The sequence below is a fragment of the Leptosomus discolor genome, chromosome 3, assembly GCF_034619465.1.
Source record: "Leptosomus discolor isolate bLepDis1 chromosome 3, bLepDis1.hap2, whole genome shotgun sequence".
NCBI classification, from domain to species: domain Eukaryota; kingdom Metazoa; phylum Chordata; class Aves; order Leptosomiformes; family Leptosomidae; genus Leptosomus; species Leptosomus discolor.
In genome coordinates this window covers 48372637-48516815 of record NC_141393.1, presented here as the reverse complement: position 1 = coordinate 48516815, position 144179 = coordinate 48372637, and positions in this window count along the sequence as shown.

Sequence of the window (144179 nt, the reverse complement as noted above, 5' to 3'; positions counted from 1 at the left end):
GTGTGTGAGGTTATTCATCCCTAGGTGCAGGATGCTACACTTTCCCTTGTTAAACCTCATGAGGTTCCTCTTTGCCCAGCTCTCCAGCCTGTCCAGGTCTCGCTGAATGTCAGCAAAGCTTCTGGCTTGTCAGCCAGTCCTCCCAGTTTTGTATCATCAGCAAACTTGCTGAGGGTGCACTCTATCTCCTTTTCTTGCAGCCTTCTGTAGGTCTCCTTTTTGTGTCTCAAAATTATGAGGCAAGAGGCTGTTGTCAGGGAGGAACAAAAGTGGCAGCTGTGTAAAGCAATTTGAGTTGGGAGCCAAGGGTGACAGCAGGAGAGAGCGGAGCAGCGGCCTGCCCGGTGTCGGGTGCAATCCCTGACAAGAAGGGCAGAGCATATCTGGAGATGGTGCCAGGCTCAGCTGACAGTTCAGAGCTTGGTGGACAAGTCTGCAGTGATGGAGCAGATCCAAGATGGGGTGCAAGGTAGGAGGCTGAGCACGGACACAGCTGCAGCAGGTCAGTTAAAGATCAAGGGCAAAGGCCTGAATTAAATGCAGCTCCCAAACAGAAGGGCAGTAGTGGGAGGATTTAAACAGGACTTCTCATAGATTTTTTGATGGCAGCATCTTCTAAGCTCTTGCAGCTGTACCATACCAGCTTTTAGGCTAGGTTAAGGGCCTGGGAGGGGAAAAGAGATTGCAGGGTCTGCTGATGGAGGTAGAGCTCTGCAGGTACAGTGAGTCTGAGAAAGTATAGAACTGGTGAAGGCTTCTTATCTGTTTAGGCAAAGTTTGGATTTGCTACAGTACTGGAGTAGATTCAGGTGGGAGAAGATGGATGAGTGAAAGTGTGAGAGAAGGTAACGTAGCCTGTGCAGGAGCTAGCAGTAAGTATCTCTTTACTTTTTTCACTGTCCTCAGCTATTCTACTTGGTCTGCGCTGTTTGCTTTCAACCCCGATTCAAATATGCAAGCCTGAACAAATAAAAATTTTGTGCATTAAAGATGAGCAGCACCTGGTTATGTTGTATAAGCCACTTTGACATGCGGAAAACGGACTCCACAATCTGTGAGATTGTAAAGTAGGTATGTTTATTCAGCGCTGGGCAGCACAGGGGGTAGCCCCACCAAAGTCGTGCACCCCCAACGCGGCAACTTGTCTCTGATTTATACGGTCAGATGCTACATATACATAAGGTTTCCCAATACGCCTATACATATACATAACCTATCCCCGCTTCGTATTAAAATTGGTTCCAAAAGGTCATTTCCATAAACTCCTCCTAACTGCGCTTGCGCAGTGCCTCCTTGTGGTGGTCGTCGGGGTCGTGGAGATGAAGGCTGATGGCTCCTCTTCGTCACCGCTAGTAATCCCTTGAAGGCTGATGGCTCCTTTTTGCCACTGCTAGTAACCCCTTGTTCTTGCGCAGACTCAGTTGCTCCTTGGCTCTTGCCCAAACCGTAGGGTTGGTTTTAGTCAGTTCTTGAGGCATCCCCCAGGTTCTTATCAGGAACTGTCCTTGTGTGGAGCCATAAATCTTCATGCTTCTGTGAGTTTATCAGGAATTGTCTTTTGTAAGGGGCCACAACATTCCTTGCTTCAACTAGTTTGCACAATAGTCAGCAAAATATTAAGCAGTGTCCATTAGCTTGATTCTTTGGGTTACACAGCAATCTAGATCATCATTAAGCAATAATATTTTCACCAAGATTTCCTTAACCCCTTAACCCCTTCCCTCACTTTCTCCTCAAAGATTGCTTTGAATAGTAAACACAAGGAATTCGTGAAGGAACAATGGCAAAAAATAAATTAATGTTTCTTTTTGAAGGTGTTTTTCAGCTAAGACTGTGAGAAATATCCAGTCCTTCACTGCTTAAATATAAATTGTAACTCCAATAGAGAGAAGTTCAGTGGATTTGGGGGTTGTTTGTTTACTTTTACTGTTGTAAGGTACTACTTTCTAAACAAGAGCTTGCAGTATCAAATAAAATATGAACTATATTTCTTTTAATAGTCCATTTTTAATAACCTTTTATTTTTTTCTCATCTACTGAAAGAGTAACATTACTGCTTCTTCAGACTCGCAGTAAGTTTAAAGCTGTTGCCTGGACCACAGGTGGCAGTACATGTTTAAGTATGAATAGATCTAAGCAGCTTGTGGCAGTATAGGAAGAAACTCGATCCTTGCTTGTTCTGGTTTAGCTAACCAAGATCAAATATTGTATTTCTTAGACTGTGTGAAGACGAAACTCAGTTTAAAAGGTTGCAGTATGTCTAGTAAAGTAACGTTAGAGAAAATGAGAACGAGACATGTTTATGTCCTAAAGTAACTGCGATTACAATAACGAACGCTGTAGAAGAGGAAAAGGCTCTGTATCCTGTGTGTTCCGACTGCCTTTTTTTAGGCAGATGAATTAGCTTATCAAAGCTAGACATGCATGGATTTATTAATGGGCCCATTTCTACCCAGGCATGTATGAGCTTCAGCATTTTTCTAATCTGTTTTGGGTTTGTTTACTTTACTAAAAGCAGAGAGTGGTTACTGACAGCTTTTAATATAACTACCAGAGGCTGACTCAAACTTTCAAGAAACTATTATTCTGAATAAAAGTGTGCTAGAAAATGCTAGGAAGCTATTTACATCCAGTAACAAAATACAACTTTTGCCATCTGTAGTAGTTAAATAATATGTCTGCAGTAGATATTTTCATTTCTTTGGCACCCTTTACTACATCTGTCTGATAAATTCTGAGGTGTGAAGTGGTTAAAAGGCTCATAGTGAAACCACCCAGTGGAAAAAAGTAATAAGAGAACAGCTGGATCCGCATACACTGTGACTCATGTTAGACTCAAACAGGGACAACTAGTGGTTATCCTAGATTCTTTTGGATATTATTTACTTTAGTTTACTATAAAAATTTATTTTTATACTGTCAGGAAAAAAAAAGTGATGATTACATATATGAAAATGGCTATAGTAGAATTTCTTGTCTCTAGAAGGAAATGACCTTGAATTCAATTTCTGCAAAATACTTAGCTAACATTTTACGGCTAAAGGGCTGTGTCTTTTGAGTTAGTTTTCCAATGTAAAGGGAGAATCTAGTGCTCAGAACTGTTCTAAAAATGAGATCCTGTCACTGTTCTCAGACTCTAATGATTAGATTACTAGCAACTGTATTTGTACAAAGTTTGTAGTAAAGGGATTTTGTATGATTGTTGTCACACATGTGAAAGGTTTATTTTCTTTTTCCTCCTAGGTGTTGTATGACACCTGGATATTTATACAGAAAAGTCTATTCCTCATTTTTTTATTTTTGCAAGGTTAACGTAAAATGAGCGAGGCCTTGAATGAGCAACTCTACTAGGACCATACTAGGAGTCTTTTCTAGCTGTTCTTTCAATTTCTTTTTCTCAAATATATACGTATATTATATGTGTGTATATATAAAAAACTATGTATTTAAAAGTTGAATACAGCATTACATTAAAACTCCTGTCAATGCTCTGTACAATGTACTTATTAACTTCCTTCCTTTGGTGGAAATATCTTACTAGAAAATGTATGATACATCCTAGGGTTATGTTTACCTTCTCCATGATGCCTGAAATTCAACCACTGATTAACTGGTATCATCAGGTTCTTCCTAGCTCTTTCACTTCCAGTTCATCATCTCAGAATAATACTTTAGCTCTGTTGTCTTCAGGTGCTGGACTTCACATGCACTATCATTACACTTTTACCCTTCTTCTCTGTAGTATCATCAAGTCACCTCAAAGTTAACTAGTTTTTTCAGTGACAGTGCTCCTCCAGGTTTTAATCTTACCGTACTTCGTTAGTGCTCCTGGCTTTTGTGCAAATACCATCAATGCAAATTAATAAAATCCAGCACATAAAAAAGGATGTCTCTAAATGGAAAGTAAAGATCTCATGGTGTAGATGGGCTGGTGAGATACTGTAGATGCTTTGGCACATCAAGTAGAAGAGTGGTAGGAACTCGTATATAGCCACACTGTTTCAGAAAAGACTTTGCATGAGATTTGTTTCAGGGAATAAAATTAATAGTTCACTTCAGACATTACCTTGGAAGATTGTAATAAATTATACTTCCTCATGATGAATTTTTCATATTAATTTACTTTGTTGAAATATGGAGGAGAATATACTCTCTTCCTCACATTTCCGCTGTTCCATTAGGTTTTTTGAGTTCAGGGCAGTGATCAACTTGCAGGCTATGGTTATTTCTTTTGTTTTCTTACATAAATTTCAACTGATGTTCTACCTGAGTTAGTGTGGGGAAAAAACCGCACTTGTCTCCTAGGGGAAAAAAACCCCAACAAATCAATATATGGTTGGCATGATGAGTCCTAAAAAACCCCTACTATACTACTATATCTAGACATGGAGGAAATACTTTTAAACTTCTATTATTATTACTTTATTATTAAATTTCTGAAATTACTTTTTTGGTGTTTCAGGAAGAAAGCATAACCTCTTAATTTTATGAGAGAGAAATAATTGTTTGTAAAGCCTTATCCTGAGGTTCTGTGATTCAGAAAGAGTCATTTAAGGCATTACTGAGTTTTGCTCGAGTGTGAGCCTCCCATGCAATGCTTAGGGCTCAAAATGCTTTACTCGGATATATAAACCAGAAAATAGCACATAGTAGGCTCCTGTTACCTCTTTTTGTATCTCTACTGTAACTGTTTCTTAAATGCTGTCTACAATATTGCTATTACTCATTTAAAGAGGAAATTGATAAGCCATATTCAGAAGAAAGGTCAGTCCAATAGACAGACTCCATTTAGCTTATCAATGAGAAATTTTGGTCCCCCTACTGATAAACCAATCTAAAAATGAGATGTTGCTATCATTTAGCGACCTAACGGATGCAAATTGTGATCCTAAATTCTAGCATCACCTTAGGCACTTCTGAGAATGAGAGTATTTTACCACCAGGAGCTCCACAACTGCCAACTTGTGTGCTTTCTTAAAAAAATAAAAATCCCAAAGCCCACCTTTGTTTTTCAGATAAACTGGGGATAGTGCTCTTGTATTCAGATTATAGGTCACATTTCTATACATATTTTAAATAAAATAATCCTTATTTCTGATTTACGCATATTCTAATCAGAATTCTCAACAGGAAATGATAAAGTTGGGTTAACTTAACAGACCAAAATATTGTCTTGTCTTGTGAGTTGTATGATGGTCCCTTATATAGCTAAGAAATAGAGCTTCCTGGCCCCCTTTTCCGATTTAAACTCTCCAGAAATTTACCACAACAGTCAGTGCGTTTGGTGCTTCTAAAGGAAGTATGGTGCTCAGCAGTTCAAGAACAGGACAGGATGGTTACAACACTATGTTGAATGATTTACCGCTGTTTCTTTCCTTGTAAAGCACTTACGTATGAAAGGTGTCTTACTGAAACAAATTCTTGATTTAACCTTATTTAAAACAGTGCCTGGCTCAATAATGTATCTTTAGAGATTGATGTAATGCTAGTGAGAGTAGTTTACAAGATTGGAATTTTAGAACTTTGTTCATGGTGTGCCCTACTTGAGACAGTATGAGGAAGAAATCAGAACATTGCTGGGCATTATGACGGGCTTAGATACTTGGATAAATCTAAGAAACGTGCTTCAGGGGGCTCACTCGCGTTTAGGTTTTATTCACATTGTCACTTCATCAAAGCTGAAAAAGGAAAAACTTTGTATGAACTTAAATTTATGATCTGGAGTTGTTGTTCTTAATACATTTCAGTTGACCATTGTGAATATAGGACTGAGGAGGCACTACAGCCAAACAGATCTAGAATCTACTTATACTTTAAAAAAAAAAAAATTAAATTCAGCATTCGTCTAGTAAAAAAAAATTAAAATCGTGTATTTATTTGATATCCATTAATAACTATAAAGAAGATTCTTTAAACAAGCAGTAGTACATCTTGTAGGAAGATCTGATATGAAAATTCATAATAAAGGCCAAGTGAGAGAAACTTTTATAGTTGAAAAGTGACTGCCAGTATTTAATTACTCTCCGGAATTGAATTTAAACCTTATCAATATAGAGACATAATTAAGGTTGGTTTAAGTTTACTTCTACATTTTGAAACTTTTGACTGTTCACTCAGTAGTATTTTATATACTATAAATATATACTCAATATAGTAGTACACTGTTTTGTATTGCATGACTATTATTTCAGATTCCTAATTCTGAATTATCTTCCTTTGGAAAACTAAAGCAAACTTTTTCTTTAATTCATTTTACAACTAAACTATTATATAAATGCAGCCTACTATAATGGCGCTCCACAAAATCCTCATTTCATAGGTGTCTAGTTGTGTGCTAGAAAAGTTACTTTAGGCACCTACAGATCCATTTATGTGGATACTGAAACCTGTCGTAATCCTGCAGGTGCCTAATATCTTAGTCTGTTGGAGTCAGAAGCTGGTTGTTCTGCTGCTTTATTAACCTGAGACAACTCTCATCAATGGGTAAATGTGCTTTGAGCACCACTGGTTATATTCCTGTGGGATTTGGCTTAGCACAAAAAATGGCTGTCTGACCACTGTGTGTGATGACCTGTGCTGCAGTTGGAGGAGCTGATCATGGTGATTGCTTAGCTGGTGTTTTTTGATCAGTATCACTCTGCCTGCCTAATGTGTCCAAATGGCAGGCTGCTGCAGGGAGGCATAAACAGTGATAGCAGCTAGAGTAAACAGCAGAAGGGTTTGAATTATCTTTAAGATGAAACACACCACTGTTTAAAAAATGAAATTGTAATTGGTTCTATTAATAATGAAATAGGAATAACATGCACACTTTATTCAAGAAATAATTTCTTAATGAAGCCCCTTTGGTTAAGTGCCTACATGTGCAGTTAAGGGCCTTTTTAATCATTGAAGTACATGACTTCTTTCTCTTCATTCAGAGATACTAGGGATACTGCATAGAAGGTCTGTAGCAGATGGGGGTTGGTCTCTTCTCCCAAGTAACAAGCAATAGGACAAGAGGAAACAGCCTCAAGTTGCACTGGGGGAGGTTAAAATTGGACATTAGGAAAGACAGGGTATTACTGAAAGAGTGGTCAAGAATTGGAACAGGCTGCCCAGGGAAGTGGTGGAGTCACCATCCCTGCAGGTGTTCCAAAAACGTGTAGATGTGGCAGTTCGGGACATGGTTCAGTGGGCACGGTGGTGTTGGGTTGACAGTTGGACTTAATGATCTTAGAGGTCTTTTCCAACCTAATCATTCTAAGATTTAAAAAATACAAGCGTTAGACCAATTCATACATTATTTCTTCTCTGCACGTATGTATTTTGCGCTGACATCCTAATTGTAAGCAAAGCCATTAATGTCCTAGTTCTGAAGCACAAGCTTGAAGACAAAAACAGTTGTAGATATTGAACAAGGAATACAATTTATTGTATTGTTATTCTTTTTAACCACTTGTAAAGAGGTTATTGGTGACTGAGCCGAAACATCTTTTAGACTTGTAGAAACAAAGAAATACAAACCACCAACCAATGTCAGAAAAAATACTTTAGGGGCCAGTGAATTGGAGCTCTTTTCCTGTATGTTTTGTAGTACATGTCATTATTCAACACAAGAGTGAAACAGATCAACATGGGGGGAAAAAATGGAAGACTAAAAAAATGAAGCATATCACAGTTTTCCACTCCAAGTTAATATACTTTGTTAATTTTTTGCTGCTGCTGATAGAAGCCACAGTTTCACTGTGGTATACTTTTTTATTTAAAACATAGTTCATTTTAAGTTATTGTTTCCTCTGCTCAACCCTATTACCTCCCATTCCATACACCCTTCAGGTGAGAGGCAGTAATTCATTACAGATAGCTGTGACAGACTGTCATGCAGAGTAACGTGCTTTCCCAGTGAAATTGCCTTCACTAGAGGTGCTTCAAGCGTAACTTTTTTGGGGGTGAAGGGAGAGGCAGGATGTGGGAGGACATTTATGAAATAAGGACATGTGAACAATCCAGCCTTTCCGGAGAATCCGAGCTGGGACGTACCGGAACTGCTGAAAGCATAAACAACTTCCGGTGCAGGGGGCATGAACATCTTACGGGTGCAGGAGAAGAGACAGCCGCCATTAATGACGCAGTTGTAATTTCTTGAAGAAGATGGATGTGAACATTTGTGAACGTGACTTGAACATGACTCGCAATGTGGCAAATCAGGTTGGACTATGGGCTGTTATTTGCGATGAAGCCAATCAGTATTTATTGGGTGTGGTCGAGGGTTATAAATTGCACTGGAGACACGGAAATAAAGGTTCACTTGTTAGATCACATTGGTCGTGTCAGTGTCCTCACGCAGATCCCGCAGCAGGACATTCTAACAAGCTAGGAAAATGTAGTTAGATACTGTAACTTGCATATTTAGTCTGGTAACAGCTTGCAGAAGGAGTGTTATTTTCTAAAATGAGCTAATTTTATCACTGAATAGGATCTAATTGTACATTCCTACCCGATAAGGTCCAGATGTGGTATGCCACACCCCACCCTGTTATCAATTTATGTTATTCTTGTTTTGATTCTCAACTTCAGAGCATGGGACATTTTATGGCATTTGAGGTCGTACTGCTTTTGAACATGCTAATGCAGGCAACTGCTCTTTCCTTTGTTGGTAGTGAGTAACCGCTGGATGAAGGAGAAACTCGCAGCCCTCTGCTGTAGTACTGACACAGTGAACTGCTGGTTGCAGAGCAGTAGTAGGGAAATGGAAGTGATAGTACTATAATCGTAGGCTGCTGAAGCTGCTTAGCTTCAAATTACAAAAAGTCTGATCTCCCCAAAACTGCTTTTCATCAATTTTACCATCAAGCGTCCTGAAAACAGCAGATGTCAGCCAGTATTTAGAAAGCCATCAATCTCCAGGGTCGGTGGACAATGTGACAGTGAGGTGTGGATTACTTTAGCGAAGACACATGACTGAGCAATGGAGAACAAAAAATACAATCAGTTATCAGCATCCTGGTATCATGTAACACAGAAGTACCGCTGTCTGCTGGTGGATTTGTAACGTGACGTTTCAGCATGCTGAATATGAGGTAGTGCTTCCAGCATACTTCTAAAACATAATTCTAAAATGGGAAAGGAAAAAAGCTTGTTCTTCCCAAATCTTCACTGAACAGAACGTAACAGAGACATGTGCTTTCTGGAATTCATACCTCACTTTCAGGGAAGCACAAATTCTGCTCCTGATAAACATCACAGTTGCAGGTGTCACTTAACAGTTAAAACTTTGCAACACATTTTGTCCATTTTCACAGCCTTTTAATGATAATCAATGTCAGTCGCCAGCTTGTTACAAACCTTTTTCATGGATCATCAGAAACGCAATACCTGAGGGGTTGGCCTTTCTTATTCCACTGAAAACCTGTTGTACTTGCTGTTTACTTTAAGGTACAACATGTAATATAGAAACTAACAGACCAAAACAATGACTACATCACACTATTTATTTTTGCTGGAAAATCTTACTTTCTCTATGGACATAAAACTCCTTAATGATCCTTAGCAAAGAACAATTTAGCATTTGAGTTGCATGTAAAGGAACACCATGTTTAGATCTGTGGATTTTTACTTTACATCATGAACCTCAAATTAAGGAAGAATATTGCCCTGTCTTTCAAAGTCATACCAACCTCAAAAATTACAGCCTGACAACTTGGCATCTTCACTGAGCCTTTCACTTTATAGTTATTGTGAACAGTCTTCTGCTTCATAAATTTTGATTTGGTTAGTGTTTGTGGGGTTTTGTTTGGTTGGGTTTTTGTTTGGTTGGGTTTTCAATCTAGGCAAAAATTGAGGTCAGTTCTTTGGACACTGTCTCTGAGCAGCCAGGAAGATACAGATGAAGTCAGAAAAAGAAACAAAGGTGCCTATATGAGCAGTCTAAGTGGCTGACCCCATGTTGTAAATCAACTCAGTTCTATGATTTACTCCAGCTTACGCAGTCTAAACCAATTCGCTGTGGAGTTGTCCAGCCATGGAGCGCTCACTAATGGTTATGGAATACCTGCCCCAGCCTTATGTATTTTGGGGATGTGTAGATGTTGATAGTTTAAGATTGTTCTGCTAGTTCATCAATATATGAGGAACTCAAGTGCACTGTAGGAAATTCCCAAGCTGGGAGACTTAACACTTAGATTTTTATTTTTTTGTCTTTTATTTTTCTTGTGTAAGAACAACTCTGTGTTTCAAAAGAGTTAGTATTTGCTTACTTCTCACAGCAGAAGTCTGGGATTTAGGAAACGTGAGTTCTGAGAAAGAAAATATTCTTGTTATATGACAGGTCTGTGAAACAAGCAGGTTGTCATGTGTCATTACTGCAGTACGCTTTAGTTTAACGTGAACATGGTACCAGCTGTGCTCATAACTGGAGAAGAATATAAAGTAAACAAGTAAAAATAGTCTTTTAAATATATTTTCCTGACACATCCTCTTTCTATTTTCCCTCTCTTGAGGCAGGAGGAAAGTGAAGTCAGGCACTATTAAGCAGTGGACATGCTGAGTCTCACCATCAAAGGGATCAAAATTCATCCTCTGCTTTAAATGTGTGTCATTGCATCCATTGATATTTTTGGCTCATTTTACAGTATGAATTCGTTCTTTTGATTACTTAGCACAGGTTCCTCTACTGAGCCACAGCTATAGGTTTCTTTTTTAAGAAACAAATACATACACATCAATTGAAAAACATTGTGGTGGGGTTTGGTGTTTGTTTTGATTTTAGTTTTCATTTGGATTCTTTTGTAGTGGAGTGGGGGTGTTGGAGTTTTGTTGGTTTTGTTTTGATTTTTTTGTGATTTGTGTTTTGTTTTGTTTTGTTTTTAAGAAATAGTCTGAAAACTTGGATGAGAAATAAAATTTGAATGGACTAAAAGTATATGGTTGTACCCATATGTGAAGTATAGATGTATATGATAGAAAAATATGGCTGAAAGCTCAGCAGTTTTAGAGGAGTTAAAGGACAAGACTCCATGGAATTTCTTCATACTTTTTGGTCTGTATCGTGAGTGGCAATTCAATCTGTATCTTTTAACCACCAGGTTTTGCAGGGTTACCATTCTGTAGCCATCTCTAAACAGTAGTTACGGCCTGTAATTCCCTGTAGGAATGAAGACTTTATATGGCATCATAAACAAGAATTCGAGAAATAACAAAGGGCGGTTAAGACTCTAGAAGGCAAATGTAAGGCCAACATGAAATAAGTAGCGCTTATTAGTCGCAGTTTTATAAAATTAAATCATATTCCATGTGATAGTGGTTACTTTTCAAAGTCTCTTGCTCAAACTACCAGATAAAGTGAAAAATCTATAAAACCTCTGTAGAATTGTTCTGGTTTTAAATGGTACTTTCAAGGGGTCTCTCCCAATGTTTCAAACGCCGTAATGACTTTCTTTGTAGTCCTCAGCAAATTAGTCTGTTCTTTTGATAAGTAATCGATGGTTCTCACATCTACTGTACAAACAGAAAAATAGAGTTTGATTACTGGGAAGGTGTTGGTTGGTTTGGGTTTATTTTCTTTTTAGGCTTTTTTAAAACCACAATAGCAGGATTCCCTTAAGCTTATGAATTCATGGGATTCTTTTTCGTAACATCTTACGTTAAAATATCTAGTATTAGTGCTCTGGGTTATTTAATGTTCTGCTTTCAGTAGCACCTTTACAGATGTATAAAACTTTGGCTTGGCTATTAGAAGCCAAAGCTGTTAGACAGATCAGCTGACCTGGTTGGGTCAAATGAATTATGTTTGGTTGTACCAATCAATGAGTTAGGAATATCTTGAACACCGAACAAAGATCTCTGTGAACTCAATGAATGTTTTCTGCTGTGGTGCTGTGTTTTATTTGTATTGTTCATTCAAGGAATTCATGTTGAGAAATTCAGCATGCAATTGCAGAGGAGCTCTTGGAAAATGGACGGTTTAGAAATTATTACAGTAGAATGAAATTAATAAAGTAAGAAGTCAAGTGTGGTATGCTGAGCTTCATGCAATCTGTGTAATTAATTGAACTTCCTTTAAATAAAAAATGTATATATAATATTATTTTTTGTGTCTGCCTTTTACCACACAGTCTTCTAATCTTGTTGGACTTCTGCATGTTGCTTAAACATGTTCTTTTTTTTTTTTTTTTTTTTTTTTTTTCCTTGTGACTGCGTCATGGCCTCTGTCTTTGGGCAGAACTGCAAAGAAAAGCTGAGTGGGTCTTTGGTTATGGAACTGAATAAGGTGCTGCAGCCCAGAGGTGATGGTATTTGCTTTTTCAGATTTGGTGCACCTCCTACATTCTCTCTACCCGGCTTCCATTTCAGTTATTGGTTCTATGGTACTCATGAGTTAAACAAAACAAATGGAGAGAACAATGTAGTCAGGAAACAAGAAAATAGTGTGGATTCTACAAGATGTTAATGTACTTTTTCATTCCTTGTTTTTAATTGTAGTGTTAATGAGGCCTGATATTCCCACCTGGCAACAACTTGACATGAATCAAAAGAATTTTAATTACTCCAAGAAAGATGATTGATTAGAGCTACTTTTTATTTAATTGCATATCCATTCATTTAGAATCTAATACAAATGATTATTTTTTAATTACTAAACCTTTAACTGGTTTTAGAGGAAGACAAACAGAAAACTAGAAAACAATATTTGTTTTACAAGTATATAACCTACACAGTCTTTGTGAGCAATCCTTTAACTTCATTTTTAAGTTTTTCCCACATCCGTTACTTAAAATGCGTTTAGTGTTTCACTATAATTAGTTTTTGCTTCTTCAGAGGCATCTTGAACTAGAACTTTTGGCTTCAGTGGAACAAATTGCAAAACTTAGAACAAGACCTGATACTTCCCAGTTGGGAACTTCCATATGTTGCAATATTGCAATTAGAGAGCAGAGCTGTTCCTCATATTTATGAACTGGAAAACATGCTAAGAAAACAGGTTAAAACTAAATTAAAAGGCATAGATATGAACTTCTGTGTGAATAACTTTAAAACGCACCTATACACTTCAAAAGAGATGTAAACATATAAAGAACTCCCACCCATTTCCCTCATCTCCTTTCCATCAAAAACTTCATCAATACTGCTAAAGCAGATGTGTTTTCACCTCCATAACAATGGCTGTGATCATAGAAGGCTCGTAGTGCCTTGTGTCTGCTCTAGTATGCATTACCATCTGGTGTCCAGTTGGAGAACTACAACACGTCTACGTGTATATATACATGCACGTATGTACAAACACATGTATGTATGTATATGTAACAGTTATGCACATTTTAATGTATTACCATCTGGTGTCTGAGGCGAAAACTATGTCACAGTGAGTGAGATTTAGAATCTTCTGAAAGGAATGCACAGTTGTAGGATCCTGAAACATTGAGTACTTGTTTAAACTGCAAATTATTTTTAAAACAAAGTATCAGAAGATTTTCTTAAACCTAATATTTTGTTAACGAAATATGGTAAACATTGACCCAGAGCCACAAAGAATGGTTATATTGTGGAGGCGTTGAACTGGAACTTAAGTGTTTTAGGCTTTGATTTTTGGTTTCTTAATGTAGTTTTCGCTGCTTCATCTGTACTAGAGTCAGTATCTGCGATCTTCCATATAGATGGTACTTGAGAAGGCAATTAGTTATTTTCTAATTTATATTGTAGTTCTGAAAGAATTTTTATCCATTTGTGATGCAGCTAACTCCCAGGTTCTAATGATTTAAAGTCATTATAAATATGACTAATGAAACTCAGGAACTTCTATTTCATATTGATAGATATCTATCAATTCATGTGAATGAGTTTGTTGACTTCCAAACTACATATGAGAAGGTTTATTTATCTGATGGTACCTGAGACTGAAAGAAAGAAAGTACTGTTTTTCTCCAGGAAAAATAGCGTATTAGTTCAACAGTGTACTAGTCAGTTAGGTCAAAAACTTTTTACCAGAATTGCTAGTTGAGACAAAACTGAAAGGACAAACAAATTGCATGGACCGTTGTTCTGGCAGATACCTGTGAACATAAAAATCTGTAAGAGGAAAAAACCCACTATGCATCAGTATCTACACCAGCATGGAAGTCCGCAGTTCGTGTGGAATAATGGAGAAATCAAGGTTGGTTTTGAGAGGGAAGGAGATTGAGTCTGTCCTCAAAAACTGAATTTATGGGTAAATACAATTGGCAATTGATATTGCAGTCACATGAACTCTAAACTAATTCATCTTGATTAATGTTGTTGTGATGAATAGCAAAGACATTAATAATGATTAACCTATTTATTGCAGCATCTTGCTGACTGGGATAATATTTTGTAAAACTGGCACTAGCATTGTGCATCTGTCTTGCTATTTATGTAGACCTAGATGCAGAATAATTTATAGGACGACTGCTACAGCTCTAAAAATGTAGGCTTCATGAGTGTGGCTGTTTCCATGCCTGACTGCAAATTCACTGGCACATGCCAGCAGGCTTAGCGAATGCCAGAGGTGTTTCTGTTTCTTCATTGTGTAAGCTTGTGTTATTACATGTCAACATATTTTCATTCCTGAATATAGACGGACTACTCAAAAGTGATGGGCTTAAGTTATATACTTTAGGTGTCTTTTCCAAGAGTCGTATATAAAAAAAAAAGTTACATACAAATCAAGAATTCTCTTTATTCACGTTGCTTACCGTCGGATTTTAAAAGATAACTTCAAAGAGGCTAAAGTGACCCACTCAATAGGACCATTAGGTATAGAGAAAGTTACATATAACTGTGTGGGATTGATACCTGAAACGCAAATGTACAGGGTGTCTTGCATAAGCATGGAGTAAATACCTACTCTAAATGATAGTGAAAGTTTAACGGCTTTCTAAATGCTCCACTTAGTAGAGGAAAAGACAGTGTATTTTTTCAATGTAGTAATACCAAGAAAACAGCTGACTCTACATTTTCAGAGACTGTAGAAATTTTAAGGACTTAAACTCTGTTATCATATTTCTAATAGAAATTAGTCACAGAGACATGATTTTTCTAAAAGATAAATCTAAAGAATAAAATATTTTTCTCTCTGTTCTTCTAATAGAAATTTTTATATAGGATGTGACATAGAAACAAACAAAACTTATTGAGAAAAAAAATTATTCTAGAAAAGCTAACAAGTGGCTGATCACTAAGATGAAATCTAATGCTGGGATTGGAATTAGTTCTGTTGGGCATTAGGAAAAACGTGACAGGTATTGTGGCTTACCATTTCTATAATGAAATCTGATGTGGAGGCAAGGAAGTACTGCAATATGGCAAAATAAAGGCCTGTTCTTTATATAGAGGAATAATTAGACATGTGCTCTAGATATTTGGAAAGCTGGAGAGCTGAGAGGAGTTGTTTGTTCATTTGCTTCTTGATATGGGATTCAAAATTTGCCAAATATATTGTTAAATTACAGGTTTTGTAGTTTTCTTCATCTTTAACTCAGAAACCTAATGATAATAGACCCAAGCTTACAAGCATACTGGAGCTTATGCATGTTCCATTAAACAATTATTTTTTAGTGGGAGTTATATATTTACACATGCAATTTTAAGGATGTCTTCTGCTGCCTCCTGGTGATTTAAATCTGCAGTCTAAATTCTTCAGGAAAAACAGGTTCCTGAAGGACAGTAAAAGAGCCCGCTAGTGTCATTGAGTGTACCCTTCCTGTATTGGGTTAGTAATCCCTTGACACTGCTCCCACAAAGCACCCAACATCAGGTATGAGAAAGTACAGAGAATTATGAAATTTGTTTCTAGCAGGACATTATTATCCTACTGAACGAAGTATGGAGGTAAGCTGTGTCTAAGAGGTGTCTCAAAGCATTACTGTTCATGTAGTTCCTCTAGAGTTTGGCTAGCCTCGTGGCTTTAGGGGAGGCTTTTTTAGATAACCTAGCAGTGTGTGTATATATATATATTTTTTTTTTTTAATTTTTTTTTTGGCAATGGAACATTTTAATTAAAAGGTTGCCCAGAGAAGCTGTGGCTGCCCCCTCCCTGGCAGTATACAAGGCCAGGTTGGATATGGCTTGGAGAAACCTGGTCTAGTGGAAGATGTCTCTGCCCATGGCAGGGGGTTGGAACTTGATGATCTTTAAGGTTCCTTCCAACCCAATTTCCTGACTCATCTTGGAATCAGCTGCTCAGTATGCACCGTGCACTTGTTCAACAGCACAAGCTTTGAATGAAAAAGAAATACCAAGGTTCTTTTCGTTCATTTCCTTCACCCATTAGATTTCCTTTTTGATAATTCTCACTTTGAGCAGAGGGCTACAACCCACACTTCTGATTTCATTAATAATATGCTATACTGGGGCAGGGAGGGGGAAGTGCTGTGAGGAGAGGTGAGAGAGAGACAGTGTGGGGTTCTCTCCAGATGTCAATTAGAAAGACCTGACAACAAATGGCTTAATAAGATAACTCCTTTAATAAAACAGATTAAGAAGAGGAATATAGATAAGTCTTGCATCTCATTCTCTGGATCACTAGCTCCTAAACCTGCAAATTTTCCTGTCAGATTCAATACAAGTATCCTGTTATCATTATTAAGGGCATTAAAAGTTTGACAAAATTGTAAGAACAGTCAGAAAGATGAAAATACATGGTCTTTGGGTGACTTTACATTGTGCCCGTGTGCTCTGAAAATCTGTAATGCTCATAGAACTCAATCTCATTCTGAATAAGCCTGTAGAGCACTGGATGGACAGCAAGGCTGCAGAACCATTGTGATAACTGAATATGTTCTGGAGTGCTTGGAGGCGGAAGAATAAAAGAAAAGCTCACCTTTCTGAGAGCAATTATTTCTACTTTCAAAAATAAAGCTGAAAAAGAGATCCACCTAGTCCATAACTATATTTGTGCCATTGGACATTGTAATCCTTCATTAATAGGTTCTACTATTAAATCTTTTTCTCGTTTGCCCAACCTTTAGCAAGGTCTTTATCACAAAAATCTATAAGCCAGGACGTTCCTTTCTGAGACAGATGTAGCAGGGACAGGACTGAGATGTAGGGCTTTCTTCTGTTTGCGTCATCCAGAGCTTTCTCTTTTTCAGCCACTACTACTGGGGGAAGTGATGGATGCAATTGCTTACCATTAGTGAGAATATGGGCATCTAAGGAAAACAGGCAATTAGAAAGAGCTTTTGCTGAGGTATAAATAAAGATATGCACTACTTTAGAACTTGTCTCATTTTTTAAGTCCTTTAATTAACAGATAGGCAGCTTATGCAAAGTAGTGCTCTTTGTTTTCTGTTGGCTTCCTGACCTTTTGATGAATCTGAATTGGTTTGTGTTTGTACTGGTATTTCTTCTAGAAAAAAGTATTGAATAAAACCTGCACAATTACAGAGAATCCACTGTAACAGCAGCTAGTTTTTCTAGTAGCTAATTTGTTCTTTGTTAAACAATGGGCATTGTGATCTAGTCAGTGCTAAACTACATTTGGTGATAACCACTGGAGAACGAAAGTAACCTTCCGGTTGATGGATACCGGATTGTAAAGTCCTTTCTTACTTTTAATTTCCAGGTTTATGTTGTTCTTAGGTTGCTACAGTAGGTCCATGAGCTTCTTTTATTGTAAGGCTCTCTTCACGTTATCAACGTTCGCTCTGATTTATGGACACCATTGTTACAGTAGTAAACAAACAGTAAATGAGAGGTTATACGTTCTCCTTAATCTTACTCAGTGTTCTCCTTTTTGCTCATCCAAGGATAACATTTTTTATTTTGAGCACAGCACAACACTGAGAATTCATTCATCATTATCCATGAGTTCTTTTCAGGATCATTGTTTCTCACAGTAAATTTTACTAGAATAGGTTTTGTGATTATGACACTAATTTTTTTATTTCTGTTACTTGACCTTAATTATGGGTGTATCGTAACATTTATTTATTAGTCTATTTTGTTGTGTTTAGCTTTCCAAGAGATTCTGCAGCAAGGCTCTGGGAGCCAACGTCCTCTAGTTTAGCATATGACTCTTGCTAATCCTCTCAGTAAGCAGGAAGTGCTCCCCTATATTTCTAAGGCATCATCCCCGAAACCTGCCCTTGAATTGTTCAGCCAAACCTGCTACCGGGAGCTACCATGACAACAGTGATGGAGGCCAGAGAATATGTTAACCTATTTCTGACAATAACCCACCCATATATTTAAAAATCAAGCTAGCACATAGCATGGCCAATTAGGAACAGAATTGTAAGAAGAAAATGGTAGGTGATAAGGACCTGGCATCCACAATGCAAGTGTTCGGGTGGGATTAACTTCAGATTTGCTTTAACAATTTGCAATAAATGAAGCTGATACTGTAGAGGCACCTTGTGACTCTGATAAAGACATGCTATTTAAGAAAAAAAAAAAATTCCTACACCTTTCTGCTTCTTCAGTAATTCCTACATAATTACAGCCATTAAAGATTTAACGTTATAATAATGTAAATCTTCCCAAGATCTTTCAATAATATAAAAGAGAATGAATGTATTCTTATAAATAGGGTATTCCAAAGCTTCTTTTTATTGTCTTTAGGTGTGTAAGTGGACAGCTAAATCACTTATTTTCTCCATATTTCTTGATGCTTTGATTGATTTTGTTGGTAACATCTTGACATTCTTGACTGCTGTAAGTTGTTCCCCTTTTGCTGCCTTTTACCTCTCATAGTAAAGCTCTCACATAGCAAAGCTTTGTAGATTATTCTAGCCTACTTGTTCCTTAAAACAAGACATACCCTTAAATTGCAGAGGAAGCTGTAACTGTTTTAGACAGCATTTCACAAAGTCAAGACACTTTCTTTATATCTTTTGTCATGTCAGATATTCACCTCCTTAATCTTACAGCTTGTCTTTCTTGTAAACTGGTAAATGTGGAACTATTGAGAATATAATTTTATAATCTTCTTTTCCATTTTGACAGTCAGAATTCAATTATAATTTATGATATATCCCAATCAGAAATGTAACCACAGATCTTTAATGCATGGATCCTAGCTACTGGTTTCAAACACATCTAAGCTTCTGGGTTTTAGAACATAACTGCACTATACTTTCTTCTGGTTCTGACAGCGTATATTGCATTATTTTTAAATATCTTGCCTGAATACTCAGAGCTTTTTTTTAATGTGCTGGATTCCCATATGCTGTGGTCCATTGATTTGCAGTCTCCATTCCATTCAAGCAACTGAAATCCCAAAAATGTCTGCAGGTTCTGCAATGAGACATGCTAATGGCTGGATAGCTTCTAAGCATTATAGGTTCACCATCCTAATGTCACCTTCGCATCTGCTATGCTGCTGGAAATTACTGACTGCCAGGCAATCTCCATTTCTATTTGACCTTTTGAGTCTTTTCATTTTTCTTTGACATAATGTTCCTCAAGCTACGCAGAGATTTCAAGTGCTGGAGTTGATCAATACAGTGATTGCTACAGTCAATCTGTGTGTTATTGGATTCATCTCCCATTGGTAAGGTTTAGGCCTCCCACCCTCCTTCACACTGTCTGGCAGAGTTGCACGTGTGGTAACCTTCAGTCCTGAGTCCGTGTGAGTTTGAGCTATGAACAACCTTTCAGCACTGACTGAGGAGAGTTTTGGTCTCACCAGAAGTCAGCACAGGCTTTCTGTTGGTATAAGGGGATGCACTGTATGTGTGTGACAGACACTGGTGTTTGCACGTGCAAAAGTGGTAAGCAAGCATTTTTTCAGTCTAATTCTCCAAATATTTGTGTTGTGTTTTTTTCTCTATGTAATGCAAACACCAAGAAAGCACAATATTTCTTAAAAGTAGGAATGCAGAAATAAATTTATTTCTCATAAAAATTAAATATGGCAGTGCTCAAGACAGTGGTTCATTTGCAGCTTTTAAAATTTTCCCTGAGGGTGAAAATTTTCTGACAACTCCAAGTAGGTTTTATCTTATGTTTCTGTAATGGGTCTGCCTGAGATGCTGCCCTCACCGTGCTGTGCAGTGGTAGCTAGATAACACACCAGTGTTTTGACAGCTACTGAGTAGGGCTCACACAGCACCAAGGCTGTCTCCCCAACCTTTCCCCAGTAGGCTGTGGGTGGGTAAAAACTTGGGAGGGGATATAGCCAGGACAGCTGACCCAGACTGACCAAAGGGATATTCTATACCACATGATGTCTGCTCAGCAATGTAAGCTGGGGAAAACAGGAAGAAGGGGGGGACATTCGTTTTCGCGTTTGTTGTCTGGAGCAACCGCTACGCGTACTGGAGCCCTACTTCTCAGAACGTGGCTGGACATCACCTGCTGATGGGAAGTAGAGAATAAGATCTTTTGTTTTGCTTTTGCTTCCGCAGGTGGCTTTTGCTTCATTAAACTGCCCTTATCTGACCCACGTGCCTGTTGTTATATTCTCTCTCCCCTGTCCAGCTGAGGGGATGAGAGTGATAGAGTGGCTTTGGTGGGTACCTGGCATCTGGCCAGGACCAAACCACCACAGTTTCAAATATTTAAAGGAAATCCTACATCACCTTGCATGTACTTTTCCTTAGTCTTTCAGAAATTCTTCTGCTGAACAGCTAATTACTAGACACACGTAAAACAAAACATCTCTCTAACCGCATCCATGCATGGCACAGGTACACCAGCTTATTAAAACTCTGTTACTTGATGCTATGGTGTCATATCCCATTTTTTCTGTTTCTTCCACTTCTAAGAGATGTAAATAATAGAAATATATAACAATGTGAAACAGAGTGGGTGGACAGAGGAGGAGGGCAGTGTTGCGCCAGTCTAAGTCACAAAATCCCCCTTTGTACAGCAGTTTTATTTACTGAATGATCATACTGAGAACTAAAAAGGAAAGAAAAATGTTCTATTTTTACAATTTTTGATTGGCAATTCACTCTGTTTTACTTCCGGGCAAGACAATTTTTTGACTAACAGTTTATTCATTGAAGGAATTGGTAAGTGAGTAGTGGTTAATTGTTTCTGAATACTGGTCAAATTCAAGCAAAATTTTTAGATTACAAAATGAAGGGAGATTTTTTTGACCCATTTTTTATTTTGTTTTGAAAAGGTCTGAAGATCAAATGGATCTAAATGTAACATAACAAGAATAAAAAGTATACTCCTGCTAGTCTAAAATATTTATAATTTAACCTGAAATTTGGGAGGGAGAGATTATTTGAAAAGATAAATTAATTTCATTAGAGTTACTCTAAGAACATATCAACCTTGGATCAGAAATAAATTTATTTGCACCTTTTCACCTTGGTCATACAGCACCACTCTTGGGGTATAAGTAATAACCCTCCGCTTCTGATGGATTTAAGGGATAATAAAGCATCCCAGATTCTCTGGCCTAGTCAAAGACCAGTCTTAGATTGTTTATTTTGTAGAAAGGACCCTTTATTTGCCTTATTTCTTTAGTGGTGGCTGATGGAAACAATACCAGCTCTACAAAGGACCTTCACCTCAAACAAATGCTGGCCTAACACATGAAACCTAGATCTATATCAAATATGGATAACTGCAAATAAATATGAATGTGAAAGTGTAATAATGAAACTCAAGGACATTCCAGCTGCACACTAGTGACCTTCTATTTCTGTATTTTTTTGTCCTAGCTGAATTTCAAAGCATGCATTTTGACTATCAGTTGACACTGAATAGAAGTCTGTTTTGAGGTCTCTATATACATTGTTCCAAATTCTGAGTGCTTAGTGTTAGTTTAGAAACTAACAGTATATATGAACACCGCAACTGTGTTTCTTTTGGTTCATCTTTTACATTTATTGGGACCTATACGTGACTATATACTATCTATCCATTATTTTCGTTAAATCTGTGTGAGGATTTTCAATTTTCTCTCCAGTAGATCGAATGAATAGCTGCTTCTGCGCCTGTTTGGTGGTTGCCTTCCTCAGATCATCATTTACTGTTCTTAATTATATCACTCCAGAACTATGATAGGCTATTGGGCAAATCAGTGAAATGCGATGATACAATCATATTTTTTACTTTCTGTCCTAGCCAATTTTGAAATTTTGGGGTAGGAATTCACTTTTACTATTCATGAATATTACAGAGCATGATTTATCTGTTGAATGTTTGGAGATATAAAAATGTGTTGTCCAAAAATAAGCTGATTGTTTATACTTCTTCCATGGTCAGTGGAGAGATACTTAATAATCTTAATATAGCTGGGATAAGCTATCCTCTGGAACTACCTGTTTCACATCATTAACCATAAAGGGAGCCAAAGCAAACAGCTAGCACTTACACAACTAACTTTCAGTGTCTCACATCCTTTTATACTGTGAAAGGTTTTTGGCTTTTTTTTTCCTTCCAAAAATCTAAATATATTATGACCTTCATCAACTATTTTGGGTACATTTCATAACTCAGAGGATCATAATGACATTTTTAACTGTTAGAGATACTGACTTTCTGATTAAGTTTATAAGTGATTGGAATTTCTTTAGTTATTGTTCTAATACTACCTTTTCTGAAGAAAAACACTGTTTTAAAAATCCCCAAATCATTCTAGTGGCTCTCCAGAAGAAACCTTATTCTCCACTAGTATGGTCAGTGATTTAAGTGTGTCATTCTACCACAGTCAGTATTCACTTAATTTTTCCCCAAATACGACAAAAACTTATTACGTTCCATTTTCTGATAAAACCATCATGTTGTTTCATGTTGGATGCTGTTTACCATTTAATTTCAACATCTTTACTGAAGTTCTGCTTGATGTATGATAATGTGAGATGAGAAATCCAATTTTTTAAAACGCAAAGTTTTCATTGGAAATTGCATGTGTTGAGGTTGGCAGCTCCTCAAATGATACAGGAAAATATGCTAAATAAGCTCTTTTGAAGAGCTAAATGACACTTGAAATGTAGCCAAGACTTTCTTTCCTCAGGCCTACTGAATGCAAAGGATCTACTTAGTGTGGGAGCTACTGAAAGAGGTAGCTGCAAACAAATGAAAGCATGGAACTGTTCTACTGTGTTAAAACCAAAGTGTATTTATGTTTCTTATACAGCATTGGAAGCAAGTTTGAAGTACAATACCTTATTCTAGTTATTAACATTATTAATTCTGCTTATGATCTTTTCTACCTTAGTGAAAGTTTTTAGTAGCTATCACAAAACAAAATTTTTCTTGCAAGAGAATTCAAATATACCTCCATCACAAGCAGCTCTATTAGCTATTCCTGTTTGTTGCAAAGTGAACTTTTAGGTAAATTATCTTTAAGCAGAGGACTTATAAGTATATACTTATAAGTACAGAGGGAAATTTTTGAATTTTTTCGCTTCCTATGTTCTAAAAGTAGCATCTTATGTTCTACTTCTAAAATATTGTCTATAAGCTTCCAGTTTTGTGGCACTGACAAAAGTCCAGAAGTTGTAGAAAGCATTAAAGCATCCAGCTGCTTTTCTTCATACACTGGATGGAAAAAACGATCATGATAGTGCAAATAGAAGCAGCAGCATGTAAGTACTCCAAACAAAATGCTATAGAACAGTCAGCTGGGTTAGTCAAAATAATCTCTCTCATCTCACTTGCAAAAATGACTGACATAAATGGGTGAGGAGTCTTCACACGTTCTCTTTTCTTGATTTCCCTCTGTGTGAACTAGCAGTAATAAAACTTTTCTGCACCAAAGGACTAAGATAAATCCTTTTGTCTTTATCATGGTTTCAGAAAATATTGTCACAGGGACCACAGGAAAACCTTGTAAGTAAAGGAAACTAATGACCTTATTTCTCAAAAGCCACTGAACAGCCATTGGATAGTACAAACTTGTCATTTCTGCATTAAGTGACATCTAAACCACTAAACCTCCCAGAACAACCAACATTCATCAAATTGTACTTTTTAGGAATGTGAAATCTATTGCCTTGGAATGGTCATCTGTTTCTGGATGTTTTAACCTTCTACTTGGTGGAGTTCCCCTTAAGTATAAAGGACTGAAGGTGCCAGTTAGCTATGGCTTCTGTTTGCATTTCTGCAACCATAGCTTTAGTTACACTTTCGTTACCAAGAGCTTATGTATAAAACTATCACTGCATATCTGATTTGTAACCTTAGGCAAAGAAGATATATATATATATATAATTTGTTCACTTTGAGTGGGGAAAATCTCATTTGTCCTTTCAGATATCTATCTTTCATCTTCGAACTTATAATACTAAGTTTAGGGAGCAGAGTAAAAAAGTAATTTCCTCTTTAAAATGTTTTAGGCATGTTTCTTATTGCTGTTTTAAAATTTTCCTTGGTGCTAAAGACAGTCTTTTTAAAGTGCAAAACCCAATAAAACCAATGATTATACATGCACAGCATCAGTTATTGATAATTGAAGTCCACATTTGTTTAACTTCATCCTTTATGTGTGAGGTTTTTACAATGAACACTTCAAGTCGGCAGCTTCTGAAGTTGGATTCATTTTATTTACCTTTTCTGAATTGCAGCCTAATCTGTGCAAAGTCTGATTCATTACATTTGAGGCAGTTTTTTTTTTTTTTTCTTTAATACCCTCTTCTGAGGTATATAAAGAAATATAATCAGAACATAGCCTTTGAGATCTTTTAACCATTCAATTCAGTTTATTTGGGAGTAGATGCTCAGTTTACCTGCTGTTTTGATAATAAATGAAAATTCATCTTCCTAAGAATTTTGACCTTGTTGGTTAACTCAAGTGCTGAATAACAAGTGCACTTGTTATGGACTTGCTATGGGCTATGTTACTTGCTAATGGACTTTGGGGTCCATTAGCACTGCTTGGCAGACATGCATAATAGTGTATTAATATCGTATTAATAGGTTATGGTAGTGTATTAATAGATAATGCATAATAGTGTATTAATAGATTATAAAGTAGGTGAGCTGAAGGACATTTAGAACTGCTTGACAGCAGCATTTAAATGATTTTGAAAGTTTGGTCTTCACACCTGTTGAATATCTACTGATATTCTTAAAGTTTTTTAAAAATGTGTAGCTAAGTACCTGAAACATTTGTTCCACAGAAGTCATCAATTAGTCAAATCTTAAAATTGTCTAAAAAATGTAGATAAAATTATTTTAGCTTTGTAATAAATTGGCAAACTTTAGGTACCGTGGAGGTCAATGAATTTAGCTTTTTGTTAAATTCTAGGTTTTGGGCATCTCTGATAAGAGCTATGAATAGAAGTCAAGAGACCATTTCCCTAATTATGAAATCATTAGAACTTCTTAGAATAATTGTGTATTAAAATTCTACTGCTGCTGAACTTGATCTTTCAAATCTTTCAAATATTTTTCTGAAGCTTCAGTTAATGGCTTTGTTTCATGAAAAAAAAAAAGCTTTCCATTCCACGGGCTAAGAGAAACAGCTGTGATTAATGTACCTTCTGCAGCTCTCTGCAGCTTCACATAGCATTCCAGGAAAAAAAAGAAAAAAAATCTTAATGCCTGAGGTGATGTAGAAAGCAAGGTCCTTTGAGGGGGACCAAATGTGCTTGGTATTAATTGGGGAAAGCTGTATCTGACTGGAGTGGAACAAGCGACAATGGAGAGTGCAAAGATGGGAAAAAGCCTATTAAAGATTTTATTATCTTATATATTCCCTTTCTGTCTGACTTTACACCTCTTTCTCTCTTAAATATATGTGTGTCTGGCGGGGGGCACATGTGAACATCTATTTTCCCCTTTTAAGATCAGTACATTTTTATTTTGTGTAATTTATTTTTGGCCAGCAATCAGCTTGATGCACCAACTGGTAAAGGCCAAGTGTGAACTTGCTTGCCAACATAGCTTATGTATTTCTGTCAGTTTTTGCCTGCTGAAAACATTCCTTTCTGTGGCAGCCAGCAACAGAGGGAACAGAAGCCAAGAATCAGTGATCAGATCTTTCTTTCCAAATTGTATCATGTTGCACATTTCAAACAAAGAAAGGAGGCAGTTTATGTATCTCCATTTATAAAAAACGAGATTTAATTGAATTATTTTACTTTTATTTCTGATTATTTGAATGTTTATAAACAGAAGACAAATTTTGTTGTTCTGAGCATGATGGCAAACAAATCACAATGTGAACATAGTGAGGTAATTCTTTTTCTTTGGCTCACAGCAAACTATAGAGATTAGGCTAGAAGTTTGGAAATGTCAGCTTTTCAAAGTTGGTGAATATTGTCATCTAATTAGCACAGAGTAGACTGAGGTACGTGCTACCTAAATGTAAAACTATAAGATGAAGTTCTGAATTTGAATGAACCATTGTTTGAAAATACACAACCATGCAAAAAGCAGTATTTCCAAATCTACAAAAGCATTTGCACTGATTTCTTGGAATTAAGAGTTCTGTATCTGGTGTCCTCAAGAATTCATTTTGTGTCATAACATGACACCCATTATAGATATGTTTCTCCTTAGGAAAACTGTCTTCTGAGTGTGAGATGAAGAATGAATATATGTTATTTAATACGGCTGACAAGAAAGTTGATAAATTGTCTCTCTAGTCTGGAAAGTGTGTTTTTTTTTACCTGTGTTGTTTGTTTTCTGGCTGCAGCACCTATGTGACCTGCAATCAAATTTGCTCAGTCAACAGGGAAATCATTGTTTTGGTTTTTTATATGACATTGAAACTCAGATCCAAAAAAGTCAAGCGAGATTTGTTCAGTCTTACACACCTTGTTAATAAAAATTCTAACGACTGTTTTTTCTGTTTGCATACTTATAGCTGTTCAATGTCATTAATTTCAAATTCTGCCCTCCTCTGTCTCTCAGAACCTGTCCATCTCAATGGTGATTCAAGAAATCAGCATTATCTTTAGAACTGAAATCTTCACTAACAATGACGTAACTGCACAAGTGATGACCTAGCTTACCTTCCTGTGGCTTATCTGCTCAAAAAGTGACTTCTTTTTAAAAGAAATTAAAAATTAAAATGAAATTCTACATTATTCTTTTGACCTAAACAGGTTAGAATCACAGAGAAAAACAAACCCTCCATGTTCTAGATCTACCCAATACAATAATGCCTCTATAATTGTTCAAAGTTCATCTCTCACTTTTCCCTGTTGTATAATTTTCTTAAAATAATCATGTGTTTAGACCATCATGTATTTTTAGCTGTGTTGTGCTTCATGTCAGGTTTGACTGGTTGAGATGCAAGTAAACTTGTTTTGTATTTTGGCAGTAAGACAAGCATCTCTGGAATGTACTTGTTCAGTGACAACACATCTTTTCATCTTTTTCTTCCTCAATATGTAGATCAGTTTGTAAAGTTATGAGACATATGCATATGGATACTTACCACTTCATAATGAAATAGTTGATAGAATATCATGTTTGACCCGCTCTTTGTACAATGAGAAAAGTAAGTCTTTGTAGTGGAAACACATACGTTATTACTTATACATAATACTGTAATTAGGGAGGGAGGAAATGAAAAGAAAAAACAAGTGCTAATACAATAATATTTTATATTTAACATTTTCTGGAAATTTGCTAACTATGGACTATGAGTGGTTTCAAAAACATTGCAGTGTAATCACTCGGTTATTTGAATTTTTGAGAGACGAACTTCCTTAATTGCATAGTGCAATGGGATTTCTGAAAAGCTAGGAATTGTGTTTTCTGTTTAAATGTCATTAAACTCTTTACAATTTGAGTTTTAATGGGATATCAGACACTCCTAGTTTTGAACACTGATGTCCTCAACTGTCTTGATCTTTTTTTTTTTTTTCAATAATTTGATGTACATAAAAGTTCTCATGCAACTGGGGGAGGTTTGTCAGAAGATAATACATATTATGGGCTTTCATTTTCTATTATGTAATCGTATTTCTGACTATTATGTTATTTAAGCATTAAATAACCATTCTAAATGTTCGCATGCCGTGTATCACTTGAAAGGTATCTTTGGTACTAGAACTGAGTGATTGAGAAAATGTAGATGAAGAATGAAGAAAAGCTGGGTTGAGATTGAAGGAAAACAAAGGGTGTCAGCTGAGGAAACAAGAAATCTTAGAGTGGTGTATACTTTTACTAGGATTTGGTAGAGGTGTTGAAAGAAATAAAGAGAAATAGAGAAGGCTTTTTGAGGACTAGTAAAATAGAAGACATAGATTGAATGAGCATAAGGATATGTTTAAGAAGTATACACATAATGTATTTTCTAACTTTCAAAGCTCTCACTTTAAAGCCTTCATCTTTGTTTTCTAGTTCAATTAATTGGATATAATATAAATACTACTGAAATCATTATATGATCATTTGAAAATCCAAATTGCTTAAATAGCTGACTTGATGCTGACAATTATGAATTTACCTGCCTGTCGTATTTAATTATTTTGGTAGGATTTACTTCTAAAATTCTCATCTACTCATTTGCAAAAGTGTTTAATATGAGATCATTTTGAGCAAAATTTAAGATTGATTCTCTTCCAAACCCTGCAGTCCACACTGGATTTTTATTTGTGATACCTAGGTTTTCAATTTATAGCTTTTGGGAAAGTCTGTGTTTGTACTAGTCTTTCTTTTGGTCTTTCTTGTAAAGATGAACTTATAGCTCTCACATCTATTATTTATTCCCATTTTTTTTTGTTTTGCTTTGGTGTTTTTATTTTTTTTTTTTTTTAGAATACCTCATCTTCCTATGTAACTAATATTTTTTCTGCCTGTAATAATATTTAAGAAAATTAATTATTACAATTTTTTTCATCAAGAAAAGTCACAAAATAGTTAATTTTAGGAAGTAAATTCCTGGACATAATTGAAAATCTGTTTTGTAGTTGTAGGTCTGACACGGAACTACTCCTTTCTTTGGATTAATTAATTTAACGAGACAAGTCATGTTCACAGAACAATTGTTTTCTCTGGTTATAATTACGCTTCATTACCTTTTTTTTTAACTAAACGCTTTTCCAGTCTTGTTTTTTTCCTATCTGAACTAAACACTACAAGAACACAAATATTTTTGTGGTAGTGCAAATACTGGCCAAATATAAGAATTTTCAGTCTGAACGGAGTCCTCAGCCTTGTAATACAGAGGAGATACTTCGGGGCGAGGAGGTAGGATCAGGTGGCTTCCACAAAGGAACTCAAGTTTTTAGTGCTGTACCCTGTTCATGCAGACAACAGGAGAGCTAAGATGGGCTGTTCGACTTTGTGTGGGAGCAGAGTGGGGCAGCACTGGCGCAGGCTGAGAAAGGCCAAGCATCTGCTTTACCTGCTGCCCAGCAGCTGAGGTTGTTCTCCAAGCTCCAAAAGCTCTCCTTGAGTTCTCTTTCTGGGCAGCAGTGAACCAATGTGGTTGAGGGTAAACTGCTAGATGAAAATGGATTAACAGCACTCACAGGCTCTTTGCTAGTTGGTTGTAATTACTGCCTTCCAGCTGGTATATACTAACTGCGTGAATGCTTCCAATTACCTTCACGAAAATATCAAGCAGGTTAGTTCAAACCCCCTTAAATCACTTATGTTATCATTCACTGTTCAGGGTATATCTATTATATTCTAAGATGACTTAATTTCAAATAAACCTGTTCATACAAAAAAGGAAAAGGTAGTAGGGGATGACTGGTACAATACTTGGAATTTGAAGCAAATTGTTACAGAAATTGCCCAGAAAGTATAAAATATGCATTCATCTTCCTTTTTCATCTGAGATGGCTCAGACCAAAGCTTGTCCATCCCATGACAGTGTCTTGATCCCAGTGAATTAAGTGATGCTAGATGAGGTTAGTTTCCATCCCTCCTGTTTAAACTGTGCTACTGGACAGTTAGGACTACAGGATTCCTGGGACTTAGAATGCACTGGTGGAAGCAAAACTTTGTAGTGGATTTGAGACTCTCCTTTGAGAGTACGTGTCCTGTTCCCAGTTTTATGTGTTTTACCTAATAACTATTTAATGCATAAACATAGCTGAGACCCTGTCATTTAGGGTAATCAACTGAGATTTTTACAGTTAAGTTTTATACATTTTCATGATAAACCAAGCTACAGTGTAGTCTTTCCCCTGGGCCCAATTAGTCTTGGCTTCCTTTTTTGCAAGTGAACAGCTCCAACAAGAGAGGTGCATATAGGATATTTGTAATGGACATCTCATGGGAGGTAGGAAATGCAGGTTCAAATCTCTTAGACCGGAAAGAAAATGAAACCTAAAAATCTGCTACATCCTACACACTCTTGAACTGCCAAACAACTATAAAAAGGCCAAAACCATCACTCACTGTTTCCATTTTAAAGACCTTCTGTGGGAATTACCTGGCTTCGTGGTCCTGCTCATGATTACATATGAATTTAGGACTAAGATAATCAGCCAAGTCACAGCTGCTGCAGTTAGAAGCAAGGCAGAGGCATCATTCTAGGCAAACCTTAATAGCTGATTTAACAAGGTTTTTCAGAATTTGTATTTTATTTTTTAAATTCCATACAGGCCCTATTCTTGGCTAATCAGTGTATTTTAAATCTAGTGTTAATGAAATGATATTATAATTTAACTAGCTGCACTGATTTTAAATCAATGCATTTTATCCCACTTGAACCTTCAGAAAGTTTAGATATCTATTTCTATGATAATGTTCCTTAACCTGTACACTATAATGCATATGGATGTGGCATTTCTAAGAAAACGATGCAGTAAGGCTTCTATACTGTAAGGAAAAAAGAGAAAAAAAAAAAAGAAAAAAATAAAGGTGATCTCTTCAGTCCCAAAGGAAAATACTGCAAAGCTCAATGTTGAATATTTACATGTAAAACAAAATTTGGGAGCTTTTGCCCTTCCCAAAAGGTCCATAAGTATAAACGCTTTGTTAACACAATACACTTAATAAGATTTATTTGCTAATAGAGAAAACTCTTCTGCAGCATTACTAACTGGAGACCTACAGCTGAGATTAGATGGATGGGGGACAATAATCAATAGTGCTCGCATATTTATTAGTTTAGGACAACATGCATATCTAAGTGACAGATACAGATCAGCGAAGATATGAGTTATGAACACGAGCAGAGTACCTGCAAATGCTTTCATTTTCATAAGGAACAGATTAATAAAAATGTTTCAACTGTCATCACTCTAAAAGCAAACAAAAACTATGCTAAATATTTGAAGACACCTGTTTTTAGATTAATTCACATTCCAACTAATAAATATTATTACTTTCTAATTTCTATTGCCAACTGTTCAGTGGCATGCTGCTTATTACTTATCATAAATAACAATGTTTTACTAATAGCTTTTTAATGAGTAATAAATAATTGCTCCATTAATACAAAGTGTACTAATTTGTTATACTCTTGGACTCATTCCTCTCCTGCTTGCTATGCATATATTTTAAAAAAAAGTTGATGCTTGGATTTTTTTTTAAATGCAAAAAATCCTGAGACAACTATCTAATAGATACTTGCTTACAGATGGATACTTTAAGGGCATAAGGATGATGTAAGTTCTTCTTCCATCTGTATGACTACAAATCTCGTGTGAAATTACCTATTTCTTCTGCATTGAACTTAAATTTGTTTTGCCACATATATTTGATTAGAAATAAAACAAATGGAGGTGGGGGTCTGCTACAGGCCACCCGATCAGGAAGACCAAGCAGATTGAGGCCCTCTAGACAGATAGAAGCAGCCTCATGTTCACAAGCCCTGGTCCTCATAGGGGACTTCAACCACCCTGATTTCTGTTGGAGGGACAACACAGCAGGGCATAAGCCATTCAGGAGTTTCCTGCAATGCGCTGATGATAACTTCCTTCTCCAAGTGATAGAGGAGCCGATGAGAAGTGCTATGCTGGGCCTGGAGGGGCCAGTGGGGAATGTGAAGCTCAAGGGCAGCCTTGGCTGCAGTGATCACGAAATGGTGGAGTTAAAGATCCTTAGGGCAGTGAGGAGGGCACACAGCAAGCTCGCTACCCTCGACTGTTCAGGGACCTGCTTGGTAGAGTACCATGGGATACAGCCCTGGAGGGAAGAGGGGCCCAAGATAGCTGGTTAATATTCAAGGAGCACCTCCTCCAAGCTCATCCTGACGAAGAGGAAGTCGGGCAAAAACACCAGGAGGCCTGCATGGGTGAACAAGGAGCTCCTGGACAAACTTAAACACAAAATGGAAGCCTACAGAGGGTGGAAGCAAGGACAGGTAGCTGGAAGGAATACAGAGAAATTGGCTGAGCAGGCAGGGATCAGGTTAGGAAAGTCAAAGGCCTGATAGAATTAAATCTAGCCAGGGATATAAAGGGCAACAAGAAAAGCTTCTATAGGTACATCAGTGACGAAAGGAAGACTAGGGAAAATACAGGCCCTCTCTGGAAGGAACAGGAGACTTGGTTACTCAGGACATAGAGAAAGCTGAGGTAATCAATGACTCTTTTGCCTCAGTCTTCACCAGCAAGTGCTCTGACCACACTGCCCAAGTTACAGAATGCAAAGGCAGGAGCTGGCAGGATGAAGAACGACCCACTGTATGAGATCAGGTTTGAGACCATCTAAGGAACCTGAAGTTGCACAAGTCCATGGGACCTGATGAGATGCATCTTCAGGTCCTGAGGGAACTGGCGGATGACGTGGCTAAGCCACTATCCGTAATATTTGAGAAGTCGTGGCAGTCTGGTGAAGTTTCCTCTGACTGAAAAAGGGGAAACATAACCCCCATATTTACAAAGGGAAAAAAAGGGAGACCTGGGGAACTACAAGCCAGTCAGTCTCACCTCTATGCCTGGCAAGATCATGGAGTAGATCCTCCTGGAAACTATGCTAGGGCACATGGAGAATAAGCAGGTAATTAGTGACAGCCAACATGGCTTCACTAGGGGCAAATTGTGCTGGACAAATTTGGTGGCCTTCTATGACAGGGTTACAGTGTTGGTGGATAAGGGAAGAGCAACCAACATCACCTACCTGGACTTGTGCAAAGCAATTGACACTGTCCTACATGACATCCCTGTCAACAAATTGGAGATACATGGATTTGCTGGATGGACCACTCGGTGGGTAAGGTATTGGCTGGATGATTACGCTTAAAGAGTCACGGTCAATGGCTCAACGTCCAAATGGAGACCAGTGATGAGTGGTATTCCTCAGGGGTCAATATTGGGACTGCAGTGGTTTAATATCTTTGTTGGCAACATACACGGTGGGATCGAGTGCACCCTCAAGCAAGTTTGCTGACAACACCAAGCTGTGTGGTGCGGTTGACACACTGGAGTGAAGGGAGGTGATCCAGAGGGACCTGGGTAGGCTGGAGAAGCGGGCCCATGTAAACCTCATGGAGTTCAACAAGGCCAAGTGCAAGGTCCTGCACCTGGGTCGGGGCAATCCCAAGCACAGTTACAGGCTGGGCGATGAGTGGATCGAGAGCAGCCCTGCAGAGAAGGACTTGGGGGTGCTGGTGGATGAAAAACTGGACATGACCCAGCAATGTGCACTCACAGCCCAGAAAGCCAACCGCATCCTGGGCTGCATCAAGAGCAGCGTGGCCAGCAGGTCGAGGGAGGTGATTCTGTCCCTCTGCTCCACTCTTGTGAGACCCCACCTGCAGTGCTGCGTCCAGCTCTGGGGTCCCCAGCATAAGAAAGACATGGAGCTTCTTGAGTGGGTCCAGAGGAGGCCTCGAGGATGATTGGGGGGCTGGAACACCTCCCCGTGAGGACAGACTGAGAGAGTTGATGTTGTTCAGCCTGGAGAAGAGAAGGCTCTGGGGAGACCTTCTAGCAGCCTTCCAGTGCTTAAAGGGAGCCTACAGGAAAGGTGGGGAGGGACTCTTGATCAGGGGGTGTGGTGATAGGACTGAGGGGTAATGGTTTCAAACTGAAAGAGGGGAGATTTAGATTAGATATTAGGAAGAAGTTCTTCATTGTGAGGGCAGTGAGACACTGGCACAGTTTGCCCAGAGAAGCTGTGGCTGCCCCCTCCCTGGCAGTGTTCAAGGCCAGGCTGGATGGTGCTTGGAGCAACCTGGTCTAGTGGAAGGTGTCCCTGCCCATGGCAGGGAGGTTGGAACTCAATGATCTTTGATGTCCTTTCCAACCCAAACCATTCTGTGGTTCTATAATTCTGTGCTTCTATGATTTTGTGAGGTTGAAATATCTACTTATTAGGCCAATTTTTAATGGATACCTCGCTTGAATAAAAACTTACCATTCAATGATAATTAGTAAATGTATTTAGCAAAATTGCAGATCAGAATCCATAAAATAAAACTACATAGTAGTTAAAATATTTGGACAAAGGAATTCCAGCTATAACTATTTTTATTACAGTAAAAAACACACAATATTTGCTCAGTTTATTCCTTCTCTTTTTTCTCTTCTGCCCCCCCACCCCCCCACCCCCCCCACCCCCGTTTTCTTCCAGTCCTCGTTCAGTTATAGAGCACATCAATTGTGTGTTTTGTGTAGAATGTCACTAATTCTTCCTCCAGTATATGAGCATATTCAAAAAGATTTCATATCCTTCATCTGTGATACTGGCTGAGTGAAATCTGAGAATAAATGGAATACATACTTCAGGATTTCAGTTTATGAATGGGATTTTCTTCCTAAAGCAGACAATCTGGGCGTATATTTCACATGAGATTAAACTTAAAACTGGTCTTAACTGGTACACAGCCCTTGATTAAGCTCTATGCAGAGATAAGACTTTTTCTTATGGGAATGTATTTTAAGATATAGATATAGAGTTCTCATCAGTTTTTAGCTCTGAAAAATCATAACTTAAGGCACATTTATGCTGCAGTTATATTAGTATCATCTTGTTATATTGGCTGCTGTCCTCAGTGGTAGAGGATAATGATATGCAAAATTTTGTGTTTATTCTTCTTGCTTTCTGATGAGATACTGTGTCTCCTATGGAGTTTTATTTTGCAGTATTTTTGTACCTATAGAATTCTTCTGTTTCTAGAGAAATACTCCTTGTGACACCATGCGCCAATTCAGAAACTGATTTTATGCCTATGATGAGAATTCTGGTTTTGTTTAGGGAACTTCTGTGGGTTTTTTTCCCTCTGCTTGTTTGTGGACTTTTTTTGGTTTGTGTTGTGTAAAGAATATACCATTTTCCTTCAATTGTTTCTGATGGAATGCCCTTGATCTCATCCCAGATTTTATTGTAGAAATGTAACCTGTTTCTTCTGCTGACTAAAACCTTCTGCTCTGTATTGAAAAAAGTCTTTGTATATAAAAATAGTCTCTGAGATGCATAGCCAGACAGATTTACTAATTGAAGGCCCTGATTCTGCTGGCCGTTTTGCATAGTGCTTTGTCTAAATCAATATAAACATGCTGATGCAAAAATTGGACCAGAATTGGCCCAGCATCTTTAGAATTTCCTTGCAAATATTTAATGTAATCATAGTTCTAGCATATTCAAACTTTCCTTGGATAAACAAATACCAAATGATATTGCTATAACTTGTCATAAAATTGACTTCTTAAAAATTAGGGTTTGTTTAACATTCCATATACTAAGGGAATATAAGAGGTTGCTCCAAGCCAGGTTTTGTCCAGAAGCCCATTGACCATCAAGGTGAGAGGCCTGGCTACTAAAGCCTTCTGAGGGGCTTAGATGTGGTGCTGCAGTAACATGGGCATGCAGCTTTTGGACAGGTACTTGTAAATTAGGAAAGGACTGCTGAGGGTTTTGTTATAGTCAATGGCCAATTGATGAGCTCATGAGGTGATAGGAATTAAAATACTAAGGAAAGTGATGAAGGAGAGTCGCAGATTAAAGGACTTCAGGAAAACAAACTTAAGCTTGTTCAGGGAAGTCAGATCTGTGGGAGACTGCTTTGAAGGGCAAAGGAGAGCTGACTGATTTTTGGAGACAAAATCCTTCTAACACAGCCAGTCTGCTCCATTGTGCAAGAAAACATGCAGGTGTAATCAGAGGCAGTCTGGATGACTGGTGAAGTTTGTCACTGAGGTCCAGTGCAAAAGGAAACTGTTACAGCAGTGATATAGCCATGGCAGAAGCCTGCAACAACCAGAAATTATAACTACACAAATCAGGAGATACTCAATATTAGTTCGTCTTGAATCTAGTAAATTTTGTTTTGGAAGCTGGCCTGATCTATCACTATTTTCAACACTTCCATCAAAGCAATCTCTACTTCCCTGAGCTAGGTCTAGAGACATTTATGCAAGTACATGCACATATATAGACACACATATATTCACTTGCAACAACGCAGACATACTACTATGAATGGACGATTAGCCTTCTCCAGATACACAATGACAGAATTACATTCAAAGCTCAGCTGGAACTGAAATTGTTAAGAAGAATGAAGGGCATAAAGAAGTTGGTTTTGATTGGAAATCTAACTGGCAGGCAGTTACAAATGGCAGTTGTCAAGGGATGATACTGGAATTAACATCTTATTAATGACTTGAACGGTGGGATAGGATACACTGCCAGCAAGTCCACCAATGGCACTGAATCGAGGGTGATAAACTGGAGAGCAGAACTGCCATTTAGAAGGCTCACAAACAGCTGGAGTTTCAGGCAAAATGTGAAATCCTTGTTTAGGGCAGAATAATCTAATGTGACAGCACCAACTGGATAGATATTGGCTCTGAAGAAATGGATCTGGTGGCAGACAAGCAATGGAACATGGCTCAGGAGTGCACCCTTGTAGCGCTAAAGGGGTGGTGAAGTCTAACATCCAGGGGTCCATTGGCAGGGTGTAGCCAGCAAGTGGAGAGGAGTGATTATTGCACTCTACTAGATAATTATGAGACTGAATCTGGAGTACTATGTCCAGTTTTACACCCCAATAAAAAAGAAATGCTCTTTCTATTTTATGAGATTAATTTACAGTTTTATTGTTTGATTTTAAAAGCTAAGAATGTTCTAGCAAGATTTCTACAATTTTGTGGAAATAAGCTGTGATTCTAACGAGAGCTAAAATTAGTTAGTTCCTATATTGATTATATGATTTATCTTAGAATTGTAGGAAAACTTAGTTTGGCAGAGATTACTGGAAATCAGGACGGGTTCTTCTGTTTATTAATCTGGTACCCTGCTGTTGTATATGTTGCAGCATATAAATTATATCACCATTTATTACATTTCATCTCAGAAAGTATAACTTAGGATTTTGCCCCTATAATAATGAATAAAGGCTGTGATTCCAGGGAATCACAGCTCTTAGGATTAACAAGCTTTGTCTAATGTCAGCTAAATTTATTCATGGGTACTTCACATTCATTTGCTCTATTACTATCACTCTTGAAACCTAAATAACTACTTCATGATGTTTATCTACTATGTCATCTTTATGGACAGTAATCTTTTACCCCCTCATTCTATCAAGCTTTAGTTTGCCAGGCTGAACAAACAAAATTCTTCCAGTTACCATTTCTGTAACAGCTACTTTCTTCTGATCATTTTAGTAGTCATGCCCCATACCTGTTGTCTTTTGAATTCACCTTTCTTTACTTGAGCTGATCAGAGCCTAAAATGAAGTCTTATCAGTGATTTTTGCACTACTATTAGAACTTCTGATTGAAAAACTTTCACCAGTACACCCCAAATTTGTTTTAATCTTCTTCACCATGTTATACTGGCAGCTCAACGTCATCTATAAATTGAAATGTACCACATAGCCCTTTTTTTTTCTACCTGATGAGATTTTAATACCAGACATTTTGTTTACCAGGTATGCTGCCTTGCTTCTGTATAATTGAATTCCACTCCATCTCTTTTACTTTCAGGTTACTCATTGCTTCCTCTATGAAATTCATAGAATCATACAATCGTAGAATCATAGAATGGTTTGGGCTGGAAGGGACCTTTAAAGGTCATCTCGTCCAACCTCCCTGCCATGAGGAGGGACATCTTCAGCTAGATCAAGTTGCTCAGATCCCTGTCCAACCTGACCTTGAATGTTTCCAGGGATGAGGCTTCTACCACCTTTCTGGGCAGCCTCTGCCAGTGTTTCACTGCCCTCATTTTTAAAATTTTTTCCCTTGTATCCAGTCTAAATCTAGCCTCCTTTAGTTTGAAACCATTACCCCTTGTCCTGTCACAACAGGTCTACTAAAAAGATTGCCCCCATCTTTCCTGTCAGCTCCCTTCAGGTATTGGAAGGCCACTCTAAGGTCTCCTTGGAGCCTTCTCTTCTCCAGACTGAACAACCCCAACTCTCTCAGCCTGTCCTCACAGGGAAGGTGCTCCAGGCCCCTGAGCATCTTTGTGGCCTCCTCTGGACCCGCTCGAGAAGGTCCATGTCTTCCTTGTGCTGGGGGCCCCAGAGGTGGGAGCAGCACTGCAGGCAGGGTCTCACCAGAGAGGAGCAGAGGGGCAGAATCACCTCTCTTGACCTGCTGGCCATGCTGCTCTTGATGCAGCCCGGGACGCAGTTGGCTTTCTGGGCTGCAAGCACACATTGCTGGCTCACATCCAGCTTATCATCCACCAGTACTCCCAAGTTGTTCTTGGCAGGGCTGCTCTCGATCCCTCCATTCCCAGCCTGTATTGATACCGAGGGTTGTCCCGACCCAGGTGCAGGACCTTGCACTTGGCCTTGTTGAACTTCAGGATGTTCACACTGGACCACTTCTTCAGCCCTGGTCCTTCTGGATGGCATCCCATCTGTCAGATGTGTCGACCGCAACACACAGTTTGGGATTGTCTCATGCCACTGATACAATTTATCAACACTATCCTATTCTTGGTGTTGTATTTGTAAGTGAAATAATATAAAAGACTGTTTCCAGGCTAATCCTCCAAGGATTAGCAGGATGTTATGCATCCTTCTATTATGTTCTGTGTCTGATGAGAAAATTTCCCTCTGCCTTTCAGTTCATCTACAATCCCAATCTTCCCCTATCCCACAAATTAAGTATAGTTTAATAGTATATATATAGTATAACTATAGCACATCTTTACTGAAGAGCTGATAGATAATATCCATATTACTGCCTCAGTAGAAAAATGCAGGGTAGCAAAACCTGTTTAGAACTATTTTTGCTGACCTTGAAAATTCAAAATAATTCCAATACCAACTGTGTCTGTCACTTTGAGTCTAGGGGAGTACGTTAAAGGCTGGCAACCCGCATACAGCGCTTTTTCCCTCCATTCACTCATTGTTGGAAAGAATGGGGGAAAGGAAATGTGACATAAAATAGGATGACCCCTAACAAAATACCTTTGAAACATCCTTCATTTAAAAGATTGCTAAACTCTCTCATTATTCAACATCACCTCTGAGAGTAACAAGATATTGGCAGGAGTCCAAATCTGAAAATAGTGATTGGATACTGGATGCAAAGCTTGCATTGGAAATAATTAACAATTAAAATTAATACAGAATCTTAAAAGTAGTCATTAAGTAAATCCAAACTCCTCCAGATCTTTACTCGATGAACTCAAACTCCTTTCTTTTAATCACTTGTACTTCACTCAGAGGCGTTATATAATACAACAAACATTCTTTTCCTTTTTGAAACCTGGACAATGTTGAACTTTTTTTTTTTCTGAAAATTCTTGGTACAATTGATTTGCTTGAAAAAAATCCCAAACTAAACAGTCTGAAGCATGTCCTTTTAGAGAAAAGTGGTTACTTTGGGCATTTTGAAAAGCAGTTAACTCTTATTATACTTTAAAAGTTAAAAACATATCTTAGAGCTGGGCAAGCATGGATGTTCAGAATAAAAAAAGAAGTATGGAGAAGTACTGTGCTAGGATGAAAACCAGGTGAATTTTACAGGCAAAAATGGAGCAAGTGAAATCGGTAAGAGGTTCTGCATATTAGTGCTACTTGCTGGTAATACTCAAAGCAGGCAAATGTTCTGAAAGCTTTGTTTTTCCAATCTCCTGTGCAATGCTATGATATTAATCCAGTGTATGGCTACCTGTTCAGCTCAAGATCAGGAAAATGAATATGTTGGACAAAATTTCAGGTGTCCTCCATACTGCTTTGTAGCTCAACAGGAGCTTCCGAATTCATATGTGACTTTAGTGACAGAAGGAAACATCAGTCTAATAATTCAATAAAATTATTTTTATCGTAGAATCACCCAGGTTGGAAGGCACCTCAGAAGATCATCTGGTCTGATCTTTTGTGGAAAAGGGAGCCTTGATGAGATTATCTAGCACTCTGTCCAGTTACGTTTTGAAAACCTCTAGTGATGGGGACTCCATGATGTCCCTGGGGAAGCTGTTCCAGTGATTAATTGTTCTCATTGTAAAAAATTTCTTTCTAATATAAAGATGAAACATCTCCCTGTTGAGGGACAACCTGTACCCATTGCCCCTTGTTCTCTTTGTGTGATTTCTTGTGAAGAGAGTGCCTCTGTCCTCCTTGTAGCTACCGTTTAGGTACTGAAAAACTGTGATAATGTTCCACTCTTTTTTTAACCCATGGTCAGACATCACTTGGTGAGAGTAGTTAGGTTTTATAATTCAATTTGTATTCTGAAATTATTTGTAAAAGTAGTGGTTAATTCAAAGTTATTTCTATTATATTACTATTACAAGAAAAGTAAGCTGCATTGCTCTTATTTTTCACTCTCTCTACATGACATTTTTAAATGAGCTTTCTGGCATCCAATTTTTGTGGTTTGAAAATCTCAGTGATGGAAATACTGACAAAAATATATGCCATAGATATCTATAGATGTTATATGTAAAGAAATTTGCATGCTTCATTTCAAAATATGTCTGTATGTGAAGAGAGACTGTTAGTGTTTAAAATATCCACTGGAATAAGGAGATCTGCAAATTCCATAGATTTGAGCCATGGTTTCTTATATTTTCTGTGAGTAGCCTAACCATCATTGGCTATTTGGATTTAAGTACATCCTGTCACACATTTTTCGCTGAAAATGTGTTCAGCATGTAGTATGTATTGATGCAGCCCAAGAAAAATAATGTAAGCAATCCTTAATGTCCTAAAAATATTTTGTGATCAGAAAACTATTTTCAACGTGTTTTCTTATCATGTTCCTTCTCATTATTCTAAGTCTTAAAAGAATATTACTTTAGAACATGCAATTCAAATTGTCTATGCACACTTGGCATGACTTTGATTGCATAGATACTGTAACAGATGGGCAAAATGCCAGATGGCTGTGCTGGGAGCAATGGAACAGAAAAAGCAAAATGAGGCCTAATATTCAGCATATTTACTGAATTGACACCCTCTTTGTGGTGTGTCTAACCATAAAATACATAGTACCTGGAGGGGAAAAAAATACAAGTGAATTTATCAGCATTTACCCTGGTGTCAAGAAGTGGTTTTTTTAATCATTTAAATTTTCACAAAATTTAAATTTTCAATTATTTACTCAGACCACTGGTGTCAATGAGCAAAATATAAGAAACTGGAGCATTACCATGTCATAATCGGATTAGATGTTTAATGAACAGATATTCAATTATGTTACATTTTCACTCCCACCCCTTCCCATTTAATCTTGTCTCTGAGAGTAAATAAAATGAAGCTTGTTGGCATCTCACTTCTGAAAGTACTCTGCAAAGTTAATTTATCTCTAAATAGACTGAAATTAGGTCACTCAAACGCTTCACCAATTAGGAGATAATTTCATTTTAGATAGATCTTTTTAATATAAAAATTCTTTATTTCTATTACAATTGTATTCTTAATAAATTGTAGCACCTAAACAGAAGAGTAGATGCAATTCGTGGGTCTTCTATCTGAAAGTTTATAAACTTAACACCTGGCATGTAGAATTCAGGCTGTCACCAATGTCTTTTCTGTGATTTTTTCAGGCATTCCGAAAAAGAGCATCTTAGCTCTTTAACAGAGATACCATACATTCTTCATGCATTATCATGTTTACTCAGTGATAACACTGTTAAAATTCCAAGCGTGCAAGATTCTTTAATCATCAGTTCAAACCTGCCTAATTAGAATGTTCTCATTAAAATAATTAGTCCCTCTCCTGAAGGGCTAATCCATTGATCCATATTACTTCTGTGTTAAGCCTTAAACTAATGCCCTTCCCAAGATGAAGATCTATCAATAATAAAAGACCACGAATTAAATGCTGATTAAAGAGGTTTCTGGTTTTGCATGTAGTTTTATTAGCAAAAGGTGTTTGTATTAATAATATTCTACTGTTACGGTGTCTTTCATATCCACAACCTGCTCTACGTCTGTATCAAACTAATATTTCATCACATCTTTTTTGTATGATACTAGAGGGCATGTCTTAATATGGATATCAATCATCCTTTCTCTCCTCCTCTCTGTTTTTAAAGCATTTTCAGACATGACCAAACTCGTTCTGCCCAACCAAAATCCCCACTAGTCTGAAACAGAATTTCCTAAATAGAAAGTGTCAATAGAAAATTTCAGACTGAAAAATTATTGTTTGGGAACTGAAAACTATACAGCTAGTGTTGGGCAACTTTAATTAAAGACAGAGCTTGCCCTTCAGCATTTATGTATTACAGGCTGAGCCACCATCTGTGGAAGGCTGCATTTCAACCCATTGCACCTACATTAATCAAGTACTAATGACTGAAACAGCTGTAATATTGGGGGGATTTTGTCTCTACTTCTCCACAAGTTGTTATACACAAAGAGTTCAAAAAGAAAGGAATGTTCAACCCTGCTCAGCTCTGTTCATCATTTTTATTACATATGAAAATTACAGAATGCTGATCTGTGCAGGCTCAACACACTTCTAACAGCACATTTATAAACGTTTTTATCCAAAATTCAATATTAATCCAAATGAAACAGTATTGTGATTATGAAGTCATAGCCCTGGGAGTCTGGTATCTTGCATCTATTCTTGTTTTTCTACATACTTGCTTCCTGGCTTGCCCTCACTGCTTTGAACAAAATATTTAGAAACTTCAAGCTATATTCCTACATTCAAGTGTAAGCAACTCCCTCTAGAATTTCCAAAAAGACTTACAGGCTCTAATAATCTCTACTCAACATAGAAAATACTCTACAATGTCTCCAAGTGTCAACACTTGAAAAGGGAAAACAGTAATTAATTTTTTTTTTTTTTTTTTTTTTTTTTGTTCTGTGTTTTTCCATGATATCACAGAACACTGATTTATTAATAAAGGTAAAAAGCACTTTTAACTTTCTCGATAAACAGCTGATTGGCCAGTCTTTTTTCTGATGGAGTGCATTTTGTACAATATTGACTCCTGGATTTTGTATCTTTTCAGTTATAATTATGTATCAGTTATCATTTTGTATCTTTTCAGTTGAATTAGGTAACTAGCAGATCTAAAAATTGAGACCAGAAATTATCAGCATATCTGAAGTAGGTGGGGTTTTTTCCCTATTTAAATTTATTTGAAAGCAGAATGTTTGTTACGATATGAAATAAACCCTTTTCTTTACTCCACACAGTAGTATTGCAAACAATAATTTCTATCAGTAACAGCAGACAGTATAGGACTCCACTAGAATAAAGCAGCAATTATGGAATTTGTATTTAAAATCTAAATATTTTTTTTTTGTTTGAAAAGGAGCACTGCCACGCCCTGTGCACATATTAATAGCTAGAGATCCTAAGATCCAGAAAAGGCACCGTATCTTTCCCTGACACAATTAGAAATACACAGTAGAGAAAAAGTGGCAGAATGAAAGCAATTCAGGTCAGTCAGAGACCTAATATAAAGAAAAGTGAGAAAAGATTAAATTGAGAGTTTGTGCAGAAAATTCCACCACAAACAAGTAAAGGTTACCTTTGACCTTTCATCCTGGACCTGTTCTGTTGGTCCTTGTCTAGTGATGTGAGTAGCATCACATGGGCGTGCCATGGGAAGTGATGCAGAAGATTCACTGTAAATGTGCAAGAGAATTTCAACAGAGAAGTTCAGATTCTGTTTACTTACAGCTACAGGTGGTAGAATTCTCTCCTGAGCCAAAGAATCCTCAGTGTTAAAAATGTTATTATAGCAACTGAAACAAATTTCTTAATCTTTACTGAATTCTATTTTTTAAAATGGCTTGACTGCTTCAGCATTGTTATTATTGTTCTTTGTGTTGGGATAGCATTCTGATTGTTTTTGAAATTCATGCAAATTGCAGGCTGTGCAGAGAGACTGTCATGCTAGTGATATCTGGGTAATTAGGGAACAGCAATCTTACATGCACAAGGTCCAGTTATGTATTTCTGATTGGAAGTGAACAAAATAAATACATATTTTTAATTCTAAGTATTTAATTCTAAGTATTAACAAGCCTCTGAAAAGTTTAGGAGCCAAAAACTTAAATTGACATATTTAGTACCTGTATGGTTTTCCGCATGTTTTTAGCAGTGTGATTCAGAAGAAAAATAAAAGTTACGGGGAGGAGTTATCTTAGACACCTTGCCTTGGTAGTAAACAACAACTTGTTCTCTGATATCTCAGAATCACTATTATGCTACAAATATTTAATGAGACATCTTTAGAAATGTCTTTCCTTACATTTTATTTCATGGTTTGCTAATAACCTTGTAGAAGCAAGAAGAAAATAAATCAAATTCTCTTACATATGAGCAAACATATGACCAAAAGAAAAAAATATCCCTTGTAGGAATATTGCCGTGTGTAGGACATTATTAAAGTCAAAGCTGAAGGAAACTTAGAATTGTAATTCAAAAGTTCTATAGATTTGAACAGGAAAAAAATGCAGATGCCTAATATCAATATTTTATGATTTCTTGTATGCATTGGTTTGATGTGTCTAGACTTGACCTTTAAAGTTATAATATGATAAAATTTAATTTAGAAACAAAAGTCGTTTTGAAATGAAAAATTGAAAGAATGGATTCTGAGAGACAAAACATACTGTTCTTCTGGATCTTTGTTTCCCAGAAATAGTTCAGTGTTATTTTTACTAGATTTCTACAATTTTTAAAACAAAAATTGTATAGAGCAAAATTAGGTTTTATTAAACTTCTATTGGCAAAAAATATTTCTTCATTGTCATGACAAAATTGTCACAAAAACCTTGAGAACATCCAAGATAGTTTTCTGTATAGCACACCTAGAAAACAGTGTGCTTAACTGAATTCTTGCCTCACATGAAAATAGAATTTCTCAAAAGGGGCATAAATGTAGGTAGAACATGGTATTTTTATAAGAGGTAGGCCAAAATCGCATTGCTGTTAGACTCAAAAATGGCTTGAAATGCTCTGCCTTTATGAGAACAAGGCTTACAAAATCCACTTCTGTGTTAGATGGTCTAATTTTGCAAAATTTCAGAAAAGGCACAGATGGCAGCAAGGCAACGGTGTAACCTGTAGCAGCATAAAACCTAGAGCAAATGTGCCTTCCCTGAGCTCCAGTCTGCCGTGATCAGACTGAAAGGGCTATTTATGATTAGCTCTGGAGTCAGGCTACACAGAAATCTGAATAGTCGCACCCTTATAAATCTGTGTATTTAAATCACTATTTCTGCAGAATTTTTCTTCTGCAGCATCACAAATATTGGAAGATCCTCTGCCCTATCTAGTTTTGCAATGGGAAAGTTGTTAGTGCATTAATAACTGAATTCGGTATAGTGGTGACACTGCTGTCATTCCATAGGGAAATGCTGACTTGTGGTTCTCCATGGCTGGGCATCTATCCTGCAGCACATTTCCCAACATGGCAGCTCACCTCTCCTGTCTGTGCGCTGTCGGTTTATTGCCATCTCAACCTGATGACGGCAATGAAAGACATGACTAGATGCTCTTTGTGCATCTGGGAGCAATATTATATAGAAGTAATTCCATTAATAGAACAGATTTTTCCATGACTTTGTTTTTACTTTTAACACATGTAATTATATTTAAAAATGACAGCAATAAAAAAGAATCATTTTATATGGGTAAAAGTGCAGCTTAGTCATAAATGAAAAGCATCATATACAAAGCACAGGTAGATAAAAGCAGTACTTATTGCTTCCTCTATTATATTTTCAATAATTTATCAGCTCTGCATCCTATTTATTGATTCCCTGAACGTGAGAAGGATAAGGAATTGGAAATATTTGATGCACTTTCCTCCATTTTTATCCATTTCATGGTATGTAATTGGTTCATAACTTCAAATACTGGAAGCAAATGGTGTTTGTTCCTTCTTTCTGCTGGGAATGCTATTGAGTACGTCAATACTTTTCTTTAGGAAACCTGGCATTTTTCCGAAGATAATCAATTTTTCTGACAAGATGTGGAAGTTCTACCATCTTTTAGCCTAGACTGAATCTTCAGGAACATCATGAATACATTCTGCCACAGTAGGCGTGAAACTGCAATTCCAGATCACAATTTTGTGTTGCAAAATAGAAGTATTATGTCTTTTTTCTTCCCTTGAGACTGCTCAGTACCAGTTGCCAAACCAGCAAAGACAATAAGATAGAACAAGGTATAACCTCCACCCCCAAATCGCAAAAATTATTCCCACACTTTCTGTCTTTTCTGATCCTTTTAGATCATTTGACTCTTTTTTTTTTAGCTGTTGGTAAGAGGGAGTGCATGATACTCTCCCCAGTCAGAGGACATGCCTAATGTAGTGGTGCACAAGAGATGAGATGGATCTTACTATTCTATATTTCCCTTAGCAGTACTTTAAAGAGAATTACAGTCAATTTATCACTTTACTCTTTGCAAGAGTTGGACATTAACCTAACTATCTTCTTCAAAATTGCGTTTCAGTGATTATATGGTCTCTGTTTATGTTTAAGCATCCCGTCCCTCTTCCTGAAAACAACACTTTTCCTACCATAAAACTGCATGCTTTTGCCTTGGAAACACAGCAGTGAGGGAATAATTTCCATGTAAACCAAGGAAGAAAAATTCTGTTTGAGACACACATGGCAAAATTCATGTGTCAGTTTGCTGATTTTAACGTTGACTGATAGAAAAATTACCTACTTACTGTGAGAAGTACATCACTCTTACTAAAGTCTATAAATGTTTTCAGGTGTTGAACCAAATCCTTAGAGAGTGCATGTCAATTACATTGATTGTAAAGGAACTACCCTGACTTACACTAGCTTGAGGTATTATCCCAATGATTTCAAGAGAAACAGGATAGGTCTCTTACCATCACCACAGACCAATAATTTTTCTGTTTGTGTCACAGTTCACCAAACTGAAAGAATAATAATACTGTACATCTCACAAATCCTGAGTACTAGTTACCTTTTGCAGAAGTGTTCTAGCAGTCTGAAGTGTTTTATGCATATGTCAGCATAATCATAACAACAGAAACAGATAAAGATAGGTAGCAATCTGACAGTTTTCTCCATCTGGAGAAAACACAAGTCAGATTTCAGAGGATAAAACCTTGGTAAGAAAAAAAAAATTCTACACCTACTCAGATCTTGCTTTGACAACAGCAGACTCAGTCATCACCTGAGACAAGTTTACGCTTCGAAGACCTAAAGAGGAAAAGTGTCTTACAAGCCACATTACTGCTTCCCCAATACTGCAAATTGCAGCACTGTGCATGGAGTGCCAATTTAGCTTCCAAGAAACCAGGTATCACATCAAAAGCAGTGCAGTCACAGCAGCACAGCACTTGGCATAGGAAAAGTCATCCTGGTAAGCAGCTTATTTCAAGGTAGGGAGAATACAAAGAAGCATCTCTCTGTTACTGTACCGTCCACTAAGGAGATACTCCTTGGATGGAGTCAGTACTGTACCCAAGATTGTTTTCTGCAGGACTGGAGTTCTGATGAGTTCCAGCAGCTTTTGGGTGCTGCTGAACCAGTATCCTCCATCCTCCTCACTGAGGGAGACTGTAACCGTTTTGTGACACCACCTAGTTCCCTTCACATACTTGACGTGCTTTGTGCTGGAAACAGGTGGAAGTAGAGTCCTTGCACCTTTAAGAGATAATATTCCCCTTCCTGGGACATTTTAGTGCAGAGAGAAAAGCTTCCTCTGTTACAAGATATTTCCTCTAGCATTTGTTAACCTATTGTTAGCCTAGACTCCTCATAGCTCTAACTCTGATTTTCCATTGATAAACACCAAATAACACGTGTTGGAGCTAATCACTTAAGCTTTTTCTCACCCCAGGATTCTTCCTCTGAAGTGCAAATTTTCAGATATCCTCTCAGGGCAGCTTTTCTCTGGTTTATGGCTGACAGTGCTAAGCAGCTGGGACATGCACCAAAGACTAAGTACAAAAATGTTTCTCATTGCATTGTCTAAAGACTATACATAAAACTTAGACATTTACATGTCGTGGAAATAGATACGTGCAGTTTTGATGTTGTCACTCATGTATACTGTGTAAAGGTTCCCTCCAGTTACATCACAGCATAAGGTTTCAAGGCCCATATACAAGATTTTGGTGCTGTGGAATTTTAAAGATCATATTGACTCCCCCTGGAAAGCTATGCAAAATAGTTTATTCAGGTAGCCATCCCTACTAGTATTTTATAGACTAGAAGTATTTCTGTATTTCTTTCAAACGTTTCTATCAATTCTAATTTAGATTTTCTCGCAAGCAATAATAAATTGAAACTTAAGTAAAATGTTTCTGAAATACCCTTTTAACACTTCAGATGTCAAGAAAGAAAATGAATTGTTATGGCCATACTTTCAGTGAGGCTAAACGAAATCAGTAGTACATCATCACTAAAGATTTACCAAATTACACACCAAAAGTTTTAAAAATACAGATGGTATCAATCTAACTATTATTTTCCTTTTTTATTAAAAAAAAAAATCTATGCCCTGCAAAGAAACTTTATATAGCACAGTAATCCTTAGTAATCCTAGCAAGTTTTTTCTAGAACTTGCTATATAATTAAAAGTTGTTTCGACTGTCTTCTAATTCCACCCTGAAACTGCTTACATACATTTGTGCTTGTGCCAGTGCTGTCTTTCAGCTTGAGTGTTATTTACATCCAATGTTGCTTTAAAAGACATTGGTAGTATTCCTTTAATCATGTAAAAAAACCTTAAAATAGTTCTTTTCATTCTCCTCATTTTCAAGGAGAAACAAGAAACCCCTTCCTTCACCTCTCTATGAATCTTTACCATCCTGGCATTGAAATAAACTGTATCAATGTCTAATTAGTCCTCTTTTTCTTTCCTTGCCAATAAGCTGTAAAAATGACATTGCAAGGCTTTTTCAGAATCTTCCCTTCTTCCCCAAAATCTCATTCTTTCAGATAATGTAGAGGAACACAGTAAGCCATAGGCAGCCAAAAGGGTTTTCTCTTGGTGCGAGCATTGTGAAGAAAAGCCACAAAGCTGCCCTCCTACCTGTTCCTTACCGGGCAGATGTTAAAGACGGATCTGAAAACAGACAAATAGTTTTACGAATTCTATTACAAATCATCCTCAAATTTAGATGGTTGAATTCCTGGACTTTTCTTTCTTGGTTTGCTGTTTCATTATAATGAACTTTTAAACTTGATTGTAGGAGCACTTTTCCATGTAGGTCAGTGACTGAATATAGTTATTTCTGAGTCAGTCAAGATGCAAGATATTTAGGGGGTGTTCACAGTATATCATATAGAAAATAACAGAGTAGAATTCGTTACTCAAAAACAAGGTAAGAACATATATTTTTCATACACCATTTTAAAATTACTCAAGTTGATAAGCATTATGTTTGGAGACATACATGTGAATTTGATATTTGTGGGAGCGTAGCTCGCTGAAAACAGGCATGGAATACTAGAGGGCCTGCACAAGGAAAACTCTGTTGAACAGTTTGTCTAAACTAACATAGTAGGCCTCAAGGACGCTTCGGCCTTGAGGGTCAGAATAGAAGAATTAGAAGCTAACATCCGTGTGAGGCGGAACGCATTAGGCATTAGTATTAATAGTAAAGTGAAAGGTAGAAGCAGATGACTGATGTATGTATAGCACAATTAGAGTTTATGAAAAACTGCAAGTCATGATGACTTTGGAAAATTATGCTATATAAGAAAGTGCATCTGCACAATAAAAGGAGTTTCCTGATATAACTCATATTGAGTCTTTTGTGGATTCTCCAACTCCGGTCTCCGCAGATATTTTCCATTTTAATTTTGGTTTTGTTCTACTTTCTCACTCTTAAGTGAACAGAATAAAAATCAACCAAATAAAAACTACCTCTATCACTTCTCAGAGATTGCAAAGTCATTAACGAGAGCTACAGACTGGTAGCAGAGTAGTAAATTTTAACTTCAAAGTGGATTTCCTCTGCTGCATTCTTTCTCTAGATACATGGTATACCTGAACAAAAAGGTTGTGAAGGAAACCACAGCTGTGTCTTTTTATGAGGGACAATCCATTTTTATTAAAATTGTATGAAAAGAGAAGTGAAAGCTTCATGTCACTCAAATAATTTCACTAGCCAGACTATAAGCTCATAAAAGTCAATCCTGCTGACAAAAGCTTTAAAGCACCTTTTCATTTTGTTTAATAAAATCTGATTTTTATAAAGCCTTCCACCTATACAGTCAGGTTTTCTTACTGAATCACGGTGATTTTTTTAAGTTAATGAATTCTTACAAGGCTAACCTCTTCCCAAGACTTTAATTATTCCTTTATGTCAGTATGTGTTTCTTTTCTGATTATTTTATGGTGAATTATAAACAGGTAATATTCAAGCAGCTTTTCCTGATAATTAAAACAAATTCAGACATAGCCAGTAATTAGTTTGCATAAGATTCTGACTGTAAATTTTTTCTTGTGATAACATTTTGAGAAGCTCAAACCTTCTAAATTAATTTCTTAATTACTAACTGAGAGAGTGGAAATAGTGTGCAGGTCTGATAGATTTGATATTATCAACTTGCCAACTGAACTGGAGTGGCATTTAGAATGTGTTCCTGGAAACCTTTCACCACCTGGTAATTTTTTACTCAAAACAGAAAACTCGCTGAATTGGAAGTGTCTTGTTTGCAAACTGGATTGCAACTGGCATGAGTGCAGTTTCAAAGCAAATGGGATCCTTCTCATGATCTTTGTGACACTGGAAAGACTGTATGGCTTCTGCATCCTCAGGGATTAAAGCTGTAAGAAGGGTGAGGAGAGATGAATGTATTGCTTTTAACAGCCAATGCGCTGGAATAAGTTGTGTTTTGGAAATTATTCTTACTTGGTTTGCATGTGTGTCTGTGTGTGGCAGACAGAGGAAGTGAGCTGCTAGGTAATTCTGAAGGCTAGGTGATTAAGGGTTTGAGGATCATGCCCCGAACTGCTGAACCTCAGCAGTTTGCTTGCTTATCATATGAATATAAAAATGCTTACCTTCTCAGAGAGAAAGTGTGTAATTAGTTATCCAATAAATGCATCTAAAGCACCTTGAAACCCTCAAATGAGAGGTGATTCAGTTCCTGTGAGCAGGCAAAAATGCAGTTCTCTTCACTGCTTTGCTTTCTTTTTCAAGCTGCAATATTTATTGTGTGGACCATAAAATCTTTAAAACATCTGGTAAATCACAGTTAGTGATTTACAGTATAGTAAAGACTGTATAGTGCATACACATATTTCAGATCAAAATATTGCCAGCCCGTGTGGAAGTTAACATGCCAAAAAAGGTAATGTTTGCTGCATGGTTATGGGTAAGTAATATTTCCTCATTGAAAAAGAAAAGTCAGCTGAAGTGGAAGAGTTCAGAGGGCAAATAAATCTGGGCTCATCTCATGAATGGAGTGAATTTGAGTGTCAGATTCATCTCTGTGCTGGTACTGACATGAGAAGAAATGCATTTGTAACGGGAGAATTTAGCCATACAGGGTAAGGTTACCAGTGGTGGATACTTCAGGCTGCACGCCTGCTTCTTTTCCGCTGATGGGTACAGCAAGGACTCAAATCCAGGACAATGGTTTGCTGAACTCCCATTATCTCTCGGCTGTCATATACCTCAGTACAGATTTTTTTTTTTTTCCTCACTTCAACTCTGTCTCTTGCTTCTTCTGGGACGTGTGCTATCTGCATACTGTGATCAGAGCCTGCATACTTCACTTGAGAACATACATGTTTTTCTCAGAATGAATATCACAATGGGTATGTTACTACACAGAAAGATGATGTTTCCCCCTCTGGAAAGAGAGAGATTTATGATTTAGGAGTAGGACCCTTAAGGAAAGGTTTATTTATGAGTCAGATCTTCCAGAATATGGCATAAGTTTCCATTTTCACAACAATTATTCTCTCAGTAATTTCTTAGTTGATACAGCTATCAGTTCAAAGTTCGTTTGTTGCCCTTTTTAATTCTGGTGTGTTTTAATTATATTGTATGTAACATAGTATTAGTTTAAATAAACAAACTTCTCCTTTGGCTGCTTTTCCTTTATCTTGCTTAGGCATTTGAATTTAGACTTTCAATCTTCACACATTTCAGTAAGCCTTTGTTCATACACAATGTCAAAATATGACTCAGAATAAGGTCTGAAGCTCAAATGAAGTCAAGGAAAATACTTTGAGACATAAGTAAGAGTAACTTCTTGTCATTGTGAGTAATGTTTGCATTTTCAGGTCCACAAAGGTATGGCGATTTGGTGGCAACTAAAACATAATGGATATTATTTTGCATTAAGGAGAGCTCCTGGATTTTACTGTCATCTCTGATAACTAATTATGTGTAAATCATGATTGTCATCTAAGGTCTTAGTTGCTTTCAGCAAGAACTTAGATACATTGGGTACTTGGAACAAAAAAAACCCCATTAAATAAGGGGTTGCATAATCTTTAGAAAAAGATGCCTTGTTAGAGATAAAAGGGCTTGAGCCAGATCAGTTTCTCCTTTCAAGGCTGAAAGATCCCTATGCAGCTGCACTTCTGCTTCAGTGCATGACCAGCATAGTTTAGTTGTAAGATTCCAGGTTACAGTCAAAGACACCCCTAAGTTTCCTGTGCAGTATTAGAATGGGTATGTTAAGATGCTCAGAATATACTTTGCATTGACAGAATCAGTCCTTCACAAAAAACAGCTGTAGTTCAGAGAATCACGGAACGGTTTGGGTTGGAAGGGACCTTAAAAACCATCCAGTTCCAACCTCTCTGCCATGGGCAGGGACACCTTCCACTAGACCAGGCTGCTCCAAGCCCCATCCAGCCTGGCCTTGAACACTGCCAGGGAGGGGGCAGCCACAGCTTCTCTGGGCAAACTGTGCCAGTGTCTCACTGCCCTCACAATGAAGAACTTCTTCCTAATATCTAATCTAAATCTCCCCTCTTTCAGTTTGAAACCATTACCCCTCAGTCCTATCACCACACCCCCTGATCAAGAGTCCCTCCCCACCTTTCCTGTAGGCTCCCTTTAAGCACTGGAAGGCTGCTAGAAGGTCTCCCCAGAGCCTTCTCTTCTCCAGGCTGAACAACATCAACTCTCTCAGTCTGTCCTCACGGGGAGGTGTTCCAGCCCCCCAATCATCCTCGAGGCCTCCTCTGGACCCACTCAAGAAGCTCCATGTCTTTCTTATGCTGGGGACCCCAGAGCTGGACGCAGCACTGCAGGTGGGGTCTCACCAGAGTGGAGCAGAGGGACAGAATCACCTCCCTCGACCTGCTGGCCACGCTGCTCTTGATGCAGCCCAGGATGCGGTTGGCTTTCTGGGCTGTGAGTGCACATTGCTGGGTCATGTCCAGTTTTTCATCCACCAGCACCCCCAAGTCCTTCTCTGCAGGGCTGCTCTCGATCCACTCGTCGCCCAGCCTGTAACTGTGCTTGGGATTACCCCAACCCAGGTGTAGGATATTGTACTTGGCCTTGTTGGACTCCATGAGGTTTACCTTCTTGAAACCAAAACATGAGGGGAGTTGTAAGGCAGAGGACAACAATGTCAATGGATATTATCTTCCATTCTACAAACGATGCAAATTGTTACTCCTCTCTATACAGGAACATTATCTCTCTGATTATGAGTAATATATATCTGAGCTACCTACCAAAAGCTGATTTTTGAATGGAAACCATTTCCTGTTCTTCAGAAGTAACTAGGTTGCAATTAACCAGAACTTTTCTCTTTCTCTCCCCTGTGCAGTGACACCACGGTGGTGGTCTACCACTGATCAAAGCCTAGATAGTGGGATAAAAAATATTTTGCTTTGAAAGACAAACCAGTTTGAAACAGCCACTGTGAAACAGCATAAACTGCTTTCTTAGGTGTTCAGACTACACACTTTGTGCTTTCTTGCTTTCTTGAAATTTGGAAATGATTGCTAACTCTCAGTGGCATCTCTTCGATGAGGACCTGACAATTTAAATTTGAAGTACCTGCCTTCAACAAATAGCTGTTGGATTTCAGGAAGTATTAGAAAGTGAAGGCTGAGATGAACTTTTATTTTTATGTGAGCGTGCACATGTGTGTGTTTATTAGGGATTATAATGACTTGATTTTTTTCTCTCTCAGGGAAAGCTTGCGTTGAAATTGAAAAAAAATCAAGAGTGATTGGAGAATTATCTTTCGGATCATATTGAATTCTGTAGGAAGGACTCCCTTAGACAGCAATCAGGTTTAATGGAGTCAGCTTATATTTTGAAAATGAAAAGCTTGTCTGGAGTAAATGATGTTTTTTAAACTACACAAGCAAGGTTAGAATTGTGCATCTAGAGCATAACCATGTATTTTTATATGTAGAATTTATCACAGAAATTAAAACAGAAGCCTCTACACTACTACAGCTGTGAGCTATCCTTGGAGTTGTACATACTTTAGGACTCTATATATTCTTCTTTGTTCTTAAGACGGGAAAGATCTAGAGATTGTCAGCTGTAGGTAAAGGGAAACACAGTTTAACAGGTGGTCTTCATGAAAAATCACTTTCCTACAGCTTTCTAATTTAAACAAAAGCGTTTTCATTAGGGAGCATATGGTCTTGTTAATGTGAGTACGGTCATGTGCTATTGTGCTCATTTGAAGTGCGTTCTCATGCCAAGGTCAAAATTAATATCTTTAAATCAAAGCCAAGAGCCATCAGACAGTCAGTAATGATCTTAGAACAACCACAAGACAATCATCTGCTATGTAATTAGTAAAACAATATTGCTATGCTTAAGTATTACCACCTATTATGGAGTTGAGGGAAGTGGGTATAGAAGGTTCTTAGAAGAGTTTTATATCTGACAGCTCCTGATTAGTTTTTTACTAAATCTGCTAATCTTCAGTCACTCCTTTCTGAGTAACTAAACATTCGTTTTATGTTGATGGTCTACCTGTGGTTCTTTGAAAAAAAAACATCCAGCTACTGGGTGACATACAAATCCTCCCTCTGGGATTCAGCGTATCTGCTCCTGAACATAGGATACAAGTCTTAGCACGCTCTTGTGGTTCTTCTTACAAAGTGTCTACTCAATATGATGGCGTTGATCGCCATGCCAATAGTAGCAAAGTACCAAAAAATTCACAGTAGAAAATCGTATGTCACAATACTGGTTCCCAGCATATTGTCTTCCACTCCCCAGGTAGTGTGAAGTGTTAAAGTTGATGGAGTCACAGCAACAGAGGAAGCAAAAACCAAGTTGTATGATGAATAACAAAATCATTGTTCCAATTCTAACTAGGTCTTTTGAATGACTATTCAGAAACATAACTTCTGATGATGATCTCTTGCGTAAGAGAATAGTTGCTTCTAATTGCTTTGTTAGTATGCAGAAAAGAGTTGTGAGGCAAGAGCCGCTAGAGCAAGTGTGGCTGGAGGTTAAATGCATCGTGGAGATGACAAGCAACCCATAAGCTCAGCATGCAGACACAGTTGGATATAGACAGTCATACACAGTGTATGCAGACTGACAGGAAACTGTATTTGCAAAGCTAACTTTGCTGGAAAGCTATAATTCTATAACAAGAAATATATTGAATGTAGACGAAATTATTTCAATTCCTGACTCTGGCATTCCGTTGAGAAAAATATTCTGCATGAGAGATGAGGTTGCAGTCATACTTTTATGTGAAAAGTGCTGTTTGAGCTGCAGCACCTGCTGATGCTCTGTGCATTTTCCTATCTAGAGTAACTAGCACATGTAGTGTTAAAATATTTAAAATTTACATAAGAATTTGAAATGTGAAAGAGAACCTGAATCTGCTCTTCAAGAAGTTGGTGGTCAGTATTCAGGTTACTGGAGACATAGTGAGTTGATGGATTATAGAAAATTAATTGGGAGACTTAGTTGGGTGTAAATAGCTCTCAGCCGGTGTAGTTTTAGGCTGAGGATCATGAGGATTATGCATACTTCAAAGGCACAGTTCAGGAATGCAAATGTTTCCAGCAGTGGCAACAGCATCATCCAGCATAAGGTATTCAGTTGTATGTTATAGAAGGTTTTTTAATGTTTTTGTTACACTCTATTAAAATAAACACCCTTTACAAGGAATGCAAGATAGCAGAGCTCTGAATTACAGTCGAGTTTTGCTTTACCTATAAAATAGTTTTAAGATTTGATTATCAGCGTTCACTTCATCTAAAGGATTTTATTTGAATTGAAATTAGAGATCGGTACGTATCTTGCAGTAAAAAATCAGTTAATTGACTCAGTTTGCAGCACAGCAAATTATCAAGAAAAAGAAAAAGCAGAAAAGCAAAGAAAAAGGTAGTAGTGAATGAAGCGTGTGTTCATATTTTGACATGCACAGACATTATTTCTGTTTTAGTTTGAAATCATTCCTGCAGTTCTACCAAGATTCCCCTTTTGCTTTACCTATTAAAAGGTCTTTATCTCAACCCATGAGTTTTCTCACTGTTACCCTTCAGATTCTTTCCCTGATCCTACTGGGGGGAGTGAGTGAGCGACTGGTTGGTGCTGAGCTGGGTGGGGTGAAACCCCGGCGGAGGCCTGAACCTAACATCGAAACAGTCTAGTTTATGTCCAACTCAGCAGCTGGTGCTTCAGTATGTAACGTGCTTGCTACCATGAACTGAATCTTTATCTACCCTTTGTGCTGCTGTGTGTTTTATTTTGTGTCCAGTTAAAGGAATGTGACTACTTCCATCTGACTTTGTGAAAGTATTGGAGAAAACGTTTCAGATGATAGGCCAGAAAAGAAGGAGATAAAACCACAGTATATTAACTTTCATAGGCTACTGAGTCTATCATCACAATCATCATCAAGATCAAAGAAAGAAAAAAAAAATCTTCTGAGATTTTTAGTAGGGTAGTTACAATTTAAAAACGGGCCTGCATCTATCACTAGATCTCTGCAATACAGTCTGTGTTCTGAAGCGAATGCTGAGAAGCTGAAGCCTTTTGTCTCAAGCCTACATTGTGATGACTGATACTCTCCTGGGTTCACGTGCGTGTGTATACGTGTGTGCACGTGCACTTGCTTCTTACTAAATGTCAGATTTACACTGCTCTTCTGCTGGCAGCGTTCTCAAGGCGTTGGCCAAAAGAGACCTAAACTTGATGAACGCACCAAGAGAAGCAAACACACGTTACGCAGTGTAGTGAATATTCAAAGTATGAACTTACAAAAGCTATCATAAAGGATCAAAAAGATTCAGTTTCTGCCATTCAGTTCAAATGCTCAAAAGATAGGCTGTGTCTTGTCTGGACAAAACTGTAAACAGAAGGTGAAGTTTGATAGACTTTTGATATACCTCTGTGAAAGTGCTTTATCTCTGTATGTTGGGATCTGATCCTTAAGTCCACATTCACACTTTACTCTGGCTTCATATCCATATTTTTGATTGTAGTAAATGCTTTAGGAAAACCCCTTTGACTTAGGTTTCTGAGTGGTACTACTATGGACTTCAAAATTTAGACATAAAAAACTTCTTCCAGTTCTTTCATAAATATGAGTAAATATTATTTTCAAAATCATGTTCAATTGCATTAAATTCACATTTAATTTTTTAAAAACTTAATTAGCACTGTCACAAGTATTTATTGACACCTGGCTAAAAAGAATTTTAAACTGACTTAAAACACATTTTTGAAATTTCAGAGCTCAAAAACTGTTAAGATGTTAGGCTATACAGATTTTGTAAGAAAGAAGTTGTAACTCTGGAAATTTTTCATATTAGCATGAAGGAGAAACTTGACAAGTTATTCTTGCAAAGATCCTACTTGAATGAATATTCAATAATGGTTAATAATTAAGGATATGAACCAGATCTTAATTTAAAGAAATATTCCTGAACCTTCTTTAATTTTTTAAATTTTTTTGTTTGTTTTTAATTCCTGGACCAATTCTAATAGTACAAGGATAATTAATTTGGGGGGAAGTGTTCTTTTTTCAGTTGGTGGTTTTGTTTGGTATTTTTTTGTCCCCACTGTTTGGACATTACTAGCACAAGCAGTTTGGCTGCTCTCTATAAAAATTACTTCTTGTCAAATCATAAAACATAACACAGTTCTATTGTAAAACCAGATTTTACAATATCACAGCTTGATACTTTATACACTAATATAAAGCTTCAGAAAAATAATTGGCCATTGTAAGCAACACTGTAAACCTCCCTTACCTTATTCTCTATTTTTTTAATGAACATTAACCCATGAGTAAGGCATAAGAAGGTTGCCTTGTGTAGGCATAATTTAAGAAGGAAATCCCTATTTACACTGCTTCAACAGTGCTAGCATTTTTTCAAAAATTCAGCAGAGAAACATTAGCTTCCATAATTTTTCACCATCATGCTAGTTAGTTGGCTAATCTTTAGTTTTTATTAACCTAGTGGCTGTAAAGAGAAGAACCTGGCAGATCTGAGTCTAGCTAAGAACTGTCAGTTGTGGTAAGACTGATGTAGATCAGAGTTGTCCTTCACTTTGAAGAAAATGCTTTGCTATCTGAATTTGCTGGTAATACTGTTTATGAATTAATTTTCATGAGTAAAATGTGATAACGGAGGCTGCCATAAGCATGCATTATGGGAGACAAGAGTTTTTTTCATAAAAATTTGCAGCTCTTAGTGTATTGCCTTCTCTGCCTCTGCTTTGCCAGCCTAAATGCTAACTTGTCCCAGTGCTGTCAGAGACTGAATTCAGAGTTGTCTGGCAGCAATTTTCATCATCATGAAGTGTTACCATGATAGGGTGTACAACAAGCACGTAGCCTGAAGGAATCACAAATCTAAAGGGGATGGTAAACAAACGTAAAGGTGAGATGCCAACACCAGTTTCTGACAGCACGCTTAGAAAATACTCTAGAAATCAAAGTGTCAAAGCCGTTTCAGTCCCTAGGCAGTCTGGTATTTGTATCACTGGAAGCACCAATTTCCTATAGAGTAGCTGTTGGCTTGTGTGAAACAGATTGAGGAACTAATCAACATATTGTCTCACTGGAACATGTGAAAGCAATGTCTTTGTTTCCTCTGGCACAAGCTGGTAGGTTTTTCATAGGGATATAGTTAGCAGGGTGAATTTCTATAAGTGTGTTTTGACCAGTATTTTCTATAGAAGTTGGAATTTTTAACCTCACTTGAGGTTAAATTTGAAACTGAAATTGATCACAGTCAGTTGAAATTCTGCCACATCTAGAACCTGAAAGAGATGGAGCCATGTCTGTACCTCGATGGGAGAACTCCATCTGCCACCTTCCTGTTGCAACATCTGGATATCTCTGACTGAGATATGACTTTCTATTCTTTGGCTTGTTAGTGAGGGATTGCTTCTGAATGGTTCTAAAGGCCAATGTATACCTGGAAGTGCAAATTTTTGGATGAGACATAAAAAGATTCTTCAAAAGATCCTACATCACTTTTCTGTACAGGGTTGGTATTTGAAACCTATTCTTCTGGCTAAATGCTAACTTGACTAATTTTTTTTTTTTTTTTTTTTTTTTTCCCCTTTAGAACCTTTACCTGAATTGTCAGTGGTTAGTACTATGGTAAAGATGCTCTGTCATTTGGGGCTCTGAACTCTTGACTAGTTCTTGACTTTGTGCTGTAAAAGCTGCATTTCAACTTGAAGTGGCTGTTTAACAGTAATGGTTGAAGTCAGACATAACACAGATCTGTACGTAAAATGCTTTGGGCAAATATCATAGCTGGTATGATTCTATCTTATATACATTAATAAAAAAGACTGCATGGTGCTTTTATTCATTCATATTTACAACTAAGTGTCAATAGAAAGAAGCTTAAGCAACAAGACATTTTCGAGATTTAATAATGGAATAAATAATACTTCGTAAGAAGGTAATGAGTTTAATTCAAATATATAACTACTTTATTACTAGACTGTTGTTTTGTGACGTGCATGAAGTGAATGTGATGTTTTCATAGGTTGGTGCCTACACCCCAGTAGAACACCAGATTTCGCTAATTGGGCTCTGCCTTTGGCAGGCCCAGATGGCAGCTTGGCTTTGCGTGTAAATGGCTGACCTATTTTCTTGACATCCATAGCAGATTCCTCCAGATCCAAGGAGGACTTGGAGTACTCTATACGGTTTTGTTTAGGGCTGCAGTTTGCAGTGCTGTCATTTAATAAATGTTGAGTTAGTGAATAAACTCTTGAATGTCTGAGCAAATCATCATGCCTTGCGTCGGCTCTAAACGTCTAAAGGATTTTAAAAATTATACAGCTGAATATATTCTGCTTTGTAATTTCTTTTCCTTTTGCCTTTATTAGTCATTTTAACGTGGCAATTGCAAATAAATACTTCATTACTGTTTGTACCAAAGATTTGTCTGTAATCCTGCTCAAAGTCTCTGGTGTGATAGATTTGACATTTTCCCATGGCTCTCATCAAGTTCCAAACACATTCTAAGTTTATGCCCTTATGCTTTTTTGTTTGTTTGTTTTTGGATTCCACTTCTCAGACCTTGGTGCCAAAGAGTAATTGGCAGGGTGAATTGGTCTTCTGCACTAGTAGTTACATCATTTGGTTTCCCAAATTGCTTTACTCCTTCTCTTGGCACAAGACAATCTAGAACGTGTTCCCTGGGCCCTTCATACAAAAGCGTGAAACAGCACCAACAGCAAATGATTTGGTGATAGCAGCCGATTTGGCATCAGAAGAGGCACCAGCAGGAGTCTCAGCAGGAGCAGAGAACGCTTTTTGTGGCAGTGCCCTCTTGGCTTTCTTGTGTGAGGGAGGTTCTGCTAGTTTGAATAATTCTGTTTCAGTTTCTCTCCATGGAAGTTATTTAAGGAAGGGAAAGAGGATGAAAGCTATTTTTTCTGCCTTGCTTCAAAACGTATTTGAGCGCTGCTATGCAGGTTTCTGTTGCAGAAATACTTTGTAAATGGATCCCACACAGTTCTCTGTACAGATCAACCACAGTAAATGAAATTAATAAAGTAGAATAGTACAGAAACAGAAATTGGAGACGAAAATAACAGTGTAAAATACTTAGTACTTCCTTTCGATGCAAGAAAATACTACAGTATTTTTTCCAAGCCACTTATAATGTGCCAAGTGAAACAACCCACGCCTCTTCCCTAGTGAGATTGTTTCGTTACTTAATACATCTCAGGAAATGTTTATTTGATATTCACTTTACATTTTCACCCTTGAGTGTACCATAAGCACTGCTTTTAGCAGTTAACGAGGTTCCTATGTCGTCTGAAACTATTTTAAAAAATAAAGTCTTTGTCTCCGTCTTTTTAAAAAGGGCGTTTTCTTACAGGAAAATTCTGATGGAGTATTAGGTCGGATCAAAATTCCTATTGCAATGAATTCATATGATTCAGAAAAATAAAGAAGGCTTCTGAAGACAGCTAGTATTCCATCAAGTTGGCTAAAACAGTACTTTTTAAAAAATCAAATCATTTGTGGCATATTATTGCTATGTTATTAATTATTCATACAGTGTTGTCTTCTTTCTTCCACCAACTCTAGATATTTTACCTGGAGTATTCTTTAAAACAGTTTCCCACAATTCTACTTCCATATAATAAGTATGTCTTCATATTGCTGAAATGCCTTCAATATATTGTCTCCCAGTTCAGTCTCAAGTCACTTCTGCCCGTAATTAATCACAGATCTGAGGCAAATGTTGCTGGTCACCATGCAGTTCAGACAAATGGGACTGAGCAGTGTGGTAGGAATTAGTGGTTTTGATTGTATTTCAGATTCTTTCACTATCAATAAAATTGGGAATAAAAGTCTGCCATTGATTTCCTGTGTGTGCTCGTATTACTCTACAGCACTTCTACTGTTAATAAAAAAGAAATTCCTTATCATTTCATTTGTAAGCCAAGGCAATTGGCTATGTAGAATAAGCCAGCAAATGAGAAAAATATGGAATTGCATACTTTTTACCAAGTCATTTCTCTTACTGTTTTACTGTATTATTCCTTCATTCTAGCTCAGATATAAATTGAGTTAAGGTCCCATCTAAGAATTTGTAAGGAAAAAACTATGTAAGTTATTATAACAGAATCAAAGTTTACTGTGAGTGAGAACAAAGGAATTCTGTCCTACCATCACTATAATGTCTGGAACATTACTCAAGTTGTGGAGATCTTGTTTTCTCTTACAACACAAAAAGTAGGTTGCCACCATGTCTCACAACATATCTGTAAATAACAGATTGCACCAATTATGTTAGTGTTTTGCTGCTGTGCATTAAAATGAAATGCAGCAGTGGGCATGTTCTGTAGCAGAATGCACTGGTTTGGTTTCTAAAGCTACTAAGAAGAGAAGCATGAATTATTAAACTGAGTCACAACTTTACAGAAGGGTGAGTAATCAAGATTTGCTTGCACAAAACAAGAAAGCTGTGACTAATTTCGTATAATGATGTTTGCTTAACAAAATGGTACATTTAAAGGTCAGCTTAATAGTGGATATATGATTTCAAGGGAAAGGAGTACTTTTGCTTTTGTTGTGTAATTCGACTGGCACATACACAGTAGAGTATTGAGTTTTGAGCAAAATGATGCAGAATTTTACCATTACTTCAAATAGGGGCTGAAAAAGAGAGAGTGAATTCTTTGTCATGTTTTACAAAGAAAACAAACAAAAAATTAACAGTTTTGGGAGTGTGACATTGCAAAGACAACAAAGACAATAAGGATTCAAATCACATAAAAGTCCTTGAGTGTGTCTTAAAGTGTTCAGTTTACAGGCCATAGTAGATCAGGATTGACTTCTAATACTTCCGTTTTCTAGATAGGCTGAAATTAAATTTAAAGTATATCTGTGTTTTCCCCTGTGCTTCTGCCCCTCCCCTCTGTTTCCAGTTCGCCAGAAGACAAAAACCAGAGATGAGTGTATATGGAAATCTTTCTTTCTACATAACCAGAACTGAAAAAGAAAAGTTTTATGTGAAGACAGATGTTTTGTCTTTAACTCAGTTCCTATGGTTACAAAATTCTTCTGCACCTTCTGTACCAAACCAATATCAACTGTGAAAGTCTCAAAAATAGAGTACTAGGCTGAAAGGAAATAGCACAAAAACATGCCTAGGGGCATATCTAGATCTACAATTTTAGGTGAATAATTTCTCAAGGTTGAAAAAATTAGCATGAAACCTTTAGGTACAGTAAGTAAGGCAAACAAAGGAGGGGAAAAATAAAATTACTTGCTGTAGGGTGTTCACTTTTGTCCTGTATTTCATTCTGTAAGAATGCAGAGGTTTATCTTATGAAAGCAATGAAGGTCATGGTTATTGGATCTGAGATGATATGGGTCAATCAGGAAAGCCTATACATTTTTGCAAAGCTAGTAATAGTCTGGTCTGTACTTTAATGCTGATCCCTGGGAAAGAAATAGTCTTTCCTTACTTTTTGAGGAGTTCTTTACTACTCTTCTACTGTCTGAGGGCAGTAGGTTTTCACCTAGTTTTCTCTGTGCCATGCCCTTCATCATTTTATCTTTGTGAGCACCCCTACTGCTGATGTCTTTTCTTGGAAATACTCTTGCTGAACTTCTCCTGCTTAGGAAGGTTTTTTTTCCTTCTCTTATCTAATCTGACTACGGTCTTTTTTAGCATAAGTGTCATTTCATGAGTTGTAAGACATCTTTAGTCAGCCTTTAATAAGAACTTTATATTATCAACTCTCAAATTTTCTTTCAGTGCTATCATTGCTTTCTCTTCCTCCTTTGTTTTCTTTAAGCACAAGATATTCAGTTCATTCTTTGCTTTACTCACGTATCAAGAGCCTAAAGTTCCAAAAGAAAGAACACAAAGAAATTCGTATCAGACACTTGGAACTATTTCAGCACTCTCACAAAGACTGCAGTCTTGTTATTTAATGATGACAGCCCCAATTCTCTTTCTGATGGCTTTTCGGTTCTTCCAGCATTTGCATCAACTGTTTGCAAATCTTCAGAAACAGATTTAAAATATTTACAAGACTTTCAGTGGTTTACATTTACTGTCACCTTGTAACATTATTGATCTTGGATGTGTGTGCTCGCCTTGATTTAGCAACACTTAAAATATTTAAGTTCTATAGTTTGCTTTGAGTATAACAAAATGAAAGAAAGACTCACAGAGGAATAAAGAGTAAATTAATGTGTTTCTGAAGAAAAATGACTTAGCTCATACAGTGTAATAAAGGGTCTCACATAACTCCCACTAGAAAAGTGTTTAGAAAGACATCTTGGGGAGATAAACTGATGGGCAGAGAATGAAGGAAGGATACATTATGAAAGCAAAAAATCTCTTCCAATGAGAAATGGAAGAGAGATGTAAAATATAAAGGATGCTAGAAATCTTTCTTGGAGTAGTTGTGCTTTCATTAAATCATACATAGTGTTTAGGTATCATAGTGATAGGCTTTCCTTATTGATATTATTACTACTGCTACTCTGTTTTTATATACTAAGGATAAGATCACTACCCGTGAAATATCTGACAGACGGACATACAGGTCAGCTTTGCACTGCTGTCCATATGTGAGACACACTAGGTACTAAATCTGGGAACAGTTTATGCACTAAGCCCTTTATAACCTTCAGAAGAGGGTAGACAAGGCTGTGTCAAGTACCTTTGTCCAAAAATTCCTTTGCTCTAAGCCCTGACAGTCAAAGTACCAGCTGCTTCTCATTTCACTAGGAATATAGGAATAATGGCCTCTCTGTACAGAATCACACCTGAAATGTTTCATTTCAATGTCTATAGGGTTTCTAATATTGGGTGTCCCTATATAATTTGGAACCTAAAATCCATTTCTGCCACACCAGAGCAACTGAGCTGAATAAGTAAAACAATCTCCCTCCCTTTTTCTTTCGTGCCAGATATAAGCCTGGGAAAAAGTGATCACTGCAAACAGGCAACTGCTAGAATAGACCTTGTGGCCCACAATAATTTAATCTATGTTACTGTAACATTTGCCTATTACACAATTTTTAATTAGTATGAAATCATATAGGTATAAGAAACAGTTCAGCTTTCTAGTGCTTAAATCACTGGTTTAATATGCACTTGTTTCGTGTGATTGTAGCTGTGATGGTTTTATTTTCTTCCAAATTTGGAAAGCTTTGTGTTTATTCCCATCACAAAACACAAGAGTTTTGGAAGTGGCAAAAAACTTGCAGGAGATATCTCTTCCCCAAATTGATTTGTCAATCTTCTCAGGATCCACCTGAATCTCATAAAAAGAAATCGTAGTTTTAAGTATGTGGTAAAAAATAGGCTGTATTAACCATACAGTTAGGTAAAATGAATGCCTTTTCTGTTAGCTTGTAGTCAGTTGGATCTCATTAATCATCTGTCTTCTAGCATCCACAACTGGTGAGCTGTATCAACTACAGGTATGATCTTACATTTTTTATTATGTGTTCAGCATATCCTTGAAAATACAAAACTGTAATAAGACTGCTTGAAGAACATACCTTAAAATGGTATGACCATTTTAGAATGTCATAAGCACTTTGAATTTAGCTTTTATCAATATAGATATAACAGAGACTACTTACATCAAAATTACCAGTTGTAGTTTAGAAAATATATATATATATATTTTAACATATGTAGTGGTGTTTGCTTCAGTTTAGCAAAATCTGAGACTATGGTAAAACCTATACAGTTTCTGAGTGCCAGAGAAAGTAAAGACAGAATGGTGTTTATGAACTTAGTCAGTACAAACACAGAAAATACAACCTGTATTCCAACATTATAAAAGTTCTGATTTCTGCCATTTTATATTAAGATAGTAGCTGGGTGGGTAAAATACTTGCTTTTGATTCATAACAACTTAATTTCAATCCTTACTCTGAAGTAAATGGACTTGGCTTTAAATATTTAAGATGGTGTCTTAACCACTTGGCTACTAAATAAATATTGCTATGTCTGTCTAACTCCTGGCCATCTCCTAAGAAAAAAATCCTTACTGAACTGGCATTTTTTGACAGAGCTTTTAAGGAGTTTTCTTGCTGTACTAGCATTATTCTTACCCTCATTCTCTATGAAAGTATCTGTTAGACAACTGCTTGAGTCATGCCATCTCAAAAATATTTTGGGATAGCTACATCTTAACGGAAAGAAAAATAATCAGTTAATAATACAAGACAGAAGTATTTTATTATTATATACAAAACAAGAAGACAATATGTGGGAGTAAAGCTGTATAATTGTCTGCTAACATACTAGCAATACCTAAGTGACATCTATATAATGAAATTCAAATCTAAAATTCACTGGTTTACTTGGTTTTTTTTGCAATTTCCAAACTATAGGTTTTTTGCCAGACTAATGGTTGAAGTATTTCCCCCTTGAAGACAATAAGATTTTTTTTCTTTATTTTTTTTGTAATAAAACTATTATTGCATTCAATACATGCATATATTCTGTAAATTAGTCGTTGTATCTATGATTTTTACAATTAATGACGTATTATAGAGATTTTAGAAAAGTAAAATCTATTTCTGAGTTTTGTTAATTATCTTGGTTTGAAAGACAGGTGTCTGCGGAGGAAGGCAGGAGCCTCCCTTGAAATGGAAAATGCAACCCCCTTCCCTCCAAATTATTATAATTTTGAAATTAACGGGCCTTCAGGCAAAGATATGGGGAATAGGAATAACAGTTCTTTACTAATATATATATATATATATAAATAAGGCAGGGAAAAAAAACAACCACCCCCTGGTTTACACTGACAGAGTCAGAAATACAACCTGACACCCTGTTAGGGTGGCAGTAGCAGTCCGATAAGATGCTGGCTGCAGTCCTCCTGAAGCGATGGATGTAGTTCTGTTGAAGCAGCGATCTTGTAAAAGGGTCTGGTCTTCCTCCAAAGGTCCAGTGGTAGGTAGGTAGCTCTTGTCCTCTGGAACTCCAGTGGGGGGGAAAAACTCCTCTGGGAATCCAGTGGAAGAAGGCTGCTAGGGTGTTCGAGATCTCAGTTTTTATTTAGCATGGACTGCTTGGCTCCTTCCCCCCGGGCGGAGCATCTCACAATAGGATGGGGAGTCCTGAGGCAGTTCCTTGATATGCCATTAACAGGAGATAGTCCAGGAACGAGTTATCGATGGGTCAGGCGATAAGGCATTGTTGTGCCCATTAACAGAAGATAGTCCAGAAGGAGGAGGCAGGGAGCACCGCCCCACCTGGTCTCAACAGCTCCTGAAGATGGTAATAGAATACTTTTTTTTTTTCTTTTGGCACATTTTACACTGTAACCTAGGACATTAATACTCCTTGTATTGGTTCTGATGAAAATGAAAAACCTTTTTAAAAAGCATGAAAGTTCTTATGAATAATTTTGGTTTTATTAAGGATGTTTTTCACTGAGCAATTATTTTGAATGACCACTTTTCCACAGGTTTTATCTCATGAACCTGTAGTAGTATTACTACCAATACAGATCTGATTCAAAGCAATGCTCTAGAGAAAGACTCCTCAAACCCACACTCAAATCATGGTGTGCTCTTAAGCATTTGTGTTTTGAGCTAGAATGCAGAATTAGATAGTTGAAATAGAAACAGTGAGTTTTTTCCAGACTACATATCAAATCTTCTCTATAACAGCAAATTCAGCCTAGTAAAAGGCATTATATATTAATCCTTCAAATACGTTTCAGTGGTTCATCAGAAAAGCAAGCAGAACATGATCAGTGCTGAACAGAAACTGTTAGAATCAAAACACTAGTTTCTCTTGCTTCCTGAGATGAAAATCATAGAGCAGGAGGAAAAAGGGGAAAAAATAGAAGGTGGGGAAAAATAACCAACATCAACAACAAAAAAACCCTAGTACAGATAGTATAACCAACATCCCCAAACTATTTTCCACTATCCAGTCTATCAACCTACTAATACAGCCTAGCAGAAAGTGGGCAGATTCATGTGTCCGAGTGTCCCTAAACAAGCAGGTTTGACTCAGCTTTTGCTATAACAGGTTTATTAATTTCAGAGTGATGATATATCAGTTAAAATCAATCCATCTTCGAAGTAGGAACAGTTGAAACTTCTTTCATCCTCAGGAAGGGCATGCATGATTCAGTAATTACAAAGCATGGCTCAGCTCCTCCATTTACTTTCATCTTGTCAGGAGATTAATAGCCATCCTTGGGACACCAGCTGATTTCTATTTATCAAAGGGATGCCAGGGCTGGCAGTTCTGCTGGAGGACTAAGGGCAAGTCAAGGTATGAAGAGCTAGCAGCACCTTTGGACTCAAGCAGGGGTAGTTTTTTACACCTGATCCTCCCAAGCACTGCCCCCCCCCCCCCCGCTGCCTGTTTGCACACGGGTTTCTTGTTACCCTTCTCAGCTTAGCTGGTTGCCTAGACCTAAGGTCAATAGATGGTGCTATTTCAAAGAACTGCAGTTTAATTTGATTTGAATGTCTCTCTTCTTGCTCCCCCATCACACCTCAACAAACAGCAAGGCTATCTTTCAGCAAAAATTATTGTAATTAATGTACTGTGAGTCATGGAATTTCATATTGGAGAGCCATTTTGTATTTCGCATCGCTGCTGTCTATGACTACATCAGATTCATGCATCTCTCCATTTCATTTTAGCTTTAAATGTGATGTATTTCCATATCTTTGTCTTCTGTTCAAAGTCTCTCCATAGTCAGAAATACATGGTAAAGTACAGTGAGGTGGTTTTTTAAATTTTTATTGTTTCTTTTTAACCATTTCTTTTCAAATGTGAGTAAGAGATTGAATATTTTGGGTGGTATATTAAGTGATCAAGCTATGGTTCAGTCATTTGTATTTCTCCAGTCTATTGAAAAGATATGTAAAAAATTGTTCTTCATTGCCTTAATAGCACCTGGATTTTAACTTTGTTCTCAACTGCAGTGAAGATGGTAGCATTGGACCAAATAATTTAAGAATGATTTAAAAACAATTTTCACACTTCCAGAGTATTGAAATTGCTAATGGTTTACAGTTGATGATAATAACATAGACACAAGATTTTAAAATTCCATTTACGTTTACAGAGGAAATCCCACATGACTTCAATATACTTCAGATTTTAATATTGAGCTTTCTGTATTTATGTTCATTAAGCTGTACAAAATAATGTTTTGAATATTTTTCCAGATTTCCCAGTCAATATTTTTTAATTTCAGTTCAGCTGCCAAGATTAAGCACCATGTAATCTTTGATACATTCCCAAAGCAGGATTTAACAAAGTGATTATTCCAATGGTTGAAATGTATCTTTTAAAGTTCATCTGTCTCAATATTTTAGTTCATTAGTGGGGAAGAAAATGGAAAGAATAATGTATAAGTTAACTTGATAACGCTGTTCACCAAATATTATTTTTAAATTCTTACATGAAGTTTTCACAGGTGATAATCACATTGCATTGTTCCAGTCGTGATATGAAAAGAACACTTACTTCTATGCACTGTGAAAACTGTTACCTGTTACTCCAACTGAAACATTTTCAAAATGTGATTACTGAATATTTTCTGCAAGCTGCTTACAGTGCAAATTACTTACAGAAATTATCCAACAAGATAGAAAAATACATAGTCTGTTTCATAAGATGAGAAATTATCATAATTAGCAGAGTACATAAAAATAAATAGAATTGCAGTTTTCAAGAATAGTCCAGCCTTTCTCTGTCCTAAAGCAACTCTTCCGTCTTTTTTTTTTTTCTCTCTTTTGAGGTGTCCTTGGGTAAAAACCGAAAACAGAGTGAGTACTTCAGAATTATATCATAAGGAAGTTTAATGAGAAAACAGGAGTCCTTACCAGAGTGAGAAATAAATGGCTATCTGCCTAGTAGTGCAGAAACACTCAAACTAGCTCTGTGTTGACCTCTCTCCTGGACAACAAATGAAGAAGGTAGATTGAGTATGTATTCCAGGGGCCAAATAAGGAGCTAAGGGATGGTGGTAATTACAGGGTGGTGATTTATCCAAGTTAATATGCCTCAGTCTTCAGCATCAGTACACCTATGCCTACGTTAAATTTAGGATACTTGCACACAGCTTTATTGTACCATTTGTTTCATAGGACAATTCAGTTTGGAATTTTTGAGAGGTCTCTAGTCCAATCTCTTGGTCAAAACAGTCAACTGTGAGGCTGGCCAAAGTTTCTCAGGGATTTATCCAGTCTGGTCTTGAAAACCTCCAATGATGAAGTTGAACCAGCTGTGTCAACACTATCTCCTATACCAGGTTTTTGGAGAAAAGGAACTGAATTGCAGGTTTATCTGGAATGGAAGGGAAAAAGAAGAGAAGAGTGGCGGAAGGGTATAAAGGAGAAGGTCATGATAGTCATTATCATATGTTGTGTATTACAGTGTGATTTATTGGCTCATTGCAAAAATGCCACATGTGTCATTAAATGTCTTTCAGGAGCTGAATCTTAATAGTAAATCTGAAAGAAAACCAAGTAACATCAGAATTCTGGAGAGGTATTTATATCAGTTTAAAAATACCAACTGTATTCTCAGATTTCTAAGTTAGGTCTAAATGCTGATGGTCTGATCTACACCAGTGAACAAGAGCTCTTCTGGGATTTCCAGAGGTCAGAGAGTTTGTTGAAGTGAAGCATTTAATGAGATAATTTTCCTTTAAATATACCCTGATGACTTCTGTCCCTTGATCTCAACTGGCAAATGTCCATAGTGTGCAACCTAACATGTAATAAGACCTTAGCATAAAGTTCTCCAAAATTAGTCACTTGGGAATACTGAAGTTTTGCAAGATTAATTTCTTCTCTGTAAATTATTGTTGCTTCATGAAAGCCTGTACTCCTGTGAAAACTCCTTTTTAGTCAAAAGGTGTCTTTGTGAAGATACGAATCTTGGGGACATATGATCACCCATGAATCAACACAAGTAGAAACGCTCCTCTCCCAAGGCATATAAGATCATCCATGTAAAGCAGTATAATAGATAGTGGATATCTGGGTATCTGAAATATATCTGGTTTTCTGCTTACGAGTAATCATATCATAAGCTGTAACATCGCTTTTGTTTATGTCTTTTAAATGACTCTTAGCTGTGACAGGAAACTTAGTAATACGAAAGACTAATTTTGTTTCATATGTTCTGGTCATACAAAATTCACTAGAGGCACAGTATAATCTCATTAGCCTTCCTCATGCCAAGAGTTTTCTCTTATTGCGTTGATGACTTCCAGCATGTTTCACGTAAGTTTTATTTTCTTTTATCTCGTATTCTTTCTTCTTGGAAATAAAAAGACAAATGAGATAATTATGTATAATTTTGGTTTTATCATTATCCGTATTACATTACAATACATCCCTGGGCAATACAAGTACTTAAGTTGTGTGGATGATATTGCAATGGACTTTCCTGGGTGAGGCATATATATATATATATATATATATATATATATATATATATATATATATACATATAACATTTTCATTACAATTAGCTAAACCATTATGGTCTAATGGTTAGACCAGGGAAATCTGAGTCACAGGACTCCTGCTTTCTGTTAAACCTGGTCAAACCACAAATCAGCACACAGCTGATTTGGAACATGGAGATTTTTTGCTTCCCTTGTAGTACCTGGGAAAGACTTCATTATTTTATCAGCTATTATACACAGCTGTAAACAAATATTTTGTACAAAGCTGTTCCTGTGAGCTGAATGAACTAACTGCAGAGAAGTTATTTGTGAATAACTTTCTTTGGCTACATCTCTGGCAACTCTAAGGTGTTTATTGGGTGTCTGGGTGCTATTATTTCTTTTCCTTGTTTAGGTCAGAGATTAATATTTTCAGTTTAGACACATTAAAATCACTGTTCTCGCCTTTGTTCACAAAGTTATTAATTATTCAGACTAATACATGTATACCAAGCAAGCTCTCCCCATGAAATAAATGTCACTGAAATCCTGAAATTTCGTTTGCTCATTAATGTTTCACACATTAAAAAAAAATATTTTAGAAAAAAAGACCAAAGCCTAATAAAAGGAATAGGTACTGAATAGGGATGTGACAGAGCGCGGATATAGAATGCCACGATCTTTTTGTACAGTTTTCATTCTAGACCGTATCACTAATGATGTGATCCAGAATTTACCTTTAGGTAATCTGTTGGGGTTAAAACAATTTGTATTGGTTTAAGTTCGTAATATTGTTTGAATAACAGTAGAATTTTGAAGTACAGATGAAACTATTCATAGAGTTAAGCTGAATTTGCCAAATAGTTTCAGCCTAAACAAAAATGATATAACTATAAAAGCAATGTTGAAAAAAAATAGCATGTTGCAACATTAGTTGTGGTTTGCTACCCTTTTGTTTCAGGTCATTTTTCTCAAAAGCCAAAGAAATGAGCAGATATATCACAAATTTTAAAGATGAATAGAACCTAATGCAGTTGATTCAATAGACTTTGAATATGCAATAAAAACGGCTGAAGACACGAAGGATATTTATTGGACGTCCCTAGAGGTGTTTGCAAAATGTCCTTCTCCAAAGGAGGTACCATTCCACAATATAACACTGTATGTAGTGATTAAAATATTCATCAAGTTTCAGAAGGAAGCTAAGAAATGTAATGACTCTAATATGCAGTGATGAGGTGCTCACGCTGAATAAATGTGATTTTGGTTCATCTCTCCTGTTTCTCAGTGTAAGTGGAATTTGCCTTGTCATCCTCGTGCAGCTGTTCTTTATGCCTTGCCATGTCAAAACTACAACTACACGCCCAGAGCAGGATACCATCCCAACCATGTGCAGGATGTGAGGCCGGATCCAAACAACGCAGGTATGTTTCTCTTTTTTCGTGATGAGCTGATGATTACATGTGTTATAGCAGTGCACATCCAGTTTTGGATAACCTTGAATGTTTCCAAATTAATAGATTTTGTTGCAGATTTCTGTATATCTAAAGACAGCTTGTCCTGTGCCCTTAGTTATGGGCAGCTTTTACATCTTGTTACACAATTCTAAACAAAATCACGTTCTGTGACCTCCACACAATAGTATGCTTTCCACCAATATAAGGGAAGCGTACAGGTTTCTAATACCTAACTAAAAGCTCCATTAGCGCAGCCGAGCCGTGGATATCCCCTTGTTATAAGAATTACATTTCTTATGCTCTAAAACCTCTAGAGTCGTCTGTGTTCGTGTCTGTGGGGCCTCTGGTACCATGCTGTGCCTCTACTGTCAGGACTTCTGCTATAGTCATGGAGCCCATTACAATTTCAGGATTGTTTACCCTGATAACTTAGAAGGGGTAGTAAGTTATATAGAGATACATGTACACATAAATATTATATCTTTTTATATTAAATAATATATAGGAAATATGTGTTTATGTTTTACATCTATTAGGCTTTTGCAATGACACTTTCATTAATAAATGTCTAAACTTGTTGGATTTAGTTCACATTATAACAGTCTGGCAGTTGTGAGATGGTATCTCATTGTGTCTTTGCCTTTTATTTCAAGCACTCAGTAGAGAGAATTTTCTGTGCACTATTGCCTAAATGTTTCTAGCTAAGTAATTTTTTTCAAGTTAAACATTTTATTCAGCCCAAAAGAAACTGTTTAAGATTTTCATTGATGCAGGAAGAAAACAAGCCAAAGCGAGCAACGTGATTCATGCTTTATATTTTAATGGTGGTTATGTTTGAGGTTTACGATGAACGTACTAGTCACAAAAGTTCGATTTTGTTGCTGCACTTACCAATTAATTGTTTGTGAGGCTCCTTCATGAACTTTGTCATGGACATGTCTACATATTTCTCTCTGGCCAAAGCAAAGAATCTTTACCCTAGATTTTAAAATTAAATTAATTCAGAGGTAATTAATTTTTGAAAGTTTTTTTCATAAGTAAGTTACTAAATATTTGTAATAACATTTATAAAGACTAATTACAAAGAAGAACACATTCTAATGCTGTAAAGCCTCTTTGGGCAATTTGGGGTTTGGGGGGTAATAGAGCCTGTAAATATACATTAGAGGTTCTTTCTGCATTAGTTACCAGCTAAAATCCTCTCCTGGATTTTCCAGTAGGAGGAAATTTAAGTGTATGATCACCCAGACCTTTAATCACACTGAAAAATTCTGCTATGGGCAGCAAGCTGAAGATGTACATTGTAACGCTACAGAAATGATAAGGAAAGTAAAAGGAGAATTCTTTTCTGCATTCACTTTGAGCGGATTCTGGCTATTGATTGTAATTACTGCATTTAAGAGAGCACAGAACCTGTTTGTGGCACTGCCCATTATTTCGATGTTCATGCACTTTTTGACATGACAAAGCAGATATGAACCTTCTGACAGAGGCACTTGCCTTCCTGATTATCCACATATCTTGGACTTCGTTTAAAAATACATTATCTTATGCATGTACATGTTCCTGAGAACAGCTCAGGAAAGGAACAGGAAAGTAAAGGATTCTACTATGAAGAAGAGAGTTTGGGGAAACAATCTGAAAGATTATTTGAAAGCAACAAAATCAATGAAGTATAACTGCTTCATACAAATCTTTCCTCTCTTATAGTTCTTACATCCTCATGATGATAGCAACACTATTATTAATTAATGAGAAGTTGTTCAGCTCTAATTTCTCTTTTTCACAGAGAAAAGCTGGTATGTTTGTATCACTTGAATTTTGATTATAACAACCCCCATTGTGTGGAGTTTTTCCCTTTGTTTTTCATCTTGCTGTCTTTTGGGAAATACCTGAAGTACTGGGATTAAGCCAGCTGTTTTCTGCCTCTTGGCTTTCTGCTAGCCTTCAAGCCACAGATTTCACAGAACCACAGGCTTTCGTATGAGAATAAGGCCACTGTCCAGTATGAAGGATGGTTGATGTTCCTGCACTGCTACCCTGAGGAACTGACACTCGTGCTGGGGAAACCTGAATCAGTGAGAAATCCCTATCTCAGCTTTCATGAAAATTGCCCATACTGGCCACAGTGTGGCTGAGATATTGGACAGATAAGTGAATCACAAATGATCTTTTTTCATGAATAAGTGCAAGCTCTCCTATGTATAGTTTTTACAAATAGTAGCTATGTAGGAACAGAGGCAAAGGAAATGTGTATGTGTGTGAGGGGGAGAACAATGCATAATGTATGGTTATTTTTCCTTCTTTCTCATGTGGCATTTCTGTTCTTAAATAGCTCGGCTGTAATATTAGCAATTACATGAATCATGCTATGTGAGTTTAACCTTCTTTCTTGTTATATAACAATAGCTTAGAAGTTTTAGAAATCACTTTCATTATGGCTGTGAAACTGTTCAATTATTCAATTTTTTTTTAAGAACAAACTATTTTCTGAGTGTTCTTTCTATTGCTTTCAGCAAATTATCCCAGCAAATCTATCTGTCATACTCTGGCACTTCTAGATCTTAACAGTAATGTAATTAGAGCTCCTTACTTTTTTTAAATTTTGTGTTATATTTATACCTTGTTCCCTAAGCATCCACCCCGTGGACTTCCACATAAACAACTGTGTGTAAGCAGTGTCTGCTTCCAATATTTGCAGGAGTTGTTTCTCTTTCCATTTCTGGGAAAATGCCTATCATGTAAAAAAAAATTAAACAGTAAAAAAGCCTACCATGTTAAGCCAATACTAGCAAAGCCATTGGCAAAAAATATTATTGAATTTAGTCGTACAAATGCAATCCCTAAATGTAACTGTGATATTGATTAATTACTTCACATAGAATAGATACATAGAAATGTCAGCAATTAGTAGTGAGACTTCACTGCTGTAGAGGAAACTTCTGAAAAAAAAAAGGGAATTTTTCTCTATACAGAAACCTCTATTTGATTAAATGGCATTTCAAGATAGTGAATTTTAAATTTCCTATTTAAGGAAGTCATGAGCCTCTGGATTCTTATAGATGTGCCATAATAGAACCTGGCATAGAAGAAGAAAGAGGTTTACAGCTATGTAAGTTCTAAATACTGCTGGAAGCTTGTATGAATTTCTCACCTCTATTTTCAATAGTATATTAAAATTCATATCATAATGGCAAAATAAGGGGTAAAGGAGTTGCATGTTTGTATTTAGGAGTATAAAAAAGAAAACCCAAATTCCTTCAAACTGCATTTTGAAACTAGAGGCGGGCTGGCTGAAAAATTCCAAAGAAATAAATAAGCACTATATCAAAAGCTTAAAATCTTAAGGAACTAAAGCCACACAGCCTCAGAAGGCTGCTGTGGAAGATCGTGCTGCTGTTTGGGACTTACATCTAAAATTCTGATAGTTTTTTGTCTGATAAATATTCTGTAAGGTTTGCTTGTTTCTTTCTTGGTGCCACAGAAAAGTTAACGGCATTCTTTTCAGTGTCATAGCCACTTGTGTTCCAAACTGCTAGTGCCCTTTCTAGGATGACTGCAGCAGCTCCTTCAGATATTTTAGGTTAATTTAAATTCATTTAGATTAAGCTTAAAAAAAAGGAGATGTAGATGGGATATAAGGAAGAAATTTTTTATGATGAGGATGGTGAGACACCAGCACAGATTGCCGACAGAAGCTGTGGCTGCCCTCTCCCTGGCAGTGTTCAAGGCCAGGCTGGATGGGGCGTGGAGCAACCTGATCTAGTGGAAGGTGTCCCTGCCCATGGCAGGTGGTTGGAACTGGGTGATCTTGGAGGTCCCTTTCCAATCTGATCATTTCTATGGCTCTGTCATTTTACATATGTGAAATACTTGGAGAAGTTGTTTTGGGAAATGAAAAGTGTTACCTAAACTTGCTGTAATAGACTGGGGTTTTTTATAGCTAGCAGAACTGCAGAATAATTCCTTTTTTTTTTTTGTTTTTGTTTTTGTTTTTGTGCGGAAGTCCTTGGATATTCCATTCTTTCTCTCCTTTGCCTTAACCAGACAATTTGGAAAATCATACAAGTGTTCTTTCTTCTTTTTTCCTCTACCAGAAGGTCTAGATATTAATTTACCTCATTCCAAGTTGATCATTAATTAAAACTAGAGTGATGAGCTCAAGAGAAGAGAGACATGGAAGTAATAAGACAGATAGTTGTGCTGCCTTGCAGCTCAGAATTATGAGTTCAGTGCCTAAACCTGTGCTCTGAACTGTCTCTAGGCTTTGATTAAATGCATATACTATTCGCTTGCTTGCTTTTCTGTAATACCTTTTTGAAAAACTGCGCCTTTGTTTCAGAAAAATCTTTTATTCTGACAAAATATTCTTTTCCTTCTTTATGTAATAAGCACTCATCTGCAGAACTCTGGCAGGGTCTGTGCCGGTGAGATCCATCACTGGGCAAGAGTGAGGGAAGGGACAGAGTGAGGACTGGATAAAGCATCTCTCTGGGAAGGAGGGTCAGCCCAGGTGGAGGTTCCTGCAGAGCTGCCTTCCCTGGACCACCAGCTGACTCTCTCTCAGCTGGCCCCTCTGAGTCTCAGTAGCCAAACGTTTAGGAGAGAGAGGATGCACTCATGTCTCTGGCAGTCCCTGACTGAATTTAGCTGGATCTCTTCAGCATTAGACATGTTTGAAAATTAATCCAATTTATTTTTGCTGAGTGCCAGGTACGAAGAGAGCCAGAACCTTCTCTGAGCAGGTGAGTTCTAGCTCTCCCTTCTTGGCATGTCTTCCATATCTATGAACTATATTTGTTTTAAAACCCTAGTCGCTCATCACCCCTTCTCATTCATTCCCCTCAAGTTAAAGAATTCTTCCTTCTATGATGAAAGAAGAAATAACAGTCACAAAGTTAGGTTTGTAGTTTGACATTGGTGCTGACTCTGAGTCCTCACACTGCGCATAATAATACTAGATAAACTATTTAATTACTCATGAACTATCCTGGACCTTACCCCCTATTAATTGCTTACAGTTGCATTTATTCACACTGGTCTATGTGAAATAGGTGGTTACAATAATTATCCAAAACACAGGAAGCATATTTCCTTTTAAATGAGTATTTCATAATTTAACAGTACTCTAAGAATGATTTTAACACTCAGGAAAAGTGTTGACAGCCTTGGAAATTGTCTTATGTCTATCTACAGAGGCTACATCACTAGCAGAAGCACAAGCTTCCATCATAATTCTGTAAAAATAAGTCAGCTGAATTATTTGCTGTGTTCCCTTACTGGTGTCTTTAATTAGGAAATGATACAGGAAGAAAGTTTATGCAACTTAAAGCTTCATGAAATGGGAAAGCAGAGGTGGAGGGGAGAAGGAAAGTTGAATTGCTGCTTTAAGTATTAGATTTCACAATTAGTCATGCTAAAATTTGTGTGTTTATGAATATACACAATAAATACTGAAATAGCATACTGAAAGACATAGAATCAAACAAATTAATTCAAAATTATTATTTTTTTTTATTTAAAAGGCCATTATTCCTGCCCCTAAATATGTTTCATTGCTGATGTGGAGAGTATTTCATCCACATGGTTTATTTTCTTCTCAGTCTGCTTATGTTAATATATTTTGCAGAAATGCCAACATCTGGATATTTTAAGCCTCCGGAGGCAGTCAGTATAGTATTGACTACATATGGGTTCCCCTAAGCTTCAGACTAGCCAATTGCTGGCTTATTTTTCAATATAAATCAGAACAGGCCATATATCACTTTAATCTGTGACAACTGCCTATGAGTTTAAGTGTTGTTTGTGGCAAGCAGATATCCCGACTTCATAACAATGGCTAAGATCCCATTGTTCTTTCTGTACTTCTAAAACCAATGACCTGCAGTGGGGCAATGCAGTTGGTGGTAATGTAGGACTGAGCAGAACCTGAGGGTCTAGAGCTTACATGCCAAAGAACAGTGCTCTGACCATAACATAACTGCTGCGGTATGACAAAGTTTCAGATCTACAGTAATGAATCTGATATTCAAAGACTTCTTTTTCCCAAAAGCAAATATCAAATTCATCAGACAGTAATGGTTTTTATTCAGTTCCAAGCCAACAGTACATATTCTCAAAAAACCCAATGAATTTATTTGTGCATCATAAATTCTGAAATACAGTTACAAAAATTATTAACCTATTAGTGTTCTCACGTCACAATTTGAAATATTATTCAAATTCTGCAGAGTTGGCCAACAAATCATTTAGGTAACTCTTTTGGCCTATGTAATTATTACATGAAACTAGGATTTACGCAAAAATACCTCAAGCAATTTAATTTTATTAGTGTCACATAATAAACTAATCAGAGATGATAACTGCAGCAGTGACTTTTTCGCTTAAAGCAAGTAAAATAGAACTTTTAAAAGCATCTAGAAATATATAGCTAGCGTTTATGAGCACTAACAATTAATCATAATTAAGGGCCATATAAGAATCAAAATATGCCTCCAACACACATTTATTTCAGCCTTCTGTAAGCCTGGACGTTGAAAAATGACAGCGGTAATTATGTAAGGCATGCTGTGTGCCATGGGAAAGTTAGGAGGAGAGCTGGAGTTTTGAAGGAGGTGAAATGGTAGACTGCAAAATGGGAACAGTAGTGCATCTGTACGTTTTTTGTGGTGATTATGCAACTATATGTGTATATGATTCACAATTTACTGTAGAACAAAAATAGTTCCATTATTTTATTTTAATTTAATTGTTTTTTCAAAATTTATCTCTGTAGCCCCTCTGTGAATTCTGTTATTCTGCCCCTTCTTCAGAGCGGAGCAAACACATGCACAGAAAAATGGTGTAGTAGAAGAGCTTAGCTCATCTAAGTGTATGTGGATGCTCTTCTGATTGATGTAGTGCAAAACAGAGCCCATCATGAACAGCATATGCCTTGTCCTTTGAAGTTCATGAGATCATCCTCAAAATAAATGATGAAATATAAACGAGTAATTTCTTATCCCACTTTCAGTTGAATGACAGCCACTAAATCCATACACTGGGAAGAACTGCTGTCTCAGGCAGTAGATGTTTACTCTCTATAGCTCTTGGCCACTTCTACGGTTTACAATTTTTCTGAGAATCACAGTGAGACCACAGTGAAACACACTTCAGATGTGGTGATACATTACAGATGTAGCTATGTTGTCTCTTTTATCGCATAGACCAGGATTAAGTTCATATTATTCTAGTGGTAAACATAATATAAGCTTTAGTGAAAGGTTTCCTCGGCTCTGCTCACTATGCATTGTCCATCTTGTACTCTAAGTCAGGAATCCAACATTAGTTCAATAATTACTGTCACATACACATCTATCAAAATGTATATAGAAAGTGCCAAGCACATTAGATTCAGGATAAAAAGGTCTAAATAGATTTAACAGTTACTAACTTCCAATGGACAGCTAAACAAAAGATGTTAAATCCACCAAATAGGAACATTAATGCAGTTATATTTTTTAGGCACTAATTAAAGGAATTTGTTTCACCTTTTTATGGTGTGTTTTCTCATTTTCTCATGTTTTACAGATTTCACACAACAGGGAAATCAGATGACTTTAATATTAACAATCATCTGCTTATTAGTATAAAGACATTAAGATCAAACAAAATCAGTATCTTTTTTCTACTGTTGTGAAGAAAAATGTCTGCAGTTACTCTAATGCTTTTCTTTTGCATGCTCTGTCGTGCTAATTTCTCATGTTGAAAGACATAGACGTAAAGACATGCATGTCAGTTAACAGTCAGCCAGAGGGTGCTTCAGAGATTTTTCCTAAAGAATTAAGAAAAATAAAAAAAGGAGGAGAAACAAGAGCGCCCTAATTGCATTAGATGCTCAAAGCATCAATCTGCGCTTCAAATGACAGTATACATATGTGTATGAAAATAAGTTTATTGCTAATAAAAATTGTGAAAAAAATTTATACAGATAGGATATCAAATTAATTTGTGGTTGCATATGGAACATAGTATGACCTCTATGAGAGTGTTTGGCCTCCATCTAGACTTCATTTACCACACCTCTCACAGTATAGATTATCAATGATATTTTTTAATCTTCAATCCAAATAAAATGCATTAGTACTAAAATGATGTAAAAGAAGAGTACTCCACATTTTCTAGAGTTTTCTGAATAAAAATAGTTGGAAAGGAGTGAAGAAACTAAATAACATATGAGACAAAATAGTGTAAATTGGGTTGCAATTCCTAGTTTCTCCTACCTTAGTTTTGTTTCTATTTTGTTTATTTATCTCATCCCCATACCTATTGTAATTCCATTTGCAAGAAAGCAAACTTAGTTGGGCTTTCTTGGCATAGGAGTAGTGCAAATACCAGTGGAACCATAAGAAATAAATATTGACAAGTCTGGAGGTTTGTTTTGGTTTGATTTTTTTAATTTACATAATTCTCATGCCAGAGATGTATCTACCACTTTTATTAGAGGTGTCATACTAGCATGAAACCTCAATAATGTTTTGCAAGGGAACAATCCTGATCCTGCATTTGATGCACTGAGAAAAACTCAGAAAAACTGCCGTTCTAATCACTGGTCTGCCCCCGGACAAGGAAGGAAAATGGCCGGCTCTGTTTTGTGCCTTACCTTCCATCACACTTGCTGCAGTTCCTCTTCACTTTGGAATCCTTCAGGGGGAAGCTAGTCTTAGATCCAAATTCTGCACCAGACTGCTTCTCTTTCCTTAGTTCAGACCACTACAGTGTTTCCCTCTAAGAGTTTAATTCTCCGCTTGAACCACATCATTCTTGTCCTTGTGATTTCATCTTGGAAAATTCAGCTTTGTGCAGGTATCAGAAAACTAACAACATCAGGATTCCTTTAATTATTTCCTTCCTTAGAGTTCAGCTAAAATGTTTTTAATTGTGACCACAGGAAAAAAAAAAGTGGTGGTCATCCTGGTATTGCTGTACAAGAAGTGATACTATTCACAAACAAGAAAGTGTCAGGAAGAGAGAAACAGCTTTAGGAACATTTGAATGTCATGAACCATTAAACAACAGTTCATAACCAAAACTAACAAGTCGTTTATGGTCATAGCCCTACTTAAAAAATACTCCTCTCCTTCCCTTTTGTATCAAACCATGATGTTGCTGTTTGTGAAACATGCCAGATGGACCAAACTAGAGATACGGTTCTTGGTTTATTACAGAACACGTTTATTACACGTGCTTCAGTCATTCTGACCCAATGTAGAGAGATTATGATGTAGGATGTTTAAGACCATTATACTGGCCTAGGTCTTCCTCACTGAAACCCAGATGGCCGGGGGATTTGTGTAGCACCATGTAGAACCACCTATTACAGATAATTTGTTTTAGAGTAAACCTAGATACCTGTTGGTAAAGTAGTATATTAAAGGGTCTGAACTCGACCAGCTTTCTCTCAATCTCAGTTTTTACTCTAATACTGATTCCTGCAGTGTCAGTTAGTAGAAACAGAATACATCCAGCCTGCCTTTTTTATATTCATTGCAAATGCTGATGCTGTCTATCTAAAGTAAAATTCAGAGCAGTGTTTGCCATTTTCTTTTTTCCTACTTAGCTTTCCACTGCTAAAGTGCTCTTGCAAATTTGTGGTAAAATTTGTTAAGCATCCCAAACCAAAACTTGTCACTTTAGGGAAGGAAAATATTCTTCATCTAGGGATTGATTGATTTCTCTTGGTGATTTATTTATGAGCTGGAAAGGACTACGCTTTTCCCTGCAAAGAATCCTTGTTTTCACTCTTAAAAGTAGCCATTAATTTGTAAAAGGAGCTGTCACTGACAAAGGTTGAAGACAAGAGATCCTATGAATATTGAATATTAAAGACGAAGCAAGACTTGAAATAGGACATAGGTAGTAGGACACAGTTATATTTGTGGTAGACTTTTCAGGAGGGACAAGCTCACTTTGAGCTCCAAGTCCTCGTGTTTAAGAAACCGCCTTTCATTGTCACACAGAGTGGTAGCCTAGCTACCCAGTCTGTTTGAGGAAATGGATTTACTGGGGATAGGTTCAAATTGATATTGAGGTTCCCACATGTCTTTGCATGGAGCTTTCACCTGTGCTCTCTATCTGTGAGGAGTGTTGGCTCTTCCAGGACAAGCCAGATTATCTCTGTACAAGTTAATTTGGGGCAGTTCTCCTTTTGAAGACTTGTGTCATCACAATTTAGGGACTGGGAGATAGTAGGGAAGAGACAACAGTTGGTTCTGGAGGGGAAAAGTGTTTCACAATGGAAGTATAGACTGAGTCTTCTCATCTATTTTGTACATAGCTAGCTGTACCTTCATGTACATTGTTTGTGTGCAGTATCTTCAAAACCAGTTTGGCTTGCTGGGCAGTCTCTGAGGGTTTTGGAGTCAGAGGAGAAGCATGAGCTCTGGCTGTGTGTGGCAGCTCCTGATAGAGCTGATGGCAGCTGCTGGGGTTGTTGGAGGGTGCTGTGGCAGGCCAGTGCAGTCTCACTTGGTTGCTATATGGGTTTACATTGACTGCTGGCAATAGCAATGCATGGCTTCAGGCAAAGCACATGCTGTCTTTGAGAATCAATATGAGCAAGTGCCCATTCTCTCCAGCAGGTCTCTCTAATCCTCGTTGTCTGGGATGAGAAGGCTGCAGACAAGACTGTGTGCACAACCTTTCTATAGTCAGGATCTCAATACAGTTTCTCTGTGTTGCTGGAGGCCTTCTTGTACACAAGCATAACCAGGCTTGTAAAGCAAGAAGAAAGCGAGCCTTGCCTGTCTTGGAGACCTCATGAATACTGCTGTTGGGGGGTTGGCTCACTGGAACTCTTCCAGGTCTGAGTAGTCCCAGATATTAAAAACTGCTGGAGGAGGGAGCATGTTCCTCACGGTATTTGAGGTGCTCTCCTGTCACTCCTGGCTGCATTCCAGCCTCACCAGTACACAAGGTGTTACCAGAATTGTATTTAAATCTGGCTTCATACTCTTACCTACGGTAGAATTAACTGGAATATGTATCACTACCATCAAAAAATAAAAATTCAGAAAATATTTTTCTTATTGTATTTACTATTTGTCTTCCTATCCCTCAGTTTATTTTTCAAGTTTCTGAAGGGAGGGAGCTGCTTTTGCATTGCAGTCCTTATAGAAGGCCCCAGTTGAAGGTCACGTTAAGTGTGGGCTCGTAAAGGTTGAGTTGCTGTTGCATTTCTTAAGTGGACAAAGGTTGAATATTTTTGCTGAGGATTAAACTGCGAGGAACCAAAGAAGGAAATGGCATGGACAGACTACTTGGAGAATTGCATCTCTGTTTCATGGTTTATGATTTTATATCATGAGAAGGCATGGGAACTCCTGCTGGGTATGAACTAATAAACTGTTGCAACATGGAATATAGAGGGTTTTGAGTGAGCTTAGGAAATGAAATATAATTCAGTGCTGTGTACTTAATGATGAGCTCCTGGAGATAGGGATGTGGCTTTTATTAGATCTCTCGCGCTTCGTAATGCTACAATAAGAAAAATCAATAATACTAATAAAACCATATGCTATTTTACATGTTTACATAGTCCCATATACAAAAACAATAGAATGGCGTAATTGTCTTGCCTCCCTGTTGGCTGGCTGAGCAGTAGTTAAACTATTCTGAACTGATATATTACAAACTGTCCAGAAGAACAGAGAAACCGTATTTACAATGGTTTCTGAGGGAACCTAACTAATTTTTAAAGATAAACTTAATGATTTATCATCTGCTTTGGCTATCTGCTATGTTCAGTGTGTTTTCACACTGTTAGCTCGTTTCTTGAGAAATCTATACAAGCCCCATGTTAAAATGAATTATAACCATTCTGCCACCCAGAAAGCCATCCTGTAAATCCCTTCTGTTCTTTTTCTTTTAAATGTATGATAAAGGAATAACAAAAAAACACAGTGAAGTTACTCCATTAGATGAAAAGAAATATTAAATTTAACATAGAATTATATTTTTTTTTAAATTTGTGAGAGGTTTTACTTTTAACCTAAGAAAAATAGTTTTCAAATAGAATTATTTTGCTTTTAATAATAAATTATAAAAATAATTCAGTGAAAAGTATGTAAAGAGAAAGAAATCTAACTAGATTTGTCATGGATTGAAAACACCAATTCTTTAGAATCTGATTTATAAAGTATGTCTTTAGTAGTTTGCTCTGTCGTAAACGTAAACAAGTTGAAATTCTCTTCTTTTTTTAGAGAGGGAGATTTGGCATCTTACCTGCCTGATAATGTTCATTTCATTGGGTCAAACAGGACCAGGAACTATTCTAGCCTTTCAGACTGAAGTTGCTGAATGAAGGAGATTGCACGCTTCTTGAAAGACAGAAATAACTCTGAAAATATGTTTTTGCAAGAAAGTAATATACTGTGCAGTTTCAGAATCAAAGCATTTCTGGTTGCAATTTTGCAGACTTCTATGCCAGTGCAAAAAATTAAATGAAAACAGTAGAGGGAATGGTAAAAGAAAAGGAATGGAGATTTCTTTTTTTATGCTTGTTAAGAGTGAAGACTGGAGGAAACTTGAAATTATAAGAATTCCTATAATGGCTTGACAAGATCTCCCCTAGCATGTAAACACCTACAGAATAAAATCCTAGGGTTTTTCCTGGGAACATGCAGTAGAACTAGGAAATGTATGAAATAGAATGGAAGGGATGAAGACAAAGCAGACTACGTTTCTTCTTCCTGGAAAAGATGTAAAATAGGGGACATATGACAGAAATCCTTACAATGAATAATATGAAGAATGTAAATAAAGGATTTTCTTTCGTATTGCAAGAAATAGAAGTTATTGAGTAATGCCCTATGGTTAAAAAGAAAAAAAGTGCTTTTCTTGTTTCTGCGCAAGAAACTCATTGCTGTGGGCTTCGTTGGGGTCCCAGACAAATAGACACAAAGAAAGCTTAGACGAAGCTATGGAAGACAGGAATATTGATCACTACAAAAATGCAATCCTACTTAAGGAAGTTCTAATCACTGATAAATGAAAGCGCATATCCAAGTGAATATGACACTTATATGCTTTTTTCCAACCTGTTCAGGCATTTTGCATTCACTAGTGTAACAGTCCAGAGTAGGACACTGATCTATACTGAGATTTTGTCTGACAAAGAGTATTATCTATAAATTTCATGTGCCTTCTACTACGTTTTCTGGAGAGGTGAGCATGCCACATGAGTATGTGGGAAATTCCATTGATCTGGTCTGGCTGGGACAGACCCACAGCTCAGCCATGCCAGGCAGGCCATCAGCAGTTTGAGTCAGCCAGGGCAGCTGCCCTGAGTTAGCTACAGGTTAGCCCATCCCATCATGTCTGGTCATCATAAAGGGGGAAGGTTTGCTGAGGAGAGAGAGCTGCTGTGGGGTTTCTGCTGGTGTCCTGGCTGGTGTTTTGCTGGGGGGTGGGTGTCCTCCCTGCTCCTGAGGACTGCTCTCCTGTGGATTATGAGGGCTGTGTGTTCATTTGGTTGGGTATAACTTTGTATACCTTTGTTGGTGCTATTTTTCACTTCAACGAGTAGGTCTCTTCTTTTCCCGGTTCCCCTTCCTGGCTGGTGAGGGCTTGTTGAATGGTAGAGCAACTGTTAGAGCAGGCTAAATGTAGCCATTCCATGAATATGAATCCACTACTTACGAGAAAAAGAGTCCATCTCCATGCATTTTTCAACTAATTTCTTTTAATCTAGTAGTGTGTACTTCAAATATGCAAGGATTCATTTATTCAAGGAGAACTGAAATGCCTGGACAATGTACAGACAGTATCTAACATGGAGGTAGTGTTTCTTTTCATTTGCTGTGCAGCCTCTTAGCTGGGAATTGGTATTTTCAGAAGATTCCTTGTATCCATCATGTCAGAAAGGAAGTTTTCTTATGTCCCAGTTTTCTTATAGCAGATGCTGATAGCACTTTGTAGAGATTCTAAGAGACCTATGGGATCTAAAGTAAACCCCACTTTAAAGTGAAGAAAACCATTAGTGTTTCTTAATTGGAAAAAGTGGTCAAATAATTTTCTGAAGAAAAGAATCTGAAAAGTCCTTTTCTGTGAAGGACAGTCCTTGTCTGTAAGTCCTGCAGTACTGAGGATGTCCAGTAATCAGTAAGAAAAAAAAACTGGAGAGAGGACTTTGATTGTGTTTCAACATTTCTTTGTAAACAACTAGGCTATTCATTGCTTGTACCAGCTAGAAAAAGCTGTAGCTGGTATTTTGTGCTCTCTTTCACCTTTTGAGAGAAAGAGAATTTGCATATACCCCTTTTGTGGACGAAGGATTTTAAATGTGTGTCTTACCCCTCAGCTTTTCAATTCTTCAGTCTGAAGAGCTCTTCTAGTACTGCGGTTATGAATGACAGCGGAGAGACCTGCATATGCTCCTGTCTGTCTTAAATGCTGAAGATTCTGATTTCTCTTGCACAACAAACAGCTGTTTGTAAAGCCAAAAGACAAGTAAAATGCAGCCAAGCCATCACCTGTTAGTTTTTGCTTGGATTTGAAGGAAACATACCCCCACCAAGAAGTAAACCAGAACAAACAGACTTATGCTTCTGTATCTGTATGTGAATGTTAAATTATGCTAATTTTATACATAACAGTTGTTCCAGGCAGATGCTATTTACAGTATTCCTGTAGTTAGCAAGACATTGATATTCTCTGGCAATGTTTCCATAAGAAAACCTGCTATTGTGGTGCCTCATTCCAAGGCATCAGTCATATGTTGTTATGGTTTGGGAACATCAGTTATATACAAGAGCTGGAATTGAAACAAATTCTAGATCTTTTTCATTATTCAAAGTTAGAAATTTGCAGAAGGGCAGTATCAAAGTACGCATAGTAGAAGTGGCTGATCGGTACCTTCAGAACGTATGGGTTTGAATGTTTTACAGTGTGGCTGATGATGACCGAAGTCAAGACCTTTCTGCCACATAAAGGAGAAATGGATACACTGATCCTCCAAGTCTGATCCTTTCCGGTCCCAACAACCGGCTAAATTAAAAGAAATCTGTAAAAATTACGCTATGCTAAAGTGAAGAAGAGGTGGAGCTTAACCTTTGTAATCAAGTCCTGGATCTGATTGCATTTGGCTTCCTGTGTTTCTCAGAGGCACTCTTCTGGCAGTCTGTCATTGCACAAAGAGGTTTTTTCTGCAAATAGTCCAGTCCCTACTACTCTTACCAAAAAAAAAAAAAAAAACACCAAGAAATGCATTTATGCAGGTTAGGCTATATGAAAATATGGTATGATTGGATACAAACATGAACATACCAAAACACAAAAGGAAGAAATGGACACCGTAGCAGGAAACTGTATCTGAAAGCTCCAAATAGCACCAAATTTTAGTTGTGTGCCTATATTAAGAATTGTTGAGAACTTAAAAGTCTATGGAGAGAGAGACTCAAAATTTAATTAGGACCTTGGGTTGAATGAGTCTGGGTGCTAAAATAATCATTCGTGCCTCTTATTTTTATATGTACACCTTGCACCCTTTATAGAAACATAGAAGAGGCTGTGTATTTACAACCCTGCATTTTACCTGCCATTGTGGCAAATCTGGGATTCTTCAGAGAAGTGTAGCTCCATAATACATCTTTTTTCTTGCTATTACATAATGGTGTGGACATACCTTCTCCTCTAGTGTACTGGGCTAACTTTTGCTCATATGCTGAAGGACAAATGTGTCTTTTATAATTTTCTTACCGCATTTCTAACTGCACTTTTACTTTCTATTAACCACAGATTTCACCCTTTTGAATTGGAAAACAGAATTGCTCATCTGGCTTCAAAAAGAAAACTTTACTTCTGTTATTTAGTTATATTCCAATACAGTTGTTCAGATTCAGTCAAGAACCAGGTTTTGATCCAGAGATGAGAACACCATTAAAGGTTTCTACTCTGGACTGAGCTTTTGACTGGGGTTTATAAAGCTGGACATAGAAGCACTTAAGCTTAAGGGGAACCATACTGAAATATACGTGCAGTTGAAAAAATTTTGAGAGTTATAAGAATTATTCAGGAAGATCAGAAGCTGGGGAAGACAGTTGATGAAACAATGTCACAATGGCTGAGAATTGCCTACTGTATCCAGGCAGAGAGCGGACAAGGAAGGATGGCTTATCAACTTAGTCACTTAAGGACAGACAAGCTATTATTTATTAAGGTGGGGAAAAAAAAATCCTAGGATGCAGAGGGAAGTCAGTTGGGCTGAACCATGGAGAACGTCCAGAAGAATGTCATGATACTAAGTTAGGAAGAGACATGCGGAGATGTAATGTGACATAGAGGTATCTCGTGCACAGATGTGAAGTACCTCAGTGAATTATTCATAGGAACAGAAAGTACTGTACATCTTATCAGGCTTTGAAATGTGGGAACTGATCCATTAACAGAGGCACGGCTGGTGGATGGATCCCACTTCCCAAGGTGGGACTGTTTGGGCACACATAGACATTATTTGTCCTGTAATAAAATGTTTATGTGGTTCCACATGACTATTGTATAATATCAATGTTATACATAACAGCTGTTTTAAGAAGATACTGTTTGCAAGATTCTTCTTTTAGTGTTACAAAAGATATTGTCCATTTACTGTTTATCGTAAAAATGCAATATTGTCTCAACTTCCTTATATTGCTTCAGTTAGTCTACAATGGCTTCCCCAAGCCACTACAAAACAGTTTGAATAACCATTGTGTTAGCTCAGCTAAGATGTGACCTTTCTAATTATGGATTTGGATTTAGGGAAATGGAAAGGACATAGCTGAAAACTTAAAAAAAAAAAAAAAAAAAATTTCTAACAATTTAATGCAAGTACAATTATTGATAGAAAAATATCGTGTGCAAAACACTATCCAGTTAAACTGTGCAATAAACTGAGAGAAAAACATTATGCCTAAGTTAACTTTTGAAAATTTACTCTAGTGATGAGCATAATGGGGCCTCTCAGTGGCTAAGAGTAATTTTTCTTATGGGTATTTTGTGCATTTCTATGATACAGTTTTTATTTATTTATGAATCATCTATGTTTTGTGACAATATTGCTAAAGTACAACTAAATAAAATTCTTACTTAGCACTTACTCCAATCTTTGGAAATAACCTGGCTATATTTTATGAAGCTGGGTACTATTAAATTAATTTTGGTCCAGTATATAAATCATTTTATAAATGCAGTTTATGGAATTTTCCTTTCTTGCCACGGAGTGACTGAGTATCCTGTCATATCACCAAACTGTCCTGTGCCTCATAGCAGCAAAGTATTTGTTTGGCAACATCATATGTATTCCTACTTTAACTATTCAACTGTGAAGTGATTCACAAGATTGCTTCAGTTTAGTAGTCCTCCTGTCTGGTATGGAAATCTCAGTGGACAGACAAAGGGTGTAACATTGATCCACTTTCACATATGAATGGGAATTCTCCCTTTATCCTTAAAAAGAAAAAGCACATACTTTCAACAGCAGTATTTAGATACTGCAGCTGTGATATATGCATCAAATCATTTGTAACTGAAATAACTTGCTTTAAAGTCTGTGAAAGCAGCTTGACAAAGTGCCCCTTTGGTTAGTAACGGATACATTTGTTTTCTATGACTACATTTAAAAAAGTAAAGTTATTCCCAATATTGAGTAAATCCCCACAGGATTATGCAGGGAGAGGGTCACTAGAGTGCTGTTTCTGACAGTTATGCTAGGCATGGTTGGGGTTTCTTGTAAATATGAGGCAACATATTGTTTAACCAGAAATTCTTGTTTGGGTACCAAGAACATTCAGAAATAATTATGTTAAAATAAAATGTTGAGATATCTAAGTGGCAATGGTGCTTCAGGAAGTATGTGGGACATTCTTTATAAAGAAAGAGCAAACTATTGTTCTTTCACTTTTCCCAAAACATTCATAATACAGGCAATTTAACAGATATAACTTATTTAAATTTCTCTCAAAAACCCTTGTCAAAAAGACAATGTGGAAAAAAAAGAAATTGAGAGTAAATAAAGTGGGATGAAAAATATTGCCCAAATATACAGTCTGTTAAGCAATTCAACAGTACGCTTTCAGCAGAAATGCTGTGACCCTCCCTTTATTCACTTTGCTTATCCCTCAGCTCTCAATACCTCTGGAGATACCTGAACCTGCAGGTAACCTACACCTGTGTGAGGTGAAGGGACTGCTCTGTGGACTCACCAGGCCTAGTGAGACTTGTGGAAAACCAAAGGCAAGGGAAGGTTTGGTTTCTTGGCACTTCCCTGTTTTCTTTTGTGCTCTTTTTCTTTCAAGATTTTTTTTACTCTCCACTGTATTTCCTTTTTGCCATTCCAGCTTCTGGGTGCTTTTCCTCTCTGGTCTGAACCTTTTCTTCCTGGAATGTTATGGCTTTCCCCTTCTGTTATATCTAATTTTGAATATTCCAGTCTCTAAAGTTCACTGCCTATTCATCTGACCTCTGATGTTACAAGCTGCTTGGGATCCAGGCAGGCATCTTGCTGCTGTGGTTTCCCTTTAAAAGAAAAGGATGTTCTTCACTGGGAGAGCAAAGCCCGATTTCAAGGCAAGTCCTGACGAAAATGGTCCCATAACAGATAGTTGTCTGATAATCCTTTCCTGATTCTTTGTCACATAATGTGTATAAGAAAAATACAATTGGCTATGGGATGTCACAGTTGGTTCTAGGGTGCCTCATTTGGCTCTGGGCCATCACAATTGGCTCTAGGGCACCTCAATTGGCTCTGTGACATCACAGTTGGCTCTGGGACACCTCAGTTAGCTCTAGGGTGCCTCACAGTTGGCTCTGGGATGTCACAATTACCTGTTGGTGATGTTCCACTTTTCCATCTCTGGTGCAATTCCCTTTTGGTTCTGAGCAGACCCAGAAGCTCACGGTTAAGCCAAGGGTTCTCTTCCTTTGCCTACTTCCCTTGCCTTTAGAGGGGATGAACTGGTTTTGTGCGTCTAGGAGAATGTTCTTGAAAAACTCCTAGCACTCACTAGCTCCTTTATCCTCCATGGAAGCTTCCCAAGGGATCCCTTCCAACTGGGCCCTGAGCAAGCTGAAGTTTGTTCTTCTAAAGTGTAAAACCTTTGTCTTGGAACTAACCTTCAGCGTGCTCAGCTTTATCCCAAACTCCACAATGTTGTGATCACTGCAGCCAGGATTGTCGCTAACCGAGATACTACAAAGCAGGTTTTCTTGGTTAGTGAGCAGCACGCCCAGCAGTGCCCCATTCCTGGTTGGCACGTCTAACATTTGTATGAGGAAGGAGTCCTCTAAGCATTCCAGGAACTTGACGGATGACAGGTGAGCTGCTGTGTTCTTCTTCCAGCAGGTGTCTGGGTAGTTATAGTCTACCATCAGAACCAGGTTTTGTTGACCCAAAGCTTGCTTGATTGACCCAAGTATCACTTCCTTGGTCGTTTTGTCTTGGTTTGAGGGTCAGTAGCAGATGCCTACTGTAAGGTCTCCTTTGGAGATGACCCTTCTGATTTTTGACCCAGAGGCATAGTTGAGTTCTATATGTTCAAGGTTCTCCTTAATATAGAGTGTGACAACTCTTCCACCTTTTCTACCCAGCCTATCTTTACAATATAGCCATCAATCACGGTCCCCCGGTCATGTGAGCTGCCCCACCATGTTTCGGTTATTCCTATCATATCATGACTTTCTGACTGGGCATGGAGCTCCCGTTCCTCTTGTTTGTTTCCCAGATTGCGTGCGTTAGTATACATACACTTTAGGTGGGCTGGTCTTTGATTTTTGTTTAGGAAGACAGCTGAGACACACTTTACACTACTCTGGTTGGCCTGATGTATTCCCCAGTTGGTTGTAGTGATGATGGTGGCATGGGCATTGCCATTTTGGATCCCTCCCCCCGAGTCCCTCAGTTTAAAGGATAGTAGTCTGTACTTTTAACAAGTTGTGGCACCCTCTCAGCAACATCACGTATCATCGCTTGGGGAAGGCAGCACACCTCGCATGACTCCCTGTCAGGTCGGCAGATGGCGGGTGCTGTGCCCTTTAACAGGGAGTCTCCCACTACAAGCACACTTTGTTTCTTTCTGCAATATCTGCTGTATGCTGCTGGTTCAGTTGTGCCTTGTGGGCCTTGCTCATGGGTGTTCTACTGTTGTTAAAACTTCAAATCTGTTTTTAGTTGAGATGCTGGAGGGTGGAGCCTGTGGTGGAGCTCTGCATTTGTGGGACACCAGTGTCCAGGGAGCTTTCCTGAGCTAAGAAAGAAATTTTGTTGCAATGCGAGTAGACCAGTAAATAACAGTAGGCACAGCTTTTTATAATTAGGAAGAAGGGAAAAGTATGCAGCATCTAATCGGAACCTGTGGAATTCTTTGCTAGGAGGATTCAGTAATCGACACTCATATTTTTTCCCCAAATAATTGTAATAGGATTGGATAATTCCAGGTCTAATACAAAATGTACTTTATGCATGATCAGATCAAGGTAATCAAATCTCATGCTTCTGGGTATAGGCAGACAAATGCGCATACCTCTATCTCCTCTCATGATGGATGTTTTGGAAAATACAGTCCTGGTTTTTAGATAACTGGGGGTAGGAGGGAGATGGATTTCCCTCTTTCAACGTTAAGTATCAACCTAGATTTGTGGGAGAATGATTCCAGGTACTGAATTAGTTGTCAAGATACTATGACATAATTTATGTTAGCACCCTAAAAACAAAAGGAGCAAGCTATAGCTAAAATAACAAGAAGTTTGATTAGGCAAAAACTTTATAGTCTTTATTTTCATTTCACCTTCTTCAGAAATAATTTTACAGTTTGATTAAGAGTTTCACAAGACCAACGCCTTATGCAGACAATAGCAGTGTGCATTCATCACTATTCGTGAAAACATAATTTTCAAATTCCAGTCCAGTCAGAGTTTGTTTATTTTTGTATGAATGTTGAGAAAGTTGAAAACTTCTACATTTTAAGAATTAAAAAGAAGAAAGAACGCTTTCTATTATTGGCAATCACGCTGGATCAGATTGTTCAGGTCAGCAGCTCTTGCATACCATTGAACTGTGATCCACACCTGAGCTTTGATGCGAAGTGGTAATTGCTGATGTAGCTTCATGGGGCTGTTATTACAGTGCTGTCAGTAGAGGTATACAGATGGGTTAGTATACAGCAACACCAGATAAAACTGATACTTTTATAAGCATAAACTAGACAAAGTAGGAATGCCAACACAAAGAGGAGAATTATCAAGCTTGAAAGTAAGGCATACAACAAAACTGGCCAAGGCAGTTAATAGATTGAGTATGATGCTCATGCTTATCTTTAATAGTTTGAGTATGATGCTTATGATGTAATACGAGTTATTTTTCTCAAAACCGAACTAAACTGACACCTTCTCATTATTAACCAGAGTGCTACACTTATAGGTTCCTTCCCAGAAGGAATCAGTCTTTGTAGTTCTTTAAGACCATAAAAGCTTTTTATGGTCATCTGGCTTTACGTACTTACCAAACCTGTAGATTTTCAACTCCAAATTTCTATGTCTTTCATAATGACATACAGTAGAAATAAAACATAAAAGCATGCTTACTGACATTTGATTGTATTTTAAGCATTTTGACTACTTAAGTCATATTCCCTTACAATTATATTAGCTTCCCTTATTGACAGGAAAAATGACCGTCTGTCTTTTGCAATAATTGTAAGGAAAATGCCTTCCCCTCGGATTATAATTTTCTAACAGTAGTCAGTGGAACAGTGTCAGTGAAAAAAGATTTACTGATCTCTCAGTTCATCTTGGTTTTCTGTTCAAATTAATGCAGCGTTGGAGGAAGTAGCCGACTTAAAAAGTACCAACTCCGATCCCAGCCTGTTGTTTCTTTCTTTGAGCCCAAAGGTGTTTTTTGTTACTCCCCCGCTTCTTGCAGCTTCTGTGATGTGAAGAAATACATTTTCATATAGAGAATGCAGGATCCCAATTAAGTCAGTCAGCTGAGGTAGTACAAAGTCTGGAGTTAGTTGCAAATAACAGATAATAACACTAAAATCAGCTTATCTCACTACACCATGGAAATATGATGTGTTTCTTAAGCTTTCTTCCTACACAATATTCCCCAAGATCTTTCAGTGGCATCTCCCTTTGACAAGATAAAACCAGAGTGGTCAATATTCTACAGTATCTTTAGACTTTTCCCATAGTATTGTAAAACTCTTCTACTGAAAAGAAAAAATTAAATGCTCCCGTGTCTGTAGGTCTTACTACTCTAATTAAATGGCAGTGCTCCAAGACTTCTGATGCTACTGCAATTAAGGTGTTAGACTTAAATTTAGGAAATTTGAGTTCATTTCTAGATTTCCAAAGCGCTCTTTCTAGCCTTGTCCTCAGACCATCCCTTATTATTTTTCATTTATATGGTAGAGAATGATTACTGTTCCTAATTCTCAGAGAATTCAAACTTTCATGTACTCATGCTGTTCAGACAACAGTGGTTAAAGCCACAGGGCATCATATCTATTAGAGAAACTGTTAAAAGTTTATATTTTGTGTGTTGTAGAGAAGATTAAACAGTCTGGGGGAGAAGCCTAAGCTGAAATCAGTATTGCCCATTGTTTGTATTCCAGACCCTCTTAAAGTCTGTGGGGCTGTTGAGCTGTCTTCGGAATTAAGCATTTATTACATTGTTTTCTCTCTCCCACTTAACAGTTTATGTATCTGACCACAAACACATGCCTTCCAAAATGCATAGTGAATCATTGGTTTTGTTCTGTTTAACATACGACACTGTTGGAGCTCAGACATCACTGCAGCTACACTGAATTCATGCATGGGGGGATGAAGATGAATATTTTTTCTTTATTATTATGGACATATATGATACATACGGTACAAAGTTCACAAGACAATGCTATGTAAATATTCAGTTCATAAGCGCTTTCCTTTTATATTTTGGCAATAGTTTTTCTTTAAAACCACAGTGGTATATACAGGCTCTAGCACAATTGCTCAGGATCTCGGTGTCTCTGCTAAAGCAACATCTAAAGAAAGATGGTAGCCACAGCTGGTTAATGGCTAAACGCTAATTTAAAAATCTTATTTTGAAAATACACTTCACAGTTCATTTCATGGCCATAGAAAGGCATGCGTCTTGCATCTACAATTCAAAAATTTCTAGGCTGAGAAAGTGGGGATTATTCTTTTAAAGACAGATCAAATCTTTTCATCTTATTTTTTATTATTCGTGCAAAAATCTCTACAGATAAAAATTTAGAACACCTTTATTCCAGACAGGTCTACATAGAATTACATTACATGTATAATACATAAAATACAATCACCGTGACTCCTTTTATTTAGAGTACTTTTTTTTCCTTCTCACTTTTTCTCCCTTTTGTTCTTTGCTTTCTTCTTCTTTCTTTGCTGTTTGATAGACTATGCATAGAGTTCATAATGCTGTCTATACGTATTATTTTAACAGATGGGTCAAATATTGCCAAAAGTCCTAGGACTAGTCAAGGACTTACTATAAGACAAATGCTACACATCTTCCATATCATAATTTTAAAATTCAATTAAATTTGCTTTGAATTCCAACTATTGCAAGAAAGTTCTTTGCTATAGCTGTATCTTTATGAAAGTACCAGGAGACTCACCACACCCAGCAAAACCCAGATCTGTTTAAATTTCTTCTTAAGATTACACTAGCTCTGAGCTTCAAAGGCACAGCTGTATTTCTACAGCAGTCAGTGACTGCTTAAAGTGAGGAGAAAGAACCAGGATCTCTGTCAGTAATTTACTAGAATTTCCTGTAGAAGGAGGAGGGGGAAATAAGAGCAGAGACTTTACTTGCTTGTGCTCAAACAAAAGAAAGAAAAAGAAAATGGCCAGAAAGAATAAAAGTGAGCAGCTTGTTCAAGAGGGAAGCTGGAACTGTTCTTCAGTATCCAATTCTGCCCTGTCTAACCTTGGTTCAGCACTGTAGGAGCTCTTCAGCTTTTACAGCCCGTGCTGCCCAGGCTGCCAGCCCACAGCTCAGTTCAATACTTTTGTCTGCTAGCACTCCCTGGGTTTCCCACATCTCTCTCTGTGGTACCTTCCAGCTGAATTTTGCTAGAGTGTAGCCTGCTTTTATTCTCTTCTGTGTGCTGCCTGTGGCTGGAAAGGAGTTGGTTTAATTTATTTATTTATTTTGATTAAAAGGCGGTGGAATTAAAGATGAGCCAAAACAAACCTCAAAGCTTTGGCTCATATTATTAAGTGGAAATCAACTGTGTCTAGCGCTCTGTCTAGTCCCTACATTAAGGTCAAATGAACCTCTGCATCCCAGTCCTTCTGAACATCACTCTTGGGAGGCTAGCCTGATCACCAATAAAACCAGTTTGTTTTTTTAAATACACAGAAAAAAAAAAATCATCCCCTTGAATAGGGAAGCAGTGTCATATTAAAAGATATTCTTGCTTGACAGACATTTTTTCCTCAGGGTACAGGATAGGCTACTGTGACTACTGAAGAAATCCAGTTTCATGTGCTTTAAGTGCAACTAGTAGAGGTCCTGAAATAGGATGTACTCAATAGGGCAGTCCTGCTGCATTGAAGTTCTGATGTGCCAAAGTGTGTTTTAGCTACAGGCTTAGTGGTTTTCCTTCAAACAGATAGTAAACACTGCACAGATTTCATCTCTCCCATTCTTTTACCAAACAAACAACAAAAAAAAGGAAATCTTTTCTCCTCCTGGTGCCACAGAATACTTTAAGGAAAGAAGATGGCCCTGCTATCCTCATGCACTGCAGAGCTTATTAATGAAAGAACCAGTTCCTACCACCATGGCACCTTTAAGAACTTATTAAATTACAGCAATAATTTTCTGTTAGCCATGCTACTGATCCTGTTTGGAAAGTGATGGTTCGTTATGTTTAGCACCTGCTTTATGCACACCATTTTCTCATTATGGATAAATCAATAAATCAATTAAGGGCAGTGAGCTTTGCATAGGCTTGCACGAGAGAAATTGAAGATTATGTTAGTTAACTCATGATGCATCAAGTAACTGTTTCCTACTACAGGCCTGTCCAGAAAAGAGAGCATATTGGCAGTGATGGGATATGAAAAATAAGGCATCCCACTGAATGGAGGAAGAGTTTGGCATCCATCTGAATAGGCTGTCTGTGGGCTTGAAGTAAGTATGCTGAGGGTTGGGGATTCTGGGATGGTTAACCCTGTCCTAAGTCCATGTTGCTTTCAGCATCTGAATGGATGAGAAAGTATGTGAAGACAATGATCTTCCCCATCTCTATAGATGACAGTGGTTACCCTCACATTTGGAGAAAACTGATCTCAATGACAGGCCACATCAAACTCTAAGGTATCAGCAAATTCCAATCCAACTCCCTAACTCACGCCAACAAAATTGCACTAGATGTTACTTCAACTTTGCACCAGTTCTTGGAGGATTTTTGCTGTTGTAGAGATAAAATATCTTTGCTTCTAGACAGCTAAGTGAAACTTCCTGGATAAAGTGAGAGTTTGCGGCTGGAGATGATCGCTGCTATAATCTAGTGTGAATTCACAGAAGATGCAAACAATAGAATTTTGCGTAGTATTTCTTGAAAAAAGAACATATGTAGTGTTTAAGGATACATAAAGAAAAAATATTTGACAAGGCTGGAAAATAACCCCAAGCATATTGAGCATCTTCAGAATTATATTTCAGGTTGTAAATAAAGAAAAAAGCACAACCTGCAACACTGGGCAAGAGAGACCAGCTCAGGTGGCAGGCAAGCCCACACTGGGGAAGGGATTTGCAGAAAAAAAGGCTTCAAAAAGTCTCTTTTGGATGCTTTCTGAGGCTGGGAAGAGCAGAAGCTTCAGGGCAGAGCCAGTACCACCGGCGGCAGCACTGAGCAAGGCATGACTGCACAAACGGTCGCTTGCCCAGACCACACCCTCTCCTCATAAAAGAAGCCACTCGGGACTAAACAGGCAGTGAGTGGCCATCACCCAGGGCGTCACGCAGCAAGGGCTCGCTGCCTGGGCGAGCAAACAGAGCGGGTGAACATAGCGCGGCAGTTCATGTGGGAGGGCGTTGAAAGTCTGAGCCCTCGGCCAGGAAGCAATGGTGACCACTTGGCAGAAGACCATATCTTCCCCGAGCCCTGCACCCACGAGCTCTCATGCACCTTCGCAGAGCTTCACGGAGCTCTTGTGGGAGCATGCTGACACCCAGGCTTTGGGCTGCGGGGTGTGCCTGGCTCTCACACCGCTGTCCAATGGCAGCGGTGAGCATAGCTGTGGGAGGTGTGCCTGGGTAGAGCAGCTCCTCCGCTTCATGATGGAGCTCAGGGAGGAGGTAAGCAGGCCAAACGCCATCATGGAATGCAAGAGGGAAGACAGATGCTTGGAGTCATACCCTGACTCGTACGACAGAACCCCTGCTATGGAGAAATCCCTGTCCTCTCTCTGCCCAATTGAATGTGGTGATTCAGAGAATGGGGGGCAATGGCAAAAAGTTCCGGCCTGGCGCAACAGGCGTAGCAGGCGTGTCTGCCCAGGGACTACCCCACCTTCCAGAGTGCCTTGCTTAACAGGCAAGTGGAACCAAAGAAGAACACAGAGGACAGCTCACCTAGCTTGGAGATGTCACAGAGGCTAAGACGGAGTACATCTTGCATCAAACATCTGATAAAAAGAAAGAAAGACGGGTCCTTGCTGTATGGGACTCAATTCTGAAGGGGGTGGAAAGCCCAATATGCAGGCCAGACCTGCTACGTAGGGAAGTCTGCTGCCTACCTGGAGCCCAGGTTAAGGATGTAAAGAGAAAGCTTCCTTCCCTGGTATGGCCCTCAGACTACTATCCAATTTTGATTTTTCAGGTAGGCAGTGATGAAGTTGTGCAAAGAAGTCCTAAGGCAATAAAGAAAGATTTCAGGGCCCTGGGACAACTGGTCAAGGGATTGGGAGTGCAGGCTGTGTTCTCCTTTATGCCTCCACTGGAGGGGAATGATGAGGTACTAAACAAGAAGAGCCAGCAGATGAATGCCTGGCTCTGAGACTGGTGCCACCAGCGGGACTTCGGGTTCTTTGATCATGGATTGATCTTCAAGACAGCAGGTCTGCTGTCAGCAGATGGGAAAAGCTTATCTTACAGGTGGAAGAGGGTCCTAGGACAAGAGCTATCGGGGCTCATTGACAGAGCTTTAAACTAGATTTAAAGGGGGATGGGGATGCATCTGTGCCTGCCAGAGAGGAGCCTGGGCGAAGTAGCTTAGTACTCGTGAGGTAGCGTACTAGTATTTCTGAGAAGGAAAAGGCTTACTGCCCCTCGAGGGTGACATCTATATGCTCAACTCCCTTCCTGCAATGCTTATACACCAATGCATGCAGCATGGGGAATAGGCAGGAAGAGCTGGAGGTCTGTGTGTGGTTGCAGGGCCATGATCTCATTTCGTTTCCTGAGACGTGGTGGGACAGCTCACATGATTGGAATGCTGTCTTGGATGGCTATGTACTCTGTAGGAAGGACAGGCCACCTAGGTAAGGTGGGGGAATTGTTTTTTATATGGGAGAGCACCTGGAGTGTGTCATGCTCTATCTAGGGAGTACTGTGTTCAGTTCTGGGCTCCCCAGTTCAAGAAGGACAGGGAACTACTGGAGAGAGTCCAGCAGAGGGCTACTGAGATGATGAGGGGGCTGGAGCATCTCTCCTGCGAGGAAAGGCTGAGAGACCTGGGGCTCTTTAACCTGGAGAAGAGCAGACTGAGAGGGGACCTTATCAACACATAAATATCTAAAGGGCAGGTGTCAAAAGGATGGGGCCAGGCTCTTTTCAGTGGTGCCCAGTGACAGGACAAGGGGCAACAGGCACAAACTGGAGCACAGAAAGTTCCACCTGAACATGAGGAAAATCTTCTTTACACTAAGGGTGGCAGAGCACTGGAACAGGCTGCCCAGGGAGGTTGTGAAGTCTCCTTCCCTGGCAATATTCAAAACCCGCCTGGACGCAGTCCTGTGTGACCTGCTCTAGGTGAACCTGCTTTAGCAGGGGGTTGGACTAGGTGATCTCCAGAGGTCCCTTCCAATCCCTACCATTCTATGATTCTGTGATTAGTTTCTTGAATACTAGTATGTCAGCTTCAAAGAAATACATTTCTTCATTTTGCAAATATGAACAAGGAAAAAAATAGACAAAAATGGGAGATAATTATTCAAACTACATTAAAATGCACCTAAATGAATAAGTAAAAATCATAAACATTGCAGAAAGTATGTAAGTACATGGCAAGTAATCACATTTTGCAAAAAGGCTTATTGAATTCTTGAATTAGTATAGAAAGTCATCTGTCTTCTGATATACATAGGTGAGACCATAAAAGGAAGTGTGACAGGTGGGGAGAAAGAACTGAAGTAGAGCTGAAACCTTCTTGTTGCAATAGTACAAAACTATCTGGCAAAGGGAAAAAATTAACAGGTCTCTTAATTATTATATTAATATAAATAAAACCATGGCATATTTAATTCCCCAAACAAGCAAGAGAGCTTTTGCATCACTTGATACTGTCTGCGTTGCTGCCAAGTTCTCAGGATTATTCTGGCTTCTGCAGATGCCTGTGTAATGGTAGAGAGCTGGAGTAGTATTAGTAAGAATTTTTGTGCATGCCAGCTTTCCAGGGATACAAAATTCTCCCAAAATTACAGTCTGTGAGTTGTTTCTCCCTCCTTACTCCCCCCTCCCCCCCCAATATGCCATAGAGCACTTTTTCCCTGAAGCCTATTTACGGTATCAAAGAAACACATTTATCGTTTCAGGGATATTTTTAATGTTCATAAAATGAAATTCTGTTTGAAATCCACATGTGAAAATACCACAAGTAATTCATTAAACCCCCTAATACTTGAAGCTGAACAGTCGCCTGGGAGTTTTGTGTACTGCTGCTGTCACTTTTTCCGTTTGCTGAGGTGACATTGTGCTTCCTTGGAATCAAGAAGATCAAAGCAGCTTCTGACCTCGGGTAGTTCTTGTGGTTGTGAATTATGAAAGCAACTACATCTGCCTCAGAGACTTCCCCGTTGCCTGGAGTTTCAGTTGTAAATTTAGCAGAGTAGTAGGGAGGATGAGAGTGGAGGAGGGAAGAGCACTCTGGGAAGAAGCGAGGCTGAGAATGAGGTTCTGAGTGTTAATTTTTTCTCTAGAATGAACTAAGACATCTAATAATATGTGAAGGATAATCCTAATGTTAACTTTTTTCAGGTTCTTCTTTAAGAACTTCACAATACATTATATTTTATATAATGGAATGGGCAAGTGAGATGTCTAATTTCTTTCTGCTCCTACTAGTCTGTCTTTCAGGAGTAAACCAGAAAATAAGACCTTTAATGTTGGATTTTGTTTGTCTAGAAATGTTCTTCCCACAATTTCCCTTAGGTTAATAGCTACTTCTCAATTCCTAATCTAATAAATTGCATGCTTTTGCCTAAAAAGAAAACAACACCAAAGAAAATATTTTACATATCTAGTGAATAATATTATTTTATTTGGAAATAATTTCTCTTTATAATATTACTGATCTGAAAGGATTTGATACTTTTTTTTTTATTTCAAAGAAAAAAAAATTAAATAATTGAAAGCAAAACTTTACCAATGACATATGGTTCTGCTAGACTTTTAGGTCTTTTATCAATGTCAATATGCTACTTTAAAATATGTTATTGTTTTTCATATTCTTTGGATGCCAACCTTTGTGTTCCACAAAATATGACAAGTTTCTCTATAAAGCAGCTTCTCTTCAAACTTCATTAATTGTCATAAATGTTTTGTTTAAGACTGAAATCCTTCATATGTAATATCCCTTAATTTTGATGTTTATTTAACTTTCCATCTTTTAGTGTTAACTTTTATTCAGGAATTTATTTTGTAATCAAAAATTGAACAGAACTTTGGCTGTTCTGTTCCTTCTGTTCACCCACCTTAAGAGTTTGACTCCAATCCCTCAGGGTCTCTTCGAGGAAAAAAAATATTAAAATCTCTTTACATATTTTTAGCAGAATTTGTGCTTTGTTTTGCCTTTTAAATTAGTAGTTAAGGTGCAGTGTCCTCATGGCTGTTTCAGGGCTTGGATTAAAAAGTTCATTTCTGTATTTCTTCTATTAATCAAGAATAAAATCTCTCACAGGCAAACCTCAAAAGATATGTGATTTTTTTTTTAAAACAATTGTACACCATTGCCTTCTGTGTTTGGAATGTGCTTCTGAAATCAAAGCTTTAGTAACCCAATTTGCATAAAATAAATAATGAACCAGAGGAGAAGTAAAATAAATTTTGTATTAGCGCTTCCTTTGGAAATGGGTGGCTAAAGTGTGACCCCAAATTTAGCTGCTGTGGGATGCTATTGCTCCAGCAAAGCTTGGATGACTGTGTCCAAGTGTTCCTGCTGAGATTTGTCTGTAATATATGTTTGACAGAACTAGGCTAAGACTCAAATACATTTACTGCTAGTACAAACTGTAAACAGTGTACAACACAACTGTTCTTGAATCTCAGCTGTTTGCTTTTCATTACAAGGCAAATAGTTGTGATGTCTCTAAGAAATTACAGCAAAAATTAATTATAAACTGGAAATAATTTTAACCTCCTTTTGAAAACCAAAACAACAACCATCCCAAACTGCTGGCTTTCAGTTGCATGGGGTGTGTTTGTGCACCTGGAATGTCTCTTTTCATATATTTTTTCTTCTAAAAATGAAAGACCCCCCACCCCCATGGGTGTCTCAGATCTGAAGTTTTCTCTCTGGAGGGTGAAAAAATGTATTCTCTGGGAGTCTATACAAGCAAATTTCTTTCTTTTTACCCTTTCTTATTAAGACTTTCCATTCAGTCTAAAGGGATAAGATCTCCTTCCAAATTTCTGCCATGATGCAGCAGAGCTGTGCAGAAGTTGACCATGAAATTAGCCTTCCAAAAACTGAATCCAGTATACTGTTGGCAGTGCAAAGAAACGAAGGTGTCAGGACCACAGAGACAAATAGGAAGCTGAGATATACAAAGTGCAACTCTGTCAAGGCTTACAGTGACATGCCAAAATTGAAGTAATCAACTTTTTAGCTTTTTTGGTGAGCATTCAGATGCTTTCAAAGGGCAAAACCAATCCAGTTAACTCCTGCATATTGCTGTTTAGAGAGAGGTAACGAAGGATTTGCTCAAGCCCAGTAAACAGGCTTTTAAGTGAACTTTGCCCTCCTCGACATACTGTGGCCAAAACTACGGACAAATGGACCTGTTCTTTTGAAAATGTGTGAAAATAACAAATCCAACCAGCTGTTTCTTTTTCTTGAAATGTAACATCTTGGGAAAGACATGCATATTAGACAGGTGAGCACAAATGAAGAAAAAAATAGCTCTAAGACTCCCTTGTACAATGTTCTGTTCTCTCTCACTGTCTCTCTGCCATCTTCAGCCTTATCTCTGTTTTAAACATTATTCAATTTTCTGAAAGACAATACCTGCTAAGAAAAGCACAAAAGCCACCTATTTTCTAGTTTTAGTTTTTATCAAATACTTGCAAAATGGAACAAAAAGTCCATAATGTGCAAAAAAAAAAAAAAAGTGCCCATGAGTGTATTTTGTATTTTTCAAGTTATTTTACAAAAGAAATTTTGCATGAGTTAATTTAAGAATTCAACATTACAAAGAAAACAATAACATGAAAAAAGGATTGTGGAGTAGTTTAGAGTACTAGCAAAAAATGTACAAACAGAATGCTACTGAATTCATTGCGTAAAAAGTATATAGCTTTCATAGTTTCCTGGGTTTTTTTTTCACTCCCTTCTGCCTCTGACCATGTGACAGCCCTGTTTTTATTTGATTGTGGCTACAAAAAGAAAGAAATTATCTATGTCTCTGAGCAGTCCTAAGTAGCCTTAGACAAATTATATGTTTAAAATAATAATAATAATAATTGTCATGGATTTTTTGACCAATATTTCTGATATGGGTGATGTTAGCATCACTGGCTCTTTCTTCATTTCTGTAGTTTGAGTGATATCCATGAAATATTAATCAGCAGCTCTGAGTACTGATGAATAATAATAATCTTTCCCTTAGGGTATGCTCATTCATTCATTCATGCTGTCTATACGCTGGCATGCATCAGTGTTTGTTCAGAAAAGCAAAGCACTACAGGAACCAACCGTTCTGACGGTTAAGACAAATTCGAAACAGAAGTAGTGCATGCCCTTTTCACAGTGATGGCAATTACATTTTGGAATATCTACAAAGAGAAATAGTGGAGTCAGCATCTTTTCCAGTCTTCTCAAGCCTGGACGCTTTGCTAGAAATTTCAGTGTTAGAGACAATTATGTGAAAACATACTGGTTTGTGTAGTAGAAGAGTTCCCAGTGGGTGATTTGGGAATTTCTTCCAGCTTTTTTTGGCAGAGAATCTTTCTTGTGTTATATCACATGAGGTTTGCATTGCCACATTTCATAGTCTAAATGGAATTGTTGGTGAAATTCTGGCCACACTCTAGCCTTCTGGTAGCTGAAGTCACCATATTCCTAGTATAACGTTTGTTAAAGACTTGCTACATTGCTACTTAAAATCTTACTGCTGTTCTAAATTCACTTCTGTTCCCTACATCACAAGCTTGGGGAGGAATTACAAATTCTCAAGGAAACTAATTTTCTACAAACTTTCTGCCTTTGTCATCACCAAAATTTAAATAAATGGCATCACCAGAATTTTATTTCCTTCCAGGATTATTTTTTATATATATATTTATTTCTAAATAAATGAAACCCAAAGTTTGTAAGAGCCAAAATATCTGAAGCACTGTCATGGTTTAGGCCCAGCTGGCAGCTAAGCACCATGTGGCCCCTTTGCTCCCCTGGTGGGATGAGGAGGAGAATCAGAAGAAAAAGGTAAAAACTCATGGGTTGCGGTAGGGACAGTTTAACAGGACAGCACAAGGTGAGAAGAAACACCAAGAACAATAATGTTAATAAAAGAACATATAAAGTGAGTGATACACAATGCAGTTGCTCACCACCCAGAACCTGATGCCCAGCCCATCCCTCCCACCCCCAGGCAGCTCCCACCACCACCTTAATACCTTGGCTGGTTTGGGTCAGCTGTCCTGGCTGTTTCCCCTCCCATCTTCTTGTGAAAATTAACCCTATCCCAGCCGAATCCAGGACAAGCACCAAATTGGATGTGAAACAGGACAGACTAGTAAGTTCTGACTCTTTTCAAGCAGCAATGCCTTTATGCCTCTTGGTCACACCTGGGAATGTCAATACCCATCGACACCTGAGGATCTGGGCATTTTGGCTGAAGCTGAATGAAAAGAACTCCATTATAATGTTATACATGTAATCATATTTAGTATTTTTATTAAATAAATGTATTTTTTAGTAATATTAACTAAATTGATAAGAAAATTTCCTTTTTTTCTTTTCTTTCTGTAAAGTGACTTAGAGCACAATCTGAATTCAGGACATTTGGTTATGGGTTCTTTCCCATTCCAAGATCACTGTTAAATACCTCACTTTCTGGAATTGCTAGGCTCTAGTCAGCTGAGCGGAGAAGGTTCCTCCCTCCATCATGTTCATTCCTTGGAATCTGAAAACAACCTACCTGCAGTTCTCTAAAAATCATAATTTTTGTTGGATCTCTAAGGTAATTCCAAGCCTTTGAAATCCTCCTAACCCACTTCTCCTCTTCTTCAGGCCCCATTTGCATTTAACAGTCCATTCATTTATAAGACACCTCCTGACAGGAGCTCAGAAGCAGTTGTCTGTCATAAACCATTGGGAGTCTCTCGAGAAGCTGCAGAGCCAGGAAGTGTAATAACTCATCTGTTTGGGTGACAGCAGATTTGGCTCTGACAGTGAGCAGCCCAGCCAGACTGTGATTACTAACACGGCTGTGCAGTCACAGACCCCCAAGAGATGCAGGTGGTGGATGGTGGCCGCACAAACACTCCGGTAGTGATATGCAAGGGGACGGAAGCAGTGACTTCACGGTGCTGCATGCAGCAGAGCCAAGCCAGGCAGACACCTTGAAACTCTGTCTTCTTCAGAACAGCTCTCCCCACAAAGCAAAAGGTGCGTAAGTGTCAGTGCCACTCTGTGAACCACAGAGTACCCTCTTCTGCTCGCTGTGACATCAGAACATTAATATTTTGCTCTGGCCTTGCCTTGGCTCAGCCAAAGGAATTTCTCCTTTAATTAAAAGCAGTAGAGTGTTAGCATTTACCACACTGCCATTTGACTGCAAAAACATGAAATAAAATTAATTGCCTCTTTTGAAAACATTGTAACACGCGAGAGAATAGCTAACTACCTGAACAAAGCATTGCGTTCCATTGTCTTAATCGTTGGGTAGAAGGAGTGCAGAGAGCATAAAGCATACATAACTGGAGTCATAAAACCACAGCTCACCAAAGATACCAGTATTATTTGTGTCATAGTTCAACAAATACTCTGGACTTTGTTCACTCGATCTCATTTATGGACAAAGAGGAAGCACACTTAAGACATAATTAAAACCAAGAATTTGATTAGTGTGATTGAAATCTTAAAATTCTAATAATTAATAATTGTTAAAGACAAAGTAACAATAATAATGCAGTGAACATACGTAACTTTTCAACCCCTTTGTCTCATGTTAAGCTGTCTCATGTTACTGTCAACTCAGTCTACTGAGCTGCTTCAGCAGAAAGTATGATTGCTACAAGACAGTAAAGTTGTACTTTTGTAAAGTTGTATATGTGCTGTGTTTGTAAACCTTTAAAATTATTCTTTTGTCCTTTCCCCATAAAGATGATAATCTTGTGTTACTCCAGTCCTGGCAGCCTTCATGCTACTGCCACAAAGCTCCTTAGTACTGACCTCTAACATAGTTCTGCTTTTCATACTGATGAATGAAAAACCATTGGCCTCTTCAGAAATAAAAGTTAATATGTTGTAAACATTATTACAGGTGAATAAATAAAAAGACAGATCTAAGGACCTCATAAGTTAATTAGACAATGGAGGTGGAAATGGTTGTTAATTTATTTATTCCAACTAAAGTTCCCCCCCCCCCTCCTTCTAGTCTAGGTCAGGCAACCCACTTAAAACAAATAAAAATTATCCACACGTGATCAGAAATATATAATCTAGATGGATCAACAAATGTATATAGCCACACCCTTCTCCTGTGGGCACAGGTCACAGTTCTGAGAAGAAGCAATTCCTGTTCACTGCCAAACCGATTTGTCAGCTTCTTTTTTGTGTCTCTGCCCCAGAGGCCCACACAATGTGCCTACCACTAGTGCGAAGATGTTCCTGCAAGATGAACTGTAGACTGCAGTGAAAATAGCTAATTCAGTGTGCTTCGGATTCACAGTTTAGACTTCCAGTGGGTCAAATTAAAACTTGTCTGAAGCAAGAACCAAGCTGCTAGGGTAGTGCTTTCAATTGAATATATACATATAACCTGTTTTCGTAAAAGTAATGGCAGTTTGTATGCAGAGTGAGATCTTAACAGATCAGGACTCTGATGAGACTGCCTCTTTGAATATTACCAGTATTTATCTGTTGTTGACATTTTATATAGGTTTTTCTTGCAGAACCCATTAGCCAGCTGTGTTATCAGGGAAAAAATTCTGTCTGCATTTTTAAAAAAATCACAATATTAAGATAGATATCATTGTTGTAAGGAATAAAAAACGACAAATGTTACAGTGAGGGAGTTCATCTGTGTGAATGTCATATTGGAGGCTTTTCAAGAGCAACTGAATAAATATTTGACTAAAACTTCAGCAGAGAATTATTTTGTCTTTCAGAAAGGTTGTCCAAAGCAAAGAGCATTATTAGTATCTCTTTATTTTGTTTAAGATTAACTTTATTAATACAATTCAGTCTTCAAGAATAATGACTCATGAATTGTTCTCATAACTTTTTGACTAATTGCTTGAAAGTGTAAGGGATCCTTATAGGATGCCTGAAAATCTCTATGCCTGCTGATCTTCCGTGGCTAATTCCACTTGTTTCTTTTCTCCGTTTTTGCACATCAGCTCTAGTCTGCTCTTCAGTTCTGCTCTGAGATAAAGCAAAAGAACGTGCAAAACCTGCAAAAGTCTGCTATTGATGAAGCTAATCTGTCTATGTATGGTCAGGTAAGTTCATCAGAAGGCTGATTCGAAGCACTTGCATTGGTTTCTTCTTAGTCTTCATGAGACAATTCTTTCCTGAGATACATAAAAATATTACAAACAGAGCTTCTACACTTTATGTGACCCAGGAAGACTAAAATAGGCAACATAATGACCACTTTCCTTACAAACAGGGGGTCTTTCATCATTCGCAAATCTCCGTGTTATCTGCCTTTTCCCAAAGACACCTTTCTCCTGTTTTGTTCTTTCCTTTTGATTCAATTATTCTCCTGTACTGTGGCTAGAGCCACATGAATAGGTTCAATGTTTGTGCTAGGCATTTTTGCAGGTTGTGAAACCAGCACTCACACAAATTCAACTGGAGGAGACTAACTTTGGGGAAGAGACCAGTGGTAAGAAGTTGCAAAGTTGGGTGTTTTTTTTTCCTAGTACGGTTGTGAAGAGGTTATCTTCACAAGGTCTAAAGTATGTGTTGTCTAATGGCTGTTTTGTTAGCGATCTGTCAGCTGGACTCTCCTTCAGACCAGTGTTCCCCAATGCACAGCCTGCAGCATCAGTGCTAGTTTATGAAGGTCCTTCACTCAAAGCACTACCTCTGACCCATTTGTATGAGCACCACTAAGGCAGCAATGTTGCTGTGAATGAAAAGCCTGGGAAGACGATTTTTAAATGGCCACTAAATAGAAATTTGATCACTATACAGATACAGAACTACCACTTTCCTTTCCAAATCTATATCATCTCTGTTGGGCAGACAGCCCATACTAGGGAAATTAAGCCGTGGAAGTAGACACCTGTGGAGTTTCCTTTTTACCTGCACTCTTAAAGTGAGATCATTAATTATTATCTTAAATAGGAATGAAAACAGATTTCGATATATAGAGTTGTTCCACCAAGTGAAATACAAAGGTTCTGCTGATCTTTAAATTTTAATAAGACAGCAAATGTACGACACTAATAAATTTTTTTTTAAGATTAATGAAAGTCTTAAATATGTTATTTTCTTAAACTACTTCAGCCTAATTTAATACTGCCTGCAAATAACAATGTCTTGGGAAATATGCTGCTGAGGTTAGCTAGCCTGCAGAGGTTTGACATTTGTTTTGGTTTTGTGGTTGTTGGTTGGTTTTTTTTTCACCTTTCCCCATGCTATTGAACTTAAATATTGTACAATAACGTTTCAAAGTACATAGCCTTCATTGATAAACCTCAGTTCAGGACCTCCCCCTCCAGGCTGTTCATTTCTGCTTACATTTCAGTTCTGTGTCCCTCCAGCTGTTATGACGCAGTGATTTATGGCAACGTGCTATAGCCGAAATAATTCTCCTCTTGCTTTTATTTTTTTCAGAAGGTTGTTTTTACCCAGATCTTTACACAGATCCAGCTTACCGTTATGGTCCCATTGAAAGCAGTCTGGGTGTGCCTGCAAACAGGAATCTGCAGGGTGTCTTGACATTCAAATGGTCAAGAGAAGTTTAGTGCTTTAAAATAGCTTTTCCATCAAAGCCAGCAGAGTTTGAATCTATTGCCTGCTTAATTTGGTCTCTGCTTGTAACATTAATCAATAGAAATGTAATGCTGGTAGGAATTCTGTATAAAAGATTTTCTGACTGTCTATAGGAGTAATACAGATGCAGTGGTCTTAGGCACGTAAGGAATTCTAGAGGCAAGTGTCAAACTGCCTTTGGCATTTTCTTTTGCCTCATCACTAATGGCCTGTCCTCTAATCTGCCTTCACTTTGACTACTACTTATGCTTCACAATTCTAAGAAGCTTCAAATGACTGGGATTTTTAACTCTAGTAAATAAAATTACCATAAAAATGTTGCTTCACCTCCTATTGATGTAAAGTCCAACTTCAAAATTACACTGAACTGGAGAGGTGATATTTTTCACAATGACGTCAGGGTACCTGGATCAAGATTTAATAATTTGATCACTGTGACTTTGCAAATAACTTTTCAGTTTTCTTGTTAAAAAAAAAAAAAAAAAGCGTTGGAAAAACAGAATTTCTTTTTTTCCAAGAAAAATAAACATTTTCTAGAGTATAATTAAATTAATGCAAAATGAAATATTTGTGTTTGGTACATTCAGCACAAACAATAAGGATCTGGACTGTCAGAGAAGGAAATTACTTCTACTTCACTCCACTTCCTCACATCAGAAATCCAAGGTGTAATGGGTCTGCCTGAGATGCAGCCCTCATCATGCTGTGCAGTGGTAGCTAGATAACACACCAGTGTTTTGACTACTACTGAGTAGGGCTCACACAGTATCAAGGCTGTCTCCCCAACATTTCCCCAGTAGGTTGGGGGTGGGTAAAAACTTGGGAAGGGATATAGTCAGGACAGCTGACCCAGACTGACCAAAGGGATATTCCATACCACATGATGTCTGCTCAGCAATATAAGCTGGGGAAAACAGGAAGAAGGGGGGGACATTTGTTTTCGCGTTTGTTGTCCGGAGCAACCGCTACGCGTACCGGAGCCCTACTTCCCAGAACGTGGCTGGACATCGCCTGCTGATGGGAAGTAGAGAATAAGATCTTTTGTTTTGCTTTTGCTTCCACGCGCAGCTATTTGCTTCATTAAACTGTCTTTATCTGACCCACGTGCCTGTTGTTATATTTTCTCTCCCCTGTCCAGCTGAGGGGGTGAGAGTGATAGAGTGGCTTTGGTGGGCACCTGGCATCTGGCCAGGGCCAAACCACCACACAAGGTTTGGCAAATACTCAGTTGTGTTTATTATTATGGGAAAGTTCACCCAGGAATTATCATTATCTATGGAGATTGTCTAACAAGGGGCTATGGCGTGTTCTTCAGAAGCAGGGGGTGAACACGTCATTGAAAGAGATTGAGCAGCAAAAAATCTTCTATCCATTTCTTCCGAAATTATTTAAAGCATTTGGTAAATAACTTAGTGTGGTGGGTTGGTACCTGGCGGGGTTTTGGTAGCAGGGAGGGGGCTACAGAGGTGGCTCCTGTAAGAGGCTTCGAGAAGCTCCCCCCAGCTCCAATTTCGGACCCGCCTCTGGCCAAGGCCAGAGCAGTCGGCCCTCTGTGAGTAACTATTTAAGAGAGAAAGAACCTGTTGAGGACTTTGTTCGTGTTTCTTTGTTGGTGAACGGAGGAGAGGAGGGGGATGTGAGAGACCCATCCCTGCGGACACCCGGGTCAGTGAGGGAGGAGAGGGGGGCTGTGCCGGAGCAAAGGCTCCCCTGCGGCCCGCGGTGGGATGGCGGCCGAGCCCCTGCGGCCCGCGGAGACCAGCGGCGAGGGGCCGGGCCCGGAGCCGGCGGTTCGTGGCTCCGAGGCAGCCGCGCTGGAGCCGCCCGTCGGTGGGAGGGCGGCAGCCCCGGGAGGGACCCGCGCTGGGGGGTTCTGGGGAGCTGCGGCCCTGCGGGAAGGACTCGCGTTGGGGCAGTTCACGGAGGGCTGTCTGCCGTGAGTGAAGGAGCTAAACTCTGACAATCCCTGGCTTAGGCCTCACTGTGATCTGTTTAGTTTTACTTGCGTCTTTGTTTTCCCGAGTTTTTCTTCCCCCACAAGGATGATTTTAGCGATTTGCTGAGCGAAGTTGGTAAATAGGTAACATCTTGCCTGACACCAAGGAGACAAAGCTATCTACAGGTGCCAGACGTTAAGGAAACGCCCAGCAAACATCTACAGGGCTGCTTGTTACAAGAGGAGGTTGCATCAGAAAAGGGGCCCTGGCTTGTGCTCAAGAAGGAAGATTCAACTAGCATGAGGATGACTATGAGCAACCACCGGAAGATGAAAAGACCCTAACCTTAAATTTACTGCACATGCTTGGACCATGTAGATGAATTCCAGGAACTCATCGCCATGAGACTGCCCTTCTCAGGAAATCTAATGAATATGTATGCTTTTTGTGTATATGAACCGGTGTGTTTTGCTAACCCGTTGGAGCACTCGTGGTGGAGCATCCTCTGTGCTGCCCAGCGCTGCGATAAAGAACGCCTGCTTAATGACACTCTGTTGTTACTGAGTTTTCATATCGGAATCCTTACCCAGCCACACCTAGCCTCCCACCTCGGTAAGGAGTGTTAGAAAGCAAGGGGGTTTGGAAGCTCTGAATTTTGTATCATGAAAGGGACCCCGCGGTGGGGCAGGAGAGGGCTGCGAGGGCCCCTCTCCCTGCGGGGGAAGGAGCAGCGGAGACACCTTGTGCCGGTCGGTCTGTGACCCCCATTGCTGCCCCCTGCGCTGCTGGGGGGAAGAGGGAGCAGAGCTGAGCCCGGGGAGGCAGGAGGGGTGGGGGCGAAGGTGTGTTTCTAAGACCCCGTTGTATTTCTTATTGTCCTTGATGGTGGTGGTTTGTGGAATTGATGTTGTTATCCCCGAGCTGAGTCTGTCTGTTGGCCGTGACTGTAGCTGGTGAGTCAGCCCCCCCTGTCCTTGTCCCGACCCTCGGGCCTTTTGGTTGTATTTTCTCCTCCCCATCCCTCAGGGGACGGGGCGGGGGTGAGTGAGCGGCTGCGGAGGGGCTTGGTTGCCGGCTGGGTGGGCTCAAACCACGACACTTAGGAAAGGATGAGATTTTTTTATAGGGCATTTATTATAGTAGAAAAAAAAGTATGTCTGCATTTTTTACTCAGTTTGCTTAAATTTATGAAAAGCTCACCTGATTTTAAACTTCAAGCAATGCTTTTTTTTTTTTTTTTTTGCTGCCCTGAAGGCTTGTTAGATACTAACAACAGAAATGGAACAGTTAAAGTTTCAAAGTCATCACTATCTCTCTCCAGAAGTTATCACTGGATGAACAGAGCCTGTGTTTTCATACATGGAAAGTAATTAGTTCTTTAAATGTGTGCATAATTTTCTAAGTTATTTTCATGGTCGTTTTTGGGCAGGGTTATTGATATGTTTTTAGGCTTGCCCACTTAGTGTGCTTCACAATACTTTAGCTGTCATTCTATTCAGATCTTTTAATTATGTTCCACTTTGTTTGTTCTTTAGCTAGGGATAGACATCCCTAACTAAGAACATGGGTTCACGCTCATGGAATCTGCCTGCTTGCTCTGCAGCTCTTCTTTTCCAGCTTTCTTGCTTTAACTGTCTCTTCTTCTTGCTGGTTCAAGCGATTCTTGTACAGCTTCTGTCTGTGCTCATTGCTTTCTTCTTCTTCTTCATAACTTCATTAAATTATGTTTGTAGGTGCATATGACGTATTTGACACCAGGAATAATGTGGCCACAAAATACTGAAGGGAATGCATATGTGTATTTCTGCTTACCCTTTGAGACTGGATTTTTACCTTTCCATACTTTTATAGAAACAAAAAATTATTGTTCTTGAGCTAACACATTTCAAGCCAGATTCTGACACCAATACACTCTTCTTTCAGGAGGAAAGACTAACACAGACTTAGAAAAATGTCTGATTGCGAGTGTTCATGGACTATGTAGTGTCTTGTAAGATGTTTATTCTCTTACATTAAGGGTTAAAATGCAATGCCATAATTCTACTAAAAGCATGTAAACCTGTAAGGAATACCAGCCTCTACCTAAAATAGCTCACTGTGTAAATAGTCGAGGAAAAAAAAAAGGATAAGGAACCCCCCCCCAATATTCCTGTTTTGGAGACGAGGATTTAGTAAGATAGAATAGTTTTCTCATCAGAAGATGACAGCAGAACTGAAGTAAAAACTGCTCTTGAATTTCATGGTCTTCATTCCAGATGATCCGACAGGACCTGGACCTATCACCTGATGCACATTCACTGAACTTTAAATCTGAATGTATCTGACTTGATTGTTCCAGTATTTTGGGCCTGATTCTTTTTTAGCCCTTAGCTCTATCACTGATGCACATTCTGCAAGCTCACTGAGAAGTGAAGCAAGTTAAAGCAAAGAGCTGCCACACTGTTTCTGCAATATGCTTTGCCTTTATTCTGTTGATACTGTTAAAAAAGTGGTTTGAACACCTAAATCTGTGATTGGTCAGACTGATTTCCATTACTAGTCAGTATTAATTTTCCCTGAAAGGTTTGGCTAACCAGTGGAGTGATGAATGGTAGCAAAACTGTTTATAAGAAGAAAAATAAAAATAGTTATGTTATCGCTGCATGTTTTCGTATGTTAATTTGGCCTTTGCTTGATTAAAAATGTGCATGGTAATTATTTCAATTTAGCAGATGTATAAAGAACTTGAGAAATCATCAACTGTATAATACAGTGGCAAAACTTTCTAAAACAGCTGGTTTATTCCGAGTCTATTGTACCCAGTTTGGTCCTACAGAAAGCTGGTAGCCACAGAAGCTGTTACTGAGCCTTATGCTTGATAAGCTTAATTAAAATGTTCTTTTATTTTGGTTAAGATCATCTTTATTCTTTTTTTGATTTCTTTTATTCTCTCAGAAGAAGAGACATCGTTACAGGTAACTAATTTATTCTGGTGCTAATTTGGAAAGGAAAGACTAGGCCTTCTGCAACCATAGTGAGACATTCCCTGCTGAGAAGGAAACCCTGTCACACTTCACTGTGTCAGTTCTATTTATCAAGGAAGGATTAAGGTGCTGCAGGGACAGACAATCCAGATAATTATAAGTTACATTTATCTGTGGCAGTAAGCTGATTTCCACAAGAATAGTTTTCATGCAATATAACCAATGTTTAATGGCACTATATGAAGGGGTTTTTTTGTTTTTTTTTTTTTCTGAAAAAGCTACAATGAAATGCTTGTTTCACAAGCACGGTACAAAGTCTTTTTATCTCTGTTTTTCATGTTGCCTTCAAAGAATTTTTCACGTTTTGTGAAACCAATTCTGAAGTTCAGGAACTTGTTAACTTAAAGTAGTGCAATTGTGTGGAAACTCAAGGTAAACCTTCTCAGAAATTACATAGCCTGAGAGTGTGAAAGGGGGAAGAAACATTCGTCATGTATTCAAATTTTGTTGGGGTTTGGAAAAGTCCTGCTGAGTTTCAGCTTGTTTGTGTATTTGGATTTTTTTATCAAATAGAGAAGCACCTGTTACCTTAATGACATCAGCTGAAAGGGAAAGCATTTAAGCCTCAGCTCCTCGGACATTTTGAAAATTAGTGAAAGCTTCAACACTCCGTTTTTGCTGGGTTAGATGTGGTTATTTACAGAATCTAACTAAATTTCTATGAGCTGCCAGATCTCTAATGTTTAATCGATACCTGTCATCAACCCAAATTTTCAGCACACTTCATTTCATCACTAATTTAGTTTCACTTCAAGTTTTACTTCATTTACAGTTTTCCTGCGGTCTGAGGAACACCATCTGAAGTTGGAAAGGAACACCATCTGAAGTTGGAAAGAAACACGGGGAACGTTTAACAAGCTTGGGCATGAGCTAGTGGGAGCCTTTGTGTCACACTGTGCAGTGCTGATGCTCCCAGTGCATTTACTGAATTAAGTAAATATCAGCTGTGTCTTTTCAGAGTAATTACTGAACAACATAGAAAAAAGTAACTATTACCTTACAGACTGCTCAGACCAGATGAGCTCTTGTCTACCATCTAATTTTTACCAGAAAATTAAAAAGTGTGGGTAAAAAAAAATCTGTATTTTTTAACTGCTTAAATTTCATTTTCATTCCCCTCTGACCTTTTTTATTTGATGAAAAAAGGAAATAACAAGATGGATGGAAAAGGGAAAAAGAAAGGAAGTTTTTGCTGAAACAGAAAAATGTCATATCTGCAAATGGTTTTTATAAATATTTTTCATGTTGTCATTAAATGTTTTACTGATCACTTTTTTTACTCGTCCTAAATGGAATTACCTTTTTAATGAAGTAAAAATGGACAAGCTCATGTTGTTTGAGCTTCTCAGATCTTCTCATGTGCACATGTACCTGTGAAAGACGCCTTCATCGGCATACTGCTATAGATGGCCTTGGAACTATTCGTTTGAATAAAGCCTTGCTGGAGCACAAGTGTTTGGTCTCTGTGATTTCTGAGTGTTGTTATCTGTCTTTTCATCACAAGGTTGAATATTCTACTACACTGAATGCTCAACAAAACAGAATGCTGGTGGAGTTGAAATAGGAATGTCCTTCTAGATTGCATTTGTCAAAAAAAAAAAAGTCCATTTTGACAGAACTGAGTGTATAGTCCTTATTTGTTGTTTGGTTGACAATACAGTTTTCATATGGAAGACAGTTTGTACTGAAAAATGCTGATTTGCAAAAATCAAAATACTTGTGAGAACGTCTGATATTTTTAGGGTTGGGGTTTCTTTGACAGGAATGAAGGAGTTTTGTTTGGATATTCCCCTGGCTTCTTTACCATATCAGCCTGACAAAACTGCTCAAGATGATCCCCAGCTCTCTCATGGTCTGCACTCCCAGAGAGGTAAATGGCCAGACAGCCCTGAGAGCATGCTTCAGGCTGTCCCTAAGCACGTGGATCGGAAGACACTATTGATAATGTTGTGACCTAGGATTAGGTAACCCAGATCTTAAGGGACTTCCACACACCCTGGTATGGAAATGTGACTGTGGAAGGGCTATAAGCACTAAATTTTTTCAGGTCTGCACTGTTGCAAACCTTCTGGGGAGTTCTGATGTTTGGTTAGATGTTAGCAGAAGTTGGAAACCAAACTATGAAGTCGCCTTCAGTGAAAAATGAACAGCCTACCAAGTCTCAAATGAGCATTTTTTAATGATGAAGCTTAAATACAATCTAAATCAAGCCCTTGTTAATTTATTGCCAGATGTAAACCAAATTCAAATTTGTTTTTTTCAACCAAACTTTTCATTTTTATCAAACGAGATACAGGGAACTGTATGGTCAGCTGAAATCACAGATCTGGGAGAGGGAGACAGAACAAGGAAGAGGTACGTCCAGGAAAAGCAGAGCCCTTCCAAGACAATATATGCAGTATTGTAAGGGGCCAAAGGTACTAATAAATGTAGGGAAAAAACAGGTTCTCAGGAGACAGAAAATATCTTTGAGCAGAGTAAGAAAGGGACAAAATTAAGTAAGAATTATTTCAGAAAGGAGATAGGTAGATAATGCTCAGAAAAGGTGCCTCTAGTATTTTCCTGTGATCTGTGCAATCCATTGTTATTTGTTTATTTTATTATTTGTGGAAATACATATAAAAGAAATCAAGTGGGACACCACTTCTGTCTGATAAAAGCCAAACCACAACCAGCTCAGTTGCCTTAACTGTTTGTGGATGTTCCCTTAAGAGTTGAGACTTTGTGTATGAGCTTCGGGAGATGTGGTGAAGTTGCCACTATCGTCTGTTGGCATTTAACAACAGAACATCCTGTGTCAATTCTGGATTTGACTGGAATATACTAGAAGCCTTAGTTATCTTAAGAGTCACAGAATTATTTGAGTTGGAAGAGACCTCAAAGACCATCCAGTTCCGACCCCCTGCCATGGGCAGGGACACCTTCCACTAGACCAGGTTTCTCCAAGCCCCATCCAGCCTGGCCTTGAACACTGCCATGGAGGGGGCAGCCACAAGAAGATAAACGCTAGATTTTATATTAATAATCAATATATCAATAATCCTCTTATTTGTATTGGTAATTGGTACTATCACTGTGGAATAAACAAACAGGAAATGGCTCATCTGGAAAAGAAAAGGCTCTTCAAATTCAAACCTTTAATTTATTAGAAAAAGCTGAAAAATGTCACCAATTACCAAGTGACATTTGTTTGCATGGATGTGTGGGGGGTGTATCCTTGTGCCTGTTTCATCCTAACCTCCACATGAAAGTAACTTTTAATGAGTGGTGCTGATGGACATGTAATATAGTCAAAAATAATATTTTGTTTAGTCGGTTGTGCACAATTGCCTCCCAAGATACAACAGCCTTTTAAAAGAAAACAAAATAGCCTGACTATTTTCTAACTTGATCCTTTTCTTCTATCAAAGGGAATTCCCGGGAATTGGAGGATCCTGCAGTTTATTTTAGCAAAAGGTTTTGCTAAACTGTGGCTCATTTCCAAATGTATGTCACTGTTACATAAATTGCTGCAGGATTTTATCACCTTGCTTTGGCACTCAAAACTGGCATTAAGCATTAAGGAAACGGAAATATTTCTCTAGCTTTGCAACCTTTTGGGCAAGAAACTCTTTTCCAAGGTATTTCTGAACAACTTATGTATGTCTCTTATCTGTTGCAAATTGGTTCTCCAATACTATCTGATGTTTACTGTGCTTGTTAAATCAGCTTTTCATCAGGAGAACAAGCAATCCAACTGAAAACAAGAAGCCAAAAAGCAGCTTTTAGAAATTAAACCCACTAAAAATCATAGCACTCTTAACTTGAAAGCCAACGAAGCTGTGGGGATTGGTGAGCATGAACAGCACTATACAAAGAAGCTACTAGTGCTGCAGAAGTGTCTGCTAGAGTTTCAGAGCTAGAGCACCTTTTGGAGTGAAAAACACACAGGCAAACCAGAAGTACTTTCTTCATTTTGTTTCTTTTCATTAATTTTAAGTGCTATATTAGCTTAGAAAGGCTTAAGAGGGATGACCTGTCTTGCTGACCTAGCTGGGAATGCACTTAGTGCTAGGCAGAAAGACCAAGTAGCAGCTGAGTGGTTTAGAAAAAAAGAAAATAATGTATTTAAGTGTTTGGGGGTTTTATCTGTTGTCTTTTCTAACGTGAACAGTTGCAAACGTTCAAATTGGTCTGCAGTTTTCTGACAGACAGAAGATAGAAGCACATGTTTTCTTGACTAATATCAACAACAGTTACAATTTTTGACAGCAGGTGAGCATGAAAGGGTCTGCTGATGTCCAGCACAAGAATGATCCTTCGTTTCCCTTCTTAGAGACTGAGGGGAAAGTCTAGCATTCTGCCCTCTGTAAACAAACCACAATTTTTCAGTGATACCGTCACCGGCTCAGCTGTACCGGAGGGAGCACATTGTATTGGCATTACCCACCGTAGAGTTAAAGGCTGACAGCGCCTGGCTGACAGACGGACAGGTTTTGCCTACGCTGGGCAAAAGGGTAAGACTGAATTGTTACTCTGAGGGGATTTCTATTTCCTTTGATGCATACTGTAGAGGTTGAACTACGTATTGCAAACACAGCTTTCAAGAGCAAATCTTCTGGAAGAGACTACGAAAATCTTATCTGTAGTGACTTTTTGATTTAAAAGTACTGTTGCTGTTGGCAGTACAGCTGTATTGGTATTAACAATTCTGAGAGCCTTGCTAAGATGACATTTTCAACATGCAAAGTTGAGGAGCACAGGTCAGAAAACATCCAGCAGGAATAGATAACTACTTCAACTACCAGTGATGGTATTTAAAGAGAGGAAGAACCTGTATGGTAACTTCGTTATACAAGTTGACATATACCTGCACTGTAAATGGCCATTATTTCAGATTTATGGAATTGAAGAGCACAGGGTTGATGATTCATATAATGACTAAGTTCTAGAAGTGCTAAATGTTGCTTCTCTGTCATACATGTAGGATAAAATTAGTCAGTATTCCAAATTCAGCTAATGGTGGGAAATACAATAAGTTACAAGCAACCTGGCTGGCAGCCTCCGTAAAGAGGTCAAAACCTGAATGATTAACGACAGATGAGCTGTCCTTTCACTTGTTGAGTTTATTTTCAAGGTAGACTTAAATAATTTTGTGAAGAAATGGTAGAAACTTCCTTGTCATTTTCTACGTCTTCCCTGTGGAGAGAAACTTTTCAGGCTGGCACTTTCACAAACTCTCTTATATAAAAATCTCTTATAAAGCTGCAGTCCTGAGCCATTCCTAACTTTTTGACATTGATAAAAGAAAACACTTTCTTAATTATTTATCCGTATGCCAGAAATATGCAGAAAAGAACAGAATTATCATTTCCCATGGAGTCTTTTTTATTCCAGCAATCTATAAAAAAGGCATTTAATAAATAAATAAGAAGAGTTTTCCATCTGCTGGCACTGCAGTAGGTATATAGACAAAGAGAGCGCCTACCATGCCTTTACCAATAGATTTAATACATTAGATGTTAGACATCAGTGACAGGATCCTGCTGCCTGCCTGTCCAGGGACACTGGGGCAGTGCATTTTTCTTTCACAATACTTGACACTTCTCTCTTATAACATCAGACATTAACTGGGAATTAAAAATGCCAGCTCAAATTTCATGATGTATTATGTCATTGAAAACTTAAGATAAACCTGTTAAAGAGAACAGACAAACATGAATTTTCCAAGTGCTAGTGTCACTGGTGCCCAGAGCATAAAACTGCTTTTGGAGACTCTCCCCTCTCTCTCTCTCTGCCACCTTCTCCTTCTTCTTGCAAGCACACAATATGTTCTTCTCAGGCTAATCTTCTTAAAGTGGTATCAAATTTATTCTACTCACTGTAGCTGTTTCTGCCTATTATTTGTAACATCAGAGATATGTGGCCGGTTTTTAACATATGGAAGTCATCTTTATTAATTTTAAATAAGTCCTTAGCAATCCTTTTTGGATTTTCTCCCCTTCAAGCGTTGGTGAAAGGGAAAGGAACAGAAAGTCATTGCTGTCACACTGCTCACAGAAAGCTTAAGCTGCAGAGCTGGCTGCAGACCAAGGTGTGTTTCCCGGGTGGCTGGATACATTCACCAGGGCCCTGGGTCTGCCAGCAGTCCCTGCAAGCTCTCCCCCTGCCCCTCCTAGGGGCTGAGCTGCCTGTGCTCCCCCAGCTCTAACCCCTCACAGCTGGGCAACCAGCATCAGACAAACCTCTGCAATGGGCTGAATGAGAGAGAGCTGTGATGAACCTTGTTGGGGGCTGCCTCCCAGTCCCTCCCATCTAGAGCAACGTTTAGCTCTTGCAGGTTGGTTGTGTCTGGCTGCATGTCTCCCTGGTCCTGACTAGACCTGTTGACCTGGCTCATCACTGTGGATCACTTTGGTAACCACCCTCTGGCCCTGGTTACTGTCTCTGGATCTTCCACTCTGCTTGCTTGCATATTGCAGGTTGGTGTCTTGGCTGGTGCCATCGTGATCTTGCCCACCCTGCTTACCACCAGCGTGGGCTGCCCAGGGGAGACATCTGCCCATACTGCCTCGTCACCCTCCTCTGACCCTGGGACCATCTGAGGGCTGAACCAAACCACAGGGTGTCTGCCTGTCTCTGGCCTTGACCCATGGCTCCAGAAAGATGTTTCTGTATGGCTGTTTCTTGAAGCAACACCCTGCTATGGCTGAGGCCAGGAATGATGGCAAATGAAGGGCTACAGTGATGCCAGCTATGTAAGGATTCCCTTTGGTGGACAAAGTCCTTAGGGATTAGTTGTGATGCACCTATGTGTCTGACAGCAGTACCTCTGGTCCTAGGATTTTAATATCATTAGGAGGCTTGGGTGTTATTTAGTTATTTATTTTCCCCACAGAAGTTGTATACAATTCTGGAATAGACATACATTGTGTTCACACTAATATAAATAATAGTATATGTCACTGTGCATAAATGAGATGTTGCAACTGGATAATTGTTAGTATCTTTACTTGTCTAGTGGTATTATAAGGACAATTTTTTTTCACATTCAGTGATAAGAAGGAATTGTCTAAATCCAGTGGCACAAATAAGTAGATGTCTTGGTTTGAAAGACAAGTGTCTGCGGAGGAAGGCAGGAGCCTCCCTTGAAATGGAAAATGCAACCCCCTTCCCTCCAAATTATTATAATTTTGAAATTAACGGGCCTTCAGGCAAAGATATGGGGAATAGGAATAACAGTTCTTTACTAATATATATATATATATATATATATATATATAAAAAACACAAGGCAGGGAAAAAAAACAACAACCCCCTGGTTTACACTGACAGAGTCAGAAATACAACCTGACACCCTGTTAGGGTGGCAGTAGCAGTCCGGTAAGATGGTGGCTGCAGTCCTCCTGAAGCGATGGGTGTAGTTCTGTTGAAGCAGCGATCTTGTAAAAGGGTCTGGTCTTCCTCCGAAGGTCCAGTGGTAGATAGGTAGCTCTTGTCCTCTGGAACTGCAGTGGGGGGAAAAAGCTCCTCTGGGAATCCAGTGGAAGAAGGCTGCTAGGGTGTTCGAGATCTCAGTTTTTATTTGGCATGGACTGCTTGGCTCCTTCCCCCCCCTCCCCGGGCGGAGCATCTCACAATGGGATGGGGAGTCGTGAGGCAGTTCCTTGATGGGCCATTAACAGGAGATAATCCAGGAACGAGTTATCTATGAGTCATGGGATAAGGTATTGTTGTGCCCATTAACAGAAGACAGTCCAGAGTAGGGAGGCAGGGAGCACCGCCCCACCTGGTCTCAACAGCTCCTGAAGATGGTAATAGAATACTTTTTTTCTTTTGGCACATTTTACACTGTAACCTAGGACAGTAGAATGGGATTTATTGTGACCAGAGGCTACTTCTGAGAGGCTGGCTGTGAAGTGGGTTTTCTGTTTGCCTTTTTTTTTTTTTTTTTTTTAGTATTTCTGTTTTTGCAATGTGATGGAAAACTACTGTAAATGAGAGGGACATTATTTCAAGGTCATTGTAAGAAAAGTTAATACTAACTTTGTTGTTGTACACATTTGAACTGGTAGGGATAACTGGCGCTGAGAACAGTCTCAGTCTTGACAACTCTCTTGACAACAAAAACTGTAGATTTGCTTTGCTTCGCTTCTAGCGAGTATTCTCATGGATTTGCTGATTTAGAGTAGCTAGATGTTGTGGGTCACACCTTGAGCTGACATGAGTACTTGAATTGCCTACTGCTTAAAGGAACCTTTAATAGCTGACACTACCTGATGCTTTGAGGATCTAATCGGTGCACTTCTAGCCTTCTGTGAAAATGCCCTGGATTATTTGTTTTAAAAGACTGAAGAAGGCCATGGTCAGCCTTGGTTTTGGAAGACTATCTAGCTCTGAAGATCAATAACGAGCTAAACCTCCATCTTAAAGTCAAATTTTAAAACTTTCCAAAGCCTCTGATGACAGAGTCATTGCTAGATGAAAATTGTTCAGTGTTTTGTGTTTAATTAGCTTTAAACTGGGTTCATGTAACCTCCTGCCAAAAAAATTAATAACTCAAAAATCACCATTATAGATGCCCATGTCAAAGAAGTGATAAAAATGTAATATCTCTGTAAATGAAGGAGAGTATCCTGAAGTGCGCACCTAATTATGTACACCACCATTATTGTTATCAAAGCTCAGTGAAGAGGAGTTTATCAGAAGCTTGAATTCCTGTTGCAATGCTCTACAAAGTTGTATTTGGAAAGTTCTTGACAAAAGTTTTCTGGGGATAAAAAGATGTCTCTGTCTAAATTTATCTGTGTTGCACCTGTTTTGGATTCTGCTTTTACTTATTCATTTGCTTGTTTGTTGCAGAGAGTTTTTCTGTTTGTTTCTAAATCAGTCTTAAAAGGAAGGTGCATTAAAATTTTACAGCAGTTTCTCATTTAAAGAATCAACCTAGAGCTACAGATGTGATAATCTAATCCTAAAATTGCAATGTCCCTATTATTTCTCAGAAAGTATTTATCAATTTCAAACTATTATGAGAGGTGTAGGAACTTCATAATCTTACTGATGCTTGATAATATGCAGCAATAATCTTGTTTTGGGAGCTTAAAAAAGAAAAAAATCACCTTTTAATCTTGGGCTAATTAGCATATATGAACCACCCCCCCAGGTAGAACCTCAGTAAAGACAGAGCTCTCCACACTCTTCAAGTTTGCTTGTGATAAAACTGAAAGTATCACTTTAAGTTTGGCTTTATTCTTCAGAATTACACATTTGCATTGAAATAAATATTATCTATGTGTGTGTGCAAATGTATACTTGTGTGTACAGATGCATATATACACCTGTGCAATACTCTTCTGTCAGTAAAGACAAAACTGCTCATTTCTGAGTTTGAGAAACAGCAGCCTACCTGCTCAGGTTATGTGTGAGTCTCATAATTGCAGTTCTTCAACAGTTTCAAACAATAAATGTCAAATAGGTCATTACAAAACTACCAAGATACATCTAAGTTAAAATATCTCAGAAAATAATCTGTTTGAATTACTAGACACTTTTCCTTTGAAATATTTATTGTTAAATATTTACTAATTTTAAAAGCCATAGATACAACAGCAGCTCATAAACATATATCCAATTAAAGTACCTGACAGAAGTATTAGAGGTATACAGCTTGTAAGATGATCAGTACAACTAGAATGAAGAGAAAAACACCACAGGATTTAAGATAGTGCTGCACAGGAAATCAATAAGGTACACAAGGTATTAATCCAAAGATCCAAAAGCAGCATGGTGGAGTGCGGGGAAATCACTTCAGTTCTCTCAAAACTAGTGTCTTGGACTTTCTAAAACCAGTTTATCTGGGATGTGAATACTAGGTCTTCTTCACTAAGTTACAACCGTGCATTTGTCAGTGATAAATAGGAAACATAAACCCTGTAAACTTCAATGAAGAAAGGTCATTATCTGCTTCAGACAAGTGTTATATTCAAAGGGCTAGTGTAATTTGAAGTTAACTATTTACATTGGAGATTAATTTTCCTCATTGTTTCAAAGACTGTTAGATTGGATGAAGTATAGATAGGAAGCTGCTCATTGAACAGATACTTCCTACAGAACATGTAATGTCTCTGTGTGGTGGGTTGACCTTGGCTGGCTCCCAGCTGCCCACCAAGCCACTCTGTTACTGCCCCTCCTCAGAAGGGACAGGGGAGGAGAAAATGAGATGAAAAAGAACTCATGGGTCTTGACCTTGATAAAGGCAATTTAATGAAGAAAAAGCAAAGGTCGTGCACAGAAGCAAAGGAAAACAAAAGGTTTCTTCTCTGCTGCCCACCAGCAGGCGATGTCCAGCCATTTCCCGGGAAGCAGGGCTTCACTACACGTAGGGGTTGCTCCGGAAGACAAATGCCTTAATAAGGAATGCGCCCCCCCCCCCCCCCCCCCCCCTTTTTCTTAGATTTTATTGCTGAGCAGATGTCATATGGTATGGAACACCCCTTTGGTCAGTTGGGGTCAGTTGTCCTGGCTGTGTCCCCTCCCAAGGTCTTGCCCACCCCCAGCCTGCTGGCCTTTGGCGGGGGGTGGGCAGGAGTTGGAGAGACAGCCTTGATGCTATGTAAGTGCTGCTCTGCAGCAGCCACAACACCGGAACACCGTTCCAGCTACCAGTATGAAGCACAACACCATGAGGGCTGCTACAGGGAAGGTAACACCATCCCAGCCAACACAGTGTATTTCATGCCATGATTTTTATGAAACATTACACATTCCTTTAAGATTGTGATCTCTATGGTTTAAACCAGAGGATCAGTGGAAATCAGACGACATTTCTGGGGACTGGCTCTGTGCACAGTGATCTTTTGTAGGCATTAAAATATTCATTTGGTGTCCCAAAACAAGTGAAAAAACTTGACAAGGAACAAATAGATTTGAGAACTCAATAGCACTGATTATATTCTTTAATAAGTGGAGTTCAAAACTAGCATTTACCTCTATTTTGTTTTTAAAAAAGCAGAATCTACAGCTCATAGAAGGAAGACTGTTTGTATGATGCTTTAAGTTCTTTACTGGCCTTCTACAGAAGAAAGTTGGTCATTTGAACATAAAATCTTGAAAGTGTAACAAGAAAAAATATGTCTCAAAAAATTATGAAAAACATGACTGAACATGTTTTTATTAAACACGACCTTTCTTCGAATCATATGACAACACGTGAACACAAATAATGGAAATTAAATACAGAGAAACTGCGCAAGTATAGCAAGACCTCCATAACCAGAAATAATGAAATTCATATTTCCTATACAGTCTGGCAGAGGCTGTCTTTTGACCTTTACACCACAGCAGAAGACTTACCTATTCTTTCAAGTACTTGTTTGAAGAAATGGCTTATGTTTTGATGGGGAAGGATTGTTACCTGGCTTGTTGGGTTTTTTTTCCCTTCCTCTACTGGAAAAGAAGACAAAATGTAATGTTTTACTTACATTGTGTATTTTTGTGTGTGTATATATATACATATTAAAAAAATACTTTTTTTTAATGTAAAATGGAATAATATAGAATAGAGCTCATAACTCTTCTGGATATGTTTTTTTAAAGCTTTGGGACAAAATCTAATTCACAGTCTCAAATGTTTGAACTACCACTGTTTTTTTCCCCTACTGTCAGCATTTCTAATGGTGCAAAGGACATATAAAAGTTTATTATTCAACTTTTGTTCTACATAACCTTTGTATTCACATGGTACGGTGATGTAAAGGATGATACATGAAAATAAGCAGTACAAAGAAAATATGAATCCTCTTACATTTGGATAGATACCTATTTTATTCCCCTAATCTAAAGTCCAATGTAGGACCACAGATTCTGCTTTCACATTGTGTCAGATACGTAGTAAATGATGAGGCACCAGAATTTCTAATTAAATTGAATATTTGTGGTTTTGGAATGGAAAGTTTAGAAAAAACGGTGAGAAAACAATGTAAATATAAGGGTAATTCAGAACAACCTTCCCAGAATCACCATTGCAATGAGCGAATAAGAGGAAGAGAATTACCAAGTTACTCTTGCGCAATAAAAATGGCTCCATGAAAGATGTTTTACAGAAGGAGGAAAAGCAATCTCAAATGCTTAAAATAAATAAACCAATGGTGCTAGCTATTATTAGGGGTTATAAAATGGATAATCATCCCTAAAATTTGTAGCAGAGTGTTTTCTTTAATAATACCATCTCTTGTTTGCATGCATTTATTTTTAAAAAAGCGCTCTTTTTACACAGTGTTAGAATAACACCAGATGTTATGAAGATATATTTTATTAAAATAACATGTAATTGAAATCAGTGTTGACTCAGTCAACCTGAGTTCATGCATGTGTCAATCAGCAAATTACTCTGCCAAGCCACTACTTGCTAAAAGGAAGACAGACACAAGGGAAGACAGGAAGGAAAGAAAGATTTCTTTAAACATTCTGCAAAAAATATTGTGACTATTGTACATTTAATTATGCAATTAATTCCTTAAAGAGACAGAAATCTCCTGTTGTGCTTCTGAAAGCTGTTTATTCACTACTTCTTTAAATATTCAGAATGTTCATAGAAAGAAATTGCAAAGACTTCATTTAAACACGGAGACATAGAGAAGATTTGTAGTTAAGCAAAGGAGTTTGAGAAATGAGCTAAGCTCTCAGCTGAGAACCTGTAAAAGATTGTTTATCATTATGTATATCTATACTTCTGTTTCTCTTGCATGTCAGACCTCATGGCTTATAAGCATGGGAGAATATTTAAAGCCCAAAGACTATTTCTTCCAATCTGAACTGCAAGTTTAACCTCCACTGAAGGCACGTCCACTTAATGCTGATGTATTTGACTAACTCTTTTGTGGCAGTCCAGCAGGTCTCAAGGACAAAAATGGAATAGACGAAAAAGCACTAAATAAAATATGATCACAAGTAAGTAGCAGCATCACAAATCATGAAGGCCTGAAAGTAGTGTCTCCTAATTTGGTTTTCTAACAGTAAGAATCAATTCATATCTTCAGGGTTTTTTTTTCATACACACTTTTTCCTGCTGAGAAATTACCCTAACTTAACCCTTATCCAAAGATTATGCCCTGAAAACACAGCCCCTTGGGATGACAAAGATGTGCCAGTCAGGAGGACAGTCACTGGCTCACTTGGCTCTATACTCATCTGAGATACTCCTGATCCTTAGCAAGCCAGGTGAGGTCTGACAGAAGTCTGATTTCATTACGTCTGTTTATTACTGAAGCCTAAAGAAAAGTGGATTTTTTTTTTTTATCTCAAGAGGGACAAGTAAGAGCAAAAGACATCTTTTTCTAAAAGGACTATGTAAAAATTGGGAAAGAGACATTAAAAAAAGGATGATGGATGACTGGATGGAATTTTTTATGCCAGAAATTTTGCAGGTAACAATTCCATTGTGAGAAAGTGTCAAATATTTTTACCTCATTTTTTCCTTCATAGATTATCTCAATGTTTGATGCTTTTTTCCTGAAAACAAAATGCAGTTCACAATGGTTAAGGAAAAAAAGTGTTTTCTATACTCACAAGTTTTCTGGAGAAAATCATAAGCTTTTTCTTTAGCAGTTGTCCTTAATGAAACAATATTCACTAACAGATAGAGTATAATGATAACAATCTTCATTTCCCAATAAAAGAAAGTTATAGTTCTTGGTAAATTTTATTTATGGATGAAGATGATATCCCATAAGAAACCCAAAGCAAAGCTTTGAAATTGCTATGGTATTCACAAACTAATTATCTGAATTTTACAAATTACTCTTACCTTACCCAGAGTTCAAAATCCTGAACTAAACTCTATGGGCTGTTTCAATAAGAGAATATTTTTTCATTTTTTTTATTTTGAGTAGTTTATTTTCTTCCTTGTGTGTGTTTTTTTTCTGAACACTGCTAATGAGATAATAATTTTTTACATACTTTCGGTGTTTCTAAAATTATTTTAATAATTTGACCTGTTAGCTCCTCTGATAACATCTGCAAGGCATAAATACACAGTTGGTTCTTTTGATCCTGTTGTCCTGGTTGATCACCAGCAGTAATAAAGCACAGAAGAGATGCAATCAGTATGCACTAAAAAAAAAAAAAAAAGAATACATTTCTAATCACTGATACAACATTACTGAAATGGATTTTTTTTCAATGTAGACAACACTTAAAAGACAGAATACTGTAACTCCTAGAAGATTAACTGTTTAAGAGATTTTGGCTCCTTGTAGCTTCCTCGGCATGGTCCTAACATTTCAGGTGTTAACAATATAGTATGCTGAGAAAGGCCACTTTAATGCAAAACTTATCCTAAGTACCTGCCTTGAGATCGGTTATCTCTTCTTAAGGATTGGTGAAGGGAAGGAAGACCAAGTGCAAGCCCACCTGGCTGGCAGTTACAGTCCTGCTAGTGACTGGTTCAGTCTGCACAGTGATCACAGATCTGCTGGGCCACAGGGACACCCGTAAGTGCAGCAGAATGGGGGGTACAAACCTGTTGGTTTTAATTCTGTAAAGCACAGGGGGGTTGATAAAATAGTTTCAGGTTTGGGTTTCCCATGTGCTGATGTCCATTTTTGCATGAAGCTGTTGCACTGTTTCTGCTGTGATGCCCACACGGAATTCACATGCACATGAACAGAGGTGCCAAGGTTAAAATTTGTCCTGGAAATAGACACAGAGCTGGCAGTGTGCTTGCTGATGAGAGAAAGTATGTTTTTCATGATATTCATGTTTAAAAATCCCAGTGTCCCACTTTGAAAATTAATTTTCTATTTGAAATTTCCTTCAGCTAACAGTTTTAAATTGATAGTATGCTAAGAGGTTGTTTTCTAAATTGCTTTTCTTGTGTAAATCTCAGTATCAAATAAGTTATTATTATATCAATTGTTATCATCAAAATTATGAGACTCTACCTTGAAATATAACAATAAAAGCAACAGCAAAAATAAGAGCTGTTGGCAAGGTGCTTAGTAAATATTCTGCCATTTTCAAGGAAGTGAACTGGCTGTGGCTATTCCATTGTGCTCAGCTTAGAGCTCGTTGGGCTGGAACTGGAAATGGTCCACACCTCTTCCACTCAACCAGTCTGGAAGACTGGGATGTCCACATTTTTTTTTTAAAGTTAGTCTTCTCCTGACAGATGATGGAAGAGGATCAGTCTGCCTGGTCTTAGTCCTTAGAGTTTGTGAGGAAGTTTAGTAGAACATCCTAAGGATGTCTAGGAGAGCCAGACTGGGATCCTTAAAAGTCACAGTCTCAGTTCTATTTTTTATTGCTTGAAGTTCACTATAAATCTGTATCTAGTACATAACAACAGAGGACAGTGCCAATATATTAGAGTACATAGACCGAGTAATTTCATTGCACTGGTGTAATAGGGACTGCAGTGTGATATGAGAGGTGTAAAACCCTACTGTGCAGCTAGGAACTGGCTGTTTTGTCTTGGGAAGTTAGCCAAAACAAGTCACCATCTATACTTGGAACATATTTTCTGCACCTTGTTGGGGACTTTCAGTTCTTATTGGCATTTTGGAGTATCTCGCAGAACTAGAATGGAAATAGTTTAAGGAAGATATTGATTCCTAGAAAATCTAATAATATTTAACTAAAGAAATGGAAAAACAAAATGGGAAATTGGGGCATAAATTGTCAACTGCAATATTTTCACAAATTCTATCTGTAAATGAAAAGGAGTTGCCTGTCAGTGTTTAAGAGGCATTTGGATGATGCCCTTAGTAATGTGCTTTAACTTCTGGCCAGCCCTGAAGTGGTCAGGCGGTTGAACTAGATGATCGTTGTAGGTCCCTTCCAACTGAAATATTCTATTTCCTTTGGTGTGATTGGATTCCATACTATATTTTATCCTGTAATATATACTATTATTTATGGTGATACTGATTTTTGAAGGAACAATATCATTTATACTGATTATCCTTTTGCCATTTTTGTTTTCTCTAACTTCCATGGAAGGCACTCCCTTCTGCATTTAACCATATGTAGATGTTGTTTTGCACACGGAGCTCCTCTGTACTGATGCTTCAGGACTGAAATCTTAATTTCTGCTTTCTTTCAACAGAGCTATGTATCACAGAACTAGAATGTTAGAAATAGAAGCCAGTCTAGATAAAGTTATGTTCCACAATCTTTTCCAGCTGATCCTCACAAATTTCAACCAATGAAGTTTCCATTGATTCCCTGAAAAGCAATACTACACCTTGTTAGAAATCACCACAAGAAATTATGGATTTTAGGTGCTTTGTAGATAACCTTCCAAAATCATATGTGTGTGTATCTAAACCAAAACAGAGTCTTCCCTAGTGGAAATAATCAGATGGGTTATCTTTAGCTTCATCAGAACCCAAAATAAAGATATTGATTTTAACCACCAATTAATATGCTAACCATTTGTTAGAAGGACCTAATGACCTAATCATTAGACTATCATTCTTTAATTTACCACCTCATTCGCTGCAGCTGTTCGCTGCAGTAGTGCAATCTGCCAGTAAGGCGCACAAACTGGTGCCAGAGGCCAGCTCTCTGTAGCAGGGGAAGGCTCTAGGGCCAGGCAATGCAAAATCCACCTTTAGAGGATACCGTCCTCCAGACTTTTCTCTAGTACTTTTGGTCTTTTTTACTTGAATGTCATAGATGGCTCCTTGTTTACTTACACAGCAATTTTCAACGTTAGACTTTAAAAAAGTTTCATATGGTCAAGGAACTCATAGCGAGCCACATTATATGGCCTGCAATTTACAAACCAAGAGTCAAAACGAAACCCAGACTTCATCTGTGAATGCTTTGCCATACCTGAAATCCAACTAATATTATAGATCATATTTCCTAAGCCCCAATACTTCCTTCTGCTTTATTTTAGCACTTATTCTGGTGTGGTGATGACTATGATTCAATGCCAGAAAACTGGTCTTTGTGTTAATTTTACTGATCTATAAAGCCTAACTGGTTGTGGGTGCTACTGGACTGACAAAATAGTATTAATATTCGTTGAATGCAGATAATTGACACTTCAGTAATGTCCCAACTATCAAGTAAATCAGAAAATACACCATCAAAACGAAAACTAATCGTTTTATAATTATAACTTTTTTGCACATAAAAAAAAAATAGACTAACCAATGGAAAAAATGTCTATCAAGAGCTATTAAACGCAAAGTTGGAGACAGATTTTGACATAAGATACTAGATTCTAAATTGCTGGAAGCTGAGAAGGTACCCAGGGAATTCTTACAGTATAAATTTCTCTGTTTTGATACTTTTTTTCCCTAAGCATTCACAACTGGCTGTTTTCAGAAAAAAAGATACTAGGCTGAATGAATCATGAATAGCTGTTCCATTATATTCTTTGGCAGAATAAATCAGTCTTAAAAAGATAATTTTAACCATGTCTAAAATGCAGCCTTCCCCACCATTATTTGTTATGCAATTTAATACAGTAAATGAAAGCAACTGCTCCATCTGAATCTACAGAAGAATGTAAATAAGCAAGTTTCATAATTAATTCATCCAGAGATTTAACCAGCATATTGGACTAAAAAAAAAAAAATTCTTTGTCAATAGCATATCTTTGTCATAGCAAAAAAAAAATAAAATAGTGTTTTCTTTCCTTATCATTCCCACATTTTTAAGTAATATGAATGTGAAGTTGCAGAGTAGTTGTTTTTTGCTGTCAAGTTCTGGCATGCTCAATCATTATATTTCACAAGTGAGGACATTGCAGAACAGGTTCAACCTCCTTCCATTCAACAATAATGGTATGCAATGATGGAGTCTGTGCATATTCTTTCCCTTTACATTAAACCTTGCATCTGCTCCAAACGTGGGCATCCCAGGGCACATGGTCCTAGCAGACTTGCCATGCTTTCCCACGTATCCTATAGCAGTAATACCCTAAATATATCTACTGTGAAGTATTTAGTGCTACTCAGGTATTGAGTAGTATAGGGGATGTTATAGAGGAGAAGTTGAAGTGCACAGATTCTTGGGTACCTCTGAACGATAGTAGTTATATGAACATCCTGTGGCTCATGTAGAAAGTGTTTATTAAGTCCTGAGTAATTCTGTATCTTAAGCTGTAGTATTGTTCCCCATTCCATAAGCAAACAATTTAGCTACTGATCTTTACATAGCATTCTGTTTCATTGCAGATTTTTTCGAATGTCACTTAAAATTTGCATGGATTGTCTCACTGCCTTTAGGTACTATTAACTTTCTGGATTAGTTACAACAGAGGTTCAACTGGCAAAACCAAGGCCCCTTGAAATAAGAACTCAGGCCTTCAACGTTCAAGTAATATTTAGATACCATTGCAGAACAGATCATTATCATCTATATATAGGATGAATGAGACTGTAAGTATCACATAATATGAATACACAGAATTTTAACTGAGTAAAATAGCTAATCACCTTCACTCTGTCGTCTGTACAGTGAAAGACTACTGTGAGAACACTTAAATACAAACTTAACATGAAATGCCACTGGATTTACCACCGATAATGCTGTTTGACAAATCAGTTTCCACTATTTAACTGCTTAAGCTTTAGCAAGTCTAAACTGCTTTTCTAATGAATTCGGTGCTCCTGACATGGTAATATGCATTGTAATGGGGTTTTACTTCTTTAGTGTATTTTCTAAGACTTATTCTATCTTTATTATGCCTGCAAATATTATGCCGTCATGGTTGTCTTTTGCTATAGTAAAAGCATATGGCTTCGTAAGGAAATAGATTTTTCTTTTTTTTCCTCTTGTTTTATGATTTGGTGATTTGGGTTTCAACAACCCTACTAGAATACCCCTAGTCTTTTCCTGTAACTGTTCTGCTTGTCAAAATGCACACTGCAATCTATACTTAACCTGCTTTAAAAGTGTAAAAGTATCATTTTAATTCCTGTGAACAAAAGTGAACCTACACTTTGAACTTTAGACATCACAAGATCTTTCAACAAATGTTGGTTAGGAACAGCTGAATAGTGTATTTCTGGACACTGTTTTGGTTCACTAGTCAAATACATAAAAATAAGAATCTGAGAGAGATACGTTGAAAATATTTAAGTATTTGGTTAACTTATTCTTGGAACAATTTAATCTTGCAGACTACTACTATTTTTCTCTTATTCTGTGTTCTTTGATTCCAAACAGGAATGAAACATGGGATTCTTCTTGTCTAATTTTGGATGTCTGAAAGATTGTCTCAATCTAAGCTAGTTGTATAAGCTCTCTTTATTGAAAGAACTAGACATTGTAGGCAGACAATTTGTCTAAGCTGTCTTAGATGCTTATCTTCAACGATATGAATCACTCCCTGAAGGTATTTATTTCTCTCCATTGACTATAAAGGAAGACTATGACTAGTTTAAGTGATAACTTTTAGTTGTCTAATGTTTACTGAGATGGATCCTACACAAAGCGCCTAGAAGCATTCTGGTTTATGAGGCACTGGAGCATTACTGCTTTGAACACCAGATTTCCAACAAAAATAGTCTACATTTCCTGTCAGAGACCTACCTCCCCCTACAGTCCTTCAGAATTGATTTAGAAAAGTTTAGAATCTAAAAAAATTATTAATGGCTTGATACAGAAGGAGAATTTTGCCTGAAAGTTTGGATTCAGTGTTCTAAAGCCATATTGTAGAGGATGAAATAAGTTATGAAAATAGAAACAAAATGCAAATATTATAAGAATACTGCTATATTTTCTTGATGATTAATCCCCTATTGGCTCAGGGTTATGATAATACTGAATAGATCAAAACCATTCTGCTGGTTTATCATTTGCCACCAACTCAACCATAGCTTCCAGTCACATGCAAATCATCTTGTATACAGCTTTTAAAGTTCACACCTCATCTTGTGAAAGTGCTGGGATATAATATACACCTGTTGAAGTAACAATTAACCAAAATTCTTTCTTTTCTGTCAGTGTTAAAAGGTTGAAATATTTCTCCTGCATGTTCTTATTGAGATAATATCCTCATGGGCAATATTGAGATAGCGCTGCTCATCCACTGCTTGCATGAGGTAATTTCAGGAAAGCCTAACAGCTACCCTCGACAGAACACGTGCTTTGAGATGCATACAGGAAATACTGGAGACTGACAGAACTCATAGAGCTGTTTCAAAGGGCTGCTGAACTTGAATTTCAAATATTCTTAAAAAAAGAACAACAACAAAACAAACACCAAACAACTAACAAAAAGAAATACAAAGAAAACAAAACAGAAAACCTCCCTCTTGACTGGTTAATTTTATTCTAACAGGATCTATACCATCCTATGTTTCTGTTACTGTAACTTTTCAAGTATCAAGTGCTGCCGCCTAGCAAGAATAAACTCTAAACCATGTACATTGGCTAATCGGACAGAAATTACTTTATGTGTCTGGATTACATTTCAAATGAGCTTTACTTGGTGGTCTGGCAACAGGCATCGATACAGTATTAATGATATTAGTAATTTTAGATATTAACCATGACCTTAATCTTCTTAGTGTGTAGAAGACTAGTCAACACTGATGTTTGTCACTTGACTCATAACAGTGTTAAAAAATATGGTTTCCTTTACACAAACATCAAGAATGAGCTAAGGTGGAGAAGTCCATCACAAGGGCCTTCCACTTTCAAATACTCTATGAACTAGGTTGCGTTTATACAAGCCTGTTCTTTATGCTAAGCTTTCTGGGACCTTTCATATTTGCAACTGTTGCAAAAGATATTAAATTAAAAATAGTACTTTTATGTCTAATGAAATGGTTAATCATAACTAGATGAATAGGATTGGATATAACAAAACTTTAAAATTTTAGGAGCCTTTTCAACTCTAAGTAATGTTCCTGTGTAATTTTTTGCATTGATATCTCTATCCTTTGGTCTGGAGATTACTGAAATTAATATCCTACAATATGTCTTGCTTTCAATTTCTCACCTTTCTCTGAAAAGAAAATAAGTTAGAATAAACTAAATTAAGGTATCACAGTCTGAAGCCCTTATCTGAACTTCTAAAATGTTTATCATTCATCAGTTTTCATCAAGATTATTGTTTTTCCTGCTATTAAAAAAGCATAGGACTTTGATATAATGATGGGAAACTTGGTGCATGCAGTATTAGAAGATTAAAAGTAGTGTTCTTGTACATGAACTGTACTCTTATTCTATACTTCAATTAATTGAATAGTGGTAGCAGCATACAGAATAGCTCATTTGTTAGCAAGCTACTAAATAAATTATCAACTATGATGACTATTCACTGTAATGTCTCAATGAAGCAGATTGTTACTTTTGATTTGGTTAATTATATGAAATCAAAATTGTAATACAAGTCTCAGTGGAGGCATTTCTATTGTTTAGGTACTGAAGGGTAGGACTTACTATTATATTTTTCTCAGAACCTTGCAGACAGCTGTTTACATCAGGGCTGGCCTTAAAATTGTGTGGGGAAAGAGGCTGGACCTATTGTAATTTCAAAAATTGTGCAAAGCAGCTGATATTCTCAGGTACACAATTCTAAAACAAAAAACAGGTCAGCATCTGCTTAAGTACTTTAATAATTACAGGTAAATTGAAGCACTTATTTCAGTTTAAAAATACTTATCAGTACAAGTACTAAATCAAATTCTACAAGCTCTGTTTTCGCCCAAAGCATTTTAAATGACTCATCTGTAGCCCTATTGATGACAAATGTAAGAATTCATCATAACCTGCGAAGATTATAAAATACAGTCCAGAAGATCACTTCTTAAGCAAATTTTTGCATTCTATCCTCTATAGGGAAAAAAGTTGAATATTGTTGATACTTTAAATATCCCAGGGGAAAACCCATTCTGCAACCAAACTGAATAAATTTATTTTAGGCCTCTCATACTGTATTTGGGGTGTGACTTTGTGAAGGACAGTCTGAATTTTTGCCTTGAAAAACCTGTTTTGCAGATTTTATGTATGTGTCTTGAACAAACCTGTTTTACAGTGCAAGTTTTATGTATTAGCCCTAACAACAACCTGCTTTGCAGTACAGCCTGCTCCAGGGAGGGAACAAGCCCTACGAAGGTGGAGCGATGCTCCTGTTGCAGAAGGCACCAGATTTAAGATTTTAAGATACTGCTTAGAAATCCCTTTACTTTTCCCATCTTGATATGAATATCAAGAATTCTAATTAGTGAATATTAATAGGAGAGACTAATGATTATATTGGGAAAATAAGTCTTAAATGGAATAAGTGATCAAATATAAAATAAAATCTGTATTGCCAATGCTGCTAGCATACTCTTGTAAAATTCCAGACCTAAGGTATTCATTAACCAATAATCTGTTAGTGGTTAGGAACAAGGATAGTGTGTTGTAGTCCAAGATGTCTGCAAGACAGGATTTATTATGGTACCCATTGTGTATAATCTTTGAATCATGACCAAAGTAGGTACGAGCCAAGAGCCTGTGAGCCAAGGACATGTTCATTGACCATGCATGGTCAATTTGAGGAGTGATCGAGACCTCTGACTCACGGACCCCCTACCCAAATTATACCACCTACTCAAAAGAGACCAACAGAAGACTACGAGTGAGGCTGCGCGCTAATTTACATCAGAAGCAAGAGAAGAAGAACCAATCATTGAGAGGATGAAATTAAATATGCATTGTATAAACTAAATATGTATGAATTTAATATATAAATATTTGTTGATTGCAATGTGCAGGCGGACATCTTTGGGAAGGATCCCATGTCCCCGGTGCGCACGGTGCACATCGTTATTAAAGGATGTCTCTACTCACCTAACTTCGTGTAGATAAGTGTTTCTTACCCACTGCAGATTTGCAGCACTCCCTCCTCAGAGACAGGAGGGTGGAGCGGTGTTCTCCTTCAGAAACTTTAGTTGGGGTGATTGATAAAGGGGAGCCTCGGTTGGAGCAAGCTCCCCAACCTCCCCTATCCAAACAGACAAACCCTACGGAAGAGGGATGTTTCTGGACTTGGGGAGGCCCACTCCCTTACCTACAGGTGTACACTTGAGCAGGTCCAGTTCCTTATCTATAGTGGACAGAACCCTCTTGGAGACCCCAAAATGTTGCATACTGTGCCTGCGTCCTAATTAGCATGGAAAGCAAGAAGAAGAGGGGATAACGTGAACAGGATTCATGATTATTAATGCAAAGGGACAATAAAAATGCCAATAATCGAGACACAGGTGTGCACCCACCCCCAAAGAAGCAAAGATCAGACCAGGCCTGCAAGACGTTCCTGGACCCCAGGAGTCATGATATGTCTTTATCCCTCTCTTTCTTTCTCTCTTTCTTTCTTTCTCTTTTTTCACTTTTTTTTTTTTTTCTTCTTTCTCTGTATTATTAGATAGAATTAGGGAAAGCCACACTTTTATCCGATCTGTGAAATACTATTTTTTTCTGATCTGTGAAACATTACCTTTATCCAATACATGAAATATTATTACTATTGAAGTGTGTTATTGCTGCCAATCTACTGACCAAAGACGGTTATTAACTTGCTACCTTTGCTGATCAAAGGGTCTCTGCCGTGCAGAGGAAAACCCCTTTAAAAGAGAGGATACAAAAGATTCACCTACCTCAAAACTCACTGAGTGGGACAAGACAGGCTTGTCAAGTAGATGAAACCAACATCCTGATGAATGTTAAATCACTGTTATCTGGTGGAATATGTCCCATGTTTACACGGGAAGATTGTTTTTAAGCATTGTTTACATGGCGATAATAACAAAAATGCATGTATACGTGCATGGATGTATATAATATCACACAACATATCCCTAAGACACACTGATTCTGCATTGTAATGGTTTTAAACTGAAAGAGGGGAGATTTAGGTTAGAAGTTAGGAAGAAATTCTTCCCTGTGAGGGTGGTGAGACACTGGCACAGGCTGCCCAGAGAAGCTGTGGCTGCCCCCTCCCTGGCAGTGTTCAAGGCCAAGTTGGATGGGGCTTGGAGCAATCTGGTCTAGTGGAAGGTGACCCTGCCCATGGCAGGGGGTTGGAACTGGATGGTCTTTAAAGTCCCTTCCAACCCAAACCAGCCTATGTACTTACACATACATGTAGTGTACTTACGTGCCTTTTCACACAGTACTTAGGTGAACGTGTGCCAACATTATTGCAGAATTATGATAAAAGTGAGCAAATGCTCTGCTTGGGATCCACCCTGGTCTTTCTGTACGTCTGCACTCTGGAGAGCTTGAGGAACCTGATCTAATTCCCATCAGAAAACATCCCGTCAGGATGTGACACCTTGAAAAGCACAAATGTGGGTGCTTGATATTTAAAATTGTGTTGCAAGAGAAGGAAGAGATGGTGCTGCTTCACCACTGTGCTTTTTCTAGTGGTCAGAACAATTAGTCCAGTCTGAGATCTTCCTGTTCATTTACCCTATGTTAAGCCTTGCTGATTAACAAAATGATAAAATCCTGAGATTAAGGACATCCCTTCAAGGGAACTTAGCGCTGAAAAGGGGCCTCTTGAACCCTCTCTTCCCAGTCACTGTGATGTATGCACAGTGGAACACCTTCAAGAGCAGAATCTAAAGCTAGCTTAGATATGTACATTTAAGCCTTTCTGCTGATCAAGCCCCACTAGCCAGATTCTGATCAAGTTTCTAAGAATTAAACTCTGAAGTAGCATGAGTCAAGTACAAAATCAGAATAAGGGTTCCCAGATAACTGTATAAAGAGGAATTTCATGGATGTTTATCCAGCCATAACAGAGAAAAACTGAGTAAAACTAATGTCTATAGAACCGCAATTTATTTATGGTTTCTAAGATGCCTATGATGCAGATCCCTGTTATAACTGCCCATTTGAGAAACATTAATGCATTCAGTCAATCAACACCCCTGTGAGGTAAGGCACCATAGTTATCCTAGCTTTATTGAAGTTCAGATGATATATCCATGATTACATGACCCAGGCAAAGAAGCACAGCTCTTGAGTTTGGCTTGTTACTGTTTTCTAAATTTCCTGCTACAGAAAGAATTGCTGGTGAAACATTAGTTATTCTGAAGAGTGACATTTTTCCTGATTATTCATTTTCCTTGCTGTGAGGGGCATGGGACAATCTCAGTTACGGTAATACTGTGATCCCTACATCTTCCGGAACAATCCTTTATTATTCCAGAACCTGACTGCTGCTTGTCATTCTGACTTTTTTCCACTCACTAGAAAAACTCTATTAAATTTCCTCTGAAAATGAATATGTATATTTCTTGTTGAAGGGCAAAAATTTCTTCAGAATGACAGAAATCACATTGGTTCATTACTTGGAAAAAGGAGAAGGTCCTCTCATACCTCTTGTTATTTCTGATAGATGATAACACGATGTATAAGTCACCCTGAAAGAGAGGATTGCACTTTTGGCATTTATATCTCCTGCCATCATCCTAAATTCCTTTGAGACCAACACAGGCATGAGGTTCTGTATGACTGACAATTCAGGAACAAAAATGTTCTGGATATTGGCAGTCAGACATGGAGACTTCAGTTTTGTTATGTGAATAATTTTGGATGAAGTTCATAGTGATTAAAATACATTATTACCTGTAGACAGCTCTTTCATAATGAAATTGGTCCTATCCGTTTCTTAATAGTAAAATATTAATCTCATTAGAAAAAAGAACGTTACTACAATGGGTACTAAATAGCCCTTTTTCTTTAAATCTTTTCAAAGCAGAAATCACCATGATAGAAAGATACAAGACAAGACAAATACATTTGTTCCTGAAAACAGGAAGAGTTGAGATGCTCTGGCATGTCCTCAGGTACCTGAAGTTGGTAATACACCTTTGACAAAATGAAAGGAAAAGGAAAAATAATTAGTACAAAGAGCCACCATGCTACTCAATCACTGCACACAGACTCAATTCTCCTCTTTTCTCTCTTTAAGCATAGTCAGTCTCTCATTAATAGCATGTAAACACAGTAAATGCAGCTGCTAATGTGTTATTCTCTAGTCATTTGTCGCAGCTGATTGAGGAGAGAAATGTAAAAGGTTAATTTTCTAATTACATACTCCCCCGAGGTAAATTATGCATGTTCTCACATCCATTGACACTCTATAATGGGCACTTTTTATTGCAGAGTGATTTTCTATGGAACTGTGTATCTTCATACAGTTTATTTTTAGTAAGGAAGATGGAGGGAAGGAAAAAAGAATATCCATCCTATCAAAATTTCTTAAATCTTTCGGGAGAGCTTGCTAACAGGATATTATGTCTTGCCAAAAAAATCTATTCTCCCTTTCTTCTGACACTCATTTGTAATTTCCATAAAACTGTAATAAATTGAAGAGAAAGCAGTGAGACTGGGCTAAAAGAGAGACTAATGGTGGATGGCTCTCAGTAAAAGTTTGGAAAAGCAGCTGCATCTGAAATTCACATTAAAGAATTTCCTTTGGACAGGAATGTGATGTTTTCTGGGAAAGAGCTACCTGAACTCACCAACTATAAGATCCTTTAATTGCCAGCCAGGTGCTGACCCCACTGAGTGGAAAAGCTGCTCTGCAGGCTCCTTGTGCTTTCTGAATAAGGGTCAAAGCATTCAGCTGCATAGTCCTAAAAAAACCAAAACAAACATACAAAACCAAAAAAAAAAAAAACAAACAAGTGTGTTTTGCTAGTTTACTTACTATGACTTTCTATTACCATCTGAAATGGTGGAACAGGAAAACAGCATGGACAGAGGTGATCACCAATCATTTAAGATGTTAGCCTTGTTTCAATCTAAAACCAGATGGTTTGCATTTGATACATTTGTTATTTATTAAAGCTAATAAATTGAACACTGGGAAAAAAAAAAGCCAAGAAATGGAGAAAGATGATACAACAACTGATGAGGATGTTTCCCTCAGTATTTCTCCCTATCCCTGATACATTTGTTACAAGTAGAGCAGGGGAATGTTATGTTGTGTGACTTTCACATCACTTGAGTCAAATTCAATCATGACTGCATCGTAATCAGAAGTACTACATCAAGGTGCTGTCTCCCTTAATGTTTAATGGGATATGCAGCTAAGGTTTATGGTTTACATTGAGATATTAAAGAAAAATTGTTACATCAAAATATTTAAACTGAATTCAGTATTTCTATAGTTATTGAGTATGTGCAGCTAACACATATCTGCTTATAACAAATGACGCATCTAACGCATGGAAAACATAATAGAAATAAAACTTTAATTTCTCAGAAATAATTTTATTTCAAGATTTTTTTATGCCTTATATAACACTGACATATATATGAATGTATAGTTATGATTTCTGTAGAAAAATAATTTGCATGAAAAAAGGTTTTCAGGCAGAAAGTGTTTCAATAGAAATTTTCAACTATCTCTAATGACTATACTAACACAAACTGGAAATTTATTTAATAATATGATCTAAAGTTGTGTTGTACTAAAAACTTACTAAATAAGATCCGGAGGACTGATGGTAATATAAAACTTTAAACTGGCTGATTAGACAGCGAGAAAAGCTGGAAAGGAGCCAGTTGAGATCATGGCCTTGTTTCATTCCTGCTGACAATAATCCATTTTTCATGCAGCACTGGCACACTAGTAGTTCTTTTCTCCTTACCAGCCTCTAATATAGAGAAGGTTTATGGCCCTTTACTGCTATGTAACCTTTGTATCTTTTCAAACTTTTTCATCACTATTAACTTGGTCTGGTGTAGACTGTGTACTGCATCAAGTCCCATGAATTTAAAGAATAAACAAAGCACTTTGTATGTTTGAAATGTAGCTACTATTAATGGATACATAGAGCTCTACTGAAACCCAGTTGAGTTATGCCCAGTTACACCAATAAAATATTTGGCCCTTCCATTCTTTCAACATCAAGCTAAATCTCTGCTCCTTTTCTCCTTTTCCTCTTTCTCTCTCTCTTCAAAAAGGAATTCTGAAGAATAACCTCTGAAGTTTCATATCTTTTGTTTCTCCCTTGTCAATTTAACATAACTGTTTATTACAGAAACAAGACAATTTCTTTCCAACTTTAGATGTTATAGCTTATGAAAACCAGCCTGTCTCCTTCTCTCTGCCCTCCAGTACATCATCCTCAGTCAACTAGTGGAAAAAAGATGGTGATGTTTCTAAGCTGGTAATGACTGATGGATGAGTTAAAAGAACAAAACAGTGTTGATATCTTTAAGTTGCAGTAGATCAGCAGCTCAGAAGAGAAAGAAACCAAAGGGCTTTTTTTGTTTGTTTTTAATTAAATTAAGTTTACATGAGATGCAAGTGTCAAAGCCTAAATTTAAGGTAAGGGGCTTAACAACAACTCTGTGGAGCCTATTTAAAGGGTTATGGAATGTTTCTATGTTATCACACTGATCAGTTGTCTAATTTATCCCAGTCAGGTAATGAGTAATAGCTTTTCACAAGTATGGGCCTGATCCAGTCTTTCATTATATGAGAGTTCTTGGTGATTCCAAGAGATTTTGGGTCAAGCTAAATGCAGAAGCAACCAGAGGTCAGACTGCAGCTGCTAGGTAATAGATGGCCACAGAGCACTGTCAAGACTACAGCACATACCTGAAGTTTTACAAGACATCCAGATGTGGAGCCAAAGAACAGTATGGACACTGATAGTGTGATGAAGTTGGACAGGACACACACACCAATCA